This window comes from Vulpes lagopus, chromosome 3, assembly GCF_018345385.1.
Source record: "Vulpes lagopus strain Blue_001 chromosome 3, ASM1834538v1, whole genome shotgun sequence".
NCBI classification, from domain to species: Eukaryota; Metazoa; Chordata; class Mammalia; order Carnivora; family Canidae; genus Vulpes; species Vulpes lagopus.
The window spans coordinates 120,814,582-120,923,750 of NC_054826.1; the positions used below are offsets into that span (position 1 = coordinate 120,814,582).

General features: G+C 52.3%; 2 protein-coding genes and 1 pseudogene across 7 annotated transcripts; 2 read left to right on the forward strand and 1 right to left on the reverse strand.

Annotated features, from left to right (window-relative positions):
- The first annotated feature begins 202 nt into the window (after positions 1-202).
- Positions 203-12,380, forward strand: DEXI (Dexi homolog). 2 transcript variants are annotated; one of them, XM_041749028.1, is made up of 2 exons: positions 203-1,090; positions 11,706-12,380. In XM_041749028.1, the coding sequence occupies exon 1, from the start codon at positions 655-657 to the stop codon at positions 940-942; it is 288 nt and encodes a 95-aa protein (XP_041604962.1). In that variant the 5' UTR covers positions 203-654; the 3' UTR covers positions 943-1,090; positions 11,706-12,380. The 2 variants fall into 2 exon arrangements, with proteins under 2 accessions (XP_041604962.1, XP_041604961.1); XM_041749027.1 differs by having other exon boundaries at positions 939-1,090.
- A 3,297-nt stretch (positions 12,381-15,677) lies between these two features.
- Positions 15,678-62,870, reverse strand: CIITA (class II major histocompatibility complex transactivator). 5 transcript variants are annotated; one of them, XM_041749022.1, is made up of 20 exons: positions 62,418-62,870; positions 39,976-40,119; positions 39,606-39,701; positions 37,213-37,275; positions 36,954-37,034; positions 34,529-34,573; positions 32,922-33,074; positions 32,399-32,542; positions 31,198-31,362; positions 30,565-30,633; positions 28,100-29,738; positions 26,785-26,943; positions 25,508-25,579; positions 22,589-22,669; positions 21,938-22,030; positions 20,413-20,499; positions 18,064-18,147; positions 17,815-17,898; positions 17,005-17,102; positions 15,678-16,320 (listed from the first exon to the last, which is right to left on the reverse strand). In XM_041749022.1, exons 1-19 carry the CDS (start codon positions 62,701-62,703, stop codon positions 17,027-17,029), a joined length of 3,621 nt encoding a protein of 1,206 aa, XP_041604956.1. In that variant the 5' UTR covers positions 62,704-62,870; the 3' UTR covers positions 15,678-16,320; positions 17,005-17,026. The 5 variants fall into 5 exon arrangements, with proteins under 5 accessions (XP_041604956.1, XP_041604957.1, XP_041604958.1 ...); XM_041749023.1 differs by having other exon boundaries at positions 17,001-17,102; XM_041749024.1 differs by lacking the exon at positions 62,418-62,870 and adding an exon at positions 54,628-54,921.
- A 4,414-nt stretch (positions 62,871-67,284) lies between these two features.
- On the forward strand, positions 67,285-67,442 carry LOC121488578 (annotated as a pseudogene).
- The last annotated feature ends 41,727 nt before the right edge of the window (positions 67,443-109,169 follow it).

Consider the following 109,169-nt stretch of genomic DNA (forward strand, 5'->3'; position numbering starts at 1 on the left):
GGGGGGGGGATTCGCAGAGCCAATCGGATTTGAGACCTGGGCGGAGCCTCCCGAGGGGGCGGGGCGATGAGGCTCCGCCCCCTGGCGGCGCGGGCCAATGAGCGCGGGCGTCGAGCGGGCCAATGAGCGCGGGCGGGGGGCGGCGGGCCAATGAGCGCGGGGCCGCTCCGGGGGCGGCGCTCGGAGGGCGGCCAGGAGGGCGACGCGGCGGCTGCAGCCATGGGCGCTGGGCCTGCGGGGGCGCGGAGGGGGCTCGAGGGACTGCGGGGCGCCGCTGGCGACATCGCCGCGGGGACCGGCCCTGGACGCTGAGAGCCGCGGCGGGGTCCCCGCCGGCGCTGCGAGGGCCGGAGAACGCGAGCCGGGGGAGCCGCCGGCCACCTCGGGGGGTGGGGGGTCGGGGGGGGGGGCCGCGGGGGGTCCCCGCCTGGCCGCGGGGCGGATCGACGGGGCCGAGCGGGTGCAGCTGGGGGTGCGTGGGCCCCGCCGGGCACGTTTCGGGGTCCGGGGAGTGTCCGCTGGGGCCCGGCGCCCCCTGGGTCGAGCCTCCCGGGGCGCCCCTGGATGGCTGAGCTGCCCCTCTGCCGGCCGCCCGGGCGCCGCAGCGGCTGAGGTCGCTGGGATCGCGGGGCCGCCGCCCTCGCCGCCCCCTGCATGCCCGGCGCCCGGGTCGCGGCCCACCTGGACGCGCTGGGCCCCCTGGTCCCCTCCGTGCCGCCGCCGCTGCTGCCCTCTATGTTCTACGTGGGCCTGTTCTTCGTCAATGTGCTGATCCTGTACTACGCCTTCCTCATGGAGTACATCGTCCTCAACGTGGGCCTCGTCTTCCTGCCCGAGGACATGGACCAGGCGCTCGTGGACCTCGGCGTGCTCTCCGACCCCGGCTCGGGCCTCTACGACGCCGACTCGGAGCTCGACGTCTTCGATGGTTACCTGGAGTAGGCTCGGTTACCGTCCTCCCCCGCCCCCGACGACCCGCGCCCCTCGACCTGGACCAGCCGCCCAAATGATGCCGCCGCCGCTGGTTGGGGGCATCGTCCGGCCAGGGATGGGACCCCCAGGACGAGGCCCTCTCCGGCCTCCAATATCTGTAAGTGCCCTCCTACAGATGAGGGTGGGTTAGGGGCGCTGGTGAAGAAGAGGGTGGCATCTCCAGACCGGAGGTGACTCTTCCCCGAGCCTCTGTGTCCACTTCTGATTTCCTCCATCCACCTCCTGGAGGTCTGTTTGGATGCCAGGAATGGCCAGACCCGCGTTAGGCCCTTAGTTGGGGCTGGAAAGCTTTCCCTGGTGAAGGTGACAGTTGCTGAAGACGGGAAGGAAGGCAGAGCAGAAGGAAGGTTGTTTGGGTTAGCCACGTACCTACTGCCACAGCTTATGGAAAAGCCTTTTCACCCAGATCCCTTTGAGGCAGAGCTGTTAGCTCCTCCCTTCTGCCTCAGTCTGGCTTGATGGTGACCTTGGCTTTTTTGGGGGGGATTCCTATAGCCCCGGAAGGATAAAGATTTAGAGTGTTGGAAAAGGTAGCAAGCCAGGCAGTGACCACCTTTGCCCTGTGGCCCTGGGGACTGGGTGGTGACTCAAGAGCAAGGGCCCTGGCTGAAGCTGTGAGGGGAGAAACATTCAGCAAAAGTCTGTATACTTCCTTTTGGCCTTGGGTTTGCTGCTATTTGGGAGTCGGGTTTCATGGTGCCTGAGCTCGGCAGTTCTGCAGCTTACATCTGCAAGGGCTGCCAGTTTTGCAGGTTGCTTTTGCAGACCAGGCAGGCTGGGGCTGGCTTTGCCTGCAGTGTTTGCAAGGCTTCACGGAGCTCTTGGGCCAGCGGGGAGTAGGGGGGACCACAGGATCTTTGCCCTGAGGTGTTCAAGTCCCGCCTCTAGGTCATGACCAGGAAGCTGTGTGACCCGCCCCACCTTGTGTGTCAATGGAAGGGAAGGGAAGGTCCAGGAAGGAGAGAGACTTGGCCAAAGTGTCACAGCCAGGAAGAGAGGCAGCTGGACAAGATGAGAGTTAGAGGTAGGCAGGCTGTTGGGTCTGGTGAGGGTTCATGGGACATGTAGGCATTCTTTGGCTAATGCCCTCCACTGAACTGTGTGCAGGGTCACTAGGCATAGGGCCTGAGTGGCAGTGAAGGGAGGACACTGAGGTGGCAGTCCATTTTTAGAAAACAGACACTAATGCCACTTACACACCATGTTACTCAGCAGGCTGAGTTAACTCCTTTGCTCTGTGGCCTGTCTTTGCCGAGATGACCGTGGTCCGAGGGAAGCAGGACAGGGCAGGACCTACTGCAGATCCTGCAGTGCTGAGAACTGCAGGATCCCCCTGGGAGGTGGACAGTGAAACTTCTTTGATAAAAGCTTCATTTGAGCTCAGTGAGACCTTAGCAAGAGCCAGGTGCCAGGTGGAGAGTGTGTCAGCTGTCCTGTATGCCTGCCGAGTCGGCTTGCCTACCTACCTGCCGTCCATCCATCCATCAGTACATTCCTTGATTGAACAAATGCTTACTGAGCACAGTCAACAAGAGAAACTTAGCTGTGGGCCTCCTGGCACCTGGCGAGAAAAGACAAGTAGATTTCCAAACAAGATCATCAGATTTTTTGAGAACCATAAAGAAGGGAAGGGCAAGGACCCTGGGCATCCCCATTGAGTTCTTGCTGTTTTCTCAGCACTTAGAACAGTGCCCGGCATCTAGTAGGTGCTCAATAAATGTCTGTTGAGTGAGCAAAGCGAAAGAATAGAGGTGGGCTGCTTTAGAAAGGGGGATCAGAGAAGGTCTCTCTGAGGAGATGACACATTGGACCTGAGCCCTAAATTGGTAGAAGGAGCCAGGCTGAAAGATTTGGGGGAAACCAGTCAAGGCAGAGGGAATTGCTAGTGCCAAGGCTGTGGGGTAGGAAGGAGAGTTGGTTTTTGCAGCAACCAAAAGGAGGCCAGTGTGGCTGGAAAGCAGCCCCAGAAGAGGTCCGTGGGGGTAGGGCAAGGTTAGACCATACATGACCTGGGAGGCCGTGGCCACAGCCATAGGCAATGGGAAGCCATCAGAAGGTTTTAAGCAGGAGAAGACACAATTTCACATTTTGCAAAGATGACTTTGGTGATTGTGGGCAGAATGGGCTGTCGGGGCAGCTGTGGAAGCAGGGAAGCCTGTTAGGGGCTATGGAGTTGCTCAGGCTGGAGGTGACCGGGGCTTGGGTGGGACGAGGTTGCTGAAAGTAGGGAAGCACAGACCGAGAACAGTAAAAAGGTAAAATCTGTGGAATTCCCCTCAAAACCTGGACTGACCACTGATCATCGCACATGCCTGAGTCTAGGCCCTGTGCCTATTCACTCATTCAGTCATTCGACCAACTTTGTCTCTGGCTCTTCCACCAGGCCCTGTGTTAGGCCTTGCAGATCCTAAGATGAATTTCTGCCTCCAAGCCAAGCGCTTGACTTTCAGACAGTGTAACTTGGTGAAGAATGTCTTATTTTATCTCTTCCCTGCATCAACAGAAACACTTCCCCTTCCAAATGAAAACATTGGCAGACTCTGAACCAAAAACTGAAACCCAAATGCTTCGACCAACTTTGCAGCAAAGGCTGTTTGAGCAGAAACAACACGAAGTGTGTCTCAGGGACCCTTCCTTGCAAAGCTGTCCGAGCCCCTGGGCCTGTTCTGGGAGGTAGGGAGGCCAGGGGCTGGGGCAAATACTCGAGGCCACGCGCAGCATTCCTTTTTCCCCAGTCTTGAAGCCTCGCCAAGGCGGTCTTGGCCCCCGAACCAGGGAAGCCCGGACTAGGGGACGGGAGGGGTGGCTAGCGGCAGGAAAACCCTTCGGGAGAGCTCCAGAAATGGTCTGACTGTACCTCATCTCTGGGCCCCTTTCTGTAAGCCAAGTCCAACCTCATCCTTTCTGGCTTGTTCTCCTGTGGACACCTTCTCATGTTGTGCACGAGAAGGTCAGGGAAGCACTGACAAAGGGTGTGGGGCATGCCAGGCAGGACTGGATGGCTCTCAAGGCGCACTCACTTGCTCTCTGTTTCTTTTTTTGTTCTTGCATGTGTGCCCACAGTATAGTCCCCAAACATTTGCTGAGCATCTATAGAAGGAGGCAATGTTAGGGCTGTGATAAGGAGTGAGAGCATGGTTCAAATCCCAATCCTAGCTGTGACCTTGGGTATGTTCCCTGTAGCTCCCTGGGTGTCAATTTTCCCTTCTAAAAAAAATGGAGATAAATATGCCTCATTGCGAGGCTTACATGAGTTATACATAAAGCTCACAGACCTTCCTGTGTACAATAAATGATAGATTAATGTCAACCGCTGCTAGCATTAACAGATATGGGAAGTGTATACACGCAGGCCCTTGCACATGTATAATCCTGCACGTGCACACGCATGAATATTTATAGCCCAGGATGAGCCACAGAGGACTGCCTGCCTGAGTGCGGGTGCGTTCAGGTGTAGACCCCTGGGATAGACTTCCCACTCTGCCTTCCTGGCCTAGGACACTCAGGACACCCTTCCCACTGCCTGTGGTCTCCAAAGGCCCCCAGATCTGGAGTCCTCTAGAGCTGTGGCTCCCCTGTTTTCCTCGAGTTTTAATCATTGCCCAGGAGCAGGAAGCAGGGAATCAGGAGCTCCCTCCTTCCCAGGAGAAAGGGCCACTGCGGCTGGGAGTGCCAGGGAGTTCTCACATCCCAGCACTTCTGATGCGGAGGCAGCGCAGCTGGATTGATCTGTCCCTGTTCCTGGCACAGAGGGAGGGCTGTGGGAGAGAGCCTTTCTGCACCGGAAATGGAGAGCCTGCAGAACATTGCTGCCAGAGTCGGTGGGGCCTGGTATAGCTCAGATACATAGGGTAACCAGACCCATTGGTCTGCTTATTCTGGGGTTTCCCGGCTTCTATGTCCTGACTCGGTGCCACAGCAGAACACCCAGGCTGGGATATCGTTGCCCTGCTCAGAAACTCAGGCCTTCTGCAGGGACATGGACAATAGATTTAAGTCCTATGAGACCCCACAGGCAGCTGGTGGAACTCCTGCAGGGAGTGGGGGGAAGGAGAACAGTCAGGGAGGATGAGGGAAACCAAGTGGTCTCCTGTCCCGGTGGTCCAGATAGGAGACAGGTGAGGTGGTGAGGGGAGGCAGGTGCACCCCAGGCCTGGCTGACTTTCCAGCTGTGTCCTAGCAGAAGGCTCACCTGGAAGTGTGCTGGCCACAAGGTGCATGAGTGCTTCTTCCTTTGGACAGAAGCAGATCCAGTTAGGGGTCTCCAGACAGCTGAGATGCCAAGGGTTCAGCTCCCTTGGCCCCAAGTTAGACAAACTGGAGATTTCATCCAAGACTGAGACCATGACAGTCTTTGGGTCTATTCTGGTGAACAAATTCTGTTGGGCTCCTCTCAACCTGACCATTCATATTCCTGATTTGTTGGCTGTTCCAACCCCCCAACCTCACCCCACCCCACCCCCAACTTCTGAAAGCTTAGCCTGCTTGTTGGAAATCAAGATCAACATTAAAGGGACAGCAGCGCTAACCTCATCTCACAAATAAAGAAGCTGAGGCCCAGAAAGGAGGAGTGAGAGGCCAGGGAAGCAAAGCTGAGTGAGATAGCCGATCCCCCCTAACCCAGTGCTGGGTTTGCAGGGGGGCTCCAGGAAGGGGCTCCAAGATCCCAACCTCAAAATAGCACTCATGGCTCTGCCAAGCCTGCTGCATAGACGCTCTTGCTCCTTTTCGCTGAGTTACTTAAATAAAACTTTATTTTGAAATAACTTCACAAGTATACAGAAGTTGCAAGAAGAGTGCCAAGAAGTCCCCCATATCCTTCACCCAGAGTCACCAGTTGTGCCGATTTACCTCTTGCCACATTTGCTCACCGAGGCAGTGTGGGCTGGCTCTACATTTGTGCATGTCTATATATATGTATACGTATGGTTATTTTTCTGAACCATTTGAAAACGGATTGTAGACATTGTTTCTTTACTCCTAAATACTTCACTTTCTGGTTTCTTAGATCAAGGACATTCATTTCCATAACAGTTGTCAAAATCAGCAAATTTAACACTGATGCAGGCCTATGACCAGTCTAATCTGTGACTTTATTCAGGTCTCACCAGTTGTCCCAATAGTGACCTTCCACGGCAGAAGGCAGAGTTGAGGTTCCAGATCCCATCCCAGATCACCCTTTGCCTTAATCATTGTGTCTCTCAAGCTGCCCTCGATCCTGACCAGCTCCTCGCTCTGTCTGTCTTCATCTTTCATGACATTGACATTTCAGAGGAGTACAAGTCTGGTATCCTGTAGAATATCTCTCAGTGTGGGTTTATCTGATGTTTGCTCTTGCAATTAGGTTCAGATGATGCATTGTTGGCAGGAACTCCTCAGAGAGGTGAGTGCACTAGTGAGTGCATGACATCTGTCCCGCCGCTGGTGGTGATAACTTTGATTGCTTGGCTAAGGTGGTACCATTTCTCCCTTTATAACTTGTAGTTGCAATTAAATATACTAGTTCTAGTACTTCACTTTTCAGAAGACTACTTTTTTTTATGTGAATTTATTTTTAAAAGGATGGCGTGAAAAAAAAAAAAAGGATGGCGTGTAGTCAGTTCTTAATAAATGATGCTGTGTTGATGGTGCGTCAGACCCAGAGGGGACTCCGCCCAGGAAGCCTTCCCCTCTCCTTGGGTGCTCGCTGCCTCTTGGGGGCCCATCACCAAGGAGGATCTGTCCCCATAAGTAGCCTTTGAAGCAGCCCAGGGTGATGATAACTGGTACCCAGTGAGTCCAGGTGATGCTGCTGTCCTTACAGCTATCATCCTCTGCCCGGAGCCTGGGGAGGCGCTGGGAGTGACTCCTGGTTCCAGGCACCCCTGGAAGGGGAAGGCTTCATTCCTGTGATTCCTTCCTGCCAGAGGACTTGGCCGGGTGGTTAAAAATAACTGCCTCTCCCACATCTAGCTTCCCCTAAGCGTCACCCTCGAAGCAGGCAGGGCAGGGCACATTAGCTCCATTGTACAGGGAGGAAAACTGAGGCGTAGGGATGTTGAGTGACTCACCCCAGGTACCCAGCTCTGAGGTGGCCAGCTGGGCCTCCTAGCCACACTCCCAGTGCTGCTTCGAGTGAGGCCCTCTGCCACAGGGGAGGCCCCTGAAGCAGAGTGTGGCCAGGCTGTCAGTCCTCTGCTACTCTCGTGCACCTGCTACTTCTCCCTTTGACCAGGCGTATCTGGCTAGAACTAAGGGTTTCACTTCCATTGTATTTGCTTTTAGTTTGCCTTCTGTTTATGACAAACGATCCTGTTTTTTATTCTTGATAGTGACATAAAAGTTCCTCTTAAAAATTTGGAGCTAAAAAAAAAAAAAAAGTCCATTGATTTAAAATACCAAAAAAATAATCATCCGGGCAGTTCTTAGATTTGGCAAGACTCCTGGACAAATGCTGCCCTCCACCAACCAGCTGGAGACACGTTCTGGGCCAAGAATCTTGACAAAACCCACAGCTGGTGAGTGTCAGCAACTGACATGTCAACCGGAATCTGAGTCTGAGAAGCCAGTCCTTGTTTCTCCAGAACACCGGCATCCATCAGAGGCCCAGGCAGCCGGGCAGCCTCTCCTTTCCCATCCCCTTCAGGCCACGAATCCCTGGACTAGCCGAGGCAGAGGTCATCCTGCTACACGGCCCATCACTGAGCTGACAGTGGACACCCATGCACGTTGGCTCTGAGTGACATCTGCCTTTAGCCACTTGAATTGATTGGCGCGAGGGAAAAAGGAACGAGCAATGGGTTTCCAGCCAGCAAGGACTTTGGAGGGCGACAGGGCTACATGTTTCAGGCCGCCAGCACTGAGGAAGCCCCGGGCCTGGTGTGTTTGCTAGGTGGGAACAGGTGGGAAGGAGGGGCGGGGCCGCTGCGCCCTGATGCGTCATGAATTGCAGGCACTCCACAGATGTGACTTCATACGATCCTCACAACAAACAGCCCAACAAGGTGGCCACTGTGCTCCTGTTTCAGCTGAAGAAACAGGCCTAGAGGGATGAAGTAACTTGCCTGAGGTCACACAGCTACCAAGGGGCAGAGCCAGGATTCCCACAGATCAGCCTTGCCGTGACTGCTCCCAAGGAGTGGGGTGGCTGAAGCACATAAGAGAAATCTCCTTGCAGCATGTCCAGAGCTTGGCCCACCAGCTCCCTGCAGACGCAAGAGCCAATCCTAAAACTAGGCAGTCTCTCCACAGAGGTCATGAGCCGGGACTTGCTTCTTAAAATGGATCGAGTGCCCAGCTGTCATTCTTAATGCCAGAAATGAGTCAGCCAGCCACTCCCTCTGTCCAGCTCTCGGGAGTAGCCTGGAATAAAAGGTTATGGTTTCAGAAAGAAGAAGGAGGAGGAAAAAAGCCAACAGCTAATGAATGGTCTGTCATGCTCTAATGATGATTAGGAAAGCTGGAGAACCCACTGCTTTGGATCCTGCAGGCTGCAGCTCCAGGATGCTTGCAGCCTCAGGCTTTTCATGCCTTGGAGGAAAGAGATGCACCTAAGATCAGACCACAGAGGTTCAAATCCACCTCTGCCCTTTGCAAGCTCTATGGCCTTGAGCAATTTGCTGAAGCCTTTCTGAGCCCTGTCTGAAATTCCTGATGATGCCTGGCCCCACCTCCCAGGGTTGTCCTGAGGAATACATGAGCTAGGACAGGAGTTAAGGCAGATGGTACAATGTAAGCAAAGAGTGCTTGAGAAATATCACCTGTTGAGATTCTCAAGCTTCTCATTGGTGGATTTGCTGTGAGGCCAGACTCGCAAGTTAAGGAACAAGGGGATTGATCTTTAACATGGAGCCACAGTGGGTGGTGGCACAGATGAGAGGTCACAGGACGTCCTCTAGCTAAGGACAGGGAGACCTGAGCTGTCCTCAGCTTGCTGTGTGACTTAGGGCAGCTCCCCGCCCTGTCTGGGCCCTTTGTGGAAGCAGTGATATGGACTCCCAACCAGGGTTTTCCAAACCCCATATGACCCCGTCAACAATTTCTGCTCCTTAGTCTGAACTCTGATTTGTGTCATTGTTTTTCATTAAACATCCTCTTTTTAAAGGGAAGTCGTGCTCTGAAAAGACATGTACTTTATTTTACTATCAGAAGTGGAAACCTGGCATCACTTGCCATAAATAGAAGGTGACCCTGCATAGCGCAGTGAAAACAGAGAGCAGTAGTGGGTCCAGCTGGAGCCGGCGCCAGCAGGGCCCTGGGCCTATTCAGATGGGAGATTAGCATGTGTCAGAGACATGTTCCAGCCAGGCTGATGCTTGTCTGGCCTCTGCTGGTGGCAGACACCAAGACTGGGAGAGGAGTGGGTCCCCATTCCAGAGGTGATTCTGTGTTCTCTGACACCCAATCCACATGAGTCTGAAATGGGCTTAAGTATGAACCCCTCCCTTAGAGATCTCTGAACGGAGCCCTGCTCTCAGGAGCACCACCACTGACCCTACAGGAAACCCCAGGGATTCCTTGGATGGAGGTCAACAAAGGTGGATTCCTGGTGGGATGGGAGAGGAGAGGGAGCCATGGACACCTTTCTAGAAGGCTGAGCTCAGCAGTGCTCTGGCTGCAGCCCTGGCTTCCCCTCCCCATGCCAGATCCATCTGAGGAGGTGGGATGAGGCCCCAGGACACGAAGACTTGGCCTGTGTCTTCAGCAGGAGCTGGGGACTCAGCAGTGGAAGGATGTGTTCCCAGCTGGCATCTAGAAGATGAATCTGGCAGACAGCACAAGAGACTCGGCTGATTTGGCCCATCCTCCCCTCTCCGCAGTGTCCACCATCGCCTGCCTTCTTGCTCCCCTCCCCCACCCCATACCAAACTCCAGGGGGTTCTAGGGGTTGCTGTGGACTCATCGCCTACCTCCGCCTACCTGGCATGCTCTTCATGCGCAGCCATCCCCCGACTCGGGGCTCTATCCGTCCCCTGTACCCCCTCCTGTCGGGCATATTACCTTGGGCTGCACTCGTTCACCAGACTGTGTCTCAGAAGCATGGCTACATTTATCACGGGGTCCCCAGCACCCAGCTCAGGACGTGGCACACAACAGGTATGAAATTAGGCAATTAGGCAGTGTTGAAAGTCTCCAGTGGAATGAAGCCCTGGAGAACTGAGTGTGTCTGGATGAGTTACTTACCGCGCCTGAACCTTACTGCCTTTGTCTGTAAAATGGATCATAGTAGCATGTCACTCCAGGAGTTGATGGGGGGTGGGGTGCTGAATGACATAATGTACGTAATGCTCTGCCTCAGGCCTCCTCTCCCCGGAGCAGACCCCTGGATAGAGGTTCAGGTGCAGGTCGTTTATTTGGGAGGTGATCCCAGGAACTACCAGCAGGAAAGGGTTCTCAGGTCACCACTGCAGCCCTGAGCTCAGTGCTGCTCAGGAACTCTGAGGGCCAGGGTACATAGAGGCTCAGCTGCGGGGTGCAGGAGCTGAGGTATTGATCCCCCACCCTCCTGGTCATCACTGATTGGAAGGCAGCTATGGGGGGACCTTGGCTGTGCCTGCACTTGCAGCCTGGGGGCCAGGCAGGCTTCAGAGGCAGCTCCCTGCAGGTGGAAGCTGCCAGGTTCGGGTGCCCTGGATGGGCGTGTGGAGGGACCAGGGCACCTCTGCCTTGGGGATGAGGCACACAGTCAAAGCTCAGGTGGTGGCAGCTGCCTGGGTGTGATGGTTTCTGTCATCATCGTCACCAGTCCAGTGCCAGCTCTGCCTGTCACAGTCGGTGTAACAGGTCACTTGGCTTCTCTGCACCTCGGGGAGATACGTGGTTCTCAATAGAAACAGTCCTGCCCCCTCCGCACCCCTCGGAAATGGGGCCAGGTGCATTTTTAGTTGTCCCTGTGCCCCAGGACTGCTACTGGCATTAGTGGTCCGCGACCAGGGATGCTGCTCACAGTCTCACAATGCCCACAATCGGCCTCCTGCCTCTGAGAATTTTCTGCCCCAGATGTTGGTAAACGACAGTACAGGTTGTGTATTTAACATGTAAGTTTTTATTTGACTCACGATGACGTTTGCAGGAGGTATAGTCTGAGCTGGCGGTGGTGAGACCCAGAGCTGGGCCAGGAGGGTAGACATGGGAAAATGAGAGGCTGCAGAGACCCTGGCGCCCAGCTAGACACAGAAGGTGGTGGGTATGGGAAATGCCAGATAGGTTCTGGGAAATGGGGAGCAGCTGAGGGGCCAGGAGGGGAGGAAGAGCCATGTCCTGTGAGGACGAGTGCAGTGGGGCTGCTGAGTAGCCTGGCCTGCGAAGCATCTTCCGGGCAAGCTGGGAGGTGTTGCCAAGCCCTACCCACTGCCCGGGCTTGCTCAGCTACTCTGGGGCTCAGGTCAGCCAGCAGGCCCTGGGTCACCCTGAGCACGCTGCCGTCCTTCCTCAGGGACCAGGATCCCCCTCCTCTCGCCCAAGAATGGATTAAGTGAAATTGCACTGGCTCCCCGTCCAGGGTCTTTAGAAATCAGGCAAATTCATTAAAAAAAAAAAAAAAAAAAAAAGAGTTAATAAGAGTTTAGGAAAAGATGCCCAGCCTGAGAGTGGGCGTTCTGATGGATCGCGAATGCAAGGGATGGAGGAAGGCCTCCTTGCCCCGCCCCTAGCCTCCTGAGGCCACCACCAAATGGGCGAAGGCGGGACAATGCTTCCGTGCTGGTAACACCCCCTTTCTCCCCTCTCGCTAGGCCTGCTCCCCCCGAAAGCTCCGTGCCAACAGAGAGGTTTCCGTCCGGACCCCAGAGGGTGGGATGGAGAGATTGAAACTGAGAGCGGAGGCCCAGAAAGCCTTTGCCCCCACCCAAGGGGGAAAGGCAGGGGCATCCCAAGACCTCCCCCGCCTGCAGCGTCGCACAAACGGCCTTGCCTTGGCTTATGACCTTTCGCAGTTGCGATGGATGTTTACAGGAACCCAGCCAGAGTCTGCCTCCCCGCTCTTCACCCCCGACTGCACCTGCTTCTCCCACTTAATCTTCGGAGAGGATACTTCAAACTGCGGACACGCGCACAGAGGCCGCTCCCAGCTCCGTCTGCTGCCAGTGGAGCCTGAAGCCCGGCCCGCTTTGGCCCGAGGCTGGCCCTAGATGCAAGGATTGTTTCAGGGAGTTAAATCAGAAGGAGAAGAAGCCGCAGAACGTGTCGGGCTGAAGGGTCGGGCTTGACTTATCCATTTCAAGTTCCTCGTTCTTCATCAAGTTGCCAGAACTGATACATCACGCCGAGGGGGAGTGCCACGTTGCTCCTCCAGCCGGAAACATTTTTTGAAAATGTGAGTGGTGTGGATACTTGATGTTGATAAACCTTGTAAAAGCAATACTTAGAGGAGGCTGACTTCTTTCAATTAAAACATGTATGCAACTCCAGCCTATGGGGCCCTGCCTTTTTTTTTTTTTTTTTTTAAGATTCAGAACAGAAGCCCGTAGGCAGGACCTTGTGCTCGACAGAGGGCAAGAGTCAGGGCCTCCCCAGCTTGGGATGCAGCAGAGCGGGCCACGGAGTCAAGCCAGAGAGGCCAGCGCCAGCCTGTGGGGTGCTGAGGCCAAAGCCCAGCGGCCTGCCTCCCAGAGACATGGGGTGCAGTATCCCCCCATCCACACCCCAGTGCACACAGGCCAGCCCCTGATGAGGCAATGAGGTTGGACAGGAAGGAGTAGGTGAATGGGCGAAATTGGGGCAACCTTCAGTTTCATGACAAAATAGCCATGACTCCATTCTGCAGCACGCCTGATGCTCCTCAAAGCACTTTCACGGACTACCCGAGTTAACGAACAACAATTGTGTGGGTGAGGGCACAGCCCCTATAGACTAGAGGAAAACAGCTCCAGTACCCTCAAGTACCTGTGCTGCTAGGAAAGGGCCCCGGGGAACGTGAGCAGAACACATCTGAGAAGCCCAGGAAGGGAGGTGAGCATTCGATGGGGGAGAGGCCTGAAGGGAAAGCTGGGGGTTTATTTAAAAGATGCAGTGAAATTGGAATCATGCCATCAACGTACAGCATGACCCCAGGCCGATGCCTCGATTCCTCCAGGCCACGCTTCTCCCACTCAACAAATGGCATTCAGAAAGCAATCCCAGCACGCTGTCCCTGGACCCCTGGAGACCAAAAGGCGAGTCTGCATCTCCACTCTCTCCTTGACAGGGATGTGGCCCTAGACAAGTCAAATCTGTGAAATGAGGACAGGAATTTGCACACCTCATGAGATGACTTTGTGCTAATAATTACAGAGGTGCCCCTCTGGGCTGACACAGCTCCGTATCAGGACACACAGCTTGGCAAGCAGAGCCCACGTTGGTCTGCAATCCCCATTTGCCTCCTTGTTCAGGTGCCTTTGTGCAGTGCACAGACTGCCTAACCATACCAGACTGCCCTGCCCAGAGAGTTTTTTTTTTTTTTTTAATTTACTAAAATGCAAGACTTTCCAGAGCAGGAAGCTGGGGCATTTTATTGAGTACGCCACCGTGTCCTCTGTACATATTTGTGGGATGAACAAAGCAAATAAGCAAAGTTGTGGTGAGGATCATTTATCCCACAAACATTTATTGAGCACTTACTGTGTTCAGGCACCTTGCAAGGTGCAGAGCATACAGCAGTGCCCAAAGCAGACAAGGGAGTTGCCCACCTGGAGCTCACAGCCTAGGACAGCAGGCAACACAGCAGATAAGGATGAAAAAAGATAAAAGTAATGACCAGTTTGGAGAGTGGAAGTGGGGGGTGTCTATTTACTGGGGAGGTGCCCTTTAAGTCCTGGGGCATTTGGGTGGCTCAGTGGTTGAGCATCTGCCCTCAGCTCAGGTCTTGATCCCGGGGTCCTGGGATCGACTCCTACACCAGGCTCCCCACACGGAGCCTGCTTCTCCCTCTGCCTGTGTTTCTGCCTCCCTCTGTGTGTCTTTCATGAATAAATAAGTAAAATCTAGGGGGAAAAAAAACCTGCGGGATCAGAAGTTGTCCAATGTGAAGGGCCAGGAAGAACGTGCCAGGCAGAGGCAGGAACAAAACATACATAACAAGGACTGGGCTGCATGCCAGGCACTTGCTGTGACTGTGCCAACCCCTTGAATTGCCGCACAATGAACACGGTACTGTAATTATGCCCATTTTACATATGTTGAGCCTGAGGCACGGAGAGGTCATGTGCACACGTGGTGAGCTGGGCGCTGAGCCCAAGCCGGCTGGCTCTGGAGTCTGCTGCTGGCCCTGGACTGTGGTCCCTTCGAGCAGGAAGGGCTTAGCATGGTGCTGCCACAAAGTAATGATTACTGATATTTACTGAGCACCTACTATATCCCTTGCACTGTGATGAGCACTTCACACGCATCCACTTACTTAATAAATGGTAGCTGTCACACAGGCAGGCAGAGCTACAAATAATCCTGGCCTGGACTAGGGTTTTGTCATCTCTGAACAGACTCAAAGCTGTGGGTGCAAGTGTCCCCCCACCCCTCCGGCTGAGGGGTGTCAGCAGAGGCCTGTCCCGCAGGAGAGTCCACCCCCCCGTCCCCCCTATCGCCACACAAACAGCAGCCCGTGGACTGCACACAACCCACAAATGCCGGCACACCCTGAGGAGTGACACCCAAGCCGGTCAGAACGCCTGGCGCCCTTCACAGCTGAGCCAAGGCAGAGGGCACCTCCCCTCCTCCCCACCCCCGCCCCGCACTGTCTCTGCGAGGACTGCCAGCTAGGCAGCCAGGTCCAAATCCCTCTGACCCTCCTGACCCCTGACTCCCACTTTCCGGGAAGAGGAGGAGAGTTTGGAAACGGGGCATCAGAGCCAGTGTGCTAGAGCCAAACAGACAGCTCCCCCCGCCCCCAGGAGAAAGCCGACTTGACCTGAACTGGGACATGTGACCAAGCAGGCCAAGCTCCAGCAAAACAACCACGGAGCAGGCGGCAATCTGTGTAGACAGCAAAGCTTCCGGGGCCCTTTTAGGCTCGCCGCGACCAAGGCAAGATGCCAGCTCGACTAAGAAACGGCTCCCGGGGTAGAACGACGAGTCGGAGGCAGAGGTAAACCTCTCCGCAAGGCTTACGATGCTTCAGCCTTGCTGATCCCCCAATAATAGATTTGCCACTACAGCTTGGGATGCTGGGGACCCCTTTCCATGGAGGCAGGATGTGGGCCAAGGTGGACTCTGCTGGGGGGCCGGGAGCAGTTGGGGGCAGTTGGGGGGTAGGAGAGCCACAGACCCTGTCACACGGGGCACAGGCTGTGGAGGAAGTAGTGCTGTGTGACCCCCAAGGCTGGGTTATAAAAAGGATGTTTCCTTCTGTGATCTCTCTTCCATGTTGGGTGGTGACCCTTCAACCCAGCCACCACGCTACGGTGAAGCCCAAACCAGCCCACAGGCAGAGATCTCCCTTCTGTGGTTCCATAGAGGCCCCAGGCCCACCCCCACCCCACCCGCACCCGCCAGCATCGAGTCCCTGAGCCTTCAATGATGCCAACCCCAGCCGCCAAGCCGCCCCAGCCAACACCGAGTGGGGCAGAGACGAGCTGTCGCCCAGCCCGCACAGCAGGCACAGTGTGAGCAGAATAAATGTGTGCATTGTTTCAAGCCATGGGGCATCCCGGGGAGCCTGCGAAGCATCAGATAACCGAACAGCGGGCACCCCGAAACGGTAATTGTGGTATGAACTCAACCAGTGGACACCCCCGTGAGATCAAATGAGCCCTTTATAACGTAGTGAAACACGACACGAGAAATGAAGGCCGAGGGGCAGGTGTGGTTCCAGCCCACCGCCCCCACGTTAGTGTACCATGAGCAATTTCCAGCTCCAGTCCAGTGTGTCAGGGCCACGCCTAGCTTTGGCCTCGACAGTTAGTGCAAAACAGTGAGTCCTGCAGATGGAACGCAGCAGTCACAGCCCCCGCCCCCCAACCTGTCACGGTCACAGTCCGGGAGTGAGCAGACGGGGCTGACCGCTGGCATCTGCAGGGCGCCAAGCATGCCCTGTTAGGACAGCAGCATGGAGAGGCACTTCCTCCCCAGGCTGGAGGGGACTTGGGGACGCAGAGATGCGGCCACCTCCATCCCTCGCTCCGGCCCAGCCGCAGCTGGTGGGAGCGTCCTGTCCCGCAGGGGGGACCCCACCTGCCATCAACCTGGACCCCGCGGGAGACTGAGCCAGGCCTGGGTCCTTCTGCAGAGCAGGCCGCGGTCCTTCCCGCTGCTGGGTGGGGGCCGACCCCAAGCCAGCGGGGCTGGGCACCACGATGCTCGGCTCATGGACACGAGAAGAACTGTGTCCACAGATCACCAGTTCAAGGTCCAGCATGGTTGGCGTCCTCCAGGAACGTGCTGTGAGAGGTCGGGAGAAGGGGCCGGTCAGAACGCTCTCGGAGGGGCAGCTCAGCACAGGGACCGGGGAGGAGGTGGGGTTGGAGGAGGACATCACAGGGGATGGGGAGCACGGAAGTCACGGGTGCAGAAACACCCAGAGCAAATCCTACAAAGATGATGCAGGGCAGGCAGCAGGGGTGGCTCAGGGACCTCTAAGGAAGCTCTTCCCAAAACTAAGGGCTGTGGACCGTGACTCCCCACCTCTCCACGCCTGGCCACAGGGAGGAGGCTCAGGGACCAAGTCCCCAAAGCCTTTATTTTATTTTATTTTTTTAAGATTTTATTTATTTATTTGAGAAAGAGGGCACTAGAGAGACCAAGCAAGCACGAGTAGGGGGGGCAGACAGGGAGAAGCAGGGTTCCCACTGAGCAGCAGGCCCAACGTGGGGCTCGATCCCAGGACCCAGGAATCACGACCTGAGCCCAATACCGACTGAGCCACCCAGGTGCCCCCTCTCCAAAGGCTTTAAAGACCCCTCCACCAGTGACAGGAGGAGGCCCCAGACGGTGCAAGGTCCCGACATGCTCACCCAACCACCTGCCACCCCCCTCACCCCCCTCCTGTGGATTCTGACTTCACAAGACACTGGCCCCAGCAGCCCCCTGTGGTTCTTCCCGCCTGAGCCCACCCCACTTACCTACCTCATCCCAGGCATCACGGAGATCATCTCAGGCTGATCCGTGAGTCCAGCTGCTGCAGGTGTTCATGGACGCCGAACGGGATGGTGGGCGTCCACATCCTGCGATGGGTGCGGCATGTGGGGGCCAGGTGAGAGGAGCCCCAGAAAGGGGAGCCCCCAGCACAAGCTGACCCCCCATTCCCTCCTACCACCCAGCCTAGAGCCCTGGAGACTTCCCACTGGGCAGAACCAGACCAGTGAGGGGTTATAGCGACAGCAGAGGCCCGGGAGCCCCGAGACCCCCATTCTTTAGACCTGGTTCTGCTGCTGACTTGCTGTGTGATCACAAAAAAAGCCAGTTAGCCTCTCTGTGCCTCATTATCCTCATCTGTAAAATGGGTCTTATAAGATCTACGCTAGGAGGTATGAGGAAATTATGTAGGTGAACGTGCCTCAGAAGAGTATAAAGTACTGATATCGGGCATTAGACATCACGGCACAGTATAATACGGAAGTTTGAACCATATGAAACTGCCAGATTTGCCAGGTCCAAAATAATAGAAGTGATTTCATATCGTTCACTCTTAATACACTGAGCATTTTCAGGTACCAACCACTGTTCTAAGATTAATGTGAACCTCACAAACCTGCTTGGGGGTAAATATTATCCCTCCCAGTTCACAGACAAAGAACCTGAGGCCAGGGAGGTAAAGTTTGCTCATCCAAGGCCCCACATCAGTGAGGCCCAGGGTGGGATTTGAGCTCAGGGCTCACAGAAGCTGCACCCCTGGGAAGCTGGTGGCTCTCCACCCACTGGGGGGCCGAGACTTACGCCAGTGTCTCCATGTGAGGGCACTTTCTCAGGCTGGCGGCGAGCTGCTGGGCCCCGGCGCCCGTGAACTTGTTATACTGGACACTGAGGAGAGAAATCCATTGTAGGGCCTGGCCCTTGGTCCAGGCCAGCCAGCCCCAGACCAAGGCCACCACTGTGCAGTCAATGAGCAGCCCTTCCCAGTGTGGCAGCAGGAACCCCACAGTTCCCCAGAGCCCCAGACCCCTGCCACCCACTGTCCCCACTCACTCCAACACCCGGAGGGACACCATGTCTGGAAGCACCTGTGCCAGGCTCTCAGCTCCCACGTCACAGATGTAGTTATTGTACAGGCTGCCAGAAACAGAGGTCAGAGGTCAAGGTGGAGGGCTGGGGGTGCCGGGAGGTCAGGGGCCATGGGGTTCCCCATTTTACAGAGGGACAAATTGAGGCTGCTCCTCGGGGGTCACACAGTGAGTCCAGGGAAGCTACAGGAGCGAGTGGAAGTAGTTTCCCGGCTGAGGCTTCCCAAGCTCAAATCCCAGCTCCAGGGCTTGCCGCCTGCGTGACCCTCGGCAAGTCACTTAACTCCTCGGTGACTCAGCTTACTCCTCCATAAAATGGACACAACAGAGTAATTGCGGGGAGGAGTAAATGAGTTAATGCTGGTCCGGTATGCAAAACAGGGCCCGGCACACCGAATGACAAATCCTAGCTGTGGTTCTGACTACCTCCTGCGGGTGGAGGGAGGTGAAGGCAATACGAGCTACCGCAGACCGTGTGACCACCACCGGGGATTGCTGGGGACAGAAAACCAGAACCCCTGGGCCAGCTCGGTTCCCGTGGCGCAGTCACAGCTACCGCGGGGCAGAGCTCTACACTCAGTCACAATCATCCTTGCAAGCCACCGGTGCTCCCGAGGTTCCCATTCCAAGGCCATGACTTCGCCATGACTCAGCCTCAGGGCCCCACTGCAGGGCAGCACGCGTAAAAGCAGCAGGTCTACACTGCAGTAAAGCAGATTTAGGCTATACTCCAACACCCCCTGAGGTCACAGGTTGGCCAGGCCCAGGGCCGCGACCGGACGGAGGCTCTACAGTTTCTTCCTGGGGTGTGTCTTAGAACCCAGGAGGCTCCCGCCGCCTCCCACAGACCCAGGATTCTTCCCATATTTCATTTACACCAAAATGCCCACATTCACATTCAAGTACCATTGAGACCCGGATGTGCCTGACAATCCATGAGCGTCATGGCTTAATTAGCAGAGTTTTGTCCTCTTAATGGTGTCTTACAGTGGATGGCATCTCAGAGCCCTTCCAGTATGAGGTTTCCTAAAGTGTCGGTCAGACCAGATATTACCCCATATGTGCCACTTGCTTCTCCATTCACAATGGAAAACCTTCAAAAGCCCCTTGGGGGCCTCCGAGGGCCTCCCTGCATAATCTGGCCTCCTCTACCTCCCCCACCGCATCTCCCACCCTCTGTCCCTATAGCCAGCCACCATGTCCCTTCTGGCAAAGACTCAAGGCCATTGCATCTTCTGTTCCCTGCTCCAGGGATGCCTATCCCTGAGCACCTCCACGGAAGGGGAAGGGCCTCCTGAGCTCCTTGGCGACTTTGATATTCCCCATTGACTCTCTTGGGCCCTTGTTAGTTTCCTTCCCAGCACGAGTCACTATTTAAAAATATTTAATTTGTGCATGTGTTTAGTTGTTATGCAAGAAGCTTAGAGGCAAAGAATGTTTGTTTTGTCCATAGCTGTATCTCTAGTTCCTAGCACAAGTGCCGGCCCATGGTTGATATTAGAGGCAATTAGATGCCCTGCACACTCCTGGGGGTGTGCCAGCCGCATAGACTATGAGTGGCGCAGTACACAACCTGTGCAGCTGTGCATGGTGACCCCGGCTGGAATGAAAATGGAGGGGATGATGGGTCAACAACTAGATGGACCAGATATACCATCTCCCCTGGGAACGTGACTCTGGCTGCCCTCAGTGGGTGTTGAGGGCTGAGGAAGGAGCAGGCAAGGCTGGCGGGGGAGGAGGGCCGGCACGGCCCAGCTGAATGGCTGGGGCTCTGGGACCCCCCAACCAGGGAGCCCGGACTGGAAGCCACCCAAAGCCAGATGCGGTATGCCAAGGCCCGCCAGGAGGTGGCAGTGCAAGCACCCCGTGAGCGATCAGCACCAGCTCCGACGCCCACATGTGGTCCCCCCTGGACTCCAGGAAAGGCTCCATCCTGCCATCCCCTGGGGAAAGAGGGCCCACATTCACGGTGCACCACAGCCAGGTGTGGCGCCCAGCGCCTTCCACAGGCCATTGGGAGGGTGCCCATTGTCCAAATGAGTCAGCAACCTGCGCAGCTGGTCAGGTCCTGCTATCTTGCATGATCCAGCTTGGGGGGGGGGGGGGTTGTGTTTATATTGGGTTTTAGGTCGAAGTCTCCCACCCCCCTCCACCTAGCAAGCGCATGCAACAGCTCAAGCAGGGACAGCCTCCAATCCCAGGGTTGGGCTCTGCACCTGCATGAAGGAGGCTCTCCACCCTCTCTACCGCATCTGACCGATGGCGGATGGCAGAGGAGGCGGCGGGGGGGGGGGGGGGGGGGGTCCCCACTCACCTCAGCCTGAGGAGGGATGGAGCCAGGGAGGGCAGGGCCTCGGCGAGCTTGCAGGCGCCCACGTCGGTGATGCTGTTCTGGGATAGGCTGCAGGGACACACAGCAAGGGGAAGGGCTCAGGGCCAAATGTGCAGGCCCCCTGCCCATCAATGCCCACCGACCCCGGGGCAGAGCTGGGGGGCTCCCACCTCCCCACACGGTGGCCCTGAGCAGCAAACACAGGCCAGCCTACCTGGAGGAGAGCCCTGGGGAACAGGCTGCGAACAGCACTGTGGATAACATGCTGACCCTTAATAAATAAAAGGACAGTCCTGCCCTGCCGCTGCGTGGGATGTGGGGTGAGGATCGAGAGAGAGAGAGATCATGCTCCCCCCACATCTGCTCTATGATTTGAGACCATCCTTCTTATCCCCGTGGACCACATTTCCACGCTATAATTGAATACGTATTCACATTATTTGTTTAATGGCAGGTCTTTTGATTTGTTTCTGTATCTGTGTGCCTACATCCGTGCCAAGTACATAGTAGGTGCTCAATAAATACTTAAGTGGGTGGGGAAAAAAGACAGGATGGAAAGGGAGGAGAGGGAGGGAGGGATGAAGGGGGAGAGAGGGAGATCTAGCCTACCCACAGCATCACCTAGAATACTATAAATTACTGGGGAAGTCTCAGTGTCCCTACAATCAAGGAAATCCCAAAGTAAATCCTGCAGCCATCCCGGTCCCATTTACAATGCGCAGTGTGGACAGACTTTGATGATCCCCTCTGGGTTCAGTAAATGCTCATGAAGATCCTCCTACATCAATCTGTCCACTTCCCAAAACCCAGGACAGTTGTTTTTTGTTTGTTTTTTTGAACTAGGTTCCACACCTGGTGTGGAGCCCAATGCAGGACTTGAACTCATGACCCTGAGATGGGGACCTGAGCTAAAATCAAGGTTTGGATACTCACCCGACTGAGCTACCCAGGCACTTCTTCTTTCTTTATATTTCTTAATTTTATTTATTTGAGAGAGAGAAAGCAGGAGCAGGGGACAGGACAGAGGTAGAGGGAGAAGCGGGCTCCCCACTGAGCAGGGAGCCTGATGCAGAACTCGATCCCAGGGCCCCAGGATGATAACCTGAGCCGAAGGCAGACACTTCACCAACTGAGTCATCCACACTCCTTTCTTTCTTTTTTTAAAATAATATTTAGTATTTTGATGATGTTTTAGGGACACATCCTGGTCCGCCCCACAGCCTTTCTCTCACCGAATGTTATCTATGCTCATAATTATGGGTGGATTTGTTTGCTTGCCTACTAGGAGACCCCTGAGGTCAGGGCCTTTGTTTGTCCTGTTTAAAGCTGGGTCTCCGGGGCCCAGAATGAGGCCTGCACATAGCAGGTGCTCCTTCGGTATTTGCTGATTCAATCAACAGACGAGTGGCTGCATGTGTGATTCAATCAAGACACGAGTGGGTGACTGGGCAAGCGAACATGAGAATGGGGAAGCCAGACACAGAAGGGGGGCAGCTCCGGCACTCACTTGAGAGTCTCCAGGGCCTTCAGCCGTGGGAAGGTGGCTGACAGCTGCTCCACACCCTCGTCCCCGATCTTGTTCTCACTCAGCGAGTCCAGGCTGCAGGTGGAATCAGTCGGAGGGACCATCAGCCCACACTCCGGAGGCCAGCAGCCTCCTCCCATCCCTCCCCACCTTGGATTCACCATAGGCAACCTTTGGAGAAAGAGAATGAGTGGGACCAAGTCTTCATCCCCACCCCACCCCCGGGGGGCCCAGCTGGCCAGCCAGGGGCCAAGGTTCTGAATCCTTTCTTTTCTCCCCCCACCCTGAGAGCCTCATGAGCGCAGGCGACTTCTTTAGCCTCTTAGCGCCACAGCTGAGCGATGGGATCATGCTCCCAGGCCCTGCACTGCATGTGAGCCCAGGGAAGGAAAAGAGTTTTCAAAGATCACAAAAGGACTCAACCTTTTCTTATTCTTGGGGATTGTCTCATCTGTCTTCCCTCTCCTGCAGGGTTGCGGGGGGGGGGGATCCCCTGGTCACTCACACCAGCCATAGTAAGGAAGCAGCAGGAGAGCGGGAGGGAGGAGGGGAGTTTGGGGTTCTCTCTGCACCTTCCCCCAGGGGCAGAGTTTGGGGTTCTCAAAACCAGAGGTCACCCACGTCTATACTCACTCCAGATGCTGAAGAGAGGAAAAAGCCTCGAGGATCTTCACCAGTTTGGGGAAAGCCTGGGGGCCGAAGACCGAGCCCAGCCTAGGAGGCAAACAGCAGACCGTGAGATGCCAGGAATAGTCACAGCTCCTCAATCTGGCGCCAGGGTCGGTGGACGTGTCGCAGAAAGCAGGTCCAGTCTGAGGCCTCCTCCCCAGTGGCCTCCCTCCCCCGGGCCCCACCAGGTGGCGCCCCAATCCCTTCTGATCTGGGGGTGGGGGGGGGGCGTCACCAAAGCTCCCCACGCAGCAGCTGGGCTTCTGGCCTGGGGAAGTGGTTCCCAAATTCTGGCCCGAGGACCACCACTAGTCTCGAGAAAATTGGCTTATTTCTTTGCCATTACATTTATTTTTTATCTTTATTTTTAAAGTCATCTCTACACCCAGCATCAGGCTCGAACTCACAACTCTGAGATCAAGCGCTGCATGCTCTACTGACTGAGCCAGCCAGGCGCCCCTATGTCCTTACATTTTAATAACAAAACCATTCATGGGGAACTTATTATGTGCCAGGCACATGCTAGGCCTTTCACCCAGATCAGATTTCATTTAATCCTCAAAACAACTCTGAGCTAAGGGCACTTCTTATCCCTGGTTTACAGATGGGGAAACTGAGGCACAGAGGGTTAAGTAATTCACACGAGGTCTCACAGCCTGGATCAACGTTTACACCCAACATCCAGGGAACAAGAAAGATAAAGGCAGAGGAGGGCTGTCTCGTTCTGCTTTTCAAATATGGGTAAACTTTACTCCACGTAAAGAACGACCGTTTATTCTGAAATTACGTCCCCTGGCATGTTTTTGGCACGAAAATGCTCATTCTTCGATAAAATTACAGTGCCAGCAGTGGTTATTCTGCTTGTCTGGACGAACACGCTTGATGAAAATGAGAAGATGGTAACTGCATCCAGTTACTTGAATTTACTCTGGAATACTCTACACCCAGGAGCTTGTAGGAAGGATTAACGGAGTTTGTGCACCAGTGACCCACTGCTCGCCTCCGTGGGCCGGGCCCATATGAGCCGCTCACGGAGAGGGCCAGGAACGAAAGAGACGGAAATCCTGGTCCCATTCGTGGAGCTGACAGTCCCACGGGCAAGATGGATAATCAAAAAAATCGGTAAATTATCTGGCGCAGGAGATGACCAGTAATATCAAGGAAAGCACAGGGGTCAGCGGGGTAAAATTATACTTTTTAAACACGGGAATAAAAATGCCCCACTCAGTGGAAACCAGAAGGAAGTGACAAGTAGGGGCGTAGGCCATGTGGATATCTGAGGAAGAGCATCATGGGCAGAAGGCACAGGCCATGCAAAGGCCCAGGGGCCAGGCCCTGCCCAGTGAGGTTGGATACAGTAAGGAGGCCCACGGGGCTGGGGTGGGGGGAGCAGGGAAGGCAGGACAGGAGATTGAGAGATGCCTCTTCAAGGCAAATGAAGGACCCTGCTCCCCCACAGAGCCCTGACGGGTTCTGAGCAACCAACAGGGCTCATCTCTAGGCCGATGGGGCCCGCGTGGTGCCTGGCACAGTGACTGCCAGTCACACACCCAAAATACCCCTTTCCTTCCTTCCTTCCTTCCTTCTTCAGAACTTTCTTGGGGCTTCTGACCTCCAGGTGGCTGGTCTCCTGGTTCTGGGCCGTTCCACCTCATGGCTATTGTTCCCCAGAGCACACTTCCGACCTCATACTAGGGGCTTTTTAAGCTGAAAATAATTCAAAGCCAGAAGGGGCCCTTGGTGATTGTTTTCATACATTTCCTCTTTCCAGCAACATTTTTTAATTTCTGCACAAATGTGGCACCTCATCTCTGTTCAAAACAAGAAAGGCTTGCCTCTAGCTGGGGTGCGGGGCGGGGAGAGCAGAGATCAGAAGGGACAGAGAGCTGGTGGGTGAGCAGCTGGGGACCTCGAGCAGGTCACTTAACCTGCCGAGGCCTCACTTTTCTCATCTGTAAGATGGGAGCGGGTGGGGACTACCTCCCAGACTGTATATAAATCGCACTGAGCACACTATGGGTGTTTAATAATTTCTTCCTAATGGTTAGATGATTTTTTTAAAGATTTTATTTACTTATTCATGAGAGACGCAGAGAGAGAGAGAGAGAGAGAGAGACAGGCAAAGGGAGAAGCAGGCTCCCTTCGGGGAGCCCGATGCGGGACTTGATCCCAGGACCCCAGCCAAAGGCAGACGCCCAACCACTGAGCCACCCAGGTGCCCCTGGTTAGGTGATCTTAGATCTCTAACAAGGATGACACAAGAATTTAGCTTCTTCCTTTGTTGGAGCAAGAGCCAAGCAAGCTTTAGCGCTTTGGTCACCTTCTCTGGGAGAGTCCCCGTGGCCTGCCCCCCGAGCCACCGCCAGCCTCCCATCATAGCAGGGGTGATTGTCTATTGACACCGGACTGCAGGCTCACTGAGGGCAGTGGACTCTGTTGAATGGAGGAATGGGAAGGAGCATGTTCCCCAGCAAACGGACCCTTTAGCCTCACACCCAAGAAGCTCCAGCCCCAGCCCTGACCGGCCGGGCCCCAGAGGCTGGAAGCTGGTGTCCAAAGGGGCGAGTGAGAGGATAAGAAGGATTTTGGTGGGGCGCCTAGGGGGCTCAGTCAGTTAAGTGACCGACTCTCGATTTCGGCTCAGGTCAGGATCCCAGGGTCCTGGGATCAAGCCCCGTATCCGGTTCCGCGCTCAGCATTGATTCGGCTTGTTCTGGCTCGCGTGCTCTCTCTCTCTCTCAAATAAGTAAATAAAATCTTAAAAAAAAAAAAAAAAGGAATGATTTTGGGGACCCACGTCCATTCCCGGTGGCACAGGCCCAGCTAATAATGCTGGATAAGGACCCCCCACGGGGACCCGAGACCATCCACTGCTCTGCTTACGCAAACTCCAGCTTCTTGAGGTCCCGGACAGCAGGGAGTTCTCCAGCTGTGTCTTCCAAGGAACTCCTCGTCCTGGGGAGAACGGGCAACGTTCACGGGGAGCGCCGTATGTGTCCCACCCAGGATGTCTGCCTGAGCACCCCCAAATTCCCAGGGAGGCCTGCCTTCTTTGGGGGCTGTTGTTGGCCTTCGTTAAAAAAGGAACACCCCAGAACAGGATGTTATGAAGGCATTCCTGTGGGTGTCCTGGAAAGAGCCTCGGAGAAGGTGCTTGTCACACCCGGCCCAGGTGGCACACAGTAGGTGCTCACCAAACCCGGCCCAAGTGGCACAGAGTAGGTGCTCATCAAACCTGTCCCAGATGGCTCACAGTAGGTGCTCACCAAACCTTGGCTAGATGGCACACGGTAAGTGCTCACCATACCCAGCCCAGGTGGCACAGAGTAGGTGCTCACCATACCCGGCCCAGGCGGCACAGAGTAGGTGCTCGCCAAACCCTGGCTAGATGGTGCACAGTAGGTGCTCATCAAACCCTGGTTAAATGGCACACAGTAGGTGCCCACCATACCCGGCCCAGGTGGCACACAGTAGGTGCTCATCAAACCTGGCCCAGATGGCACACAGTAGATGCCTACTAAATCCTGGCTAGATGGCACACAGTAGGTGCTCGCCACCTGGCTAGATGGCACACAGTAGGTGCTCGCCAAACCCTGGCTAGATGGCACACAGTAGGTGCTCAACAAACCTTGGCTAGATGGCATACAGTAGGTGCTTTCCAAACCCAGCCCAGGAGGCACACAGTAGGTGCTCCCCAAACCCGGCCCAGGCAGCACACAGTAGGTGCTCAAACAATGGATGCTGACAGAATGAGAAACGGCTGTTTCATAGTCCTGTTTCCTCTGCCCTCTGGACCTTAGAGCTCTGCCGTCCTTATAGCACGGGGGCGATACTGGTCCCGGCCGCCTTGAAAGGTGGCCCCCGGTGTCCCTTCTGTCCCTAGATGCGGACGGCAGCTCCCCGACCCTGAGCAGGGAGTCTCTCTCTGGCTGTAGCTGAGCATGAATCGGGTTCACGATGGCAAGTTTTGAATGGCACAAAGTCATGGGTCCTGGAGGCTCTGCCCCGGGTGGCGCCTGCACTGGGAGAGTCTGGGCGGCCTGGGGGAGGGCACGGATGTCCCAAAGAGGGGAGAGGTACTGATGGCAAACGTAGTGTTGGGTCCTGGCTGTCCTCAACCTGGGTGGTCTGAGCCACCTGTCACGCCCTCTCCTCCTCACCTCTGGATCTGCACGAGGTTGCCCAGGTCTTCCACGTCCTTCGGGGACTTGGCCTTGAAAGGCTCGATGGTGAACTTCTCCTCCACCACCCGGAGCAGCTTGGTCTCCCCTCGCTGCTGGAGAGACTCCCACAGCCCCACCGCGTCACTCAGCGCAGCCCTGTGGAGGAAGGGCCTCAGACCCGGGCACAAGGACCGGGCTAGACCATAATGGAGGGGCAGCTCCATGAGGGGACCTCCTACCTATTTAGACACTTTCTGTGCTCAGCCTCATCCCTACCTCCTCCAGGAAGCCTTCCACGACCACTCTAGCTCTTGCTGATTCCTCCCTTTTCTCAGCCCTCCCAGTGGTTCTCTTTTCCTTTGTGCTTTGGCTACCAGGAAGCTGAGTGGTTGAACCACTATAAGGGCTCTGGTAAAGTGTGTAGGAGGTCCCCTTCCGGTGGGACAGATTTTCTGCAGATAGGACCCAAGGGATCAAACAGATCACAGAAGGATTTAAGTGAGCCCAGTTAAGGAATCGGAAGGGTGACGTATGATCAGATGCAAGTTCTAGGAAGACTGCTCTGTTGCTTGAATGTGAAGCAGACTGGAAAAGGGAGGAGGGGCTTGGGGAGCCCGAGGGGAGGCTGTGGCTTGATTAGGGAACGGAGAGAAGAATACGAATTTGAGCCCAGATCAAAGTCTTAGATCCTAAATGTGGCCCAGAAGCACCTGGCAGGTGTTCGAATATGGGTTGAAGGCGTGCCTGCATGGCTCAGTGAGTTAAGCATCCAACTCTTGGTTACAGCTCAGATCACAATCTCAGGATTGTGAGATCAAGCCCTGAGGGGAAGGGGGGGTCTGTGCTCAGCTTGCAGTCTGCTTGAGATTCTTTCCCTCTTCCTCCCCACCCTCTAAAATGTAAAGAAAGTAAATTTAAAAGCACAAGAAACAAACATTACCGCCAAATATTGGTTGAAGACACTGCCCTTCACTGGCTGTGTGACCTTGGGCAAGCTACTGTCCCTCTCTGAGCCTTGATGTCCTCATGTTAAAAACAGAAGGCATTGGGACACCCGGGTAGCTCAGTGGTTGAGGTCTGCCTTCGGCTCAGGGTGTGATTCCGGGGCCCTGGGATGGAGTCCCACATCGGTCTCCTTGCGGAGAGCCTGCTTCTCCCTCTGCCTGTGTCTCTGCCTCTCTCTGTGTGTCTCTCATGAATAAATAAATAATTTTTTTAAAATGGAAAGCATCACTTCTACCCCCGCCCGGCTACTGTGCTGGCCTATGAGACCCCCACGGTGGAGGCCCTCTCCCCTGTCGCCTGCCCCCACCTGAAATGGGTGACACAGCTGAGTCCCACGAGGCTCCCCAGTCCAGAGGGGTCGATGCCAGTGCTGCGGAGGTCCAGGGAGAAGTCTCGGCCCGCCGCTGCCAAGGCACTGCCCAGCACATAGGCGTTGGGAGGCGTGAGCCGGGTGCCCAGGAAGGACAGGCGACCCGGGAGCCCCTGCACTACGTGCTGCCAGAGCGCAGGGTCCGAGGCCTCGTGGGCACAGTGCAGCAGCTCCAGCAGCCGCCCGGCCCGGAGCGTCCCTGGCTGCAGCCGCTTCAGGTACCTGCTGAGCACTTTCTGCTTCCTGTCCCCCAAGGTGACTCCGGCCGGCCCTGCCAGGGCTCCGAGGCAGTCGGCATGAGGCTGGAAAAGCAGCCCGGCCAGGAAGCGCGGGACACCCTCCAGCCAGTTGTCATAGGGCCTCTTTTTCCTCGGCGTCAATGCCAAGTACTGTGGCAGCTCCTTGTCCTTGATCTCACTGCTCAGGGCCAGCCACACAGCCCCCAGGAAGCACTGCAGGAGGAAGCTGGAGAAGGCCAGCTCCGTGTCTGGGGCCCCCGGGACGGGCCGCACCAAGCCCTTGGCCACGGCCCAGGCCCTCACCTCTGCCGATGGGAACTGGCTCTCCTGCAGCGTGCCCCGGTGTCTGCGGCCCAGCTCCCACGCCAGCCTGGCCAGTCCCGCCAGGGCCCCTGGGGGGCTGTCCTGGGCCGCAGGGCCTAGCAGGCCCACGTAGAGTCCCGTGAGCGTGGAGGGCAGCTCGGCCCCGTCACCCAGCTCCAGGAGGGCCTCGGAGAGCTGACACACAGCCTGGCACACGGTGGGGCTGTGGCTGTGGCTGAGGAGGAACGGCTGGCCGCGAAGGAGGGCCAGGGCTTGCTCTCGGTGCTCCGTGGCCCCAGAGTGGTCCAAGTAGCGCGTCATGTAGGTCTCGGCCTGCTGGGCCGAGAAGCCGGCCACCTCGAACATGACGTCGGCCTTGCTCAGGCTCTGGGCCAGGCGGCCCCGGGGCCGGGCGATGAGCAGCAGGGTGCAGCCTCGCAGCAGCTTACGCTGGAAGAGGCCGGCCAGCAGCCCCCGGAGGGACTGAGGCTCTGTGGACGCGGGGCCGCACGTGCCGTCTTGGCCTTCGAGCCCCTCGAAGGCATCCAGGATGAGAAGAACGCGGTCGGGCCTCTTCAAGATGTGGCCAAAGACCTCGTCATCCACGGGCTGCGGCCGGGGCCCCAGGGAGAAGAGCAGATCCTGCAGGCGGTACGTGTCCCCCACATGGTCCAGACAGTGGCAGGGGATGTAGAAGACGAAGTCGTACTGTGGCAGCTGGCCGCAGGCCCAGGCCCGGCTCACTTCTCGGGCCCAGCGACTCTTCCCCTGTCCTGCTTTACCCAGCACAGCGATCACCTGCGTCTCCCGCAGCCGCCGGCGGTCACCCGCGGCCAGCAGCACCTCGGCCAGACCCCCTCGGGCCAGCTGCCGCTCTGCCCAGTCCGGGGTGGCCAGCTCCCTGTCCTGGCTCTTGCTGCTGCTCTTCTCCAGCCGTGCCCTCACCAGCTCCACCTCCACCAGGATGCCATCTGGGCCTGCGGGCTCAGCCTGGTACTTGTCTCGCAGGGAGCTGCAGAACTGCTCCACGCTCTCTGCAAAGGCCCAGGAGGGTGTGAGTTGGTGAGGGGGGAGGGTGCCAGCGGCAGAACCGGCCATCACGAGGCCAGCATGACCACCGTCACTAGCTTTTTCACCCACATGCCAGTCGATCCCCACCCACTGCCTTCTTTATTATTACCTCGTTCAGCTACTCATTCATTTGCTCACTCCCCATCATTCACCTGTCTTCTCCCTTGTGTACCTACCCACCCCTTCATCTACTGGCTAACTCCCTCTGCTCTTGCTCACCTACTCTAAGAAGGGGCGGGGGAGGCGTAAAGGGTTAAGAGAGTGGAATCCAGGTATCTGGTTCCAATCCCAGCTCCACCACTAATTACTGTAATCTGGAACATGTCCTAGACTCCGCTGTGTCTCGGGGCAATGCCCCAGGAGTCCCTCATCTGCAGAAGGGGGGCTAACATTAGGGCCGTGTGCGACACGTGCAATTTAACGTATCTGCTTAGAAGAGCACATGGAACAGAGTAAGACGTCGGAGCTCGGTCACCCTCGCATCCCACCTTCCCTCGCCCCCATGCCCGTAGTCACTCTTTCCTTTGTTCACTCTCCCCTCATCATTCCCTCAGCACTTGGGGAGCACCTCCGAGGCCAGGCCCTTGGTAAACATGACTTACGTGTTGTGCCTGGTGGACTCAAGGGAGCATGTGAACAAATGCATGTGAGCCAGCTGACAGAATGTGGTTGAGTAAGGGATGGGTGAGCGAGTGAGCGAGTGAGTGAGTGAGTGAGTGAATGAAGGAGAGGCAGATTTGGGCTTCCACCTCCTGCCCCCCAGGTCACAGAGAGTCCACCACCACTCACCGGGCAATTTTGGAGGCTTGCTGGAGACCTCATGAGCTGCCACACATCGGGGAGGGGACAGCTGGTCCTCTGGAGATGAAGCAGTTAGGGTGAGAGGCCTGCCCTGGGACCGAGGACATTCAGAGGCTTCCCAGCCCGAGGACATTCAGTCCTGAGTATCCCAAAGGCAGAACCACTGCAGGCTGAGTCCTCATCCCCCAACACCCCCCCCATTACCCCCCCCCCCGAGACCAAGGTCATAAGGTGGTGACCTGCAGGGAGCCTGCTTCTCCCTCTGCCTGTGTCTCTGCCTTTCTCTGTTTCTCTAATGAATAAATAATTGATTTTTTTTAAAAAAATATTTTTAAAAAACTTTATCTATGTAAAACTTGAGATTTATAAATTCTGCTGACAATTCAGAAGATCTGGCCACACTGGGTCTCTTTTTGTTCTGGGTGACCAGGAGCTAAAGGCCAGTGGTCAGGTTTAGGTGGAGCAAGGGTTCTCTTATGACTTTCACTCCCTGGAGACCCTCTCTGCCTTGTTTTACCCATACACACAGCCAGTAGGCCGTCCCTGGGGGCGGCTCAGTTCCTCCTCCGCAGGGCCTCAGTCTTGCTTTCTGTAGCTCTCACGGGCCCCGAGGGTCCTTACCTGTCATATTTGCACGGGAGGTCAGGGCTGGTTCTGGCATGCCAGGAAGGTCAGCGGCAGATGGGGCAAAGGGGCTGGTGGAGCCGGGCCGATCTGGGGACTTGGGGAGACTCTGCACGGCTGGGCCACTGGAAGGAAGCACCTGGCTGGCCTGGGGCATCTCCCCTACATTGGGACAAAGGCAAGCAGTGAGAACTAGCCAGGTATCCGCCCAGGCACCCACTCGGGTCACCCCTACCCAAATTAGGCTGCATGGCTTGGAAGTCTGGGGAGGAGATCCGAGGGCACTTCCAAAGGAGGACATTTCAGGACAGAACTGAGGAAAGAACTCTGGAGTTACATCTAGCTCACAGCGACTTGGTTTCCCCACCTGTGAAATGGGCACAGTCAGCTCACAGGCAGCTTAGGGCAAGTGCTACTATAATACTCTTCCTGGGGCCTGTGTCTCTGCCTCCCTCTCTCTCTCTCTCTGTGTGTGTGAATACATAAATAAAATCTTAAAAAAAAATACTCTTCCTGTTGTGTGGTCAGTGCCCACTTGCCTAGATGTCAGGGGCACTCTCTTGCTTTTGGCCCCCGGTGCATACAGAAAACTGGTATACGACCTTTAAAAGATGCTCTTGGATTGGCTGAGAGTCCCCCTTGCCCCTTCCCTGGCTTCATCTTCTCTCTCATCCCCGAGAGCCCAAGCGAGCCTTGCCCTGGACAATTCACAACCCCCAAGCATGGGAGGTCAGCAGGGGCCATCCTGCCGATCGCGAAATAAAGCAATTCCAGAAAAGCCACACAAGTATGCACACCAAACCAAGCTACCCTGAGAGTGCGGAAGAGCTTCGGTACCTCTGGCGAGCATCTCTTATTGTTTGGCTTGTGAATGAGCATGTACTGTCATCGTGATTTTTAAATAGCATGAAGTTTAGTACAGAGGAGGGGAAAAAAAAAAGCAAAGCTAAGGCTTGGTGGGGGGAAGTGACACATGGAAAGCTACAGGCCACTGGCTGGGTCACTCACCCAAACCACCTCGGGGAGCTCTGCTCTTCTGCTTTGATTTTTGAGAAAGGGGGTCAGAGAAGGGTGTTCTGGGGGAGGGCGGATCATGAGAAGGTGCTGCACGTCTGGGGTTGGGGCGAGGATGGGATCAGGGAGGAGGCAAGTAGCAGTGGGAGGGGGGTGCGGGGGCGGCCAGGCCTCACACACTCACCTTGATAGATGACCATGCCAGACACCCCTGTCCCAGCCCCCGAGATGGGCCAGAGCCCCTGGGGCAGGGAGGGGAGGCTGGGGACGATCTGGATGCCACCAGCAGGAAGACTCAGGCAGCTCAGCAAGGAACCGGAGGCAGGTACTGCAAGAGGCAAAGGCATGAGGTGGGAGCGTCTGGAGCACCTATGTTCCTCATCTCGTTTCATGATTATTCGATGGACATCTGACGGTGCCACCATCCCCTGGAGCAGCAGCTGTGTCTGGCTGGCCCGTGACGGTGTCCCCAGTACCCGCAGAGTGGCTGGCACAGACGGGGTGCTCAGTTCACAGCTGATGAGTGATGAGGGCTGATGGGTGGACGCCCCAATCGGTGGGGCTTCCCTGCTCTATCTCCCAGGGTACGTGTTTCCTTCCAAGGCACATTCCCCGGCACAGGCTGAGGTGATGGGGTGGGACTAGCTGGGTAGAAGTGGGCTACACAGAGTGGGTAGGGAAGCCTGCTCCCCAAGTCCCTAACGTACCTGGCATCAGGACAGTCTCCCCGAGCCAGCTCTGGACAGGTGCGGGCTGCTCGCTGAACACGGCAGGTGGTGACAGGCAGGGAAGAGCCAAGGGGTCACTCACTGACCCCACCAGGAAGGTGCCGGTCACCATGGGTACAGTGAGGGGCTCAGCTGTGAGGAAGAGGAAGCATGTTAGATCAACGGGACCATGGGTGGGATCCGAGGGGGTCTGGAGGGACCCTTCTGGGGAGGACCTCAGAAGCAGAGTAGATCTCTCTCTCCTGGCAGTTAGAGGAAGCTCCCATCCTCTTCCCAGCCCGAGGGAAGCTGCTCTGTCAGCAGCTTCTCTGTGCCAGGCAGCCCTCCAGCCCCCAGCCCTCTCCCTGACACCAGGTCCTGAGAGCTTCCTAAGGTGGAGAGCCACAGGCAGGACGGAACCTATGAACAGGCTGGTGCCTGGGGCCCCTACCACCTTCCATGGCCAGCTGCTGAGCCCCTTGGGGGACCCTAAGAGGCCCCAAGCACTCCCTAAAGAAGGCAGGGGCTGTATGTGCTCCCTTGTCCCCCATCAGACTGGGGCAGGGGTTTTTCTCCTCCATTTAGTAGGGACATAGAAGAGGGTAGAAATTTGCTTCTCCCATCAGATTGGGAGCTCCCCAGAGGGACGATTTTCCTATCATCCCGGGGTCTTCACAGGGAGAGCTATCTCCCCCATCAGACTGGGGGAAGTCTTTGAAAGTAGGAACCCAGTGTCTCCCATCAGACTGAGAGATTTCTGAGGCCAGGGATCACTTCTCCATCGTTCTGGATTCTTTTTTGTTTTTGTTTTTTTTAAGATTTATTTATTCATGAGAGACACAGAAAGAGAGGTGGAGACACAGGCAGAGGGAGAAGCAGGCTCCATGCAGGGAGCCTGATGTGGGACTTGATCCTGGGACCCCAGGGTCAAGCCCTGGGCCGTAGGCAGGCACTAAACCCAAGGATACCCCATTGTTCTGGATTCTTCATGGACAGGGCCCCAGTCTCTCCCATCAGATCGGTTCTTTCTGAGGGTAGGGATTAGGCTTCCTTCATTAGATTATGAGCTATTTCCTCACTCTGTCACTCAGGGGTTGGTCCCCCCCACACACACACACACTTTGTAATCACAACCGGGACAAGAGGGGAGGTGAAGGGAGAGGAGGGGGCATCTGGAGGGAGGAGGCAGGGAGCTGAGGAAGAGGCTGACTGCGGCATGGGGCTCTCAGGAGGCCAGAGGGTACTGGGTGACCAGCTGACCCTTGGTGACTCTGTACTATAAAAGGAGAAGTGTGGCCTGGAGGGGCAGTGGAATAAGGCAGGAGGCAGGATCTCCTCTCTGACTCAGAATTAAGAAGAAGGGGTGTAGAGGGAGAGGCTTGGTAGGAGAAGTTGAACTTCCCAGCAGCCCTGAAACTGCAGAACAAGGGGTATGGCATCAGGATCTTGGTTTGCATCCCAACTCTGCCTCTCAGTAGCTGTGTGACCTTGGATGAGCCACTTCACCTCTCTGAGCCTTGGCTTTCCACTGCCATTCGTACATGCACCTGCAGAGGCCCTGGCCTTCCCGCCTCATCATCTCCCTGGGCCCACCCCACCCTGCTCACCTAGCTTCCTGTGCTTCAAGTCCACGGGCAGTTCCTCTGGGAAGGCTGCGGAGAGAATATCATGGTCAGGTGCCCAGAGGAAGGTGTGGTCCAAGCCATGAGGAGCCCAGGAACCCCAGCAGCCACATGGCCCTGCCCTAAATGGTGGGGAAGTGGCCTTGTGGGTCCCCTTGCCTCCCCTTTCTCTGATCGTTCCTGCTCCCTGCCTGTCTGGCTGTGCCCAAACCCCACCTTAAACACCCAGGGCTAGTGAGATACTGGAAGAGGCAGGGGACACAAGATGAGTTTGAATTTAGAAAAATAAGCATTGAAAAAAACAACCTGCTTTTGATCTTTTCCTAGCTGTGCGTCTTTGCAACAGGGCCTCTGTGAGCCTTGATGGCTCATCTGTGAACCTGGGGCGGGGATTTCTACTTTGCCCTAGTGCACTGAAAAATCGTGAGCTAAGTGCCAAGCACTAGCACGACAACGGAGGAAAACCCTATGTGTCCCTCAGCCCGGGGCTGGCTAAACAAATTATGATTCACCCACCCAGCGAAATTCCATGCAGCCCTAAAAAAAAAAAGAACAAGAATGCTAAGAATGCTAATGGACATACAGGGAAGGGTACTGGTGTCTGCACTTTACTTTGAAAGTTTCCCAAAATAAAACGAATGGATGAATGGGTGGGGAAAAGGGGTGACAGATGGATAGAGATGTGTTAAGGCAACTATAGCCAAACAGTTGTTTGCAGTACGATTCTTTCCCCTTTACTTTATGCTGAAAAGTTTTGTAGTAAAATTCTGGGGAAAATATTTCTTGAATGAAACAAAAAAAGCAAGCAAGCAAGAGGAATATTCCCTGATGAATACTGTGTTCTCCATCAGTGATAGAGAAATGACCTCCCAGGCATGTTAAATGAAGAAAGCCAGGTGCAAGAGAGCATTAGTAAAACTGTGGTTATTTGTGTAGTGAAAAAAAAAATTATTTTAAAGAGCTGGCTGATAGACAAATATAATATTCCTAACAGGGTAAAAAGGGAACTGGTCACATAGGCTGTTTTCAGGGAAGGAAACTGAGAATCTAGGGAACAGAGGTGGGAGGTTGTTTGTTTGTTTGTTTCACTGAATATTATTGCATCTTTTGAATTTTTATGCTATGTACCTGCTTTACCCATTAACAAATAAAGAAACAGGTATGAGTCTGACACATGGTCTGGAGCACAGTAAGCTCTTACTCAACTGTTATACCCATTTTACAGATATGTTCATTCGGTGGACATTCACTGAGGTGCTACAGCAGGGACTGTGTTAGATTCTGGGGATACAGTTAATGAGTAAGGAAGACAAGATCCCTGTCCTCACAGCAGGGAACTAGTTAAAAGGCAATAGATAGAGGCACCTGGGTGGCTCAGTGGTTGAGCATCTGCCTTTGGCTCAGGATGTGATTCCCAGGGTCCTGGGATCAAATCTCACATCAAACTCCTTATGGGGAGCCTGTCTCTCCCTCTGCCTGTGTCTCTACCTCTCTCTGTGTGTCTCTCATGAACACATAAATAAAATCTTTTTTAAAAAGGCAATAGATAAAAGGCAATAATAAAAATAAAAGTAAGTCCAGATGGTGGCAAGTGCTAAGGGGCTAGGAGAGACACAAGGTGAAAATCAGTGAGGTGATCTATGTGGAAGGGTGGTCAAAGAAGGCCTTCAGGAGGAGGTGACAAATTAGCCAAGACCTAATGGATTCAGAGGAGCCTGCTATGGGAAGAACTGGGGAAAGGGCATTCCAGGTAGAATGGCAAGTGCAAGGGCCCTGAGGCTGCAAAGAGTAGGTGAGCTAAAGAATGGTAGGAAGCCAGTGTGGCTGGAATGTCCTGGCCCATGGCGAGTTTGGAGAGTTGGGAATAGCCGGATCATATAGGCCTTGTGTATGTATTTTGTAGCTGTTGGAGGGTTAGGAGGACAGCTAAACTATCTGATTTGTACTTTCTGTATATTTGTAGACTGACTGGTGAGGACAGATTAAGGAAGCACAGAGACTGAATAAGAGGCTCAGAGAGGTCCAGGCACTCGCTCAAGGCCACACAGACCATAAATAGCAACCCGGGACTCTGCCCCAGTTCTTGCTGACTCCAGAATCTGCACCTGAAGACACCTCCCTCAAACACAGAGGTGACAATGAAGAGTGAAAGAGAAGCCAGGGCCCAAAGGTCCTTTGGGAAATGGCAATCAAAACAGCCAGGGGCAGAGACCCACATGGAGAGTGGCCCCTAGCACCCTGGGCTGTCCGCTTCCTCCCTGGGTCACCAGGAGCAGCAGTGAGGGGCGTGGGGGGCGGAACATCCAAACCTGGGGAAAGCAGATAGGGCTTAACAGGGGAAGCAACTGGGAGCAGAGACAGGGCCAAGAGTCAAGCAGGCCAGGGTCAGGTCAGAGAGGGGTTTACTCACGTCTTTTCTGACTTTTCTGTCCTGCTTCCTCTAGCACCTCCACAGTCTCGCTGATCATGTCTTCTAATCCTATATGCTCGACTTTGGAGAGAAACCAGAGACACCAACACACAGTCAAAGGATGCCCAAAGTGAGCCTCCATCGTCCCTACATTGGGCGGGGATGTGACCACCCTTCCAAGGGTGGTCGTTAGATGTGACAAGGCTCCCCAAGCAACAAGGAAGGGAATGCAGGCTGAGCCAAGAATCCTCCCACTTACTGAAAATGTCTTTGCCCAGACCCTCCAGTTGGGAGTCCTGGAACACGTACTGGTCCAGTTCCGCTGCCCAGACAAGGAAAAGAACAGTCAGTCGGTAGAGTTTTCTGAAAGCCTATTGCACCCCAGGCCTTGGGGTAGGCCCTCAAGGCTTGGCACACACGGGTAGGCTCAGTGTGTGCTGAATGAATGATCAAATGAACGAAGCAACACTGAACCTTCATGGCCTCTTAATTTAACTGAAGGGATGATGTACATCCATGAAAACTTGACTATTGCTCTAAAGTAGTACAACACGGTTGTGGTAGCATTGTCATGGGGTTTAAGGTTAAATTCCAGCTCTGTCCCCATTAACCCTACTAGCTGTGCACACTTGGACCAATTACCTAACCTCTCTGGGATTCCACTTCCTCTTCTGCGTAATGAGAATAAGTAATACCTACAACCCAAGGATGGATGGTGAGCATTAGAGGTTCCACACCAAACACAGCAGCCAGTACACCACAGGTGCTTAATAAGTAGCAGTTCATTGTAGAAAGTGGTACATGACTGGGAGCCAATGGGGAGACTGTGATCATGGCAAGAGGACAGAGGAAAGAGTGTAGGGTGGCATGGGCCCAGCAGGGAGGGCTCCTGAGGGAAGGGACCCCAGAGCCAGGCCTTGGGAGATGGTCAGAGTTAAGGAGGTGGGAAGTGGAGGGCTCCAGGCAGTGGGGACAGGGTGAGGGAAGGTGTTTGAGAAACTTGAAAGAGACAGGTGCCCGCAGTGAAAGCTTCATGTTGGGGAAAGGGAGGGATTGATTTTTATCAGCAGTGGAGAGCCAGAAGAGGACAGCAGTGACCATGATGACTGTGATGGTGGTGGTGGTAGCAGTGGGGGGCACCTGACTCACTCTTTGCAAACTCCTTTCCTAGACACTTTACATGCAGAAACTCATCCAATCCTCAGCCATCCCAGGAGGCAGGGGTGAGTATCATACCCACTTATGCACAAATGGGAGCTGTTTTCTAGACATATATCAAGATACCTCAAATGACTGCATGCCCAGGCTAGATCCTGGTTTTCTAGAAGCACAGAGAAAACCCACAGACGTGAGGAACAGATGTGGATAAAGCTTCCACCTCCACTTGCTTTGACAGCTTCTGTTTCCTGTGTAGATGCCCCCAAGCGAAAAAGCCCCTCAATCCTAAATCATGCTGCGATCCATCATCACTGCCTCCAGTTGTGAGGAATATGAAACCCCCTCGGCACTGAACACTTCTGCTTCCTCAAGTTAAGTTACAAGGAAGGAAAGGAAGTGGGCAGACTTCTCAGTTCTGTAATTTTTGAGACACAGTTACCATTCCTCTCCATTTTCCATTTTGTGTGCTACAGGATTAATTGTGCACCGTGGAAAGACTGGCCACGTTCATGCCAAGCACAGACCTCCTGCGTGGTGTGGTTCTTGGCATGCCGGGGAAAGGGCCACTGAGGCCAGTTGTGCAGGTCGTTCACTGCACATGGATGCCCAGCAAGAGGACAAACGCGGGCTACATCTCCAGGAGAGGGGGCATCTTTTTCTAATTCAACAGAGCCTGTTTGAGATAGAGGTCATCTTGGGAGACGAGGGAGCATTTGCCCCACTCCCCTCAGAAAAAAAAACAACCCCAAAACCAAAACATCAACAGCAACACCTCTCTCTGAAGAGTGTGTTATCTGAAAGCTATTGCCCTTTTTAAACCTGCAAATTAGCCTCCCAAGAACCTCCCCACCCTAGACACTTTCTTTTTTGTGGTTAAAAATAAGGACTTTGAAATGAGCAAGATCTAACTTTGAATCTACGCATGACTATTGGCCCACTACTACTTCTACCTAATGCAGCCCCGGCAATGGTGCTTTACTTCTCTAAACCTCTGATTTCCTGCTCCATAAAATGGAGATACTAACACTAGTTACTTCCTTTGTTGTTGTAAAGCTTCAAAGCAATGACGCACATACGGTGATCCACATGCAACAGGTGCTTCCCAAAGGGTAGATACTACAAATAGTAGTTTGGTTTAGGCGCTGGGGAGGAAATCAGGGAGGGAAAAAAAATTAAAAAAAGAAAACAGAGAGGGGTAGGTGGTTTGGGCTGTGCAGAAGTAAGGAAAGAAGAGTAAGAAATATAAAAAGGTATAGAAATGGAGGCAGAGAATGTTAAAAGTGAGATGTTGTTTGCCCGGTGGTCATTGGCGAACGGGGTGGATCTCCCTTCTTCCCCGGAGTCTCTCTTCTAGCCCTCGCCCCGCATCCCCCACGCCCTGATTAGTGAGGGAGAAGCCTGCTGTGGTTTGTGGTGGATGGCAGAGGTTAACAAAAGAGAAAAAGGAACTCTCCCCCTCAGCTAGCCGCCTCCCGGTTTCAAATGCTTCCTCACCGATATTGGCATAAGTCTCCCTGGTCTCTTCGTCACCTTCCATGTCACACAACAGTCTGCTGAACTGTTCGCAGTTGATGGTGTCCATGTCGGGTTCTGGAGGGAAAAGCCCCATGGATGAAGGAGGAAAGGTCTGGGAAGAGGGCTGGTGGGTAAGGAAGGCGAGGTGGGGCGGGACAGAGAGACCAGATGTCCCCTTTGAAAGCAAACAACCGGCAAGCGGTCTGGAGCTGTCTGTGGTGCTGACCCGAGCTCCTCGGCCAGAGCGTCCCCCAGTTGCTGGGTTGCTGACTGCATTAGCTGCAGGATGAGGGGGGAGGTGAGCAAGGCCATGCGAGGGGCGGGGCGGGGGGGGCGGTGGAGGGCCCACCTGAGAAGAGCTCAATCTCTTCTCTAGCCAGGTCCGTCTGGTCATAGAGGTGGAAGAGCTGCAAGGGATCGGTACTGCTGTTGAGAAGCTCCAGGTACCCGCCTTCCAGAGGCCCCAACTCCATGGCGGCAAACTGTCCACTGTCTGGAAGGAAGACACGTTCGGTCATCACAGGGAGCGTTGGAAAGATGTAGAGAATTAACACCTACCACCGTTCCTAGCTGGGGCACCCAGTGAAGGCCAGGGTTTGGGAGGGCCAAGGATGTGCTCATCCAGCACCTCTTATATGCTCAGGGCAGTGGAGAGAGGAAGCCACAGCTCCTTCCTCCAAGGAACTTACAATCACTCTGGGAAGATGCTCGTGATACAGGGAAGGGGACTGGGGAAGCATAGACTCAAAACGCCTGACACCTGGGAGCCAGGTGACTTGAGTTCCACATCTGGCGCTGCCAAGAGTGAGAACAGTTGAGATTTGCAGAGCACCTAACACGGCCCAGACCCATGGGCTAGCACATTTCATTCTCACACCAACTACATGAGGTGGATACTACTACCATGCTTCTTCTCCACATGAAGACACTGAGGACCAGAAAGGTGAAGCTAACTTGCACAAGGTGACCCAGGTCCAAATGGAACCCAGATTTGGTTCTGGGCAGTCAGACACAAGGAGATGCAATTAAGTGTTTTGCTCTACTGTCTGGGGTGACCTCGAGCAAGTCTCTGCTGCTCCTCTCTGTGTCTCAGTTTCCCAATCTGTAAATTGGAGGAGTCACAGCTGATTCTGAGATTCTTCATTTGGTGAAGGGCATATCATAGACACCAGTTCATTCAATCTTCCAAACACTCTGGACATGTCCACACAAAAACTTATATATGAGGCCAATGCTTGGAAATGTGGGATGCCTGGGTGGCTCAGTGGTTGAGCGTCTGCCTTTGGCTCAGGGTGTGATCCCAGGGTCTGGAATCAAGTCCTGCATTGGGCTCCCCACAAGGAGCCTGCTTCTCCCTCTGCCTGTGTCTTTCGTCTCTCTCTGTCTCATGAATAAATAAATAAAATCTCTAAAAACAAAACAAAACTTATATACGAAATTTCATAAATGTATAATTTCTAATGGCCAAAATATGGAAACAACTCAAGTATCTGTCAATAAATGAATGAAGAAACAAAATGTCATAAACCCATGCAATGGAATACTATTCAGCCGTAAAAAGAATAAAGCACGGACACCTGCTACAACATGAAGGAAATGTGACATTACGCTCGGCAAAAGAAGCCAGACACAGAGGGCCATATACGGTATGGTTCCATGTGTATGAAATGTGCAGAATAGGTAAATATTTACAGATAAAGTAAATTAGTGGTTGGCTAGGGTTAGGGGAGTTGTGGAAAAAAAACCTGGGAAGCAACTGATCATGGGGTGGTGCTTCTTTTAAGGGGGATGCCAAAAATGTTCTTTAGCTGATGTGGGCATGGTTGTGCAACTGTGCAAATACGGTAAAAAGCCCACAGAATGGTGCATTTTATTTTATTTTTATTTTTTTAAAGATTTTATTTATTGGGCAGCCCGGGTGGCTCAGTGGTTTAGTGCTGCCTTCAGCCCAGGGCGTGATCCTGGAGACCCGGGATTGAGTCCCATGTCAGGCTCTCCACATGGAGCCTGCTTCTCCCTCTGCCTGTGTCTCTGCCTCTCTCTCTCTCTGTATCTCTCATGAATAAATGAAATAAAAATCTTTTTAAAAAACAGACTTTATTTATTTGACAGAGAGAGAGAGTTCGGGTTGGCAGAGCAGCACAGAGAGGGAGAAGCCGGCTCCCCACTGAGCAGGGAGCCCAATGTGGGGCCTGATCCCAGGACCCCGAGAATCACAACCAGAGCCGAAGACACCTAACCAACTGAGCCACCCAGGCGCACCCTGAAAGGTGCATTTTAAATGGGGGAGTTGCATGCTATGTGCATTACATCCCAATAAAGCTGTGCGAACAAAACAAAACCAGCTGGGAAAGATTGGCTTTATTGGCTCCATTTTGCAGACGAGGCCGCGCAGCCTCCCTGGCGCACGCAGCTCTTGCTGGCTGGAGCCCCTCGGAGGCCTCAGGCCCGCGGCTCCAGCCACCCTGCTCCACTCCCTAGTGGCTTCATTTCCTGGACCCCCCTTTAGCAGAGCACCACAAACAGAGGAGCTCAACGCAACAGAGCCTTAGTCTCTCACAGTTCTGGAGGCCAGAAGTCCAAATCAACGTGCTGCCAGAGGCTCCAGGGGACAATCCTTCCTTGCTCCTGCTAGCTTCTGGAAACTGGAAAGGATTCAGCATTCCTCTCTTTGTGACCTTGTGTCCAAATCACTGTCCTCTCTGCCTCAGTGGTCGCATCCTCTCCCCTTCATGTCTCAAATCTTCTGCCTTTCTATTACAATTATTATTATTATTATTATTAAAGATTTCACTTATCCATCCATGAGACACAGAGAGAGAGAAAGAGCAGAGACACAGGCAGAGGGAGAAGCAGGCTCCCTGTAGGGAGCCCGATGCGGGACTCGATCCCAGCACCCTGGGATCAAGCCCTGAGCCGAAGGCAGACACTCAACCACTGAGCCACCCAGGTGCCCCGCCTTTCTCTTAAAAGACACCTGTCTTTGGATTTAGGGCCTATCTGCATAATCCAAGATGATCTTACTTCAAGATCCTTATCTCAATTACGCCTGGAAAGACATTTTTTCCAAATAATGGCAGGGAAGGAAGGAGAGGCAGGGCAGGGCCTGTCACATTCAGATTCTAGGGATCTGATGTGGACATATCTTTTGGATATGGAGGCCGCCATTCATGAAATGCAAGTATTTGCTGGAAGGACTCAGAGCTTTTTGGAAGAGACGAGAGGAGAGCTGGCCTCGAAGTGGCTTGCCTGGGCGGCAAGAAAGTGGAGCCAAAATGGGATCAGGAGAACACACACACCCAAGTCACCACCACCTTCCAGCTGCTTCTTTTCATTTGACTTATTAACGACGCTCACCACCTACGGAGGGTCTCCACCGGGTATCAGACCCCAGGTATCACAGAGAAAGAACTTTCCAATCCAACATGGGGCCCTGGCTGGGGCTGCCTGCTGATAATGGGTTGAGTGGGGGCTGCAGGAACCCAAACATCACAGACTCGCCTCAAAGGCCCAGCCAACCATGACTAGAGGAAGCAGGACCAAAAGATGGGGCCCCCACCCTCTTCTGGTGGTGAAACCAAGCCTGGGGAGCCGAGGGACAAGAATGCTACCTCTCCCAGCACTGGCCTGGGAGCCTGAGAAGTCTGTTCTTTCCAGGGCGGCTGGAAAAGACTTCCTGTCCCTAAATCTTGCCCACTGTCTTCCTACCCCAGAATCACTGTGCTATTTATGGACTGTTTACCTAGTAGCAGTCTGCCTCTTGTTCCAGGTAGCCAGCTCTGGTGACAACAGCTCTGGATGGAGCCCAGTCAGTTCACCAATGAGTTGTGTGACTTTGCTCAAGTTCCCCAAGTCTGCCAGGGACCTTCAGTTCAACCTCCTTCGCTCTACAGAGTGGATGAAACCCTGAGGAGGGACACCTGTCCCTGGCCAAGCCTGAACCAGATCCCCCCACCAGCACCCCCAGCACAAGACTCTCAGTCCAGTGCTCTTTCCTGCCAGCCAACGTGTTTCCATTCATTGAACAACCCCCTTCATATCTAGGCCCAGGAATAGGGAGGGACCAGGTCCTATCACAGAAGGGCGATGGCAGGAGGTGCAGTGGGGAGGGGCCTGAGGAAGCATAACCCAGCCTCACTACTGACAGGCTCAGCTTCAAACTTTGGACAGCATCGCCAAACACGATCAGACATCAGAGAAACACACTGACAGAAGAGAGAAACAACTTGTGTGAGCTTTGGAGTCAAATTGTCCACCTCTGAAGCCGCCCCTACCTACCAACTCATCACAACCTGGACAAGTTCATTTTCTCAATCTCCTGGAGCTTCAGTGTCCTGATTTGTAAAATGGGAATAGTCGTCAGTAACTCATAAGGATCAGGTGAATTAATTCTCATAAAGCCCTCAGAAAGGCGTCTGGCACTTAGCAAGCTCTTCGTGAATGGGAATGGGAACCGTTCATGAATGGTGGCTTAGAACAGCGCCCAACACATACACGGTGAGCAAATGAGGGTGATGGCCATCATCATCACTATCATTATTATTATTAATTCATTTCTAACCTCTGTGGGGTTGACAATGGGACTCTTTCTCTTTCATTCATCCATAAGTCACAACATTGTGAAGCCAAGCTTTCTGTCCTTTTTACATAAGGAGGCCCCACAGACCCCATAGGAACAAGAAAACCCCACAGCCAACAATGCAGCCTGGGAGGTCTGCACACTTCCCCATCGCTACCACTGAGAAGGTGCCTGGGAGAAAAGTCATCTATGGGCCCAAGTTCTGTGTCATTGGCTAAACCCAGACAATAAGACACTAGTATTGGGGTGCATGGGTGGCTCAGTTGATTAAGTGTCAGACTCTTGATTTCGGCTCGGGTCATGATCTCAGGATTGTGAGATCAAGCCCCGCATTGGGCTCCACACTGAGCTTGGAGCCTGCTTCTCTCTTTCACTCCCTCTCTGGTCCCAACCACTTCCCGCCCCCTGCTCAGGTGCGCGCTCTCTCTCTCTTTCTCTCTCTCAAAAGAAGGAGAAGAAGACATCCATGGTCAGATACCCCCAACATACACTCAGCACCTCCCTTTCAGCTACCCTGAGCTGAACCTTGCACTTCATGCACTTTGTCTTGAGCAGACAGAGATTTGCAACTCATAATGGGCTCATAATGGGCCTCCCCCCATCAACCCCCCATCTGAGCTCCCTGAGGGCTCTAGGAAGAAGGCAGGATTTAACATTTGATAGACGAGGATACTCAAACACTTTTGTGTAATGGCTTGTCCAAGGTCACCTAGTTGGAGAGTTTGAGTTTGAATCCTGGCTAGCAGGCATTAAGCCAGTGACTTAACCTCTCTGAGTTATTAGTTTTCCCACTACTAGATCAGGATAATGACTCTTCCCTTGAACCATTGAAAGGCCAAGAGAGGTTCTCGGAGGCACCCAGGAGGCCCACAGTCAAAGGAATCCTATTATGTTGGGGCGGTGCAGAGCTGGGGCTCAGTTCTGGAGTCCAGTCTCCTAGTCTCCATCTCCCAAAGCCACAGCACATCCCATTCACACCGGGATCGACTTATATCTTGGCTTGGGACCTCCCAGCATTCCCACAACCTTGTTCTCTATGTCTCTAGATGTTTTGGAAGTGCTTCGAAGGCCCCTGACTGGACTCTTTCCCCAACGTGCCACTCTAGAGGGGACTGGGGACAGAGATGGCTCAAATCACCCCACTGCAGAGGAGACAGTCCCCCTCAGCTGCCCCAGCCCAAGGCAGATCATACAGTCCAGGAGTCCCATGAAGGCAGGAGCCCTGTCTGTCTAGCTCACCTATCCTCGAGACTGCAGCCTGTACTCTGCTGCAAGCCAGGGGCTCTCTCCAGCCATGAAAGTGATGCATTACTAAAATTCATAGGTGCCCATTGAGGGCCAGGCTCTGAATGACACGGTGTACAGACCATATTCCATTCAATCTAACACACACGTTTGTGATTTGCATTCCCATTTCTCAGATAAAGAACCAGGCCGAGAGAAGACTTGTAGGTTCTGAACCAACTGCCTGGCTCCAAAGGCCATAGCTTCTTTGAGTCCCTCTTGGTCCCAAGGCACCCTGGGGAGGCTCCTTTGCCTGGTGACAGAAGGCGTGGGTGACAAGATGATGTCTCCTTTTGTGGAACTGTCTGGGGCACAGCAGAGAAGTGGTCTGTGTCTTCTTGGTAAACAGGCAGTATTTTTAGAAGGTCCTCTTGGAACCCTCCCGTCCCCCTGGGCCACCACCTTCTACGTCCAACTTTTTGCCACCAAAAGTCCCTCTGGGGGCTCACTTCATCCCCACTTTGGACTACATCACAGATTTTTAAAGACCATAGGCACCCAAATGGTTTCTAGACTATATTCATTCCTTTTTCTCCCCTGAGAGAAATCAAGGAACCCCAGACCATGCCAACTCGCACTTCTGTAACATGACAACCCGGGTATACAGCCCTTCCGGGGGCCAGCATACTTCACTGCTAGGAGATTCTTTTGTGTTGGGGGCTTGCTGGACACTCTATACGTATAATCTTGTTTCAATTGTCACAGCAACTCTGGGAAATTGGTCGTATTCTATTCATTTTACAGAAGATGACAATGAGGCATGGCTCAGTGGATCAGATGCTTTCTTTCCAGAAAAAAAGGAGTGTCTGAGGGTCTAAGGCAGCATTGAGAAGGAGAAAGGGGCACCTTTGCTACCCCCAAACTCTTGAGTGCTGCTCTGCACTGTGATAAAAGAGCAGGAGAAGAAATACTTCCCGGCATATTGGCTATGCTTCTCCCCCTGAGGAAGGAATGGAAATCTTCGTACCGTGTGGCTAGAGACATGGCATTGTGTTCCTGCTCAGTCTTTGATCTTGAGAACCCTCTGAACCTTAGTTTTACCAAATGGGTGTGGAGCCCACTCTGCTGAGGTACTCTGAGATTCTAGATTCTTCATTGCTTGTCAGCCTTCCCCCCTCCCCATGCCCCCAAGACTCCCCCCCACCCCGCCAACACCACCTTGCTCCCCAACTTCATGAGCACCAGCTGCTTCCGGGGTTCAGGTGGTGGCAGGAAGCCAGGAGCCCCGGGCCACCTTATCTTCCCTGACCAGTCCCCCATAGTCAGTGCCTCTGTGGGGCTCACAGATCAAATAAGTTCCTCTTTCCTTGCACCTTGCAGTCCTCCAGATAAATTCTAAGAGACATGCTGCACTATTTTTTTCCCAAATCCATAAAACAATGATTTACTGGGCACCTCCTCCCAATCCAGGGGTCCCAAAACTGTTTAAAACATAGTCCCTGCCAAGAAGCTTGCAATGTAGACTGAGATAATATTTTATGAGGGAGACAAAACATAATAATAATAATAATAATATGGTTAAGAGTGCGGGATCTGGGTTCAAATGCCAATTCCCCACTAACTGTGTGACCTCCTGTAAGTTCCTCAGCCTCTCCTGGTTCTGAAATCCACTGCATTTGGTTGGCATAGCGTCTACCCCATTGGGTTGGTGACTTGCCTCAAGTGATATTTCCAGGAAGTGCTACAGTTGTGTAAGTTATAAAATAAAAACAGCAAGGTGTCGCTTGACACTGAACAACTGACCAAAATTAGAAAGCTAGGAAATGCCAAAGGTTAGTAGAAGTGGACTGATGGAACCACCTTGGCAAGCAACCCAGCAGTCTTCAAATACGAAAGAATGCAAAGCTCCTACCACCTTCCAATTCAAGGTTGGGTAGAGACATCCCCAAAAAACTGCTTCCACAGTACCACAAGGACCCCCTTCAGAGGATGCTCTGTACTATTTGTGGTGACAGAGGACGGATGCCATGTGGGGGCCCATTGCTGATGGAGGGACAGTAAAAAATAGCCACTATAATCCACGGAGGATGATGCAGTGTTAGAAGCGACAGGCCAACGGCCCACACAGCAACACAGCAGAGTAAAAAAGTCAGAAACTGAATGAACTCTGAGAGCCCAATCTGGACATGCAGAGCGACATCCATGTGCATGAAAAAGCAGCATAGATGTTACAAGAACACATGGAAACCCAGCGACACACCCTGAATGCATTAGAATGCAAATCTTGGAAACGGCAGACCTGCTTTAAAGGGGATGGAGAGCCCACAGCCTTCCCTTCCCTTGCAGAGTCCAGTTAACACAGAGCTTGGTAGCAGCTCGGGTGGTGCAGTGGTTTAGCGCCGCCTTCAGCCCAGGGCGTGATCCTAGAGACCCAGGATGAAGTCCCATGTCCGGCTCCCTGCATGGAGCCTGCTTCTCCCTCTGCCTGTCTCTACCTCTCTCTCTCTGTGTGTCTCTATGAATAAATAAATAAAATGTTTAAACACACACACACACACACACACACACACACACACACACAGCTCAGGATGAGCCTTTCGACCTTGGCCTCCAAATACTCTGACCATTTTAACTGTACGGTGCTATGCACAGGTGCTGCATGTAGCATCCCACTACAACCAGGATGAACCCCCTCAAGGGGCTGAGGCCGGGCGTTCATCTACCAGTTGCTGGAAGGCAAGGGGCTCCCAGCTCTGGGAATAGCTTGAAGTCACAGCCCTTCTCCAAGGGGAGCCCATGTCTGATGACTGGTCTCTGCGGTGTGCAAAGGTCCGGTCTGGTGCCTCAATTTGCAGTAACCCCAAAAGCTGTCCCAGCTCCAGTGCGCTCTGTGGGAGCAGAGGGGTGGCTGAAACCCCTCTTGAGACTTCCGGCTGCCAGCCCAATCCTCCCTGTGCCCAATCCTGCCTCTTTCCTCTCCCTGCGGTGTCCCCCCACCTCACCTCTCATCAATGCACTTCTCCCATGTGCCAATCTTCAGCTCTGACCTGAGACCAGCTCATTCTGTTTCTTCACAAGGAGGCCTGGAAATCATAGAGAACGCCACAAAAGCCCCGACAGAGACCACCTCTGAGAGCTTGGGAAAGCCACCTATCTTCTCTGGACCCCCTGTCCTCCCTGCAGGACATTCACCTCCTTGTGACTTGGAAAATCTTTGGGATTCCAATGATACCATCTCAGCTGCTGCATTTATATGGCACAGTTATGGGGGCCGAGGGGCCTGGTGGAGGCAGGATGGGAAGGCAGGAGACCCCCCCAAGAGTTGCAGGTGGGGGGAAGGGTGGTCCGTTCTTGTCCAGAGTACAAGTCCCCTCTGGCCCGCCTGGCCCCACCCACCTCCAGGTGGCTTCTCTCTGCACACCCCAACATTCCAAACTGCTGTCAGTGATCTGGAAAGGAGTCCAACAGGTTCCCCCCCACACCCTCCCCCCTGCTCCCCGGAAGACAACCTGAGCCAGACAACCTGGGATGGGGAGGGGAATGAGCACCCGGTGGCTGCAGGGAGCAAAGCCAGGCCCCTAGTTCCAGTCGGGCCTCCCAGCCTGACCTAACCGGGTGCCTAAGCCTGCACCAGCGCCAGGCCCTCTGCTGGGTGCTGGAGCCTCTGAGCCATGAGCCATGGGCCAGCCCTGCCTTTGACAACAGAGCCAAGCCATCAGCAGGCTTGGCTGTGAAGCAAAACTCCCTGGAAAGGGCGCTAAACACATCCTTCGAGCCCAGGCCCGACTCCCAGAGGTCCTGGATTTTTAAATGAGCACCCCCTGGTGTCCCCTCACACGCACACTTGCCTTGTAGTGAATTAAAATGGGTTTTATTCTCAAGGCAGCTGGAGTTTCCACTTGTCAAGAAAATCCTGCCCCTTGGAAAAGCCACACGACTTTTCTCGAACCCTGGGAGGTCTACAATTCTCCTTCTCACAAGGGACCCTTCCAGACTGTCCATTTCTGCCACCTTTCTGCTTCTCCCCAGCTGAAAATCCTAGAACCAGATTGAACACCTTCCTCGGTTCTTCTACCTCCCCTTCCAAGAGTCCCTGTTGACAGCCATGCCTTTGATGCAGGAGCCCCCAGCCCCACACCCGGGATGGTTACAGTTACTTCCAGGGTCTTTCAGGCAATCCAGTCTCCCAAACTTCAAGTGTGCTTCAGCCCCTTTTACAATTTTTTGGTCAGATCTGCATACCACCTGCTAGATACTTTATGTCTGTATTTTCCTCGAATTGACTTTTTACAGAGACAAATACGTTTATGTTAAAAGGAAACCTTCCAGAGTTGAAAGCAGGCAATCAAACATATACTGGTACATGAATGTCCACAGCACACTGTTCATAATAGACAAAAGGTGGACACAACCCAAGAGTCCATTGACAGATAAATGGATAAACACAACGTGGCCTCTCCGAACACTGGAATATTATTAGGCCATAAAGAGGAAGGAAGCCCTGGTACATGCTACAACACGAAGGAACCCCAAAAACATCACGCCCGACGGAAGACAGCCAGTCACAAAAGAACAAATACTGTAGAATTCCACTTACACGAGGCACCTAGAGTGGTCAAATCCATAGAAACAGAAAATAGAAGTGTGGTCACAGGGGGAAAGAGGGACGGATATGGGGAGTTAGCACGTCATGGGGACAGAGATTCCATGTGGGGTGAATGAAAAAGTTCTGGAGACAGACGGTGGTGATGGTCGTATAACAGTAGGAATATAGCACAGCTCAATTAATTAAAAATGACTATGTTGGTAAATCATATCATTAAAAAAAAAAAGAAGAAAACTTTTATCACTACCGCCCCTCATTTAAAAACGAGCATCACTTGCCACTGAAAAAAACCCAAACAGTGTTGTCAGCGGCCGTACCACTCTGTCAAAAAGAAACATCAGCTGGTATGAGTGTTGTCAAAAATGTCTACACACGAAAATGAGGAAGGTGGCTTGAGATAGAATCAGAAAAACAATCATCTCCTGCCCCTGAGAACCAGTGTCAATTGATGCCCCTGTGAGAACTATCTGTGGACCACCCATCGTGTATGCGTCAAAGTCTAGAAACCTCCCGTCTGCCCACAACTTCCCCTCGGATCTTTCCAGTACAATCCCTCAAGGAGCTGTAATGGTTACTCCCCAAACAGGTGTATTCTTTGGTGGCTCTTCCAAAGCGCTCCTGTGCACGCCAGGCCACCACCAAGACAGTGCTGTTGCCTTAGCCATCTTGTAGATGCATCTCGGAGAAGGAAGTCATTAATCCAGGTGATTGATGGCAAGTCTGAACACCAAGTCCAGAAGCTTCCCCCTCTTCCTCAGGCCAGTTTCCCGATTGTCCAGGATTGACCCCAGATCGCGGTATTGAGTCATTTGGCTAATTTCCTGATGACTCCTCACAAGGTACCAGGAGCTAAAGTCCCAAGGAATAAAACTAGGTCCCTGCCAATCAGACAGATTTTGCTGTATCAGCAAGACTCTGACTACCCAGAACCTGCCCTATATTTGTAGAGGTTCACTGCCCAGGCCCTGGACTGAGCCCTCCCAACTTGGGCTCAAATTCTGACTCTACCAACAGCTCGACTATGTGGTGTTGATTACTAAACCTCCTTTGGAAGTCCCCAGAGGTTTTGCAACATAGTGAGAGAACAGGGTTTGGACCACATCAGTGCCTCTCCATGCATGTATAACCTCTTCACCTCTGACACAGGAATCACCCAGATGGGTGGTTCAGCCCAGGTGGGGCCTGGGGGCGGGGCCTGGGAGACTGTCCGGGAAGCCTAGGACCCCCTGGCTCAGTTCTCTCTGAAGATCTTTCCATTGCACATCCTGGGATTTTGGAGACCAGGTCCTTACCTTGGCAGCCTGCGGTTTGGAAGGTGTCGATTTTCTGGAATCTCCCCTTGTCCCCCCTCCCCGCCACCAGGCCCTAGAGCAAGAAGCACCAACTTCCTTAACCTTCTGATAGTCTGGGAGTGTTTCTTTTCTGGGTTGGCGGGGAAGGGGAGCTTCATAAATGGAAGGCGTCTTGCCAAAGTGAGGAACTCCTGGCTCCTTCCTGATTGGAAGTGGGGCGCAGTGGACTGCTGGGTTTGTCTCCTACCCTGTGTCACCCTGGATGTGGGGAGGGTGTGGGACTCAGATGAGGACCGTGGGCTTTAAGGGTCCCAGACAGAGCTGGGCATGGCCGCTCCAATTGTGGCATTCTGGAACCCCAGAAAGACACTCCCCCCTTCCCACCACCCCCTTCTATGACTCCTTGGTTTCTCTCCTCGGAAGGTGTGACTCAGGATCCCAAAGTGAGGTAGAGATGTCAATCCCGTCAAAGCAGTCCCAGAAAGCCGTGTCCCACCCCTGCCCCAGATTATCAAAGACAGTCCGGGTAAAATTTCTGGACATGGAGACTATGCTTTAAAGTCCCACTTTCCGGGGATCCCTGGGTGGCGCAGCGGTTTGGCGCTTGCCTTTGGCCCAGGGCGCGATCCTGGAGACCCGGGATCGAATCCCACGTCGGGCTCCCGGTGCATGGAGCCTGCTTGTTCCTCTGCCTGTGTCTCTGCCTCTCTCTCTCTCTCTCTCTGTGACTATCATACATAAATAAATAAAAAAAAATTAAAAAAAAAAATAAAGTCCCACTTTCCTTTCCAACTCATGAACTCTTGAACTGGGCCAGAAGTGGCAATTGTTTTACAAGCAGTTGCTCATAAAAAGTCAACAGAACAACCTGCATTCAGATCAGATAGGGCCAGGAGAGCTCATACCTACAAGGGTCAGTCCCATCTGACAGCGCCAACAAAATAATAAGACAACAGAAGCGATTGGGCAGGTGGGCACTGAGTTAGCAGGCTTTCTCTTCTCTGCTTTTCTTTGCCTAAATCATATCATCACCGCTTCCTTTTTTTTCATAAACACCCCTGACTTTCTCCACATGAGCAAGACACTTGTCTGTGCTCCCCTGTGCTCCCCAGAGCAATTCTGCAACCCCACCCCCCAAAAAAGAGCTTTATTGTTTTCCGGTTTCGCTGCCTCTTCTCGGGTGACAGAGGGGAGGATTTCCGTTGGGCGCGCACTAAATGCCAGGTTACCCCCCTCCACCCCGCCACAAACCCTTCTCGGCAAGGCACCCCACCCAAGCGCTGGCAACCTGCACCCCTGAGTCCGAGTGGGGGCTGAGATCCCACTGGAGAGCCGAGGCTCGGGAAGGGCGGGCCCGGCCCAGGGACCCCAGAGGAGGGAGAGCCTGGGTGCCCCTCCACGCTGCGCGCCCCGGGCGCCCATCCACACTCCAGGGTGCACGGACAGCGTGTGCGCCTCGGGCTTGGGCGTCAGCGCTGAGCTCCTTGGGGTGCGCTACTCCGGCGCGGGGTGCTGCACCTGCACCTGCACCTGCTGGCCGCCTCCCCTCGCCCCGCGCCTCCCGCCCTAGCTCCCTGTGCTCCGCCCAGGGGTCGCTGCACTCCTGCACGCTCCCTTCTCCCTCCCCTCAGCCTTGGGGTGTTGGGGTGGGACCTCAGGACAGTAGCCTCCAGCCTTTGAGCCTCCACGGCCAGACCGACTTGCAGGGGGCCGCCCCCCCGCCCCCCCCCCTGCCCCGTCACCTACCGCTGCTCCCCGGACTCCCGCGTGCTGCCGGTGGCCTCTCCCGCCCGCCAGCCAGCTCCAGCGGGTCTGCCGCCCAGCCACCCCACCTCACCCCCTGCAGCCGGTGTCCTTTTCTCTTTCACTTTCTCTCTGGTGGGGCGGGATTTGGGCCAAGCTGGGGAGTAAGCACCCACGCCTCAGGCTGCTGCACCCACCACGTGCTTTCTCCGAAGCGCCTGGGTCACATCGCTGCACTCCAGGGCATTCCCCAAGCCGCTATCACCATCCTCCCCGGTTTCAGGGCGGGGGGGGGGGGGGGGGGGGTCGGTGGGGGGGGGCAGCCAGAAGCCCGGGCTTGCAGACCACTCACTCTCGCTTTGGGGTGGTCTGGATTTCTCTCCAGCTCAGCCCAGCCAGAAAAGTGACAAACCAAACCACCCTTGCAGGGGACATGGACCCAGAGCCTTGCCGGCTGAGCCCTTCACTCTGGAAAATGCCTCAGGGACCCTAAACTCAGCCTTGGCAAACTTGCCTCCCCATCACCCCATCCCCATTGGCAATCTTCCAGCCTCTCCTCCTTCAGAGGTCCTGGACCCCAGCTCCACCTACCAGAAGAATTTGAGGAGGTCACTTCCCTTCCCAGGCTTGGATTTCCTGTCTGGAATTGAGGGGGTGGGTCAAGGGACTTCTGACCTTTTCTTCCCCATCAAAACTCCTAACCTGCTCTATGCAACGGAGCTGGCAACCTTGCCATCTATCTGTGTGTGGGTTCTGAGTTCGAAGCCACACTTCCGTGATGTCCGAGGAAAGGAGTCTCACCCTTCTCAAACAGCACAGCGACACCATCACACTGGGCTTCTAGGATGATATTCAGGTCCTACAATGTACCAGGCACTATGCTGGACCTTGATCCATTATTGCCCCACATGCCATTTCACAGCCCAGGAAAAGAGTCTCAGAGAAGGTGGGTGACGTGTTCTGGTCACATCACACCCAGTCAACAGTGCAGCTGGCGTTCAGACCCACCCTAGGGGGTCCCTCACCATCTGTCTCCTAACCCCCACTTCTTCCCAAAAGCACAGTTTGGACACTGGGGAGAGGGGAGCATCTGGCCAGGGGACAGGCCAGCTGGGGTTCAGCAGCTACACCAAGGAGCCGACACTGGCTCTGGTTTTCCTGCCTCTCCCGGACATGGAGTGGGGTCTGGCAGGGAATCTGTCCTTCAAGGGCACCCCGTCAGTGTTTACCTGGGAGAGCGAGGCCCTTGTGGTTGGCTGAGCGGAGCCTTCAATGATGAGAGCTAACGACACGCCTCCCGAAAGCTGGCCTTCTAGAACCCTTCAGCGCTGATAAAGCCCTCTCATGTGCCAGGCACCTGCACTGATCTCAGTGTCCCTCAAGTGGAAGGAAATCACCACCCCGCTTTTTCCAACAACCCTGACAGGATGAGGACCCCTCCTCTCTCGGCCCCTCCCCACTCCGCAGTTCAGAGATGGTGGCACCAGCTGAGATCCCACCCGAAATCCAGAAGCATTTTCAGCCCCAACTTCCTCCACCTCCCTCCCCTTTTTTTACCTTGGGGCTCAGGCAGGTAGGGACCTGCAGGGCATGGAGCCGGACAGCGCATGGTGGGAAACCCGATGAGGCAGCTGCTCCCCGAGTCTGGAGCCTTCAGTCTGCCCAGCCGCGAATCGGGATGCCCAGCTCTGGAGCAGACAGCTTCATCTCCAGCGGAACCCCTCAGGCCAGTCAGGGGCCCTGAGACTAAGCAGGCGAGACTAAGCAGGCAAAGCAAGCAGGCAAGAGACCAACAGAAAACTCTCCCCCTAAGAAGGGGCATCCGGCTGTCAGATTTCTCTGTCTAATACTCTCTAATTTGCCCACACTCCCTAAGCCCTCCCCCCCTACACCCCACCCGGGGCCTCTGAGGCTAATTTCAGTTCCTTGTGGACCTAATGGGGCAACCTCGGAGGGCTGAGAGTTGTCTCCTAGAGAGGGACCTTTGTTTGACACAATGGCATTCTAAAAATCATGGTGACCGCAGTGGAGCCCCTCTGGTGCCAGCTGCCAATACCTGCCATCCTCTGCCGGACAGGGCCAGGCTCAGAGAGCCCCACAAATGCCTCAAGACCAGCTGAGCACCCCAGCTGGGCTCCAACAGCCCTCCCAGATGCTATGTTCTCTCATTACCCCACCCCGAGCACCAAACTGCCCAAACTGCCCTGAATTGCCTTGGTGATCAGGACTGGTCTGCTCGTTATTCGTATTCCAAGACCTTGGACCAAAATGTGAATCACCCATAAGAGAGTCCTACCCCTGGGCAGCCCGGGTGGCCCAGAGGTTTAGCGCTGCCTGCAGCCCAGGGTGTGATCCTGGAGACCTGGGATCCATTCCCACGTTGGGCTCCCTGCATGGAGCCTCTGCCTGTGTCTCTGCCTCCCTCTCTTTCTCTGTATCTCTCATGAATAAATAAATTAAAAATCTAAAAAAAAAAGAGAGAGAGTCCTACCCCAAATGTGGTTTACTTAACAGGCAGATGGTTTGGGGTAAGATATGGATGCAGTGCTAAATAGCACTGACCCACAGGGAGAAAGTTGGGGCTCTTGCAAGTCTCTGCCCATGCTCCTGATGGCATCTAGGAGAAAGTCTGTCAGGCCAATAGGTCCTAAACGCCTCTTCAAATGCATGATGCATCCTTGCTTCCCAGAAAGCAGTCCTCTGCCACAAGCCTTCAGTGAGACCACAGCATCTGGCTGGACTTGTGTAAACATTGCCCTGCCTTCCTGCTTCATAGTTAACTTCAATGGATGGCATTCCTTTCATTTTATGGTGGACATAAACGTTCCTTGGAAAATAAAGTTGAATTTAAAAAAAAAAAAATGTGAGTGCTTTGAAAAAACACCTGCCAAGCAATTAATAGTATAGACGGTGTGTAGAAGTCACCAGGGAGGTCCTGAAGTGAATGAAGCTTGGGAATCAGTGACAGGTGCCTCCTTCCTGCGTTTTTGCTGAAAGAGCATGGTGGGGTTGGGAGTCTGAAGAGCTGGTGTCAAGGCCCTGCTGTTACCAGCAGGTGTATGACCTTGGACCCCTCGCTCCCTTTGTGTGTGGGCCTTGGTTTTCCCACAAACGAAATAAAGATTATGATGCCTATCTATGTATGGTGGTTATTTTGAAACAGCCCCTGCTTTTAGAGGGCCCAAGGAGGAAGTAGGCAGACAAGTGGGAAATGCTAATAGTCAATTTGAAACAGGGTCTTGCCTTCTTAGGCTAATAAAACAGACGTGACAACTGTTACAGATCTCAAGAAGTCTCTTCCTCCCGTGACCTGGTGCCAAGGGACAGGCACTCCTGGCCATTCTGTTGCCTCGAGGCCACTTATGAGAGTCCCTTCCTATTCTTGGAGGCAGTTCTGACGGCCATGGCCAAAGCAGTTCTGATTCACGTTCATGGCAGGGCAGAGCTTGCAATGAGAGTCAAGTCAGACTGGGGGTGCCATCATCTCTCACCTGGTCCCATCTCGCTGCCTGGTCTTTCCACATCTTCCCTGACCCCCACCCCCAGCCATCCCCCAGGCCCATATTCAAGACCCAAATCTGGCCCTGCCTGTGTCAACCCAGGTCTCTGAGCTGGGTGATGACACGTATGGGGCTGTGTGTTTGGCTGATGCCAAACAGGCTATAGATTAGCACCAGGAGGGTACCCAGTAGAGACCCCACTGTGGTGCTCAGCCAGGAGCTGATGGGTCTGAATTTCAGCAGGGGCTGTGGAAACAAAGAGATGAGTGAGCAGGCTGGTATTGCAGCAGAGCTAGAAGGCCGAGCCGCCCGACCGAGTGGGGAAGGCAAGGAGCAGGGCAGAGGGGTTAAGCCGAGCCAAGGATTTCTCATCCTGCTGATGTTCCTCTTCAAAACTCCCTCAGAGGTGGTGACCATTCTCCTGAGCCCAGGGCTGCCAGGAATAAGCTCAATTCCCTCCCGACTCAGGGGCGTCTCAGCGCTGTTCAAGCCAGCCTTGCTCTGGGAGTGTGAATTTGTCTCCAGGGAGGATCCAGCGTGACAAAGACCACTGGCTACCAGCAGAAGTACTGCTAAAGTTGCCGGCTGGGGTCCCCTGCCAAGTCCCAAGGGGAGGACATGAGGGAAACTCAGCTTGTGAGTAAGCCCGTCATCCCTGTCTCCAGTCTTCCCCAAACAGACCTGCTCAGCCCTACGTGGTACCTCAGCTGGAGCAGGTCCTACCCTGGCCAGGACCGAGCTCCTGCCTTCTCCCCATCGGGCTCTGTCTTAGCCTCCCTTCAAGGCCTGAGCTCCTGCTTTCATCACCCTTCCAGGTAACATCAATCTTAGGCTTTATTCATTTTTAGAAAACTTGTTGCCATGTATTTGGCAATGCATGGGTGAACTTCCTATTTTGTTAAATATAGACTCTGTTGCCTCCAATTAGATCACGAAGTTGCTAGTGTCTGGGAGCCGGTGTTTTATTTTCTAATTTAAAAGCCACACTGCTCCAAAATTGTTTGAATGAAGGAACCAGGTTTGGATGTGAATGATTAAGGCAGACTCAAATTTCAAATGGTGAAGGCCCCCCTCCCCCTAGGTTGTAAGTGCCTTTTCTTATGGTTTTTTTGTTTGTTTGTTTGTTTGGTTTTTTTTTTTTTTGGTGCCCACCAAAATCCCTAGCAGGTGCTAACACAAAAATTAGGGAGGAAGGCAGAAATGGAAGGAAGGAAGGGAAAGAAGTGATAGATGTGATAAAACTGGTTTGTATCCACATTAGACAGGTAGGAAGGTGCATGAGAACGCAGGCCTAATAGTCGGTAAAATCACAAGCAGGTGAGTCAGTAGAAAGGCAGGTAAATCAGTTGATACATAAAAATAGGAATGTTTAGGTAAACAGATTGGTGAGCATGTGTAAGTGGGTAACAGATACCAGTCGGTGGATGGTAAGTAGGTGTTGGTTGGTGGTTATGTAGACCAGGTAAGTTTGAGGGCAGGCAGGTAGGTGGCTGGGCAGGTGGCTACGGAGATAAATAGAGACTGAGTAACCTCACGGGTGGGCTGCTGAAGACAACGACAGAGAACAGAAATGGGCTCTGGTCGGAGCAGGTGCCAGGCTGGGAGCCAAGTGGAGTATGGAACAGGCCATTTGTCAGCCTGGGAAAACCCATGGGGAAGTGCCAACTTCCGGCTGTGGGCGCTTTTCCTTCTGCGACTCCGGGGACAGGATGGGGTGAGGGTGAAGGTGACGTGAGTCTGGCTGGCGGGGAGGCCATCCAAGGCGAACCGAGCACAGGTGTTCTTGCCAACACGTCTCCTTCCAAGAGGTAGAGTCGGCTCCCCCCAGATCAGAGCAGAAACGGGTCTTGGGGAGAAAAAGAGGAGGGTGCGAGGGCACAGCGCCTCTCCTGTCTGGGGTCAGAGGAGGTCCGGGCTCTGGTGGCTCTTGTGCTCAGAGTCAGATGGGAAAGGAAGCCGGAGGAATAGTTTGGCCGCTTGGGGTGAGTCCCTTCCTTTCCAATAAATCAGGCAACATCCTAGAGGGAGACTTTGTTCTAATGGTTCTAGAAACAGTATCCCTGTGGGCAAAAATAACACATTGTGAAAACATCGAGGGACCAAAGACCAAATGAGAGCCAAGGAAAACCAACAATAAGATCGAAATCTCCTGGCCTGGAGTGCACATGCCCTGCGTCGGATGAGGTCACTGAATCGTCAGAGCACCCTCTGAGATAACAGTACCTGGGTACTATTATCGCCTCCATTTTACGGAGGCGGAAAACTGAGGCCCAGAGAGGTTCCAGAGAGTGCTCACAGTCACAGCCCTGGGAGCGAGGGGGCCATGACCCGCCCTCAGCAGTCTGAAGGCAGAGACTGTGTGTCAGCCCAAGGGCAGGGGCACACTGATGAGCTCCTCACATGCACTCAGCGCCCAAGCACTGAGTCACTCATGGAACAGGCGTGTAGATATTCAGTGCAGCCCCCGGTGGGACCGTAGACACAATTGTTTTCTTTTCACCTCACCCCGCCCCCCCACCCCCGGTTTATTCATCCTTGTTCAATTCTCTCTGCCGGGTACCCCTTTAGGCCTCGCTATACAACGCCACGTGCTGCCTCAGATAGTTTCTAGCTATGGTCTCATTGAACCCTCACTCTAAAAAGCCCCTGGGGGCTTTATATGATCACTCCCATTTTCAAGATGAAGAGACAGAGGGTCAGAGTGGTCCAGTTATTTGGCTGAGGTCACACGGTTTGTAAGAATCAGAGCATTGCCTCAGACCCAGAGCTCTCCAGGGTCCAGCCTGGTCTTTCTCCATCACTGCCATCCTCACTGTCTCTTCTCTGCCCCCAGACTGCCTGCCACACGTTGTCACCCACTGTTGCCAAAGAATGGCCCGAGTATTTGCTCTGATTCTCCAAGGAAGCTGCTGGGTGCTGAGTTGTGTCAGAACCAGGACCTTGACTCTCAGACCTCCCCTTGAGCTTGCCTGGGGTTGGATGCACCTGTGCTGCCTCGTGTAGCATGGGGTCGAACCCCCAGGGTCACAGCCCCGGGGATAAGCTTTCTGCACAATTGCACGAGGGCACTATGGGAACTGAAGGCGACTTCTGAATCATTGGCCTAGTTTCAGTTTGAAGATGGTCAACCTGTTTTGGGTGATTTACGGTACCCCTTGGGTTGTCTAGAAGAGGCAGCCAAGCAGAAAGTGCGGTGGCAGGTCCAGCCCTGTGAGATCCGATAGCCCCCTCCCCAGGCCGTGACCTGAGGCAAATCTCGTAATCTCTCTGCGCCTCGGTTTACCATTCTGTAAAGTGAGAATAATGGTAGTACCTGAGCCATCCACCCACACCCACTCATCCACCCGCCCACTCATCCATCCATCCATCCATCCGTCCAACCATCCAACATTCAACAAATCTACATTACATGCCCACCCAGGGGCAGGCGCTGTGCTAGGCATCTGGGAGGTGATATGATCAAAATATAGATCCCTGCCCACATGGAGCTTATTTTCCAGTGGGATAGTCAGACAATGAACAACAGTCATATAATAGTTAAATATATAGAAGGAGGAAATGTCAGTCTAGGGAGGGGGCTCAGAGTGTGGACAGGACCTGCAGTTCTGAAGAGGATGTTACAGGTAGGCCTTGTTGAGAAGGTAAGATCTGAGCAAAGAGCTGAGGGGGGAGGCCTAGAGGATATCTGGAGAAGGACGCTCCAGGTAGTAGGAACAGCACGTGCCAGGGGCCTGTGGTCGAGAATGTGCCAGGCCTGTCCCGGGGACAGCGGGGACACCATTATGGCTGGGGGAGATGAACAGCAGTAGGGGATGAGGGCAGAGCAGCGAGAGCCGGATTGTGATGAGCCTTGTGGGCCACTGTCCAGATTTCGATTTCCCTCTGAGCGATGGGGAGCCAGGGCAGAGTTTAGAGCAGTGGACGGTGCAGACCGGTAAGGGTTGCGGAGAGAGTTACAAAACCTTCACATGATGATTTCCTCTTCTGAACCCTTGTTGAAACCAAAGGCAGGGCCCTTTCTTTACAAAGCACTCAATTCTCCTTCCCCTTCCCTCTCTCCCCCTCTGAAGGTGCTCCGGCCCGGCTTGTCCCACAGCAGCACCCTTGGCAGCCCTGACGGGAGCTGGCCTGGATGACAGGAGGAAAGGGCAGGGAAAGGAGGCACCTTGCCTTTCTCTGTCTCCCAGGCGCCTGAAGACCACGTCATTCTGAGCCCAGTTCCCTTTCTCGAGTCACATGGGGGTCAGAAATAAAAATATTATGTCCCCAGGGAGGAAGCAGAGTGAAATAACAGGAACTGGCAGAGGAGGGAGGGCCAGAGGTGTCAGGCAGCCCCCACATAAAGGAGCTAGGAGCATGCAGTTTGCAAGGAGGGAGGATGGTGCTGATGCCCCTGCACCCATCCCGGGGTGGCTGCTGCACCCCCATCAAGACCACACCCCTGGGGACAGGAGCCGCTTGCACCCCCAAGAAGAAATCAGGGAGCCCATTTAGGTAGGAGAGGGACAGAGTAAGAGATATGTCCAGGAAACCAAGAGGGACCATCCGGGTGAGACTGTAACCACGAGGAAAACCAACTTCTTATACATTTGCAACTAAAAAACCGGGGGGGCGGGCAACACGCATACACCACCCTCGCACCCGAATCAACACCCTCAGAAGAAGGCTTTCTCCCTCCTCCAAGCCAGGTTGAGGATAAAGCTTGCCTGCCTCCACATAAATCCAGCCTCCACCACTTGGCACCTGGGGACCCAGGGTGCTGTCCCCTCTGGGTGCTCTCTGTTTTCTTCATTAGGTCAGAACTAAGAGTGCCGCGCGGTCCCTGGGCTATGCCAGGTGCGTGATAAACACTCAACGAGCGCGAATCATTGTGATCCTCTCCCACTCGAAGTGGCTCTGAAACCAGAAAGGACCCACGAATAACTGGACTCTACGGCGCAGAGTCACAAAGCTGGAAAAGCGCAGACCTGGGGAGAGCAGGTGCAGAACAGAGATGCTCGCGTGGAGCCGAGAGCCTCTTGGCCTCAGGGAAGGGACACCTCACCTGTTTGCGGGGTGGGGGGAGGTGACACGGTGTAGGCTTGTTTTTCCAATTCAAGAGGTGTCGAGTGTCGTTAAGACTCTAAAAGTGAGACACTCTTCCCCTCTTCTCCGATCTGGTTCTTGTTCTGCGTCTCCGTCTCCCTCGTTCTTTCTCCCCTTCTTCCCTCCACCTTCTCCCCCTTCCTCCTTCCCTCTGGCCTCTCCCTTTCTTTTATTTATCTCCCTTCTTCTATTCCATCTCTCCCTTTCTTCCTCTCTCGCCCTGCCTGTCTTTGGATTTCTGTCTCTCCCTGACGCAGATGCACACACGCACGTGCACGCCCGCACACACAAACGCGCGCACACATGCACGCATGGCATCCTCTGCTCTCTGGCTTCATGGTCCGTCCTCTGGCACCTTGTTTCTCTGCATTGGAGCCTCCCCAAGTGTCTGCAGCCGCCTTCCCCACTGGACCGTGAGCCCCTTGCGTCCAGCCCCGGTGCCCAGCGCAGGGCCTGACGCATCAAGGCTGCACAGGGTACAAATCAGGCGGTGTTTGGTCGCATGCCTCCAGGATGGTCTTTTCTTAAGCAGAGTGGGAAGCATGCTGGCTGGGCCTCCAGCACACCCGGCATCACAGACGGAGTTCTCCAAGTACTCGCTGCTCCTGCCAACTCATCCAGAGGCCCTGACTCCTGTCCAGCTCCGCCTTCCCATCTGGGGACGAGGATGATCACACTGGCTTTCCTTTCAGAGGGAAGGGAAAATCTGTGCGCTGTCTACAGCCAGCCTTTGCTACTCGGGCCAAGGGGATGCCGACTTACCAGCATGGTCCTTGAAGGAGTCAGGGTCCCCCTCCGCCACCGGGGTCTGCCACCCACTCCACGCCCACCTCAAGAGGGCCAAGTCTGGGTCTCCTTTCTCCAGCAGGGTCAAGGAGATCTTTCTGGCCAGGGCCTCGCCATCAGGCTCGCGGAGCAGGGCGCAGTGGTACTCCTGGGAGAGAAGCTCCTTCTCTAGCATGTTGTCCAAGAGGGCTTGCACTTGACTCGGCTGATGGCTGGACAGCAGCATCCGGACCCGAGCCAGGATGGTCTGAAAGTGGTTCATGGCCGGGCTCAGGGGCAGGCCAGCTGCCTGGGCCAAAGCCTAGGATCTCTGCTCACCCAGCCTGCAGCATCCAAAACACGAAGTGAAAAACAGGATGAGGGAAACTCTACAGTTTGGTGCTGTTTATTCCTGCTTAGGCAGGTTTCCTCATTTGCGTCGCAGGCTGGGGTGCCTGATGTGTGGTTGGAAACGGGTGCTGGGGCTGATCCGGACCCCACAGATGCTTGCTGGGACCGCCCACGTGCATGTCAGAGAAGTCTGCAGCCTGTGGGCTCCATCTGATCCAATCCAGTATTTGCTAAACGGGAAGCAGACTTGCCTCTGTGGGAACTCGCACAGTGATGGTCCTTTTTAGATGTTTTATCATAACAAGAAGGCAGTTGGGGTGTAGGGGTTAAACAATTGGCTTTGGGGTGAATCTGCCGGGGTTCACAGTACAACACTGCTTGCTCGGCCTCTTTCAAGCCCCCATTCCTCCACCTGAAAAGGCTGGATGATGATAATCATACTTACCTCACTGGGTTAGATGGGGTGATAATAACAGCCCTGACCTCCCAGAGTTGTTGAGAGAATTAATGAGATAAGGTGTGCAGAGCACCCAGACATTATCTGCATGATACTGTTCAATAAATATCAGCCATTATTCTCATTATTGTTATTGATTAATCATGCATATGACCGTCATCTTGGGCTTAACCTCACTAACCCTCAGTCCCCTCCTTAGCCAAAATCTCCCAATAAAAGTAATCCAGCCTCATTAAGTTGTCTTGAGGGTTAAAAAAGATAATGCATTGGAAGGGCTTGGCGCTGGACCTAGTGACCACTTAATGAAAACTGACTACATACGAATATCATCCCCGATCTACAAATGTACAAAACAGAGGCTTTGCGTAGGAGCCAGTCTATTTTAGGATTCTATTCTAAAAATTCCCAACCCAGGGGTGTCTGGGTGATGCGGTCTGTTGAGCATCTAATTCTTGGTTTCCGCTCAAGTCACGAACCCAGGGTGGTGAGATCCGGTCCTGCACTGGGCTCCGGGGCTCTGCACTCGTCATGGAGTCTGCCTGAGATTCTCTCTTTCTCTCCCCCACCCACTCATGCCCTCTCTGTCTTTCAAATAAATAAATAAATCTTTAAAAAAAATTCCCAACCTATTTTTTTTTCTCATAGTTGATCGCTCTCCCTTATCATTTTGAAACATACCTGTGACCTCGTTTCCTAGCCTGGCCTCAGCTTTACCATCTCTCAGATGGGACCATTTGCATTGTTCACTTAAGTGAGAGAAATAAAGATTTCGACTTCCAGGATGGCTGAGTAGCTCCTACCTGACTGACTCTACCACAGATAAAAACTAACAACTCTGGGGGAGGGAAAAAAAAAAAAGACAAAAACAACTACCTAAGGGCACTGAAGAATGACTGGAACTGGCTGATATTAGAAGGAAGTCAACACATGAAAGATAAGAATACCTTTGGTGAGTGAGTTCTCAGCTCATGGGACTGGAGACTTGCCTGGAGGCAAGTCTCCATCACCACTGTGCAGGACAACTAAAACTCTTAAAAAATGCAAAGTTTTACTGCCCTGAATAACCAGAGGACAGAATTTGGGGGTAATAATAGCTGCTGGAAAGTGGGAGTAGAAACCCCAATAAGGAGGTGCTTGGGTGGGTCAGTGGGTTAAGCATCTGAGCCTTCAGCTCAGGTCACAATCTCTGGGTTCTGGGATCAAGCCCAGCATTGTCCAGCTCCCTGCTCAGTGGGGAGTCTGTTTCTCCCTGTCCTTCTGTCCCCCCCCCCATGCTCTCTCTCTCTCTCTCTCTCTCTGTCTCAAATAAATAAATAAAACCTTTTAAAATTTTTTTTTCAGAAAGGGGAGAGAGGAGTTGCTCCAAATTCTGTGTATAAACTGCCCAAATATCTAGTTGACTTCTGAACCATGTATACATTCACAGTTAGACTCCAAACAGCCCAGCTGAGGTTAAAGGAACTGAACTGAGATTTGAATTGCAACCTACTATAAAGGTCAGAGGGGGAGTAGGAGACTGCATTTGATTCCAGACAAGTTAGGAGCCCACTAAATCAACAACAACAAATTAACACTGTTCAGGTTATAATAATCCAGAGTCTTGGGGCGCCTGGGTGGCTTAGTCAGTTGAATATCTGCCTTCAGCTCAGGTCGTGATCCCAGGGTCCTGGGATCAAGTCCCACATTGGGCTCCTTGCTTAGTGGGGAGCCTGCTTCTCCCTCTCACCCTCCCTGCTGCTCATGAGACTCTCCCACTCACTCTCAAATAAATAAAGTCTTAAAAAAAAAAAGGGTGTTTCCAACAAATGATGTGCAGCATACACCCAACATTACTTGCCTGTAAAGAAACAGGAAAAAGGGACTCATTCTCAAGAGAAAAAGACAATCAAGGAAACTGATTTCTAGACGACCCGGATATTGAAATTGGCAGACAAGGATTCTTAAAGCAGTGACTATAACCCTGAATGAAAAAGACATTAAAGGGGGAACCTGGCCGGCTCAGTTGGTGGAACATGTGACTCTTGATCTTGGGGTTGTGAGTTCAAGACCCATGCTGGGTGTAGAGATTACTTAAAAAAATAAAACCTTCTTTTAAAAAAAAAAATTGAAAGAAAGAAATAAAAAGAAAGAAGACGTAGAAGAAATGTATATAAATTCACTCATAAAAGTGAAAAGATGGGAAATATCAGCAGAAAAATAGAAACTATTCAAAAGTTATCCAATGAGGGGCACCTGGGTTGCTCAGCAGTTGAGCGTCTGCCTTCGGCTCAGGTCATGGTCCCAGGGCCCCGGAATCAAGTCCTGCATCGGGCTCCTTGCAAGGAGCCTGCTTCTCCCTCTGCCCGTGTCTCTGCCTCTCTCTGTGTGTCTCTCATGAATAAATAAATAAATAAAACCTTTTTAAAACAAGCTATCCAGTAGAAATTATCAAAATGGAAAGTACAATATATGAAATTTTAAGTCCCTGGATGGGATTAACAGCGAAATGGGGAATGACAGAAGAAACAAACTTGCAGACGGAACGATAGAAAGTATTCATTCTGATAAACAGAAAAGTTTGGGGGATAAAATGAGCTTCGAGGATCTGTGGGAAACTATTAAAAGCTCCACATATTTCATATGAAAAGCTTCTACGTATTTGAGATCACAGAAGGGGAAGAAAGCATGGGGCAGGAAAAACATTTAAAGAACTAAAGCCTTAAACTTCTCAAAATTGGCGAAAGGAAAACAAATCTGTGAAGCTCAGTAAACTTCCAGAACGGTAAATACGATGAAACCACACCTAGCTTTATCACGGCCAAAGTGCTGAAAGCCAAAGGTAGGGAAAAACTCATGAAAGCAGCCAGACCAGAACATGTTACACACCAGAGAGTGTTCAAATAGTCACTGACTTCTCATTAGAAACCATGGAGGCCAGAAAGCTGAAATTGTCAACAAAGATGACTTATTATTATTATTATTATTATTATTATTATTATTATTTATTGTTTTTTAGAGAGAGAACAAGTAAGGGGAGGGGCAGAGGGAGAGGGAGAGAATCTTAAGCAGCCTCCATGCCCAAAGTGGATGGAACCCAATGTGAGGCTTGATCTCCCAACCCCGGGATCATAACCTGAGCTGAAACCAAGAGTTAGCTGCGTTACCAACAGACACCAAGGCACCCCATTCACACAGACATCTAAACCCAGTGAAAAGACGTCTCAAGAATTCAGGAAATATTGATATTTTCAGATAAAGGAAAAACTAAAAGAACGAGTTGCAACAGACCTGTATGCCAAGAAACGTGAAAGTGTGTTCTTTGGGAGTTGAATGAGGCTAGCTAGCAATTCAGATCTACGGGGAGGATTAAAGAACATTAAAAATAGGATCTCTGGCCAATATAAAAGATTGATTTTTTTTCCTCTTCATTTATTTAAATATAACTGGTTAAAGCAAAAATTGTAATATTGTCTATGACTTTTAAATATAGATAGAAGTAACACATATGATGCTTATAGCATAAAGGATGTTATAATAAGAGGGTGGTTATTAAATCTTTATGTAGTTGCAAGGTTTCTAGATATCAAAGTGATTGATTCTAGATATCAAATATTACCTCTATGGGACGCCTGGATGACTCAGCTCTGCTTTTGTCTCAGGGCGTGACTCTGGAGTTCAAGGATCGTGTCCCACATCGGGCTCCCCACAGGGAGCCTGCTTCTCCCTCTGCCTGTGTCTCTGCCTCTCTCTCTGTGTCTCTAATGAATAAATAAATAAAATCTTTAAAAAAAGGAATATTACCTCTATGTAGGTTGGGAGAAATAGAAGATGTATATTATATTTCCTTGGCGACCACCAAAATATAATGCAAAAAAGTAATAGCTAAAGAGCAACTTGAAATTAATATAGAATTTTGAATGAGGTGGACTCTCAGCTCTTGGTTTGAGTAAGCAGTCCAAGAAGATCCTGACATTTTAAACGTCATACGTAACGGCAGAGATGTCAATGTAAATATTATTCCCAGGGCAACATATTACCAATCAAGATAACAAATTTGCAAACTTTTAGGCACTAAAAATCACTTCTCAGCCTTTTGACTGAGATCAAGTGTAGTATCTATTCTTATCACTTTTAGGCACTAATGGTCATGGTTCACAGGGCAGATCAATAATTTCTGCAGGTTGAGTATCTTAAAAGGCTCCTTTGTACAAACAGCACTTTCGAGAATAGTTTTATAATCACAAAACAAGCTTCATGTGTTCGCACGTCCCCTCTCATGACAGGAGATGGAGATGGATACTGATGCAAAGGTTCTCAGCTTACCAGAGCTAACTTTGGGATGTGTAACAGTGATTGCTACAACCAGAGGCAAAGGAGGAAACTTGCTCCATTTTTTTTTTTCCTGAGATTTTCTTGTCAGCAGTTAGGAGACCATGTGATTTCTTGGACAAGGAAGTAATACCCATTGATTAGATCTGAGAGAAAAAGAGGAGGTTTGAAGAGCTTAAAACATAGAGGAGGGCAGCCTGGGTGGCTCAGTGGTTTGGTGCTGCCTTCAACCCAGGGCATGATCCTGGAGACCCGGGATCGAGTCCTGCATCAGGCTCCCTGCATGGAGCCTGCTTCTCCCTCTGCCTGTGTCTCTGCCTCTCTCTCTCTGTCTCTCATGAATAAATAAAATCTTTAAAAAAAAAACAACAACATAGAGGAGTTAGGAAAGAAGGAGCCAAAAGGGAGTTTTAACAGATGGCATAGATGGCGTATAATCTTCAGCCAAGGCTGTGGAGAAAATGGCAGGGGGTTGGTCACTGGGAGGGATAAGGAAACCATGTTTTTAAGTACCTCACCTCTTAGGTACCTGAGAGAGAGGACCAAGTCATGAGGATCCATCCCCAAGCATCCGCAAGGTAGGGATGAGGACCAGCCATGGGGATTACCCCCAAGCATCCAAGGTGGGGTTGAGGACCAGCCATGGGGATCCCTCCCCAAGCATCCAAGGTGGGGATGATGGATAATGAAGCAGCAAATACTAGGGTCAGAGAACCAGGGATAAGGGCAGGTAGGTTCCCCCAGCCGCCTATAAGCTCCTTCCTCCTTCCTATCAATCCAACCACTACTCAGTCATGAGCTTTGTTAGGAAAACTTGATTGCCAGCCTCCACTTGACCACAGATTCACTGTGCCACCACAGGCAAGGCATTTCCTCTCTCTGGGCCACAATTTCATCACCTATGAAATAAGTGGTTCAGATTACATGGCCCCTTGAATGTCTTTCAGTTTTGAAATATTGAAAGTATTACATAGTTGCAGAACCCACTGGTCCCAGAGCTCCACAATATTCCCCTGTGATTAGTCATGTGTGTGTTGCATTTTCTGTCTTTAGTCATTCAGGACCCCCTGCGTGTGACATTTCCCCCCTAATTATCACATGCAGTGTGTACTATTATTTATCTGATGTTTTGCTTTCATCTAGCTTGTTTATTTACCATAGGAAGAAATTTCATGCCCTTATCACAGTTGGAAAGTCACATCCCATGCCCAAGAGTAGTGAGCAGCTGACAAACATGTGGCAAGTAAAATGATATCAAAGCTTAGATTCTCCTGCTTATTGAAGCTTCTGATTCTGAGGTCCAGTCTCGCTTTGTGACAAAGCATGGTTAGTAGGTGTTAGAGAGATGAGAGAGAGAGACTAGCACCCAGCTGGGGCTGCCTACCTCCGCACACTGGTAAAAAGTATAGAACCTCTGCGTAAGGATGTAGAAAAATGAGAACTGTCCTACTCTCCTGGAGAGCATATGGGATGGTGCAATCACCTAGGGTAACAATTAGGCAGTACTTATTTATTTTATTTTTATTTTTATTTTTAAGAGAGAGAGACAGAGAGAATGAGTGGGGGGAGAGGTGGGGCAGAGGGAGGAGGAGAGAATCTCTCCGAAAACTGGAGGCAGGGCTCTATCTCAGAACCCTGAGACCGTGGCCTAAGCCAAAATCAAAAGTGGAAACTTTAACCAACTGAGCCCCCCTGGCCCCCCTGAGATGGGCATTCTTAAGCTTTACACACAATATACGGAGATTTGCTATTAGCTTAAAAAATCATCCAACTTTGCAATGATAATCAAATAATTTTATGAAACATAGAACGCAGCCAGAATTGGGAGTGGAATTCAAACTCTCCCAACACTTCGCCAGGCTCCAAATAGCTGCCACCCATGAGACAGGTTTAGTTCAATCATTTTCCCATTGTGGGATTGTCAAACAGAAATCATTTAAAGACGCTGTCCTTTGATACACATAAAGATAAATAGCACTTTTCTCTAAAATTATCTTTTCCTTGGAAGTGTAGCCAGATGGCCCTAAGGACACGCAATGTATAATGATTCTGGAAGAAATTACAGACCAATGCCACAAAAGGTATGGAGAAATTGTATGAGCAGCTGAGCTCAGGAGAAGATTCTGGAATGCCTGTATCCAAATTCATAGACCTTAGTAATCTATTAAGGGTCTCTTAGAAAAACTACATTCTCATGGATGTCACAGCTATTGGTTTTAACACGTAAGACCACGTTAGTATGAAAGAGAGAAAATTGCAAAGACTCAACCATTAAACCTTTAGAACATGCCCCATATCCCAGTGTATAACTGATTGGACTAACTTTATGTTAACAACCATTAAATTTCTCACATAATTGATTGGGTCCATTGCATTCAATTTAATGAAGCCACACTTACTCCAGAATATTTATAAAGGGCATTTGTATATCTATTTTTTGTTGATTTTTATTTCTTTATTTTGGTTATTGCGAACACTGCTGCCTCGTGTGTTATATGCACCTGTGTAAGAATTTCTCTGGGGTATATACTGAGGAATGGACACTGTGGGTCTGCACTTCTCCCATTTAATAGGCATTGCCTAGGGGAACTCTAAAAAAAAGAAAGCCCACCTCAAAGAGGAAGCTATTATAATGACAAATAGCACTGTGCATTTCTAAAATTCCATTTTTCTTTTTTTTTTAATTTATTTTTTTAGGGACACCTGAGTGGCTCAGTGGTTGAGCATCTGTCTTTGGCTCAGGTCTTGATCCCAGGGTCTTAGGATCAAGTCCCGCATTGGGCTCCCTGCATGGAGCCTGCTTCTCCCTCTGCCTGTGTCTTTGCCCTGTGTCTCTCATGACTTAAAAAAAAAAATCTTAAAAAATTATTTTTATAATTTCATTTTTCAGTGTTTGCCTCTTGATTAACTCTCTCCTCCTGTGTGATATTGCCACACATAGAGTCAGCTAAGCCCTCGTGATGTTTTGTGTGGCTGCAGGCTTTGACAATGTGAAAACAGCATAAGCCAAGGCTCTATGACTATAGCATCAATGTTAATGGACTTTTATTATTGAAAGATGAACCTTAACAGGTATCAGCAAAAACCATAATCATTTCATTGACTATAAAGAAAAAAAATCACGCCAAGAAACGAGGCACAACTTCACGATCCTCCAAAAGCAAGAGTGGGTAAATGAGCTGTATATGTTACTGGACTGGAATCCTATACATGGTTAAAGTATGTGAAGTAGGGCTACCTATTTTATAACCTGCAAAGCTAAAAAAATTAATGAGTTGAAAACCAGTTTGCAGTCCACAGAGTATTATCTAGGGATGAGGTACACATGGAGGGTTGGATGTGCATGAAAATGATCAATTGTCAATTCAGGAGACTGGTTCTTTCTAGAGCAAAGAAGATGAGGCAGTGACAGGGAATGGCATCAGAGCGGGGGCTTGGAGAAACCTCTAATGCTTTATTTCATTAGCAGAGCGGCAATTAGATGGCTATTCATTATTCTGATTCTTTTTTTTTTTCTTTTTGGGTATTTTTTTTTGAAGATTTTAAAATTTATTTGAGAGAGAGAGAGAGAGGATGAGTGGAAGGGGTAAAAGGGAGAGGGAGAGAGAATCTGCAGCAGACTCTGCGCTGAGCACAGAGGCTGACACGGAGCTCGATCTCACAATCCTAAGATCATGACTTGAGCCAAAACCAAGAGTTGGATGCTCAACTGACTAAGCCACCCAGGAGCCCTCATACTCTTGTTCTTTATGACTACTTCTATGTCTAAAATATCCTATTAAGTTGAGTCATATGAAATTGATGATAGTTGTTTTAATCTATGAAAACAGCCATTCGTATGATGTAATTTTTTAAAAGATCTTTTAAAATTTATTTATTTCAGAGAGACAGAGAGTGCACACAAGCGGGTGGACGGGCTGAGCAAGGAGCCTGAAGTGGGGCTCTATCCCAGGACCCTGGGATCATGACCTGAGCCAAAGGCAGATGCCTAACCAAGTGAGCTACCTAGGCACTCCATGGTGTAATTTAATAAAGTGATAATAATGGGCCACGTGGGTGGCTCAGTCGGTTAAGTGTATGACTCTTGATTTCAGCTCAGGCCTCAATCTCAGGGTTGTGAGTTTAAATCTCATTTTGGGCTCCATGCTGGGCAAGGAACCTACTTAAAAAAAAATAAATGTGTGTATATAATACATACATATTTTATATATATATTTATAATATATAATAATAATCGAAGCCTGAGGTCTAGCCTTGGGGATGGCAAACTTATGATCTGAGACTGGAGAGGGAGGATGCCAAAGGGTCTGCAGAGATGTAGGTAGTGCTGCTGGGCAGCATGCAAAGTGCTGATGCTCTAGCGCCCCAGAGCCAGGTGAGGGTTCAGGTCCTTGGGGTCACCAGCCTGCAGAGCGAGAGGTAATCATGCTCTCTCTATCTCTGGCCCCTCCAGCTTGGGGCTACACGATGAGAATGATGACGTACTAAAATATTCAGATGCCACTTCCTGAGTGAGAAGAGTGAGTAGCTAGATGCTCTCTGTATATGGTCTCATCATCACCAAAGGCATCACAAGGTAGACATTAGTCATCTCATTTCATAGATGAGGCCTAGAGATGTTAAGTCACAGACTTTGAGTGGGAACCCGGGGAGGAATTCCAGGCTGTGATTTGCAAAAGGAGAAGAGGGTGGAGCCTAGTGTCTGCTGGAGGGGCTGCTTCCTCCCTGGAGGCTGGGGAGATCAGCTCCCTGGGGCCATGGGGCGTCAGAGCACACCAGGGCTGAGCCTTGTGGCTGCCACGTGGCTGCCCACAGACCAGGGGGATGAGCTGCTGCATCTCAGCCTGAGTCACCTTGACCACCGCTCAGGGACTTGGCTTCCTGCCTGTGTTCCCCGGGTTTCTCCCCAAGGCTCAGGGAGTCTACTGCTGGCTTATGACTTAGAGGTGAAGCGGGGACAGTAGGTGGGGACTGTCAGCATGATGACACAGTCTGCTATGGTTCCCGTGGGCCAGAAGTGGGAGGCAGGAGACCTGGGCCCAGTGGGGTTCTGGAGTCAGCTTCCCCACTTCCCTCCACACCATCGCCACCACCTTCGCCCCCCTGCCCACCCACTGCTTCCATTGTCACCATCATCATCTCCCACTTCACCACCCCTATCCCTCCCACCATCACCTTCATGGTCACCACCACCTCCACTGGCTCCGCAGACTCTTCCCCATCAGCACTATTTCCCACCACCGTATTAGTCCTACCTCTGGCACCATGCAGCATCTGCCTCAACCCAGAAATCTCTACACCAGCCTGTAAAGTGGGCATTTCTTACTATCACCATGGTATACGAAGCTCAAAGAAGATTCTAAGCCAGGTCTACAGGATTCCTTCTGACACTTCACAAGGAGAGGTTGGGCTCACTTGTTACCATGGAATTGGGCCCAAGATGGACATGCCATCTGTGTCTCCCCGTGGGTCAGTTCTGAAGACTCAGAGAGGATCAAATGGTTCGCTACAATAGGGCTAATGCGTACGCAAGGAGCTTGGAAATCACAGGAACCTGAGGATCAGAGACATTGAGTGTCCTCCTCAAGATCACACAGCCAGTAACTGATAGGATTTAAGGAGCGTGTGTCTGCTGTGAAAGCCTACAGCATCGGGATGCCTGGGTGGCTCAATGGTTGAGCATCTGCCTTTGGCTCAGGGTGTGATCCTGGGGTCTGGGGATTGAGTCCCGTATTGGGCTCCCTATGGGGAACCTGCTTCTCCCTCTGCCCAAGTCTCTGTCTCTCTCTATATATCTCTCATGAATAAATTTTTTTTTAAATCTTAAAAAAAAAAGCCTACAGCATCACAGCTAGATCTGTCTTCAGCACAGAGGAGCGGTGATGCGGGCCCTTGGCAACTATCAAGGCCATGGTAGCCATGGGGATACTCACTTGGCCCTCTTCCAGAGAGAACCTGCCATGGATGGGAGGCAAGAGTGGGAGCCAGCTGACAGTGTCCAGCCACAGAGGCCCCTGGCTCTCCCTCAGCTTGTAAATCCAAGCCGGCAGCTTCCAGGCAATCCCTGGCCAATGACTGAGCATGGCGGTGACACAAGGTCTTGACGTTTCTTGACAGTGCGGGACTCTCTCCAGGCAATTTCCAAGCCCAGGCTCCCGGGGGGACCTGGCCGAGCTTCCCAGAGCTGAACCCCAGTCTGAAGCTCTCCCTACACAATCCTCCCGTCTTCCCTTTCTCTTTTCAAAGTGTCAGATCCCTCTGCCCGTATCTATGGCCTCTCCCCTGGATCTTTCAGTGTCATCACCTCCCCATACATCTCGTGTATCTCGTGTACTCTGACTCTGCCTTGCTGTCTGCTTCTTGGAGGACCCCAAATGGTGCAGAGGTGTGAGTTTGTACCAATCACAGCAGAGGGCATTCTCTTCCCCACCCTGGCCTTAAGATCTGACTTTATTATTTTTTTCCCCAAATGTTATTATTAAGTAACCTCTACACTCAAACTCCTAAGCGTGAGACCAAGAGCCATGCGCTTCAACACTTGAGCCAGCCAGGTGGCCTAAGATCTGACCGTAGACACGCACAGTCTCCAGCCCTGCGGAACGAGTGTCTACCAACATAACTGCTTCCTCTAGCATCATACAACTATTACAAATTGTTAGCGTAGCTTGATTTGGATTCCTGTTCCAGCAAGTCCAAGCGAGAGCACACTTGTTTGCTTCTCTGCGACTTTAATGCCTGTGGATTTCCTCCTGTGGACCATTTCAAACTTCTAGGGTTGTTATGAGGTCTAAATGTTTTAAGTTAAGGATGCAATATTTAAAAAAATATCTAAAAAAAAGTTAAGGATGCCTGGGTGGCTAAGTGGCTGAGCATCTGCCTTCAGCTCAGGGCATGACAGAGTCCTGGAATCAAGTCCTGCGTCAGGCTCCCCCCCGCCCAAGGGAGCCTGCTTCTCCCTCTGCCTGTGTTTTTGCTTCTCTCTGTGTGTTCTCAAATAAATTAAAAATAATAAATAAATAATAAATAAATAATAAATAAATAAATTTTAAAAAATAAAAATAACTTATTTAAGTTAGCAGAAAACGTGTACACACAGTCTGGCACACAGTCGGCATCCAGCACACGTATTCCTTCATTGTGTGCTTGACCCAGGTGCGGAGCTCACGTTTAGCCCTGGGAATACAGCAGGTGAACGATAAAGAGAAAAAATTGTGCTCTCGTGCAACTTGCAGTATGATTAGTTAAAGCTAAATCTGGAAAGTCTTGAAGGTACCTTAATAGCTGCAAAAGCCAAATAAGATAGGCGCCTCCTTTCCTTTAGGGAAACATATGAGACCAGAACTCTGAGTATCCTTTAAGAGGGATACTTAGCAAATTTCCATTAAAGGAAAACAAGTCACTTGAAGCTTTTGAAGCCCGGTGCCGGGCAGTAAACTCTCTCCGCCCTGACAGATGGAGCATAGATTGAATAGTCGACATAGATTAATTGGACCTAATAAACTAAGGTAAAAGGTTGTGAGCCCGAGTACGCTTGTGTCTTCTTGCGAAGCCCTGTTATCTCAAGGTCCAAAGAGATCAATGTTCTCTGGAATGTATACAAAGTCTGCTTTTACTTCTTCGGGTCATCATGTTATTATTTAGTTTCAACCTAACTAAGATAAGAAGTCAGAGAATGTAATCTGTGATCTTTGTTAAGATTGATTCCAGCTCATGGTCACTTTTTGTAAACACTGCATGTAATGTTTAGAAAGGATGTGTGGCTGGGGGCTCCTGGGTGGCTCAGTCAGTTAAGCACCCGGATCTTGATGTCGGCTCAGGTAGTGATCTCAGGGCCTCACCTGCCTAAGTAGGAAGCCTGAGGCGGGGCTTGATCCAGGACCCTGGAATCATAACCTGAGCCACAGACAGACGCTCCAACGACTGAGCCAGCCAGCCAGCACTTCTCCACCCCTCTCTTTTTTTTTTTTTAAACTGTGAGCTACTCAGTTCTTTCGAACTTCATTGTAGGTGATCTTTGAGTCCTGGTGTAAAATTCAGTAGCATTCATTAGTGAGTTCTTTGCAGTCCAGTCCCAGGAAGGGATCTGCTGTTAAATTCTCACCTGGGGTGTGCCCAACAGTGTGTCTTGCCCCTACTCTCCTGTGGCCTTGAAAGGGGAAGCTGACATTTTGCAGAGTTTGAAAGAGATCTCAAAAAAAAAAAAAAAAAAAAGGCTGACTTTGGTGGGTCTGCACCACCCAGCCTCTCTAACTTCCCTCTAACTTCATGTCTTTGGGGGCTTCTGTGGATTTATTACCTTTGTGCCAACCAGCAATGTGTTTAAGAGATGCGTTCAAGTATTGCATCCAGCATTTCAGTTGTCTCTGGGGGCAGAGTACTAGGGTCTCTCATCCCTCAGAAGACTGGAATTAGATGTCTCTTTATTACTTCTACTAAGTAAACGACTTTGCTTACCCTTCACCTACTCCAGGAATGTACAGGGAGGAGCCGGTGCTGAGCTCAGAAGCAGGGAGTTTGGTTTTGAGCAGAAGTAGAAGCACGCAATTGCCTTATCGTAGTTAGATAGCTTCATCTCTAAGTCAGCTTTCACTTATTGCAACCTTGTCATGTATCGTTCCAGAAGGAACTATAGAAACTGGGGTGCAGCTAGCCAAACTTTTATTTATTTTTTAAAATTTTTATTTATTTATGATAGTCACACAGAGAGAGAGAGAGGCAGAGACACAAGCAGAGGGAGAAGCAGGCTCCATGCACCGGGAGCCCGACGTGGGATTCGATCCCGGGTCTCCAGGATCGCGCCCTGGGCCAAAGGCAGGCGCTAAACGGCTGCGCCACCCAGGGATCCCTATGCCAAACTTTTATAGCCTGGATCAGTGTTCAAGGAGGGAAAGGACTAAGAGAAGAAATGCTAGTAAACATCACACACCTTGCAGTCATTTATCTCTACCCAGGCTAACTTATAATCTTTAATTTCAATCCTTCACATCATCTCTCATCTAGCTGCTTTTCTTTTTTAAGATTTCATTTATTTATTCATGAGAGACACAGAGAGAGAGGCTGAGACACAGGCAGAGGGAGTAGCAGGCTCCATGCAGAGAGCCCGACGCAGGACTCGATCCCAGGCCCCGGGATCGTGACCTGAGCCAAAGGCAGACGCTCCACCACTGAGCCCCCCAGCCGCCTGTGTCATATAGCTTCTTCTTCATCTGCTCACACATTATTTGACAGCTAATCTTCCTGAAATCCCAGGAGGTGGGTACTGTTATTCCCATTATACAAATGTAGAAGCTGAAGCTTGTAAAGGTCAAGTGGGGGTGTCCCAGGGCTGGTCAGTGGTAGAGCCCGACTCCACACAGTAGTCTAACCCGGAGCCCACATGTTGGCTTCTACTCTCTAAGGTTGTTTTTTCCTGCCTTCAGCCTCACCTCCCTCACCTCACGCTCCCCTTGCAGCAGCTAGAGGGATCTTCGTGAACTGAATCAGTGATCATGCAGTGCCTCAGCCCCAAACCTTCCAGTGGCTGCCCACCACCGTGGGACAAAGCGGCAGCTCTTCAGCAGGACTCATATCCACAGCCTCTAGAGCCTCATCTCCTATTACAGAGAATCACCCCCCACCCCGCTCTGCTGTGGCCACATCGCAGCCCACTCACAGGATCCAAAGGTAGGCCATGCTCTTCCACACTTTGGTCACTTTCAACTCACACGACTGTCTCGCTGCATGTATTTTCTCCACTTGGTAAACTCCTACACATGCCTCAATACCCAGCCCAAAAGTTACTCTGTGGAACATGTTCCTGATCACCCCCAGGCACGACTAGCCATTGTGTACTTAACCTTATAACACCTTGGCAGGAAATTCTCGACCTTTGAGGATCACTAGTACCAGAAAATCCATGCAAAAGCAGATCCAGTTAGCATGGGACCAAAGTGTCATAGTAAATATTGAGCAAGAAATTTTATAAAAGGACTTGATTGATGCTTTACCTTAAAAAAAAAAAAAAAAGAAACGAACATTTAGCTAACAAAATTATCGTTGAAATTCTGTACTAATTCTTAGACCAGATTATGAAGTCAAGGGTAACATATATTTTCTTCTTTTTGGTATAATTTCCTGACAAAAATTTGTTTGAAGTCATGATATGACATCCTTTTCTACCAGTTTCACACCATGATCACACAGAGTCATTTTGGGAAAAACACACACACGCACACAAAAACGATAAGATGCTAGCGGTTTCCCAGAAGGCTTTCCTTAGCCTTTTCATACTGAAATTATTTTCTTGTAAGCACCTGTCCTGTCTTCTCAGCAGCATCCTCTTGTTTAGTTGTTCCTTGGTCTAAGAGTGGGATGGGCCAGATGCTCGTTCGTCAATATCTTCAGGGTGCTGCCAGCAGTTCTCCACCTGCAGGGACATCAACTTCAGGAAACTGTCACTTTGCAAGCAAGAGTGACAATTTAATGGTGCAGGTGCAGCAGACATCCAGACTGACCAACACCCAAGAAAGAGGGCGTTGATGTCGTGGGCAGAGCGAGACAATGGGTTCAGCAGGGAGGGTATAGCTAGTAGCTAATTCTTTTTTTTAAATTTTTTAAATTTTTTTATTTATTTATGATAGTCACACAGAGAGAGAGAGAGAGAGAGAGAGGCAGAGGGAGAAGCAGGCTCCACGCACCAGGAGCCCGACGTGGGATTCAATCCTGGGTCTCCAGGATCCCGCCCCGGGCCAAAGGCAGGCGCCAAACCGCTGCGCCACCCAGGGATACCAGCTAGTAGCTAATTCTTTATGACACACTGTAGTGAGATGTTGCTACCGGGGGATGCCAGGCAAGGGACACAGCGTACCGCTTGGTACTATTTTTGCAACACCTTATGAGTTGATAAGGATTTCAAAATAAAAAGTTAAACATACGACAAAAATAACTCGCAGCCAAGAGGAACCTAAGGGCACAAAGAGACATCAGAAGTCCTAAACTCGCAAGTCAAACTTATAAGTGACCTGACACTTCGTTAACATTTTCTTGCAATGGTCATTTTTGTTTGCCTGGCGATTTCCCCAGGTCATTTTTGTTTTCCCCCGACCAGGTGGGGAGTAGGGGTTCTCATGGAACACTTAGGTTTTCACTAAGTCCTTCCATGGAGGGGCTCCTGGGTGGCTCAGAGGTTGAGCATCTGCCTTTGGCTCAGGGCGTGATCCCGGGATCCCGGGATCCCGGGATCGAGTCCCACATTGGGCTCCCTGCATGGAGCCTGCTTCTCCCTCTGCTTGTGTCTCTGCCTCTCTCTGTGTCTCTCAGGAATCAACCAATCAATCCGTCCATGGAATTGTGACTATTACATAACTTCATTCCCTTGGACTGCGGGGTCCTTCGAGCCTCGAAGTCGATCTTTGTCATCTTTTGGTTTCCAGGGCCCACCATAGGGCTTGGCATAGATTAAGCCTCTGATAAAAATGTAGTGAGTGAATGAATGAATGAATGAATGAATGCGTGCACAAAGACACTAAAAGGCGGGGTTTCTAATCTGCTCCCGGCATAGCTCAGCCCTGGGGAAGGGTCGGTGCTGGAGATGGTTCCTCTAGAGGAGGTTTGCTTTGAGTCTCAGACACAGCAGCTCCTGCAGGGGATGCGGGGCCTCTGGGAAGGATCTGCTCTGCTTTCTCTATGGACGCGGGCAGGCGGTGCTTTGCCCACATACCTGTCTGGCCCCATGACCAGGGGGAGGGTTTGGGAAATTTCAGGGATGGAATGTTTGGGAAAGCCCAATGTGGGGTGAAGCCACCTCTGATGTCCCCCGAAAGATGCCCCACGGTCAAAACCAACTCTTGCCCGCCCCGCTCTGTAAGGGGCTCTGGGAGTTGGCCCTGTTCTCCTGGGAACTAACAACTGTCCGCCTGGTGGGGGTATCGATGCCCCCACCGTCTTGGCCTCCTTTTTTCTCCGAAACTGATACAAAAGATAAATGCCGCTACCCACGCTTGTCCCTCTCCCTAGGGGCAATCTGGGGAGGTTTTCTGACATCATACCAAACCCGCTGTTCCACAACTCATTTTTCCTACCTTTTTTGTTGTTGTTGAATGCATTTTGGACATCTTTCTATGCCCTGGTGTGCAAATCTTTGTTTTCCCTCTCAGCTCTGTAATATTGTACCAAACGGCTAAAGCATTGCTCACCTAAGCAGTTCCCCCTAATGAGGGGCATTGATGCTGCATTGGGTTTTGTCACCGCCTGGCAACGGCTACACACCTCTACGTGCCTAGATGAGCCTGCTGGTGTCAAGAATGCCCTCCCCACAAGTTGCACCAGGTTCCATACTCCCAACTGTGGCCTATGGGCCATGAAGCCAAGGCTTTTGAAAGAAAAAGAAATCCCACTGCCCGTCGTGCTGCTGCTGCTTACCCTAACAAGAGAATGAACCTCACTTTCAAGGAACTTTCTTAGCTTTTTTTGTTGTTGTTGTTCCATTCTCAGTCACCGTGGAACTGGGGACTGGCCTTGCTGTTACAATCATTACTGAGTTTATGCACAGTTTTGTGCCAGACTCATGCTGGATGCCGAACGGGGGGCCGGGAGCTGGTGGTGGCCAGCAGAAGGCAGTCCCCTGTGCCAGCAGCCCCCCGTGCCACTCCTTGGCTCTCTTCATTTCCAATTATTTTCCAACTTGATGAGATATAATTGGCATATCATGTAAACTTGATGCGCCTGTATCTTACAGCCTTGTGACAGCCCTCCAACCAGCCTCAAGGATTAATTTTCTTCAAGCGTACACACTCCTTGCTTGCAGACCTAATTCCCTTCGTTTGTGGCAGAACTAACCTCTTTCCTTGAGATTTGCAGGCCGCTGGCCTTGGGGACCGAAAAACTGGACTTTCCCAGAAGATAAAGCCTGCCTTCTTTCAAAAACAGCTTCCCCTGGTGTAAGTCTGTTCAGGGTCACGTCCACATACGACTAACCACCCGGGCATCTGTTTCTGCACGCAGCCCATGTCCCCTTTCCAGGGTCTTCCCCTGGTGAGGCCTGGACAGAGAAGTTGGTCTTTGAGACATTAGTCCTCCACCTTCCCAGGCCACTAGTTTCCTGGATGAAGTCACCGTTTCTTTCCCTCTATCACCTGTTTCTCAAGTATGGGTTTTTCTTCCTGCCTTTTTTTTCTTTTTTTCTTTTTTTTTTAAAGATATTATGTATTTATTCATGAGAGACGTGCAGAGAGAGGCAGAGACACAGGCAGAGGGAGATGCAGGCTCCATGCAGGGAGCCCGATGTGGGACTCGATCCCAGGACCCCAGGATCACACCCTGAGCCAAAGGCAGGCTCTCAACCCCCGGGCCACCCAAATGTCCCAAAACTTATTGTTTTAGCAATATCCGGGTATACAGTCCAGTGTTTTATCCACAGGGCATTAGAGCCCCAGAACTTATCTTCTAACTGGAAGCTTGTACTGTTTGACCACCGTCTCCCCGTTTCCCCCACCCCCCTGCCCCTGCTCACCACCACCCTGCTCCTGCTCACCAACCCCTGCCCCTGCTCACCACCCCCCTGCACCTGCTCACCACCACCCTGCTCCCTGTTTCTATGAGTTCAGCTTTTTTTAGATTCCACACGTAAGTGAGATCACAGTGTTTGTCTTTCTCTGTCTGACTTCTCTCACTTAGCCTAATGCCCTCAAGGACCATCCATGCTGTTGCAAACGGCCACGAAAGGATTTCATTCTTTTTCGTGGCTGGATAATATTCCATCGTGTATATATACCACATCTTATTTCTCCACTCATCTGCTGACAGACACTGAGCTCGTTCCCATGGCCTGGCTACTGTAAATAATGCCGCAACAAACCTGCTATCTCCTCGGTATCCTGTTTTCATTGTTTTTGGAGGTGTACCCAGAAATGCGAAGGCTGGAGCCTATGTTCATCTGATTTTTAATTTTTTGAGGAACCAACTTCCATACTGTTTTCCACAGTGGCTGCACCAATTTACCTTCCCAGGGCACCAGGGTCCCTTTATTTCCACATCCTCACCAATACTTGTCTCTTGTCTTTGTGATGACAGCCATCCTCATAGGTGTGAGGTGGCATCTTTCTCGTTCCCTTTAGAGCAACACTTTAGAAGCAGCGATCGCATCCCACTTGGACAAGCAGCAGTATTTGGCACTGTCTACTACCCTGTCTTGAAACATTTTCTCCATCATATCTTCTCTTTGCCGTCTCTAGCTCTCAAAGTTAGGGCACCTCAGGGCCCTGTCCTCAGACCTCTTCTCTTCTCTAGCCATGCTTACTCCCTGGGGGGGTCACATGCAGTCCCACGGCTTTAAATAGCAGCCGTAAGCTCTTTTTTTAAAAAAATCAAATATTTTATTTATTTATTCATGAGAGACACACAGAAAGAAGGAGAGACACAGGCAGAAGGAGAAGCAGGCTCCATGTGGGGAGCCCGATGTGGGACTCGATCCCAGGACCCCAGGATCACGCCCTGAACCAAAGGGCTCAACAAACCTCTGAGCCTCCCAGGTGTCACCACCTGTGTGCTCTTGACCCCAATATTCACGTCACCACCCCAGACCTCCGCCATGAACTCTGCATGCCCAACAGTCTGTGCATCATCTCCATCTCGAGATCCAAAAGACCAGCGCTAGCGGTCACACTTGCACATGAGCAGATGCTTGACATCATTAGTCATCAGGGAAATGCAAACCAAAACCACTTCACATTCACTGGTTGTGAGTGTAATAAAATAGGTGAGTGCTAGTGAGTGTTGGCAAAGATTTGAAGAAATTGGGTCCCTTATACAGTGCTCGGGGAGGGATGGGGGGAATGCAAAATGGGGCAGCCACTCTGGAAAATATATTGGCAATTCCTCACAAAAGTTACACAGAAGGGGGTGCCTGGCTGGTTCCATCAGAAGAGCGTATGACTCTTAATCTCTGGGTCATGAGTTTGAGCCCCATGTTGGGTGTAGCGATTCAAAGGAAGGAAGGAAGGAAGGAAGGAAGGAAGGAAGGAAGGAAGGAAGGAAGGAAGAAATACACTTTTAAGAGTCACACAGACAGTTATGGTGTGACCGAGCAACTCCACTCTTAGATGTACCCCCAAGAGAAGTGAGAACATGTGCACACAAAAATCTGTACGCAAACATTCTTAGTAGCTCACGTTATTCAGAATAGCTAAAAACGTGGCCACAACCCAAACGCCCATCCGTGTGGACGAGTGGATAAACCGAATATGACGTAGCCCGCAGTGGAGCATCACGAACACATGGTAAACCTCAACCACATGATGCTGAGTGAGACACGAGTCACAAAAGGTCCCATATCGGGTGATTCCGTTCATCGGAAATGTCCAGAATAGGCAGAGCCGCACAGACAGAAAGCGGATCAGTGATTTCTAGGGCCTGGGGGTGGGGGGGACGGGGGAGTGACTGTGGATGGGGATTCCTCTGGGATGATGGAAACGTTCTCCTGTTACATAGTGACGATGGTCACATACCCTCGTGAAAGCACTAAAAACTATCGAAGGGTACCGGAAGGGTGACTCTTATGGTTATGGGAATTTATCTCAATTATTTTTTTAAGAGTTAAGACCCCATTCAGATTTAACTTTTCTTTTCTTTTCTTTTCTTTTTTCTTTTCTTTTCTTTTCTTTTCTTTTCTTTTCTTTTCTCTTTTCTTTTCTTTTCTTTTCTTTTCTTTACTTTTCTTTCTTTCTTTTTTAGAGGGAGAGAGAGTGTGCACATGTGAGGGGCCAGGCCGAAGGAGAGGGAGAGAGAGACTCTCTAGCAGGATCCACACCCAACACAGAGCCCGGTGCGGGGCTCCATCCCACAACCCTAAGATCATGACTTGAGCCAAAATCAAGAACCAGACGCTTAACCAACTAAGCTACCCCAGATTTTGTGGGTATTTTTAGTGTAACAAACAATTTCCTCCTCCAAACCTACTCAGCCACTGCTGCCTTCATGTCTTTACTTTCTGGTTCCTCACACCCTCCACCGCAGCCGTCAACACAACCCATTAGCTTTACCTTTGAGATTTATCCTGAATCTGAGCACTTCTTACCACTCCACGGCCACCATCTATGTCTGAGCCACTAGCCTGTGTCACTTGCTTTTCCCCGTAGTCACTGCAGGGTGTTCTCCATCCAGCAGCTGGATGCTCTTCTACAAGAGCGGGCTGCTTCTCTGCTTGCTCACGGCTCCAATGGTTCCCATCTTGCTGAGATGAAAAGCCCAACTCCTCGCTGTGCCTGTGAGACCCTGACATTCCAACCCCCCCACTAGCTCCCTGACATCACCTCCTTCCAGCCTCCCCTTGCCCACTCTGTTCCAGCCCTACTGACCTCCCTATTATTCCTCAAATATGACACACTTGATCCACCACAGGGCCTTTGCACTTGCTCTTCTTGCTGCCTGGAATGTTCTTCCTCTCAGTCATCATTGTGGTTGTCTCTTTCTCTACCCTCTTCAGCTTTATTTCTCTCTGTGACATGTGCATCCCACCTGAATATGAGCTCTACGGGGACGGGGATGTTTCTCTTGTCCACTGTTAAGTCCCCAGGGCCGGGCACCCAATAGTTGCTCAGTAAATACTTGTTGAATGCATGAATGAATGAACTGTACCCCACAGATCATCCTAGGGAATGACCGCAAGAGGATGGGGAACAGGAAGCCTCAAGTGTCGAATATGTTTCCAGGCTTACAAGAGCTGAGTCCTGGGGCATCCAGCTGGCTCAGTTGGAAGAGCATGCAACTGTTGATCTCAGTTGTGAGTTCGAGCCCCACATTGGTAAAAATAAATAAATAAACTTAAAAAAAAAAACCCAAACACACACACACATACACACAATAGAATATTACTCTGCCATCAGAAAGGATGAAATCTTGCCATTTACATCGATGTGGATGGAACTGGAGGGTATTATGCTGAGTGGAATAAGTCAATCAGAAAGATAATTAATCATGTGGTTCCACTCGTATGTGGACAATAAGAAGCCGTGCAGAGGATCATAGGGGAAGGTAGGGAAAACGAAATGGGGAGAAATCAGACAGGGAGACAAACCATGAAAGACTCTTAACTCTGGGAAACAAACTGAGGGTCGCTGGAGGGGAGGTGGGTGGGGAGAGGGGGTAACTGGGTGACGGGCATGAAGGTGGGTGCGTGATGGGCTGGGTGCTGGGTGTGATATGCAAGCGATGAGTCACTGACCTCTACCTCTGAAACTAATGATTTGTTGGCTAATTGAATTTAATTGTGAAAAAGCAGACTTCGATACCTATTTTTTTCCTAGAATCCTCAACACGGCCCGTGAGGTAGGCAAGCACTTTGACTCGTTTCAGAGAGGAAATGGAAGTGCAGCGCTGGCTTGGCAGAGAACCCGGCCCAGAGCAAGCCTTCAGCCAACATGAACGCTGTCATGGTTGTTTTTCTGACCCTCCCCACTTAGCAGCCCAGTTGCAGCTCAGTCCTCCTCAGCCCTCTCCCTGAGGCAGAGCCAGTCTGCTTCCCCACCCAGGCAGAGCTTGCTAACACCCCTTCCTTGCTTTTGCTGCCATCACCCCCCACCACCACCACCTAGAATCTCCTCACCCTTCCTCTCTACCTGTCAGTAGCCCTAATCCACCACTGACACGCTTGTGCTTGCTTCCTCCAGGAAGCCTTCTCGGATTAACCCGCCCACTGCACTGCTTACTGCTTCCAAATTCCCCTCCCCTCCGCTCCTGGTCCACTTGCAACTGTGGGCCGCACTGTAGCTTTACTTGGCTCTTGACCTCTGGCAACGTTCTTGCAGATCCAACAGCACACTCTGGGGAGCCTGATAAACCTCTCCCGAGCTGTGTGACCCTGGGCATGCTGATGGGCTCCTCTGAGCTTCCTCTGTGATGCGGAAGCCTGGGTGTCTTAGGGTTGACACGAGGCGTGGTAAATGAGACACCTGCGCCCAGCACATCCTGGAGGTCCAGCACAGATTTATTATTATTATTATTATTATTATTATTATTATTATTATTATCTCAAAATGACCCCTCCCACCCCCACCCCACCCCACTCCCTCTGCAGTGGGTGACGATAAATGGGCCCGATGCCATCTGCAGACACACTGAGGGGGACTGAAGAAGGGACCCATGGGGGTGAGCTGGGGCCTTGGACCCCCCTCAGCCCTGCAAATTCTCCCGTCCTCCAAGGCAGTCTCAGCCACGCTCCTCCAGGAGCCTGGGATCTCGGACGGCGGGGAGGGGTGCCGGCGGGGCGGGGGGGGGGGGGGTGATTCTAAGCATCCAACGTGCCTTGGGAGAAAGTCTTTCAGAAACAAGTTTTGTTTGTTTATTTTTTGTAAACTTCCTCACAGGATGGAGAAACCACGGGAGTGAGTTCTCCTTTCCAAGTAAATGCTTCAACACTTCTCCAAACTGCAACTGTGGAAAGGACAGAGATTCTCTCCAGTTCCAGCAAATGCTGGCTCATCTCATCTGGGAAGCTGTCTCCTTTACTGCTCACTGTCCTTTCGTGAACAAACACGCTGCCCTGGCAGGGGGTGAACGTGCATGGGGGGTCAAACGGATTTTCATGCACACGAAAGGGAAGAAATGAAGTAACACTCATGAAGAGCATGGTGGGCTGGATTAGAACCCCTTCCCCAGCGTCATACACTGAAGTCCTAGCCCCCAGTGTCTTGCAATGGGGCTGTATATAGAGACGGAGTCTTTAAAGAATTAATTAAGTTAGGGAGCCTGGGGGGCTCAGTTGGTTAAGCTTTGCCTTCCACTCAGGTCATGATCCCAGGGTCCTGGGATCAAGTCCTGAATCAGGGTCCCTGCTCAGTGGGGAGTCTGCTGCTCCCTCTCCCTCTGCCTCTCCCCCCACCTGCTCTCTCTCTCTCTCTCTCTCAAATAAATAAATAAAATATTTCAGAAAAAAAAAGAAGTAACTGAGTTAAAATGAGGTCACTGGGGTGGACCCTAATCCAAGGTGGCTGGTGTCCTTATAAAAAGGAGAGATTGGGGGCTCCTGGATGGCTCAGTGGTTGAGCATCTGCCTTTGGCTCAGGGTGTGAACAAATAAATAAAACCTTAAAAATCTAAAAAAAAAAAATCTAAAATCTAAAAAAGAAAAAGAAAAAAAGAATTGCACAGAGGGCAGACCAGAACTGTACAGAGTGAAGATACAGGGTTGGGGGTGGGAGGACAATGGCCATCTACAAGTCAAGAGGGAGGGCTCGGAAGAAGCCAACCCTGCCGACACCTTGATCTGGGACGTCTAGTACCAGAATTGTGAGAAAGGCAATTTCTGTTGTATAAGCTGTGCAGGCTGTGAGACTTTGTTACGGCGGTGCTAGCAAAGGAATACAGAGGACACGTGCTCCCTAGCTGGGCACAATCTCCCCCACTCCTTATTGCCTGGCCCGTGCCTGCGTTGCTCGTTTACATTGCCCCTTTTCTCCTGATGGTATTTGAGTTTATACCTACTAGAAGGCTATTTGTGGAAGTAGCTACTTGTTTCCCAAAATTTTTATTGTGGTGAAATACAGGAAAATTTAAATTTATCATCCTAGCCCTTAAAAAAAAAGATTTTATTTTATTTATTTATGAGACACACAGAGAGAGGCAGAGACACAGGCAGAGGGAGAAGCAGCTCCATGCAGGGAGCCCAATGCAGGACTCGATCCTGGGGTCCCGGGATCACAGCCTGAGCCAAAGGCAGATGCTCCACCACTGAGTCACCCAGGCGTGGGTGGCAATGGGCTAGCCACCCATCCTAGCCCTTTTTACCTGTGCCACTCAATGGTATTAAATACACCCAGACCCCCAGCATCCATCTCCAGAACTTTTGCACCTTGTAAAACTGTTTCTCTATCCCCATTAAACAGCAACTCCCCACTTCGCCCCGGCTCCTGACAACCACAACCACCATTTTACTTTCGTCTCTATGGATGTGGTGACTCCAAAGATCTCGTGTAAGTGGAATCATAACGGTCCTTGTCTTTTGGTGACGGGTTTATTTCACTTAACCTCAAGGTTCCTCCATCTTTGTAGCAGGTGTCAGAACTTCCTTCTTTTTGAAGGCCAGATAATATTCCACTGTGTGTGTACACCACATTTTGCTTACTCATTGGTCGATGAATGCAAGTTGCTTCCATATCTTAGCGGCTATGAACACAGACACACGAATATCCCCTGGAGACCCTGCTCTCAACTTTTTGGGGTATATACCCAGAGGTGGAATTGTGGGACCAGATGATAATTCTACTTTTAATTTCTTGTGGAACGAATAGACTGCTTTCCATAGCAGCTGTACATCTGACACTCCCGCCAACAAATACACAAGGGTTCCAATTTCTCCACATCCTCAGCAGCATGTATTTTTCTGTGGTTGCTGCTCCTGCTGCTATAGCAGCCATACCAATGGGTATGAAGTGATACCTCATCGTGATCTCGATTTGCATTTTCTTGATGGTTAGTATCAAGGAATGCCAAGCACCTTCTCAGATGTTTGTTGTTCATTCCTATTCCTTCTTTGGAGAAATGGCTATTTAAATTCTTTGTGCAGGGGTGCCTGGGTGGCTCAGTCAGTTAAGCATCTTCCTTATGATCTCAGGGTCCTGGGATGGAGCTCCGTTGGGGGGGGGCTGCTCAGTGGGGAGCCTGCTTCTCCCTCTGCCCCTGCCATTCCACCTGCTTGTGCTCTCTGGCTCTTTATCTCTCTGTCAAATAAATAATATCTTTAAAAAAATACTTTGCCCATTTTGGGTCAGGAATTTTTTTTATTATTGTTGAATTGTAGGAGTTTTCTATATGATCCAGATACTCATCCCTTACCAAAGATATGATTTACAAATATTTTCACCCAATCTATGGGTTGCCTTTTTAATCTATTGATAGTGTCTTTTGATGCATGATTTTGTGTGCATGTAAAGTCCAATTGTCTATTTTCTCTTCTGTTGTCTGTGCCTTTGGTGTCACATCCAATAAATCATTGCCAAATCGAATGTTGTGAAGCTTTTATCCTGTCTTCTTCCAAGAGTTTTTTTTAGATGATTTATTTATTCATTTTAAGAGAGACAGAGAGAGAGAGAGAGGGAGAGAGAGACAGAGGAGGTGAGAACGTGGTGGGAGGGGCAGAGCAAGATGGGGGAAGAGAATCTCAAGCAGACTCCATGCTGAGCATGGAGCCCAGCACGGGGCTTGATCTCACGACCCTGAGATCATGACCTGGGCCAAAATCAAGAATCAGGTGCTTAACTGACAGAGCTACCCAGGCTCCCCTTCTTCTAAGAGTTTTGTGGTTTTAAGTCTTACATTTAGGTCTTTGATAACATTTTGAGTTAATTTTTGTATATGGTGTGAGGTAAGGGTCCAACTTCATTCTTTTGTGTGTGAATGTCCAGTTTTCCCAGAATTATCTGTTGAAAAGACTGCCCTTTGTGACGCCTGGGTAGCTCAGTGGTTGAGCATCTGCTTTTGGCTCAGGTCATGATCCCGGGGTCCTGGGATCGAGTCCCACATGGGGCTCCCTGCAGGGAGCCTGCTGCTCCTTCTGCCTGTGTCTCTGATTATTGAATAGTCTCAGCATTCTTGTCAAAAATCATTTGACCCCGGGGCGCCTGGGTGGCTCAGTTGGTTAAGGATCTGCCTCAGGTCATGGTCTTGCGGTCCTGAGATGGGGCTGCACATCTGGCTTCCTGATTGGTGGGGAGTCTGTTTCTCCCTCTCTCCACTGCTCATGCTCTTTCTGTCTCATAAATAAATAAATAAACCAATCTTGAAAAAAATAATTTGAACATATATGTGAAGGTTTATTGATAAGCACCCTCTTTTATTCTATTGGTCTGTATGCCTGCCATTATGCCAGTATCACATTTTGTTTACTGCAGCTTTGTAGCAAATTTTGAAATCAGGAAGTATGAGTCCTTCAGCTTTGTTCTTTCTTCAAGTTTTTTTGACGGGGATGCCTGGGTGGCTCAGCAGTTGAGCATCTGCCTTTGGCTCAGGTCATGATCCCGGATCCAGGGATCAATTCCCACATCGGGCTCCCTGCATGGAACCTGCTTCTCCCTCTGCCTGTGTCTCTGCCTCTCTTTCTGTGTCTTTCATGAATAAATAAATAAAGTCTTTAAAAAAAGAAAAGAAAAGAAAAAGATTGTTTTGACTAGTTTATTAATTGTTTGACTTTGAGATTCTATATGAATTTTAGGATAGATTTTTCTATTTCTGCCAAAAATAAAAAGCCACATTGGGAATTTGATAAGGGATTGCACTGAATCTGTAGATCGCTTTGGATAATATTAACTCTTCACAATATGAAGTTTTCCAGTTCCTGAACATGAGCTGTATTTCCATTTATTTATGTACTCTTTAATTTCTTTTAGCAATGTCTTGGAGTTTTCATTGTACAAGTCTTTCACCTCCTTGGTTAATTCCTAAGTATTTCATTCCTTTCTTTTTTAAGATTCATTTATTATATATATATATATATATATATATATATATATATATATATAGAGAGAGAGAGAGAGAGAGAGAGAGAGAGAGGGGGGGGGGGCAGAGACACAGGCAGAAGGAGAAGCAGGCTCCATGCCAGAAGCTCGACATGGGACTTGATCCCGGGACTCCAGGATCGTGCTCTGAGCCAAAGGCAGGCGCTAAACTGCTGAGCCACCCAGGGATTCCCCCGTCTTTTTAAAAAATTTCATTCCTTTTGATAACATTATAAATGGAATTATTCTCTTAATTTCCTTTTCGGATTTTCATTATTAGTGTATGGAAATGCAACTGATTTTTGTGTGTTGGCTTTGTATTATGCTACTTTGCTGAATCCACTTCTTCTTAAGGATTTTATTTATTTATAAGAGACACACAGAGAGAGGCAGAGACAAAGGCAGAGGGAGGAGCCTGATGTGGGACTTGATCCCAGGATCCTGTGATCACAACCTGAGCTGAAGGCAGATACCCAGATGCCCCTCATTTATTAATTCTAACTATGTGTATGTGCTTGTGTGTGTGTGTGTGTGTGTGTGTGTGTGTGTGTGTAATCTTTAGGGTTTTCTACATTAAGTTCATATCATCTCCATAAAAGAGATTATTTTATTTCTTCCTTTCCAATTTCTTTTTCTTGCCTGATCTGGCGAGAACTTCCAGGACTGTTGAACAGAAGTTGTAGAAATGGGCATCTTTGCCTTATTCTGACCTTAGAGGAAAAGCTTTCAATCTTTCACCATTGAGTGTAAAGTTCGCTGGGGTTTTTCATGTATAGTTTTTATTATGTTTATTGTGTATATATTCCTGTTTCGTTGAGTGCTTTAATCATGAAAGGCTGTTGACTTTTGCCAAGAGCTTTGGCAGTTACTTCTGGTTGTCCACCTTGTCTGACTGCCAAAGCACTATCTTTAACATGCTCCCTCATCCCCTTCATTGGAGCAAACTATTTGAAGAATCACCATTCATCGGTCATCTGCTGCTCTGTGTCTTTCAGTTGCAGGACGTTTTCCTGTGTTATCGCTTTGGTAACTTCCTCTCTCGCTTTTCTCAGTTCTCTTTCTGAAACCCCTTCTCATCAAATGTCAGTCATGCTGCCTTAACCCTCATAATTGTGCCCTTTCTCTCCTGTTTTCTCTGTCTGGGTCCCTTCCTGCCACTTCCCTGCTCTGCTAGTCCATCACTATCTATTAGCTTTCTTTTTTTTTTTTTTTTTTTTTTAAGATTTTATTTATTTATTTGAGAGAGAGAGAGCAGGAGGGAGAGAGAATCTAAAGCAGACTCCATGCTGAGTGCAGAACCCAACGCAGGGCTTGATCCCATGACCTCGAGATCATGACCTGAGCTGAAACCAACCAAGAGTCAGACTTGTAACTGAGCCCCCCAGGTGCTCACCATCTATTACCTTTTACCTTCCAGCGATGTGTTGATTTCTCTCATCCATTTTTATCTCCTTTCCATGTGCTTTCTCTCTCCCCTTTTTTTTTGTTCTATTCCTGTATAAATTATGCTAACAAAGTAATAAAGCCTGTTCACAGAGACTTCCCCAGAAGGAGAACAGCTAGAGAGCCCCACCTGACTCATGTACCTGCTCAGGTTTTCTGCCCCCGGCCTCCCTCTTGTGCTATACACAAAGCAGAATGATGGAAAGTATAGACACAGGCAGAGTGGAGGGGATTAAATTGTGCCTCTCAAAAAGATACGTCCCAATCTTCAGCCCCGGTGCCTGTGAATTTGATCTTACTTGGAAATAGGATTTTTGTAGATGTAATGAAGGATCTTGAGACCGGCGCAGCCTAAAGTTGCAGCGGGCCCTAAATCCAGTGACGGTATCCTGTAAGAGAAAGGACAGGAAGATGTGAAATCCCAGGGGAAGGACCACATAAAAGACGAAGGTGCAGGAGTGATGCTGCCCTAAGCCAAGAACACCCAGGATTGCCTGTGAGCACCAGACACTGGAGGAGGCAGGGAAAGATTCTCCCCCAGGGCCTTCCAGGGAGCATGGCCCCCCGCGGACACCTTGCTTTTGGAATCCTGGTCCCTAGAACTGGGAGGAAATCCATTTCTGCTGTTAGGATCCACACAGCCCTGGAAGCCAAAGACAGAGCTAGATGCAAATTCATGTGTCCTTGAACAACTCAAGGATATCTTTGTTCCCACCCGACCCTCCCCGCCGCCACCAATGGGAATGGAGAAAAGAACATCTCTCTTGCAGGGTTGTTGGACTTTAGCATGCCCCCAAATTCCCTAGGGGTCTGTGAAAGCCGGAATGTTGGTCTTCAATCCCAGACTTTCTGGATCTGGATGGGGCCTGAGAATCTGCTGATGCTGCTGGTCTCAGGACCACCGCTGCAGAGGATCCAAGAACTGGGCCAGTCAGAGGATAGTAAATTCCAGAGAGGTTGAAGCTAAGAAGCTCCAGAGAAGGGAGAGAGCAAAGAAGCAGGGAAGCCACTGAGTTGTGTGTTGGGAGGGAGTAAGCAGGGGATTTAGAAGAGTGGCTTTCAATCGGGGATGGCTTTGCAGCCAAGGGGACCCTGGTCATGTCTGGAGTCCTCTTTGGTTCATACAACTGGGTAAATGGTACTACTGGTGTCTCTCAGGTAGAGGCCAGGGATGCTCCTAAGGATCCTAGAGCACACAGGACAGCCCCACGACAAAGGATTAGTAGGCCTGCATGTCAGTAGTGTCACGACGGGAAGGACAGCAACCTAGACCCATGCTTCTCACCTCTGCTGCATTATGAGAATCGCCTACTGGAGTCTTTAGACCATCTGATGCCCAGTCCACATCAAGCTTTCACGGGTGGGACCCAGGTGTCTCAGTGATGGAGAGAGTTGAGAGCAGTGTTTATTCACACATCCAGCATGTAGGGACCTCATGAAAAATGCGGATATGAATTCACTGGGTCTGGAATGGGATGATATTTTTGAGTTTCCAGCAGACTCCCAGGGGCTGCAGATGAGCCCATTGGAGATGGTCCCTAGGAGCTGGGGCTGGGTGTGTTTTGGGGGTGGGGGTGTCCCTGGGATCTCCTTGAATGCTGGAGAGCTTTTTCTAAATTCCTTTCTCCGCCCTTTGAGATGTAAATCTACCAGCCAAACTCTTTCTTCTGGGAGAGAAAGAAAGAAAGAGAGAGAGAGAGAGAGAGAGAGAGAGAGTCATCTCTTTGAGATGCAGACATTCAGAGAGAGATGAAGGTTAAGGCCCAAACTCCTTGGTCACTTTGCATCAACCTGCAGCCCTGCCTCCTGATATAAAGGTGCAGAACTTGGCTTCTCCTCCAGCCAAGTGTGAAACCGCAGGAGGCCCAGTCACAGGGACAAACCCCCTTCCTACCCCTTCCACCCCCCCTCCCGCAGCAAAAGCCTTTCATTTCGGGCAAGTCCAATCTAGTTTGCGCGGCGGGAGCAGGGGGGTGGGGGGGGGATGTTTTTCCTGATGGCAGTAGCAGATCTGAATAAACCTGTCCTCACCACTTTATTAAGTTGCTGATGGAGGGAACCAGAGGAGCAAGCACCTCAAGCCCAGTCTTTCTCTGCTTGCTCTCCTGGGCCCCCCATTGGCCAGGAAGCAGGTTGGGGGTGTGGGGGTGGGTGCTCAGGACCTGCCTGTGGTTCTGGTGGGTCGGCAGCCTGTGCGGAGAGCAGGGCAGCAGGCACAGAGGCATCTGAAGGGCAGCGCAAGGGCATGCTCATTGCAGCCCAACAATGGTCGTGCCATTTTTTCTTTTTTTTAAAGATTGTATTTATTTATTCATGAGAGACACAATGAGAGAGGCAGAAACACAGGCAGGGGGAGAAGCAGGCTTCATGCAGGGAGCCCGACGCGGGACTCGATTCTGGGACCCTGGGATCAAGCCCTGAGCCGAAGGCAGACGCTCCACCATTGAGCCACCCGGGTGCCCTGGTCATGCCACTGTTTTACCTTCGCACCCTGAAAAGGCCCCACTTCTGGAGAACATGTTCCCCACCCAGGACCCCGTTCCCACTCAGCCCTGTCTTGGCCACACTGAGACATCCAGCTGTCCAGGTTACCTCTGAGGTCCAACACATGCACCTCTCGGGCCACACACTGCAGCCTTGGCCTTGAAGTTTTGCGTCCAGCCCGTGCCCAGATCCCAGGCAGGGAAGCAGCAGCCCAGATAGAGCCCCAGCTTTCAGTTTAGGGCCCAGTGCAGATGTTGGAGGCCAGGCTGAGGCCCAGAACACTAGAAGGTATCTCCTGGCTCTGCAACCCCAGGAAACCCCCTAAAACCTCCAGCTGGTGCTAATAGAGGCCCCATGGGCCTACTTCATTCTCGACCTGGGAGTGTGGTTTCCCTTCTGGCAGCTCCCCAGCCTGAGGCTGCCCAGCCTCCTCGGCCTCCCTGCCTCTTCCTTCTGGGCCCCGGAAACAGGAGGAATCCCTGGGAGGGGAGGAGGTCTGTCCTTTCTGGGAGCTTGCCTGGCTGTTCCCATTATAATGAGGAACACACCCAAGGGCATTGCTCGAACCTGGGAAGGTTTCCCCTAAGCCCCGGGGGCGGGCAGACGGTCCCTATGCTGGAAGGGGGCATGGAGTCACAGGCAGCGGGCCCCAACCCCTCACCAGGATGGAGAATATTTTAAATCCAGAGGGGAAAAGGGAACTGGGCTATCTGAAGGTGGCACGGTTGCTCCCCCGAGGGAGGGCCGGGAGGGCTGGACACATTCTATGTCCTGATCCGGGTGCTGGTTACGTGGGAATGCTCAGTTTGGGAAAATGCATTTAGTTGACACTTTGGGTTTTGCACTTTCTTGGGTGTATGCTCTGTTATGCTTCCATAAACAATGTTTTTTTTTTTTTTAATTTGGTAAGGCTTTGGAGAACAATCTGGTTCCTCAAAAGGTGCTAGAAAGGGATCCTGAGACAAGGATGTGGGGGGAAATGGTTTCTATTTAGGAAGGATCCCAGAAAGGAAAGGATGCCCAACAGGCAATGAGCAACCGAGGGTCAGTCCCTCTGCAAAGCCGAGAGCGTGTGATCAAGGGGCCGCGGGAGCCTGCAGCGGGGCACGGGGGACACCAAGGGGTATGTGAGGGAGGGCGGCCCCCTCCGCCTTGCCTCTGAGACCCCGAGGAGCCGTGGAGCCCGTGTCGTGGCACCGGGGAACGTCTGAAGACACTGTGGGTTGTCCCAACTTCTGGCCCCTAGTGGGTGGGGGTCAGGCGTGCTGGTAAACATCCTACAGGGCACAGAGTCCCAGGACAAAGCTATCCAGCCCAGTGCGTCCATAGGGTCGTGGTTGAGAAACCCAGGCTAGGGGGAAGCTAGGGGGAACGTGCCAAGCCCTGAGTGCACCCAGCAAAGGCTGGTGCTGACCTCACACCGGTGCAGCTTCACTGTCCCCTAGGCTGCCGAGGGCCCCGGCTACCTTCCCAGGCAGGAGAGCCTGGCTTCCAGACTCCAGCACTGCTGTAGACCTTTCCTGCCCCCATCCCCATAACACTGGGGCTCCCCCAGGGGACACCAGGGGTGCAATTAGGGCGAGAGCTAGGGTCTGGAGAGAGACCTGTGAGCTCCCCACTCCTGAGAAGCTGGACTTTGAGGTTCAGGCTTCAGGTCACACACACCTGGACTCCAGCCCGCTCTGGCCCGTGGAAACTTGGCCAACTGGCTTAACCTCCCTGGGCCACGGGGGAAGTGGCACAGCCATACGGTGGCCCGCGTGTTTTGGAGAGTCTGCCCCTGTGGCTCCTAGACCAGGACTCATATAATAACCACTGTTTTTGTGTGGTTTGCATCTTAATACTGAAGGCCCAGCTCCCCACCTGGCAGTCCCCAGAGTCTCTGGTCACGCCCCGTGGCTGCTCCCCCGGCACCTGTATGAGTGCCTGTCATCTTTACCTCAGGTCCCAGGGTGTCTTAAGTCAAACCATCCTAAACATAACCCCCACAGTGCATGAATGTCCACCTAGCCGTTTAGGAACGGCGTGGTGTGTGGGAGAAGACAAGAGCTATGGCTGCCGTAACAGCCGGGTAGACGTGTATTCCTCTCTTGTGTAACCGTAGATATACCAGCCATTCAGAATATGTGATGTGGCTCTGGGGGACAGGAACCACAGAAGCTCCCTGTCTTGTCTGGCTTTCTCATCTTTGCTCACGGTTTCCACCTCACGACCCCCAGTGGCTGCCCCAGCTCCTGCCATCACAACTGTATTCCACCAGAGGGAAAGGCGTAACCGGGAAGCGGCAGGATTGACTTCTACCGGCTTGGTCACATGACCACCCTCGCAGCAGGGGAGGCCAAGAAGGACAGTCGTTCATCCTTACCCCGAGCCAGCTACGAATTCTTTTCCAACATAGGGAGATATCGGGGTTTGCTAGCAGTTTTTGCCGCAGCTAACAGAACAGAGAATAATTTTATTTGCGTGGCTGGGTGAACGCACAGATTATGTGGCACGAGGAGAAGCACCCCTCACCCCAAAACCCGAGCAGCCTCAGGGGGAGGAAGGAGCCGTCGATATTTTCCCTCGGTCGGTCAACACACATGTGCCAAGTACCTCCCCCGTGTCCATCTAGAGCGAGCGCTGCAGAGGAGGTGAGAAAGGCCTGAGCACTCCCAGCTGACACGGTTATCGAAGTGTCATAGACCCGCGGTCGCTCAACCCCCGTGTGCTGAGCACTGACTCTTCACCAGGCCCTGTAGGGGCTGCCAAGGAGAAAACAGTCCCAACCTGACCCCGAAGGACTCCCGCGATGAGTGTGCAGTGCCCACAAGCCACATGGGAAACTCCTTCTGTTAGAATCATGACGGCCTGGGGGCCCACCCTCCATCAGCCCCGGCCACCTGGGCCCTGCCCCCCCTGCCCCCACGCTGTCCAGCTGTGGCCCTGCCCCTCCTTTATGACCCATGTCTGGAGCCGGCACCCAAGGGCCTCTCCTCTAGACGGTGGGGATCCCATCCTTCAAGAGTGGCCAAGGCGGAGTGGGGTGGCTGTGCGGAGTGCCCCCCCGGGGGGCTTGGGGAAGTGCTCCCGACTCCTCCTGCCTCGCTAGGGCGGCCCTGGGTTTAGCACCTGCAAGTCTCGCATCCTGGGCAGGCCCCTCAGTCTGGGCAAACTGGGACCGTTGTCACTCGGCAACCCTGACCCCATCTTGGCCTCTCGCCCTCGCCCCCAAATCAGAGCTTCTCAACCCTGGGCGCCCGCATCAGCATCGTCTGGAGGAACTTCCAAAAAATGCTGCAGCCTGAGTCCTGCCTCCAGCCTGTTGGATCAGAGTCTGCAGGTGGGGGCGGGGCACAGGGCTGGGGGCGGTGGGGGTTCTCTAGAAGATTCTGATGCGCAGCCAGGATTGAGGGCTCTGGGGTCTGGGCCGAGTTCAGTGGGGGATAGATTTTTGTTATTTTTTTTTTTCTTCTCGATCAGGTAGGAGGTGAGGAGGGGTGGAGAAGGACCCCTGGCTAGGGGGCTTGTGGGTCATTCATTCATTCATTCATTCATTCACCTGTCGTGAATCAGGTGTTGTCCTGGGGCTGGGGATAGGAGGTGGGGACAGGGGCAGCCAGGACTTACGTTCCTTCCAGCGGAGGACCAGGCCCGAAGCAAGGAAGCCACCTGGATCCTTGCAGATGAAGATGCTCAACTGAGCGACATGTCCAGGGAGTCGGGATACGTGGGGCGCACCTGTTCAGATGCTGTGTTTGCTTCCTCTGGCGGATGTGACAAATTGTCACAAACTGGAGGGAGGAGGGACTTAAAATAATGAGAATTTATTCTCTTCTGGCTTAGAGGCTGGAGTCTGAAGTCAAGGTGTCGGGCGGCAGGGCGGGTTCCCCGTGGTGGCTCCGGAGGGGCTGCTCTCCCCGTTTCCGCGGGCTGCCGTGGATCCGTGGCCCCCTCCCACTCCATCTCCACGTGGCCTTCCCTCCCGTGTCTCTCCATGTCTCCACCTACTCTTCCCTCTCTCTGCGTCCTCTCTTCCTATGAGGAGACCAGTCGCTGGATATAGGGCCCACCCGTGTAATCCAGGATGCTCTCATCTTTAGACGGTTAATTTCATCCACAAAAACCCCTTTTTCCAAATCAGGTCACATTCTCAGGTCCTAGGGGTTAGGATGTGGACACATGTTTTCTGGGGCGACAGTTCAATCACCTACAGGTACAGGGTGATGGGGTGGGAGGGAGGGAGGGAAGGCCTCCGGGGACGTGTTCTGGTGTGAATCATCCGGAAGCCAAGTCCAGGGCGAGGATGTCGGGGGGATCATGGGAAGTGCTTGCTGGGGGCTGGGAAGGGAGGGTGAGGGACAGAATGGGCCAGTTTGAGGTGTACTCTTGTGCAGGTCACCCTGTGGGCAAGCTGGGGCTCGGTCCTGCCGGGGGGCCCCTCAGAGACCTCAGAGGTACCCGCCCACCTGGGGGGTGAGGGCGTGGGGCACTGAGATGCCAGCTCCTGAAAGTCATTGGTGGGGACCCTCCCACTCCCCCACTGGGCCTAGCAGCTTCTAAGGACAGAGGGAGCCCCCCAGGCAGAGAATGGAAGGTGCTTGCAGGCCTGGGAAACATGAAGGCTGAGAGGTCCCGGTTGGGCCCCCACTGTGGCTGCTGCAGAGGTGACACCTGAGCCGCAGCCTGAAGGATATGAGGGCCGTGTGACAAGTGTGCCAGAGCACGCAGGCAAAGGGGACAGCAAGGGCGAGCTTCCAGAGGCGGAGGCGCTGGCCCAGAAGAGCAGGGGTGCGGGGCGGCCGCAGTCCGGGGGGGGGGGCACCCCAAGCCCCATGGGGGAGTTTCCAGGGCCCGTCCTGCAGAGTTAAGAGCTGAGATTCGCTGGTGCAGACAAGGGCAAGCCTTTGGAGCGTGCGAAGCAGGAGTCCATCGGGATCTGGTTACTGTTTGACAACAGCCCGACCCAGACCGGGAGCTGGATTGCAGGGAGCTGCGGCGTGAGAAACTGAGCCCAGGAGGGTGGCCTGCCTCACCCTGCTGGGCTGGGCCTCCCTCCCTCCCCAGCTGAGGCCCTTCAGAAGGGCGTTGGGTGGCTCTGGAGATCCCATGAGAAGTCCCCTGGGCGCAGCTGGGTGAGGGCCTCCCCGCTGTGCTGGGGGCCATTGGTGGGGTTAGGGGAAGCCTGGTCCCTTGGGCAGAAGTGGCCAGGCCTGGGCTGATCAAGGTCAGGGGCACGCCTTTCTCAAGGTCTCCGCCAGTGGTTGAGTTTTCCCAAAAGTGAATTGAGCTAAAATTATGAATCAAGGGTGCCATGTCCCGGAGGCGCGAAGCCGCAGGGAGTCGGAGAGGTGAAGACTGGGCCTTCGGGGTGCCCAGCCCTGGGGGTGGCCGGCCATCCCGTTCAGGGCTCTGGGAGGCAAGAGCTACAGACGATTGTTCCCTGCACCCGGCCTCATGGCAGTAACTCGCCACTCGCGTCGGGCGGTGAGGAAAGTCGAACTGACCCCTGAGCCCGCAGGAGCCTGGTTTCTCCGGATGGAATCCAAGGGCGGCCATGGTTCTGTGAAAGCCCCGGATCTCAATATGCCCAGCCCCCACCTGCCAGTGGGCGCCCCGAAGATTGCTCCCTCCCTCTCTGACTCGAGCTCCTGCAGGCGCCCACAGCAAGGCCGCACGTAGCACGCGGCACTTACATGCCAAGGTGGCCCCGGGGTGGGGATGGTTCTTGGCACCATTGCGTGTGGCGCCTCGAGCCACTGCTCCTCCCTGACCCCGGGTCTGGTGCTGAGTCAGACTCACCGCACTAGAACCTCAGTTCCTCCCACGTATCCTCATTTCTGACGCCCCTGCTGCATACAGATGCTTATTTTCACTGGCTGGGTTTGAATACCCCGGGAACCCACAAGGAGAGCCTGGGGACTCCAGAACCTGTTTCTCCCAGGGCTCCTCTGTCCGTGAGGCTGATGGGGACGAGGGCTCTGCACACCCTACCTGCCCACGGTCCTTGGGTGACAGCCACGTCGGGGTGCACATGGATGGGGTGGGTGGGTGGGTACAATCCTCCTCTGTGGCTTGTGCGGGGAGAAAGGAAGGCACTCAGTAGCCAGTGACTCACTTACAGTCATTCCGAGGGTGGTCATCCGTGGGTGGCCGATGTGGGGCAAAGATTTGCCTTCAGGACATTCCACGGACGGGGCTGGGGGGTGGGGGGGGCAGCAGGATGGACATCCCTCGGATGCCTTTCCCACCTTCATGCCTGTCGGCACCCCCCGCCCCCCGCCCCGTGAGCTTTCACTCTCAGCAGTATCCCCTGTGCCTCTGCTGGAGGACAACCCCCCCACTCCGCCAGAACCCCCGTGGCCTGAGTGTGCCCAGAGCCAGAAGCACCTGTTCAGGGCAGCCCGCAGGTGGTGGCTGATGGGTGGGAGCCTTGAAATCCTCCTGCTCCCTCACCAGAGCAGAGTTTCTGAGCCGCAGTTCACCTGTTATGGGCTGAATTGTGTCCCCTGCTCCCCACATTCACGTTGAATGTGATTTTACTTGGACTTAAGGTCAAGGTCGCAGCCAGTGTAATTAGTCATGACAAAGTCATACTGGAATAGGGTGGGCCTTAGGTCCACAACGACCGGTGTCCTTATAAAACGGGGACGTGTGGACACAGACCTGCACGTGGACAATGCGGTGTGAAGGTTGGAGCCACTTTGCCAAACATCTATCAGAGGCTGGGAGAGGGGCTCGAAGCAGATTCTTGGCCCTTTGGAGTGGAGACAGCCCTGCCAACACTTTGATCTTGGACTTCAGGCCTCTGGAACTGTGAGGGCAAAAAAAAACCAAATTCTGTTGTCTAAACTACTGGAGTTGTGGTATTTTATTAGGGCAGCCCCAGGAAGCTAATAGGCTTCCCGTGGAATCTTGCCCAACGACACAGGCCTACACAGCCTCCCTCCTTGGGGACACTGCCTGAAATCTCACCTTCTCATGGGTTCTTGTCCCGGGGTTAGGTCTGCTCCGGGGCAGTGGCACCTACAACAGAGGGGTTTTGGTTTTGGTTTTGGGTTTTTTTTTTTTTAAGATTTTATTTATTTATTCATGAGAGATGCACAGAGAGAGGGAGAGACACAGGAGGAGGGAGAAGCAGGCTCCCTGCAGGGAGCCCGATGTGGGACTTGATCCCAGGACCCAGGGATCACACCCTGAGTGGAGGGTAAATGCTCACCCACTGAGCCGCCCGGGGAACCCCCAAACAGAGGGTTTTTAAGGAGCAATGGTGAACTTACCAGGAGCAGACAGAGAACATAAATGAGCAAATGTGTGGCTGAGTGGAGTGAACCCCATCTCCAGGGGGACAGTCCCCGCTCAGCTCCTGCCATGGGGGACACAGGCTCCGTGTTGCCTGAGCTTCTAGTTTCTCAAGAGAAACCAGAGCGGTGGGCGGCCGGCGCAGTCTGCAGAGGGTGCAGCTCTTGATCTTGGGGTTGCGGGTTTGAGTCCCAGGTTGGGGCTGGAGGTGACTTACAAACAAATAAATCTTACCGAACAAACCCAGACACGCGGATTTCAAGAGAAACAAGTTGTGACATCCCCGATTTTTTAGATATTGGCAATCGACTTCAGTTTTGTTTGTCCTTCTAATCCACCCAGATCCAACTTAAACACGTCTGGAGGTCCGATGCGACCTCTGCGTGGCAACCCCAGGCCAAGCGCTTGGCGGGGACTGCGCACCCCAGCCTCGTGTGGCCAGAGCTGCGAGCAGGACGCGGGCCACCTGAGGTCCTGCCGCCGGTGTCCTGTGCGCACCTGCCTCAAAAGCCCTGGATGAGCCTCAGGCTCCATATGCGTAAAATGGGTACCACCTCACGTACCTGCTTACCTCCTGGACGGGTCACCAGGGGGAGGGACACGATCAGCAAACACTGTGTGCTGGTGACCACGTGGCCAAATAGTAAGTCTCAGACTCCACCCCACCAGTGCCCAGAAGTGGGTGCCCCATTTCATTCATACGGAGGAGAAGCGAGGCCAAGAGGCTAAGTGACACGCTGAGGATCCCCCAGCAGATGAGCACCGACACTGGGCGTCACTCTCAGCGACACTGACTGCCACCACCAAGTCTGTGTGCTTAGCCAACACACTCGGCTGCCTCTCAGGAGGCATTAAAATACTTTCCAAAGTGCTTTTGCCTCTTCTTTGTCTTCTTCTTCTTCTTCTTTTTTTTTTTTGGTAAAGGGGAGGGAGGAGACGGATGGCTGCCCCTGGGCCTTTTCTTAGGGAGCCCACTCCCTCTCTCCCCACCAGCAGCTGCCGCTCCCGGGAGGAACCGAGTGTAGGCTGACCTCACCACGCAGGCTTCCTGACCGGGTTGGATTGGGGCCAGTGTGCTGGGCCAAACAAGACGCCACCCTTTCTCCTCAACAGAGCATTTCCCGTAAGTAGGGCTCCGTGCCTGCTGGCTCACAGACGGGCCAGGGCCCACAGTCAGGAGGCATCTGGGCTCCTCCCCTCCAGGGCCAGGCCATGTCTGGGCCAGTGGGGCCAGTGCTTCCCAACAACTGGGGCCTGGGCCACTTGGTCCACACAGCCTGCACCAACCCAGTCTGTGTCTATGCTCTGTGTGTGTGTGTGTGTGTGTGTGTCAAAAATCTAGACCCAGACCCACCCCTCCAGGTGGGAATCCAGGCCACCATTCACCTTGATTTCAAAGTCCTCATCCATACAGTGGGCGGAGATTTGCAGGCTCGCAAAATTTCCAGAGTTGCACACGCTTCACTCACTTCTGTTGTACCGGAAACTTCTCATATATCCACAGTGTCCCCCTGGTGAGGTGGACAGAAGGGGCACCTGCTTTTATAGAAAGAATACCAGTAGGGGGTGGGGAGGAGAAAGATTGCTTAGCTAATAAAACAGTTTAGAATCATGGAAAGTGATAGAAAGAGGATGAGACATGTCTAGGCCCCAGGCCCTAGAAGGGCTGAGCGATTAGGTGAGACATGAGCCATGAGTTAGGGAAGGCCTCTTGGAGACAGACCTCATATTTTCAATCCTGAAAAATCCTGGCAGGGAAAATGGCAGGTGCGAAGGTCCTGAGGTAGGAAGAGGATTGAGAGTTTCTGGAAATCTTAGAGTCTGGCCAGGGTTATCAGAACACGATGAGTGACAGGTGAGGCAGGAAAAGGTCTGCAGGTCCCCTCCCAACAGGGCCCAGTGGGGGCATGGTGGTGGAAACTGTCTTCTCTAGTGGAGGGCAACCCAACTGGACCTCCAGCTGCTGGGGGAGAGACCCAGCGTTATGATGTCCCCAGCACTGGACCCGAGGGAGGGACTCATCAAGCTCCCGCTGCTCCAAGAGGAGGCCAGAGCATGAGATGGATGAGAGCTGCTGCCCGCTTCCCAGCTTCTGGACCACAAGGCCAAGCCTGGCTGTGGACCTCCCACCCCTGTCCTTGGTCCTAGCCCTGGAGCGACAGCCTGAGTGCTGACTCCTCCACGGAGTGGCCAGATGGCAGGTGCCTCGGGTGGCCAGTCAGTCACATCAGAGCTTGGCTGTCCCTCTCGCCTCACAGTCTGGAACATCCCCTCTCAGGGCAAGGAGGGGAGGGGGTGCCAGGCTGTCTGAAATAAAGGCCTCCCCTTCCAGACAAGGGCAGACCAGAGTAGGAAGCAGCTCCTGGCATGGATGGAAGCTTCATGGGGCTTCAGAGAAGGAGGCGTCAGCAAGGAGAGAGTGTGCGGAGGAGGCAAGGACAGTCAGCGCCCAGATCTCCATGCAGGGCACTCGACATGGATCAATCCATTACTCCCATGGGCCGCACTCCCCGCCGGCCCTAAGACCTGCCCGCCTGGCACCTGCCAGTGGCCCTGCCATTCCTCCTCAGGCAGGGCTCAGGGTCTCACAAAATGAGCCAATAGAAGGGAGCCCGCTGACATGCACCTGGAGGGAAACAGCAAATCAGTTCTTAGGGTAAGTATATCCCAGGCAACATTTGGGATATACCTATGCTTGAGAAAGGCTCAGTCGTTTATCTCAAATTCACATTTACCTGGGGTCCTATATTTCGTCTGGCAGCCCTGTGCCTCCAGGCCAGGGTGCACCCAGGCTCAGGAGGCCCCAGGGCTCCCACCCTGGTGCCCAGGCAGCTGTCCCCATGCCTCTCCCCTTCCTGCCTCCCCCAGATGCTCCGCCCACTGCACAGGGCTCCTCCCACCTGCCTTGGCCTCTGGCCTCCAGACTGGCAGCCTGGGCAGTGTGCCTCCCGTGGGTTGTCCCTGGGAGTCCCCCCTCCGCACCCCCGTCTGCCTTGTTTGGGGCAGAGGTGCCCGGAGTGACTCCTGGATTCCTACCAGACAGAGTCAGCTGCGCCTGGACCTCTGTGACATGGGGCGAGATGGGCAGCCCTGCGCACCCGCGGGGTCCTTCGCGCCCTCACTCGCCCACTCTCCTACTCCCGGCGATGCACTGGTCCAGGCGCTGGGGGACAGCCCTCAGGGGACACATAGGGTGCCTGCCCCCCTGGACCAACATTCTAGCTGTAGATAGACAAAAACAACCGATTAAAAAAGAAGTCACAAGAGCTTTGGGGTTAAGTGCTCCAAATGCCCCCACACAAAGCTGCTTTGTCCAATGTGGGGGCCACGGATCATCACCGAGCCCCTCAGAAGGGTGAGGCCAAGTGGAGAGTATTTATCCGGGTGACCTGCACACCCGGCTTGAAAGTCCTCCAGGAAATCGGGATGTAAACTATCTTTTTCGTAATTTCTTAATTGCTTACATGTTAAGATGATCATTTGGGATACAATGGGTTCAAGAAAAGCACAATTAAAATCAATTTCCTCTGTTTTCTTTTTACTTTTTTGGATGCGGCTACTGGGTTTAAAATGACATGTGTTGTTCACATGACGTTTATTTTTTAATTTTTGAATTTTTTAAAAGACTATTTATTCATGAAAGACAGAGAGACAGGCAGACATACAGGCAGAGGGAGAAGCAGGCTCCATGCAGGGAGCTGGATGTGGGACTCGATCCCAGGACCCTGGGATCACGCCCTGACGGTAGACACTCAACCACTGAGCCATCCATGCATCTCCATTTCTTAAAAAAAAAAAAAGAAAGAAAGAAAGAAAAGAAAAACAAGGTTCCATGCCCATGATGGAGCACAGCATGGAGCTTGAACTCACAACCCTGAGATCAAGACCTGAGCTGAAATCACAAGTGAGACACTTAACTGACTGAGCCACCCAGGCACCCCTTATGTGACATTTCTATTGCTTGGGGTAAGTAGGGGGGAAATTGAAATAAGAACAAAAGGTTGCTGTAAACCAAGCCTCAACATCCAAAAACAATTTTATGCACGAATTTAAACAGCTATAAAGTAAACAGCATAATAAGCCCCAACCTGGGGTCACCTGGGTAGCTCAGGGGTTGAGTGTCTGCCTTCAGCTTGGGGCCTGGTCCGGGAGTCCCAGGATCGAGTCCCACATCAGGCTGCTTCTCCTCTGCCTTTGTCTCCGCCTCTCTCTCTGTGCCTCTCATGAATGAATGAATGAATAAATAAACAAGTAAAAAGTTAAACAACAACAAAAAAATAAAACCCAACTTGTTCTGATCCAAAATTCTCAACTCGTACAGCCTGTCTTTGGGCATTGATACGCACCCTACTTCCCCCCTTCTGTATGATTTTTAAAAGATTTTATTTATTTGTTTGTTTATTGAGCACAAATGAGGGGAGGGGCAGAGGGAGAGGGAGAGAATCTCAAGCAGACTCTGTGCTAAGCCTGGAGCCCTACTCGGGGCCTGATCCCGTGACCCTGAGACTATGATCTCAGCCAAAATCAAGAATTGGAGACTCAACCGACAGAGCCACCCAGGCGCCCCACCGCAAACACCCATGGCAATCTTGAAGCGAGCCCCAACATCTTATCTTTTCAGGTCAAGGGACTCTTTTTGGAAAACAAAGCTGCGAGCAACTCCACTTCTAGGCATGTGCCGGAGAGAACTGAACCCATGTTCGCCCAAAGGGGAACAGGAGTGTCAGAGTGGCATTATTCCCACTCATGTCCACCAGCCGACGAAGGGCTAAACCAAGGGTCCTAGCTCCCTCCAAGCAGGTGTACGGCCATACAGAGGAACGAAGCCCTGACACCTGCTACGAGACGGGGGAACCTCGCAAACACGAGGCTCAGAGAAGGCAGCCAGAGCAGAAGACCACATGGTAGAAGATTCCACTTCTACGGGATGTCCAGAACAGGCAAATCCATGGAGGCTGAAAGCAGATGAGTGGTCCCCAGGGGCTGGGGTGGGGGATGAGGGGTGACTGATATTTATATAATCATTCCTTTTTGGGGTCATGAGAATGTTCTGGAGCTGGATACAGGTGACAGTCGCACCCCTTTGTGAATCTGCTAAAACCACCATAGTGTCACCATAGTGTCATAGTTTGAAAGAGTGAATTTTATGGCGTGTGAATTTTATCTCAGCCTTTAAAAGCCGCAACATCATCATTATGCCTTAAAACAATGGCTCATTATCCTTAGCGTTAGGCGGATTGCCCCGAACCCCTTCAGGGCCCATCCCCTAACTGTCCCAGAAGTACTTTTACTGCCCGTGGCTGTTTGAATCCCATCCTAGTAAGGGATCAAGGCATGGGGGGGACAGCCCTCAAGAGGGCTGTGTGATCAACCCCTGGATAAATCTCTTTAAACCAGAAGGTTCTTCTCCCCAGCTGTTTTCTTGAAACATGCTTGTGGAGGGACCCAGGCCCTCTGCCCTCTGCAGGTTCCCACGGTCTGTGTTCTGTTGCAACCCTGGGGTGGAGGACCCCGCATCCTCAGCCTGCCTGGCACCCAGGCGGGCCACCCCATTCCCGCCCCAGGGGCAGCTGGTGAGACCGCAGACATCTCACCGCAGGGCTGGCGCGGGGGCAGAGCGGGTGCTGGGTGAACGGGAAGGGCTAGGCCTTATCTGTAAACCGTTTGCTGAGTGAATGGGGGAGGCTGCCTGAGACGGGGAGGTCCCCAACAAACAAGACCCTTGCCAGGACCTCTTACCTTTCCACTGAGCGGGGATTGGCCAGAGCGCCACCACCACTGCCCCCCGCCCCCCGCACTGTCCCTGGGGGCTGTGCTTGGCCTTGTGCACAGGTAGGGACTGGAGAGCTGGGCCTCTGTCCTCATCCAGGGGTCTTCCACCTTCACCCTCCCCTCAGGTGGCCCCTGAACGCCCATCCTGGCCCCCTCCACCACATTCTACCCAGGGCTTGCCCTGCTCAGGGCCTTTGCACCTGCTGTTTGCTCGGCGTCCATGCTCCCCCAGCACCCACACCCATGTGGATGGGCTGAAAATATAAATGACCCCGCAAAGCCCCTACTATCTCTATGCCTTTGTTCTCTCGCTCTCTCTTTTTTTTTTTTTTTTTAAGATTTTATTTATTTATTCATGAGAGACACAGAGGCAGAGACACAGGCAGAGGGAGAAACAGGCTCCCCCCGCAAGGAGTCCAACGTGGGACTCGATCCCGGGACTCTGGGATCATGGCCTGAGCCAAAGGCAGGTGCTCAACCACTGAGCCCCCCAGGGATCCCTCCTTTGTTCTCTTCTTGACAGACCTTTAACATCATCCGTAATTCTTTTCTTTTTTTCTTTTTTTGCCAGGTTTGGTAATTAATTTTTTTTAAGATTTTATTTTTTTGAGAGAGAGAGCGCATGCATGTGAGAGGGGAAAGGTGGGGGGGGGTGTGGAAAGGTAGAAGCAGACTCAGCTCTGAGCTCACCCCCATGGGGCTCTTGATTCTACGACCCTGAGATCAGGCCCCGAGGCGAAATCCAGAGTCAGCCGCCCAACTCACTGAGCCACCCAGGTGCCCTCAGCTTTGGTAATTCTTATTTCTCTCTTAAGTGAAATCTCGGCTTGCTGAGGGCAGGGCCCGGTGTCTGGACTCAGCAGAGTCGGTGGCTGAGTCCCTGCGAGTGTGCAAGGCTGCCCATCTCGCCCCATGTCACAGAGGTCCAGGCGCAGCTGACTCTGTCTGGTAGGAATCCAGGAGTCACTCCGGGCATCTCTGCCCCAAACAAGGCAGACGGGGGTGCGGAGGGGGGACCCCCAGGGACAGCCCACCAGAGGCACACTGCCCAGGCTGCCAGAGGCCATGGCAGGTGGGAGGAGCTCTATGCAGTGGGCGGAGCATCTGGGGGAGGCAGGAAGGGGAGAGGCATGGGGACAGCTGCCTGGGCACCAGGGTGGGAGCCCTGGGGCCTCCTGAGCCTGGGTGCACCCTGGCCTGGAGGCACAGGGCTGCCAGACGAAATATAGGACCCCAGGTAAATGTGAATTTGAGGTAAGCGACTGAGCCTTTCTCAAGCATAGGTATATCCCAAATGTTGCCTGGGATATACTTACCCTAAGAACTGATTTGCTGTTTCCCTCCAGGTGCATGTCAGCGGGCTCCCTTCTATTGGCTCATTTTGTGAGACCCTGAGCCCTGCCTGAGGAGGAATGGCAGGGCCACTGGCAGGTGCCAGGCGGGCAAGTCTTAGGGCCGGCCCATGGCAATGCAGGGCTGAGGATGACAGGCCTGAAAGCTGAAGCTTTTGCCCTGATGTGGGGGGACAGTGCAGCTCAGGAGCTCTTTCCAGCCTCGGATCTGCCCCCCTGCGCCTGCTGTCCTTCTCCTATAGGATAAGGATCGGAGCAGTCCAGCCAGGCTGACCCCGTCCTCCCCTTGCTCCTGGTTCCAGTGTTCAGCCACGGCAGTTCACACCCAAGCCCCTACTTTCTGGGACTCCTCGGGTCCCAAGCTCGTCCTCTGTCACTTGTCCCGGCTAAACAGTGTTTGGGAAACGGCCACGCTGGATGTGCAGCGCCTGTTCCCCCATTAAGACAGATGCCTCTCAGTGGAACAAGTGACTGGCACGGGGCTCACACCCTGTGTGTGGCCCAGCCCCACAGAAGGGGTGTTCCTCAGACCCCAGGGCCTTCCGCTGATGATCAAAGTCAGTCTCCAGAGCTGCTCCGGAGGCCCAGCTCTGAGGAGGGCCTTCCACCTGTGTTTTCTCCAGGTCTTGCATCATCCCTAATGATGAGGGTGAGGGGAGGTGTGACCCCATTTTACAGATGTGGAGATCGAGGCCGAGGACATGAAGTCCCCTGCCCAAGGCCACCCAGACAGGAACTGGTGGAGCATGTTCCCAGTCGGGCCTGCCCAATTCCAGATGTTGGCCTCCAGGGGCCACCTGGACGCCAGTGGCTGCTGGAGCCTGGAGTCCCTTTCCTT

Excerpts from the sequence above, each read along its gene's own strand:
- CIITA (XM_041749022.1), bottom strand. The coding sequence starts at position 62,703 with ATGAACCACTTTCAGACCATCCTGGCTCGGGTCCGGATGCTGCTGTCC. Across the intron at positions 29,739-30,564 it reads CAAGCCTCCAAAATTGCCCG|AGAGCGTGGAGCAGTTCTGC; the intron begins GTGAGTGGTGGT and ends GGGCCTTTGCAG. Across the intron at positions 18,148-20,412 it reads CCATCCCTCCTCAGGCTGAG|CCTGTACAATAACTACATCT; the intron begins GTGAGTGGGGAC and ends TGTTTCTGGCAG.
- DEXI (XM_041749027.1), top strand. The coding sequence starts at position 1,007 with ATGATGCCGCCGCCGCTGGTTGGGGGCATCGTCCGGCCAGGGATGGGA. Across the intron at positions 1,091-11,705 it reads CTCTCCGGCCTCCAATATCT|GCCTGCTCCCCCCGAAAGCT; the intron begins GTAAGTGCCCTC and ends CCCTCTCGCTAG.